Genomic DNA, 144179 nt, shown 5'->3' with positions numbered 1-144179 from the left:
TCTATTCATTGCTGTGTTCCCAGCCCCATCCACCAGTGTATGGCACATAGCAGTTATTCAACAAATATGTGTTGGGCGAATGAATGCATGAACTCAACAGAAGTTATTACTATAATCACAAAAATATTTAGAAACAGCAGCTATTAAGTATTACAACTCATGTACTCATTCAATCACTATTTACTAAGGACCTGTTATGTACCTGGCACTGGGTTAAGAAACCAGACAGAAATATAGAAACAGGTTTATAATGCCATCTCATGGAAAATAAATAAATACATAAACACACAAAACCAGAATACCAAACCATATGGACACTGTGATTACTACTCTATAAAATAGGTAGGGAGCAGCCTGGTGTTGTACAGTGGTTTTTAAGGTTTTCTATTTTTAGTTAAAGGCTTTTCATTCAGATAAAAATCTTAGAAGCTCAAAATATAAACCAGAAAAAAGCAGAGGTTTGTAGGGGTGCTTGATGGAGGGGTGAGAGCCAGAGCCTGCCCGCGCTTCTCTTGCTGCTCCCTCCCCTCTGCCCCTGTGCCAACACCTCTCCTTCCAGACATGAAGGCAGCTGCTGGGGAGTGTTCAGAGAGGGAGGAGGATTTGAAAAGCCCCAGAATAGACTTCTGGTCAAACACTGCGGTTTAAAAGCATGTGCTTTACTTTGATCCTTTTCAAAATGCCTCTAAATTGACAACAAAGGGGCCCAAATGGGTGAAGAGTCAGTGTCAACCCTTTCTGGAACATGGACAGGGGCTAGATGAGGGAGACTAAGCCCACGGAGCTGAGGAAATGGAAAGCTGAGTGTCTGCAGATGGGGATGTGAAGAAGGAAGCCAATCTGGGGCACAGCACCCTGGAAAGGCCCTGCAATTGGAGGCACAAATTCTTCTGAAAGAGAGGGTAAGAGACAGAGCTGTAAACAGGCTTGTGGAAAGTCTTCTGAAGGAGCAGTCAGATCCCAGGATCCCCTCCCCTTTTCTCAGCAGCCAAGTGACCACCTCTCTCCCACCCCAGCAGAAGTCCGGGTTATGCTCAAGACGGTGAACCAGAAGCAGCTCCAGACTCAGGGACAGAGGCCAGGCCAGGGTGGTGGAGACACCATGTGCAAGAGAACTAACTGATTGGTTCAGGATTAGACATGGCACAAATTGGGCCAACTGAGTCCAACCTTGACACTTTTATATTCTGAAAGTGCGAGAGAAAAGCAGAGTTGGAAACCATGTCTCCCCTCCACATAAAGAAAGCCTTTTGAAATAGAAAAGAAGGAAGTAAAATACAGATGAGAGAGAAAGAAAGACAGAGAGAGACACAGAGAGAGGGAGGTGGGGCGAGGAACAGAGAAAGAGGGAGGGACAGAGGTTGATGTGTGTGTGTGTCCGTCCAGGTGAGTGTCCTGGATGTGTTGAGGCCCTGTTCTAACTTTGAGGTTACTAGCTTTGACTGGTCCTTGTAATTCTTCCTTCAATTCTATAAACTACCCAGTATCCTTCTATATTGGTTTGCTAGGGCTGCCATCACAAAGTACCACAGATTGTGTGGCTTAAACAACAGAAATTTATTTCCTCATGGCCCTGGAGGTGAGAAGTCCAAAATGAAAGAGGTGGCATCTTCCGAGGCTTCTCTCCTGGGCTTGTAGACGGCCTTCACAGGGCCTTCCCTCTGTGCTGGATGTATCCTACCCTCCTCTTAGGATAACAATCAGATTGGATTGGGCCCACTCATATGACTTCATTTTACCTTAATCATCTCTTTAAAGACCCTGTCTCCAGGTGGAGTCACATTCTTTTTTTTTTTTTTTTGAGATTTTATTTATTTATTTGAGAGAGAGAGAGTCCCATTGGGGAGGTGGGGTGCAGAGGGAGAAGCAGACTCCCCATTGAGCACAGGGCCTGGTGCCGTGAGGCTTGATGTGGGGCTTGATCCCGGGACCCTGAGATCATGACCTGAGCCGAAGTCAGACGCCTAACTGACTGAGCCACCCAGGCGTCCCTAGAGTCACATTCTGAAGTATTTGGTATTAGGACTTCAGTTCATGAATTTTGAGGAAGGGGGCACAATTTAGCCTGTTAAAACTAATATGGACAGTAAATAACTAGATTTTGAAATAACTTAAGCTATTTCTAATTTAGTTTCTGCCACTTGCACCCAAACAGCTCTGACTTTACCTGGCACTGGGTTAAGAAACCAGACAGAAATATAGAAACAGGTTTATATTTATTTATTTGAGAGAGAGAGAGTCCCATTGGGGAGGTGGGGTGCAGAGGGAGAAGCAGCTCTTGTGTACCACCTTGTGGACCTTATAGTTTGCCTTAACTATTTTTTTAACCTGCACTGCCATTAACCTTTTTCTATGTTTATGTTCCTTAAAATGAGAAGTAGATCATAGTTTGTGCAGCCTATAGAGCCAGATGATCTGATGAGGACAGCTCTACTTATTAGCTGCTTGATCTTGGTGAAGTTCTCTATGCCTTAATTTCCTCATCTGTTAAATTGGGATGATGGTAATAGCAGGTTGTTGTGAGATTCATTATGTCAATGAATGTAAAGCATTTAGAACAGAGACTGGCATATGGTGAGTTTTATGTAAATAGGTGCTATTATTTATTCATCCAGAAGTCTCTATAGAAAATAACTGTGTCATGTACATATAGATGCTTAACAAATATTTATTACCAGTTTTTAAAAGTAATCTCTATGCCCAACGTGGGGCTCGAACTCACGACCCCGAGATCAAGAATTATTTATTAATTCTACTCCATAAATGTATGTGCTATAAAAGAGGTTCGTAAAGGTAACTTCAAATCATTATTCAATATATTGTTATCTGCCAATGTAAAGTGTCTTTATAATGTTCTTTTTCCTTGTTTAGTCAATGGTCACTATAAACAGCTATAACTCTGGACCACCTATCTTAAGTACTTTACTCAAGTTGATATAATAAGTATAGAGCCATTTTCTTGGACTTTAGAAGCTCTGTCATTTTGGAGGAGAGCCTGAGGTAAAAGTTAGGGTTGCTGGCTCTGGTCCTGGCTCTACCCCTACACTGTGAGCCTGACAAAAGTCTTGCATTCTTGTTGGCTTCACTTACAGACTGAGGCTGGACTATGTAAGCTTTAGGGTCTCTAATGCCAACATTCTATATTACTTACTTTTGAAAGAACATCTTATATGATCTGTTCAGATCTTTTAAAAATTACACTGTCCCTCATTTCCAACTTGGAAAATAACCTTTAGTAATTCTGACATATAGTTAGATGTATTTCTGGGCATCTGTTAGATGAATGAGAAATAAATTATTAAAATTTGGGAGAGATCAATAGCAATTATAGTGTCTTTTGATAAGTTGAGCATTTTATTTCTAATGAGTCACCCTGTCCCCAAAAGCAACCAGTAAGATGATAAGAAAATAATATAAAATGTTACTTTATTTTATTTAATTTTAACTCCTTGGCCATTCTTAATTTTTTTAGAGTAGTCTTTTGAGTCCTGACCCTATAGTTAATAGATTAGTCAGCCTGGCACTGCTGGGATGCAGGGATGGGGGGTGGAGAAGGGAAATACATGATGTTTGCTCTTGTGCTCCTATCTTGTGCTGGAAACACTCCCACAAGACGCTCAGAAATACAAAGATGTGCACACTCCAATGTGTGCCAAGTAACACCACACTACTTTCATTCAACAAAAATGTATTCATTGCTTGCTCTGTTTCCCGGGGATCAGGGCTGAACCAGACCAAGTTCAGTCCTCTTGGAGTTAAATATACAATGAAGGTAAAGTGAGGGTTAATCTCCCTCCATTAGCCCAGTGATCAGATTCATACCGGAGGAGCAGGGTGCAGGCTCCTCAGGCTGGGCAGCTCTGTGGATCTGCAAGGTAGTTTTACCACTCCAGGAAACAGCAGTGTACCCGGTGTATCTAACAGGGCAGATCATTGTTTAACAGAAACTTCTCCGTACAACATTATTTTCAGTAATAATACTGAAACGAAATGAATACTCATAATAACAGAGAGAAAAGAAACAGTGAGATTTTTCTTTTATTGAACTTTGTATATGTAATCATGTCAATAAAAATAAATAATAAATAATAAAATAAATTAATACAGGATCAAAGAAGAGGGAAAGGTGATGGATGAATATTTTTAAACTACATTAGTGTTTTCCAAATGAAAGGATAAAAGCATATACCTACATACTAGTCTGCGGCAGACATGAGTAATAACATTACAGGCTAATAATAACAAAAAGGGCTCCATTTTGAGGGCGCCTGTGTGGCTCAGTCGTTAAGCGTCTGCCTTCGGCTCGGGTCGTGATCCCAGGGTCCTGGGATCCAGCCCCGCATCAGGCTCCCAGCTCTGTGGGGAAGCCTGCCTCTCCCTCTCCTACTCCCCCCTGCTTGTGTTCCCTCTCTCGCTATCTCTCTCTCTGTCAAATAAATAAAATCTTTAAAAAAAAAAAAGCTCCATTTCAAATTTCAAAGATACTATTCCAATAGAGTAAAATATTTCATGTATGAAAACTTGCACTTACCAAACAAGAATATTATAGCTTGCAGTTTGCACTGTTTTAAATTTTAATCACAAATAAAAGCTCCAAGTGGTCACATAGAGTGAGAGAATTAAATTGAGTCCGAGAGAATGGAAGTAGCACGAGTTCTGTTACAATCACTTCTTTCAAATCTAGGGTTTAAACGCAGAAGCAGATAGATCCACCCGAGTTGGAGACATGAAAGGCGCCCAAAGCAAGCATGGATGATTCTTTTTTTTTTTTTTTAACTTTTTAAGATTTTATTTATTTATTTGAGAGAAAGTGTGAGTGAGTGAGAGAGAGAGAACACACGAGCAGGGGGAGAGGGAGAAGCAGACACCCCACTGAGCAGGGAGCCCCAGGACCCTGGGATCATGACCCGAGCCTAAGGCAGACTCTTAACAGACTGAGCCACCCGCGTGGAAGATTCTGAACCGTAAGGAACGTAACTCTCCAACGAGCACGTATAGATGGGTCCGTTTATGCCAGCACTCCTCTGACTTCTACGTAGAATACGATGCCTATGGAAGGATTAAAAAGTGCTAATTTTATTTATTATAAAATTGAATAGTAACTGCAGAAATTGTCTTGAACTTAGACTGACAAAAGATTTGGGGGCAAGAAGAATATTTTACATGGGATCTGACATTGTGTAGAATTGCCAGTGTGTGACTGTCGTTTTTAAAAGCAGACCAACTTTTACTCTGTTTTATTATTGTTTCAAAATTCTCTACAGACAGTGCACACCCTTATTGCTTGAGACCACTCCTATCACTACTCTTGGGACACCCATCCATAGGAAATGAGGAAATATAATATAGGAACTCTAACTTAGAGCCAGATGTGTTGAATTTGTAAGACCCTTCCTCCTTCCCCATTCCAGGCCCAGGGGACACAGCCCTACACAGGGACCTCATGAAGCCCCAGTGGACGTTCTGGATCTTGCAGCAGGGTAAGGAGCCTGCCCTGGGTTGCCTTTCGTGGGTTTTGAAATGATAGTATAAATGGTTTGAGTGAGTGCAAGATCGGAGTTAGGGTGTGTATTCGTGCATATGTGCACGTGTGTGTGCGTGAGGGGTGAGGTTAGGGAGGCTGGTGAAGAGCAGGAGGAATACACATAAGATGAATTTGTGCCCTCTCCTGGAAATAACAGGAAATTTTGGTTTTTAAAATGAATGTGAATTTAAATAGCCTCTCTCTTCAAGAAGTTCGAAATCCTTCACAGATACTATTTAATTCTTATTTTCAGGTTCCCTGTGAGTTTGGCAAGAGATGCGTATTGTAGTTTAATTAAGGAGGAAGTTGTGATAGGGATATTCAGGGATGTCCCCCCCCCCCCCCCGTCTCAGGGCGAATATGAAGCAACAGATGAGTTTTAGATGTATGTATAGGAAAGGAAAAAAATCAGACCAAATCAAATAACAAGTGATTATTGAAAGCTATTGTTTAGGTGTATAACGTGACACTATCTGGTACAGTCGAAGCTTCCCGGTGGGCCAGCCAATCCACTTGAGGAGGTACACCCAGGAGACATCTCCTGTATGTGCACAAGCAGACAGGTGTGAGAACATTCTGACAGACTGACTGTATCGGGCTACTCAGCGTGACAGGAGAATTGCCTTCTGGGTCATTGCCGTGGAAGCCACGCTGTTGTAATGTTCCTCCTGCTCTACCAGCTGGGCTCCAGGCCTCCCAGCTCGCCCACGGCACAGGCCAGTCATCGCCTACCTTGTGCCTCACACTGCAGGCCTCCCCTCTCCTACCCAGGGCCTCCCTGTCACCGCTGAGGTACAAGATACAACAGGACTGCCAGGGGCACATGGGCTTCATAGGGCCCAGGAGGCTGCAGGCAGAAAGGGAATGTCCCTGGCTTGTGTCTGCTCATAGGGTGGTGGATGTCACTCCCATTTCTTTTTGGCAGCAAGGGGAGCCAGGAAACAATGCCAGAAGTGCCAGGCGTTCATACCCAGTGAAGCAAATTTCAACCACGGAGAGGTGACGGATGGGAGAGAGAGCCATAGAAAAAATTCTTCTCCTTCCTCTCCCCCGAAGGACTCTTCTGAGAAATGTTTCCATGAGGCTTCTCTGGAAACGTCCTCCATGAGCAAGCACCCAGTTGTGCTTTTTAGTGAAGCGGAGAGCCACTTCAGGAACTTTCCTTCCCCCTCCTTCCTGCCTCCATGCCCTGTCCCCCTTCACTCTGGCTTCTTTGGGCTTGCATTCTTCCAGTAAAGCTTTAGAATGTAAATTTTGCCTCAGGCTATCATTTCTAGGGCACTCAGACTCAGACAAAGAATGTTTACTGCAGCAAAACAATGCTTAGGCATTGTTTTATGATCTCAAGAATTAACTAAACCATCAGAACAAAGAAAAAGAAAGAAAAATAGAGGGGAAAAAAGGAATTTCAAGCTGAAAACTAAAATTAAAGCAAACACGGACTCAGTGCAAAGGACAGCCTATGACTTAGAAGATTTCACTGCTATTCTTTCTCCCCTGCTCTTTTGCAAACTGTCCTGTAACTTTATATTTTAAATCATTGCAATATTGTGAAAAGCTTTCAGTTCCTTAAAACATGCGTAAATATATGGATGCCAATGATTAGTCTAGAAAAGAAAAATATTCAGAAGAGCGTAGTTGTTTCAGGTACAGCTTTAATACATTTTATTTTTGTAAGATTGACCTGAGTTTCAGAAGTTCCTCCAAGAATTCTGGGGTCAGGTGACCTGGGATTAAAAACCCAGATCTAGCCATCACTTAAAAGGTCCTATATCTCTTTAGGCTTCAACTTTCTCTTCTTTTAGGTAAAGATAAGATAGTCCTCAATTCAGAGGGTTGTCTTGGGTTTTAAATGAGATTCAATGTCTGGCACATAGTACTCAATAAACATTATCATTACCCATTATAGCCCCAAGGAGGAAAATCAAGTGAGCAAAAACGGGTGCTGAACGAAGTTACATTTATGCTTGTTATCTTGAGAAAGATGAATTCCAGTTGGAGCTTTTGCCATGGGAACAATATATGATATTTTTCATCATCTTGTGTGTGTATGTTTGTGTGTGTGTGTGTGTGTGTGTGTGTGTGTGTATGAACTCATTCAATCCATTTTCTTGATCACCTACTGTAGACCTGGCATTTTTCAAGGCATGGAAATCATGATAGACTAGGTCTCTGTTCTCAAGGATTTCTTGTTCATGAAAAAACAGCTTGTTATTGGGTTGTTTTTTTTTTTCTTGTTTGCTATTTCAGGAACATTCAGCATTTGGTTGGGTGACGAGAGCTCAATACCCCAGGACAGATGAGAAAACCTGAGGTTTATAGTTTTGATACACCAGATGATATTTTGAAGGAAACCAAGAAATGTATGTTCTGTGGAAAGGTGTGGAAGGGGGGCAAAAAGAGACCAGCGTTCAAATCCCAGAGGGGACAGATGTCGACAGTGGTCCCAGGGAGGCGCTGTTGCCTGGGAAGCATTGAGGACATGGGCGAAAACAGGACCACATCTGGGATAGTGCTATGTCAGAAGTCCTGCCCAACCAGGTACTTTGCTGACTGCCCAGCGATTGGTGGGGAGAACTTAAATCGTAGGCCCCACTAAAATTTCTGTCTTCCCCAGGGTGGGATTTGGCTCTTCTACACCCAAGGGAGCAAAGTTTGATCCTGCCCCTCTCCCATTGCCTGATCCTCAGCTCTTACCTCCCTGTCACAAACCAGATCGCCATAAGCCCACAGAGGACTTCCCTTCTCCTGGGGAATTACCAATTCTGTGAAACTAGTTGTCCTAAACCATATAGACATATAGACCCGTGTATGAGGAAAGGCCTTTACCAGACCATCTTTTAAAATCAAAACTCACCTTTATTTGCTCACTATGCACCAAAAACACTTGTCTTTTTTCCCCTATTCAAATATGTCATATTTCTGTTTCAGGGTCTTAGCACATGCTGTTCCCTCTGCCTGGAATTCATATTCCCAAATCATTATATGACAGGCTTCACAGTCACCTCTTTGGAGAGGCCTTCCTTGGCCACCCTATTCAGTGCCAATCACCCCACTTGCAGCCCAGACACTATCTAATTATCTTATTCTTTCTCTCCCCGCCCCTCCTGTTCTTTCTTCATTTTTTTTTTAATGCTTCATGTAAAAAACAGTGAGTCAATCATATACCTCAGTTTATGGTACACTATTATTGCCTTTCTTTCATGGCTATTTCTCCCACTCAGCCCTGATTTCCATTTTCATTCCCTCCCGTTCCACGTAGGCATCCACCATAAGATAGGAGATATATACTCTTTGATATAAGTGCAATACTGTAAAATGCCAGGTGTTGTTTTGTATATGTTTCAAATTTTTATTAATCGTATTGTGCCATAGACCTTGTTCTATTTATGTTTTATGATCAACAGTGGGTTTTAAAGATCCATATGTATTCGCTATTCGTACCTCTGGGTCATTGCTTCCAAGTGATCCCCAGCATTCTGTAGAGTGCATTTGTCCCCCTTCAGGATGAGCTCCCATAAAGAGCTTTACAGTGACTATCCTCATGTTTGCCCCTTTATAGACCTCAGTGAGAATTGATCGGGACCTCTATCTGGGGAGGGATTGCTGGCCATATGTATACACAATACTTATATACGTAGAAGTTCTAGATGCTTTACATGTATTAAATCACTCAATCCTCACAAGAAGCCTCTGGAGTAGGTGTTATCCCCATTTTACCAGTAAAGAAACTGAGTGGCTAATGACCTGTTCAAGGTCGTTAGTGACAGAGCTGGGGTGTAAACTTGCCAGTGACTCCCTCCAGGCGAGCATAAGAAGAGCCCCCAGCGCCACAGCCGGGGCTGTCCTACCCCTCACCCCATCCCCATATGCTCTACACACACGCCCCTCAGAGAACTAGCACCCCTGTCCTACCCTTTACCGAGATTGTTGGTAATCCCCTAGCCCTCGGGCTGTGGGAGGGATGGATGGCCCCAGCCTTACCTTCCTTACCTGGCCAGCCTCTGGCACCGTCCTGGTATCATCCTGCCACCCCTGTCCAGCAGCTGCTTTGCCTCAAAGTGGCACCAGGCCAGGCAATGCTTTGCCAAGAACATTAGGAGGGGAGAGAAAACAGCCCCCATCTCCATCCCCACCGTGCCCCAACCTCCTCTGCTTCCCCTGTTGTTTGCCCATAGCAGGTCCCGGCCACCCCTCCCCTCCGCCCAGGGCTCCTTGTGCTTCTTGCCTAGACTTACACAGATTTGAAGATTCATATGCTTCGCTCTTACGTCTGAGGCAACATCACGTTTGAACTTTGTGGGGAGGCTCATATTCTTCAGAACTCTCACCAAGACCTGAAATTGTCATCTTTGTTTATTTACCTGTGTGTTATCTGTTACCCTCCCTGTGAGGCGTACATATGTTGTGAGCAAGGACTTTGTTTTATTTGTCTCTATAGTTCCAACTTCAGTTCAATAGCCCGCATATATAGATTAAGGATGATGTAAGAAATAGCCTTGTTTTCTACACAGTTTCATTGTGTTCCTTGGTTCCCTTTATATAAAATTCAAGGATCAGAAAAATATAAGTATAGCTTTTGTTAATGTAGTAAATGAGATTGTGGATAATGTTCTTTATCTATCTGTGTCTCACGGGAAGAGGCATGTTTGCAAAGAGATGGCTGCTCTGTGAAGTAGAATATAGATTAAGCTTAGTTGATATTTTATATCAGTGGTTCTCAAAGTGTGGTCTGAAGACTCCTTGGAGATCCCAAGACCTTTTCAGGGAGCTCATGGGGTCAAAATCATGCATGCACAAAAGATCTGTTCAAAATTCTGGGTAGACCAATGGATTTTAAGATAACAGGGCGCAAAATATTCATCAATATGGTATCAGTTTCCACACTGCAACTAAGTTGTTTTTTTTTTTTAAGATTTTATGTATTTATTTGTCAGAGAGAGAGAGAGAGAGAGAGAGAGAGAGAGAGCACAAGCAGGGAAGCGGCAGTCAGAGGGAGAGGGAGAAGCAGGCTCCCCGCTGAGCAAAGAGCCCCATGTGGAGCTCGATCCCAGGGTCCTAGGATCATGACCTGAGCTGAAGGCAGCCGCTTAAAACATTGAGCCATTCAGGTGTCCTGACACTGCAACTAAGTTTCAAGAAACTACTGCTTGTTAAGTTTTGGTGTAGTAACACAAAAGGCTATCTTCAATGATCTGAAAATGCTGTTAAAATACTCTTCCAGCCCCCCAAAATAATTCTCTTTCATTTTCCAACATCCTATCTGTATGAAGCCAAATTTTTTTTCATATGCTTTGATCAGAATAATATATTGCTATAAATTAAAGTGAAGTTAAAGAACTATGTGAATCTAGTTGTCTTCTATTGAGCCAGACATTAAAGAGATTTCTAAAAAGGTAAAACAGTGCTACTTTCTCACTCTTATCTTTTTTTGTTCTGAAAATATAGTTATTTTTCATAAAAGGATGTCATTTATGTTACTATATAATGGGTTTATTATACGTAGTTTATAATTAATTAATATTTTAAAATCTCTCAGTTTTAATTTCCAAACTGTAAATATCAATAGATGTAACCACCTGAAATAGCTTTTTGGGTCCCCAGCAATTTTTAAGAGCATATGGGACAAAAAGTTTTAAGAACTTCTATTTGTTCCATTGCAGGGAGATGAACCACAAGCCTATGAACTAGCTGTAGAGTCTTGGTTTTCTGAACCTGGAGTCTTGATTTTTAAGAGTAATTTTTTATATCTTAAGTCAAATTCATTCCCAGAAAAAACTGATACAAATAATGTAAAAATAAGCTAGTTTTATCGGTCAGATATTACTGTGAAACAAACATCCATAAAATCTTGGAATCATATGAAAATAAAATATTTATATAACTCCAAGATCGAGGGGTTGAGCATGAAGGCTTCTGAGGCCCAGGTTTGGAACTAACACACTTTCACTTTCTCTTATTCTGTTGGCCAAACCCAGAGTTGAAGGACTCACCCTAGGGGGAGTAGGTGCAAAGTCACATTGCAAAGAGAGTGGGTACAAGGTAGAGTGAAGGATGGGGGCCTTGAGGCACTCCACTACACCATCTGTGTTAAGATGGCAAGTCCAACTTTTTAGTTACTGTTGCTGAACATTGGAGACATGGAACTGCTTTCCTTACTCAGATCCTTGGAAACTTAGGCGAAGTCTCTGAAACACTTTTTTTTTTTTAATTCACCATAAACTCCTTATGTAAATAGACACTCAATCCATAAAACTGTTTTTTTGACGAATTTCTATGTTAATTATGTAAGTCAGTTGCTTATTTAGCTCCCAGTGGTTGTTCATAAAACTCCAAAAACAATTTCTTTAGAGTGGTCATCTGCAAATGATGAGGGAGTTAGACAAGCTTGGTCCCTAAAGCACTTTCTTGCACTATTTACTGAATAGTTAATAGAGTAAGAATAATAATTATAAAGTATATTACTGTATCAATTCACCCAAAGGGGAATTTGTTTTGGCACTAACCAGGGCAAGGCACACTTTTGAAGAAATATGCTTCTTCTAACAACCAACTGTATTAATTGTCCCGTAGACTGGGGTAGGGAGGAAGAAAGGGATAAATAAGTTAATAAAAAACATAAACTCAGAGGCAACACAATAAATACCTACCTCATAAAGAAGACCCTTTATGACAATTTTAGGGCTTAAAGAAAAATAAGAACAAAGCTTAGATTTAGATGATGCTTCTTTCCCAACTAGTTCAAAACTCTTTAAAAGGAATCTCGATAGCCCCTATTATGTGAAAGATAAATATTTTACTCTCATTTTGTGTAAAAATTTAATGAGTACCTGTGAAAAACTAAAATAACTGGTGAAAAGTCTAGTTATTTAATTATTTGACTCAATTCAACCTTACTTTCATGGTCTTGATTGATTGATCACCAACAATGGAGCAATGGAGAACCAATCTTTAATTTATTATCATTTACTGAATTCTTATCATGTGTTTGGCACTGAGGGAATCCTAGCATTATAAAACTAATCCCTGTTCACATAATCCTGTTGTCTATTTGGGGAGGTAATCAGTGCATTTTTAAAAAAATTAATTACAGAAGGTATGAAATAATAAGTTCTGAAAGACCAGTGAGACTAGTTGGAGAAGGGACAGTGTTTTCTCCCCAACATCCATTAAGCCTCAACTCATTTTGGAAAAAAAATCATGTTATTTATGTGAGATTATCTTCACCCCCAGCTCCAGGGATGATCCCTAACTGGCCTAAATCAATCAAAGTAATCCCAGCCTCTGGAACCAAGTGATGGGTTGTGGTAATTCACGAAATTCCTATAGCCACAGGGACTGGACATGAGAACTCAGTCAGCAGGAAGCTCAGGATTTTTGTGGAATTTCTGGGGTTCATATGCTCTCCCACCTTCTGAGTGAATATGGTATATGGTTGTGAGGCCCGGACCTGCTTCTCAACACACTGCCATGTTTGGGGATATCCCACCACATGCATAACAGTGGGGGACAGTGATGCCTCCGAGTGTAGAAGCACTGAGGACTGGATATTCATAGTTCCAGGCAGCTTCACAGCTGAGGCACAGGCTTCTCTTCTCTGCTTGGCCATCTGAACGACCTGTGTGATTTCTGTGAATCCCGGGCTAGCGACATGAACGTGGAGAATTCATTTTGTTAGCAGCAGGCTTGGTGGACGGTAGCAACATTCAGTGTCCTAGAGCAACAGTTTCAGAAGTAGCACTTAGTATCTTGAATCCCAGGGTCAGAATGTAGCGCACTGTCTTTACCAAACTGCTTCTGTGGCCTCATTTTTGCTGCGGTTCTCCCTAGCCTTTGACTTACCCAACATCCTTTCAACAAATGTGTTATTTCCTAGATCAGTCAGAATCACTTTTTAGTGCTGAAACTGAGAATCCTCTCTAGGACGTTTAGCCAAACATCCCCTTCTGTTGTATCTAAGCCCCTCTGAGCTGGACTTTCAGTTACGTGAAGCTAGAAGCACCCTAACTGAGGTTGGAGTACTGGCAGTCGGTGTTATCAGAGCCCTGAGCCATAACAGAGTGTCAGAATAGGCTGTGGATGCGATTGAACTTAGCCTAACGCATCGACCCAGTGCAGGAAAGGAGGTTGCAGCAGGGAATAGTCACAAGGCGACTGCAGTACAGGAAGGAAGGCAGGTCTGAACTCAGTTCAGCAGCCTCGGTCTCCCCTGGAACTGAGGGTGAGCGTCATGCCCCCTCCCCCACCCTCTTTGTTGTAGGTAAGGCAGGTAGGAAGAATGACATGCTAGCTCATCCTTCCCATCCTCACCCCAATCCAATCTTACTTGGATATTATGAGCTAAGGGTTTGCAAACCCATCGTTGTGCTGGTTCTGCAGAGTTGGCTGTCTGTGGTCTAGACTTTTGAGGGACAGATCTCATTCTGAGATGTGCAGGCAAGTGCCTTCTAATTGGCCCCTGTCCAGACAAGCCCACTGTTGAGTATCCCCTCAGCATAGCGGACAGCCATTCAGTGTTGAGGCCTTGTTCATACGGTCATCAAGACATGAGGTTATGAGGCATGTCCCCACACACAGTTAAAGTACATTTAGAAATTATCGTGAATAAATAAATATTGGTTTCATCATTATGCTTATTTTTCTGTATTCCCACTTGCACTTAGGTTTTGGCTTGGTTATTTCTTACTGTTCTGTTACCTCCTTGATGCCTCTAAGATATTTTTTCTAGTTCAGCCAGCATTTTCAGTGGGAGAGTGGTCCAAAACATCTTGGTAACCACTATGGTCAGAAATAGAAATCTTCCATTGAGTTTTTAATTTCATCATTATAGTTTTCATTCTTATAAGTTTTAAGTGGTCCTTAAGTCTCTGATATTTTAAAATGATTTCTTATTGCCTGTCCATATTTCAAGCTTGTTTGTATTTCTTTAAAATTATTAGACATAGTTATTTTATATTTGGTGTCTGATATGTTCAGTATCTGAGGTCTCTGGAGTCCTTTGCTGATATCTATCTGTTCTGCTGGATCTTGGTGCCTTATATCCTAGTATGCTTAAAGTTTTTGCTGGAAGACAGTCTGTTTCTTGGAACTTGTGTGTGTATGTCAATTTCCAGAACCGATGGAAAAAAACCCCCAGAGATTCAAAAAGAATCCCATCCCTACTCCCACTCCCCACCCAAAAAGAAAAATCCCTGGGAGGACAAACTGAAAACATACATATAGACACATCTATATTTATAAGATTACATCAGCTTCAAGAAAAAACATGGAAAGATGCACAATCTATTTTTAACATGGTCATGTGAGCATGGAAGTAAAAGGGAGGGTGGGGAAAGAATGATGTGGGTGATGAGAATAAGGAAGGTGGGGAAGAACAAAGAAAAAGGGAAACAAAAGATGCAAACATCTATGATTACATTTAGGAATTTTAATAAATGTATATGTATAGAAAGAAAGCTTAAAAATAAAATGTATGAACGAAGGAAAACAATATATCTCTCTCTGTAGTGAAAGATCCAAAATAAAATAGTTGGAAACTGACTTTACACGTGGATTCAGAGACTAATGCCCTGTGACCACACGCAAAGGTGATTCAACCTTAGGAAATACATCAACGTAATTCAATATATTATGTTAACTAATTAAAAGTCAATAATCTTATATTAGAATAAATATATGCTCCTATTACAGAATAAATATATGCTCCTATTACCAATGACTGGGAAGACGACTTGGCAGTCAGGCACTTCTCTGTAGGTCAGCTGGAATTCAGGGCATTGCTGTTCATCCCCCCTGGGGCTCCTTTCAAGCTCTTTGAGAACAAGAAACGAACAACATTAAACTCTGTGCTCACCATGTGTTCAGCATGGACAACTGTGATGACTTGCTACCAGAATATCTCGACTTCATCTGTGGTGTGGTTGACTCCAAGGACCTGCTCCTGAGCATCTCCCTAGAAATGCTCCAGCAGAGCAAATCTTGAAGGTCATTTGCAAAAACACTGTAAAGTAATGCCTTGAGCTCGCCTCTGAGCTGGCAGAGGACAAGGAGAACAACAGGAAATTCTACGAGGCCTTCTCTAAAAACCTAAAGCTTGGGATCCATGAGAGCCCGACACCTCGGCACGGCCTTTCTGAGCTGATGCGCTATCACACTTCTCAGTCTGGAGATGAGAGGACTTCTCTTTCAGACTATGTCTCCCACATGATGGAGATCCAGAAGTCCAGCTATTGACATCACTGGTGAGAGCAAAGAGTGGGTTGCCAACTCGGCTTTTGCAGAGCGAGTGCCGAAGTGGGGCTTCGAGGTAGTGTGTATGACGGAGGCTGTGGATGAGTACTGCGGGCAGCTCAAGGAGTCCGACGGGAAGAGTCTGGTCTCCTTACCAAGGAGGGCCTGGAGCTGCCTGAGGATGAAGGGGAGGAGAAGAAAATGAAGGAGAGCAAAGCCCAGCTTGGGAACCTCTGCAAACTCATGAAAGAAATCTTGGATAAGAAGGTTGAGAAGGTGACAATCTCCAGGCTGGTTGTGACGGCAATGTGACTGCAGTGTGACTAGCTACAATGTCACTAACCGGCACCTACGGCAGGACAGCCAACATGGAGAGGATCACGAAGGCCCAGGCTCTTGGGGACGACGCTACAGTGGGCTATACGATGGCCAAAAAGCGCCTGGAGATCAACTCTGACCACCGCATTGTGGAAGTGCCGCAGCACAAGGCGGAGGCGGACAGGAATGACAAGGCTGTCGAGGACCTGGCAGGACTGCTGTTTGAAAGGGCTCTGCTTTCTTTTTGCTTCTCACTGGAGGGTCCCCAGACTCACGACCACCGCATCTAACACATGATCAAGAGAGGCCTGGGCATTGACGAAGATGAAGAGACGGCAGAGGAACCCGGAGCTGCTGTTCCTGATGAGACTCCCCCACCCCCACCCCAGCCCTGAGGGTGATGAGGATGCCTCTCTCGTGGAAGAGGTAGATTAGGGGTTTCTATCGACAGACCATGGGCCCCGTGAATAGTGTCCCCATAGCTCCTCCCCAGCAGCCCAGAGTGGCCCCAGCTCACCTGGTTCCCTCTGCTGATGTCTAGTGGTTTTTTATTTTTCTCCTGTCTTTGAGGCAGGATATAAGGGCCTCAAGCCCTAGCCCTTCCCATATTTGATAAGGAATTTGGCTGTGTATTGTGGGGTTTTTTTGTTTATTTTGTTCTGAAATTAAAGTATACAAAATAGTTTTATAAAAAAAAGAATAAATATATGCTCCTAAAGGAGGAATAGACAAAATTCAGAAACCATTCTTAATATATAAAGAACTTTTAAAGGTGGTGAAAAAAAATCAGCAATCCATTAAAAAACAAAGGACCCAGACAAGTTAATTGCAGAGGAAGAAAAGCAAGTGGCCAATAAAAATATGAAAAAATCAAATTGTCACTAAATGGTTAAGGAGATACAAATGAGGAACCCGAAGGCTTCATCTAGTCATATCTGCAGCAGATATTCTCTTCTGGTCTGAGTCTGGCTTTCAAGATGGTAGAAGTTGTCTTTTTATTGACATACAGATTTTAGATGTTTCTAGCATATGCAGATCCATCATTCTTTTTATTTTTTTATTTTTTTAAAGATTTTGTTTATTTATTTGAAAGAGAGAGAGAGAGCACGAGCAGGGAGAGAGGGAGAAGCAGACTCCCCACTGAGTGGGGCGCCAGATGTGGGACTCGATCCCAAGACCCTGGGATCATGACCCGAGCCGAAGGCAGATGCTTAACCGACTGAGCCACCCAGGCACCCCTTGTCATTCTTTTTATGAGCGTGATATTGTTTTATTCCCTTGAGATATGAAAAACCTGAAGAGGTTACAATATCCTATGGGTATATGATATCCAATATAATAACATTAACATATATAATAACATTGTAAAGGATGGGAGGACCAACATTCTCATCCCATGTTGTTGATGGGAGTGCAAGCAACAGATTTTTGAAATATCATCAGTCAGCAGATACTAAAACATTAAACATGTTCATCTTTTGAACTTGCAATCCTACTTTGAGGAATCTATGCTGCAGAAATAAATGAATCAGACAATACAAGGATGTTTCTTGCAGCACTGTTTAAAAAACTCTGTGCGAGGTGGGGGAGGTGGAGGGAGCAGGGACAGCTGAACATCCATCAAGAATAGAATGGTAAATTCTATAGGGATTTACAAAATGAGAGGTTTTCTTCCATTATTGACATTATATTTACACTGATTACTTTATACAGAGGGATATTCATAATATACTACTAAGTGAAGAAAGCAGGATACAGGATGTAACAGATAATGTGTTGATTTTGCTGACCCAGGATTTGTTAACCTTTTTTGTAAAATAAGACCTGGGTTTTCCTTTTGGGAGTGTTTGTGTCACACACAGCCCGCTAACCAAATTCAAATGTTGAAATCGTAACTCCCGATGTGATGGTATTAGGAAGTGGGGCTGTTGGGAGGTAATAGTTCATGAAGGTGGAGACTTCATGAATGGGATTAGTGCCCTTACAAGAAGAGACATGAGATCTTTCTCTCAGTCCTTCTTCTTCCTCCACCTCCCCATTCCCCTCACTCCTTTTCTTCCATCTCTTTCTCTGTCTCTCTCTGCCTCTTTGTCTCTTTCTCTCTCCAAGACAGCCATCTGCAAACCAGGAAGAGTGTCCTTACCACATACCGGATCTTAAAGCACCTTGATACTGGACTTCCCAGCCTCTAAAATTGTGAAAAAAATAAACACTTGTTGTTTAAGCTACTCGGTGTAGGATATTTTTATATGGCAGCCCAAACTAAGATGGGCCCCAGTTCTCAATCCATGTGTGCCCATGACACATGACTGGAGAATCAGAGCATTCCTCTAGCCACAGGGATTGATTCAGGGATGAACACTTAATATAATCAGAGGCAGTAAGTGCAAAATCTCAGAACTTTCATTGATTCTGTTGAAAAAGAAACATACTCTCTTTTCTCCTGGGTTTGGAACTATAAATATGTACACCCCGAGCGGTGGTGCCCATCTTGCCACCACAGGGGGAGACTTTCCCAAGAATGTCCCAAGACGGAGAAAAACTGAACCAAGACAAAGCTAGACCAGGTGCTGCTTTAAGTCCCTAGATCCAGCTGTGCTTGAAGCCTACCAGATTTGCAAACCAGTAAATCCTCCCTTTCACTTACACTACTTTCTGTTTCTGTTACTTGTAATCAAAAGATTCCTGATGACTATAGAGAACTGATTCTGACTTTATTAAGCAGAGCTTTTATAATTACGCATTTGTTTGGATAGATGTGTTTGGACATATTTATTTGGTGTGGAGGATATACTCTAAAATGTTAACATTGAGTTTCTCAGGAGGATGGGATTGGAGAAGGTGAAGGGGTGTTAGTACACCTCTATAATGTTTGACTTGCATATGAGTGTTTGGATCTTTTGTAGTTTTTTTTAAACCTTATAAATTAAAAAAAAAACGGATGTCATATATTTTGTGTTTCACCAAATATGGGATTTTATAGAGGGGGTAATGGTCCAAGTGACCTGGGAAAAGAAAAACAGCTTAAATCTGATACTAGAACATCTTTAAAGAATAATCATATTAGCTGATGAAAACCTAGAAAACCTTTTTTGAGTAAATTCTTGATTTCAGAACTTAAATGTAATTGATTAGTGCTCTCTATATCTTTATCTTGAATTAAAATGATTAATGTTCCTTAAAATGGCCTTCTTCCGAGGTGCCTGGGTGGCTCAGTCGGTTAAGCGTCTGCCTTCGGCTCAGGTCATGATCCCAGGGTCCTGGGATAGGTCCCGCATCGGGCTCCCTGCTCAGCGGAGAGTCTGCTTCTCCCTCTGCCTGCCGTTCTGCTTACTTGTGTTCTCTATCTGTCAAATAAATAAATAAATAAATAAATAAATAAATAAATAAAATGGCCTTCTTCCTAGCTAACTTGATGCACATATGACATTAATCCAATATATTTAGGAATAGGAAACAGGATTTCTCCCTAATGATTAAAATATATCCTCCCCCCTGTTAAGAAAACAAAATAATAAATTATTTCACTATTGACCTGGAAATTTGTCTTTCTCACATTCTAATTCTGACTTAATAAACTGGAAGTTCTTATCATAGTTTATTTTGAAATATGTTTTAAATGATTACTTAGGATAGCGTTTGTGACTTTTTCCACACTGTCATCTTTGATTTCTTGATTATAAACGTCACCAAGTATCTGATCAGCCCAAATGATCAAAATCTTGATGTTATAATTTTACAAAAACACAATTTGGAGGCATATGTTGTTACAGTACTTACATTTGCTTTATTTAGTAAGTTGGCTTTTTCCCTCCCGGAGGTTGGGGAGGGGAGATTGGTGGGGACACTAACGACATCATGCAGAGGAAAACGCTGTGACTCTTGCCTTTGAGTGGCATTTCACAGGTCCTCATCTCACAGCCCATTTTAAACACAGAAACGGTCACTTACCTTCTCTCACGAGCCTTTAACTCACCTGAGAGATGGGCTTCGCTGAAGATAAAGCTCCTGTGAATTGGTAACCTGCTTTTGGGAAAAGACTTACATAGTAACTAAGGTGTTGGATAAACAGACACTTACCATTTATTTACAAAGCAGCCTCATAGCTGTGATTATTATATTGATTATTTCTTCACAGTACAATGTAGCTGCCTTGAAGTTCCTTTTTCCAGGGAGAGGATCAGTTAAATCAAAAGTTGGGAATTGCTTTCTTGAATATGGGTGTATCACGTTATTAGATCGTATCTGCAAATCCATATGCCATGTTTATAGGTAGAAATGATCATGTCTATCGGTAATTTCTAGGGAAAACAGGGCATTTTTAGAAGAATGGGATTTCTAATGAAGCATGTATGAAATACTACCCATTAAGTCCATCAAAATGAAAATTTTGACAAGTGACAGCTGAGCGAAATAAGTAAACAAAGCCCTCTGAAAAAGCACTATATGTAAATAATTTTTATGTTACAAACTCCATCCCCTAAGAGGGCATAATTGATTTTATTGATTTACAGTACCACCACCATTCTTGTAATGTAAAATTTAGTAGCTAGCCTGGGCATTAAATTTTAAGCTCAGAATCACCATCAATCTTTTATTTAGATCTGATAAGCTTCAGGGGTTGCTTCAACAGTGGAATCTTCATACGGTTCTCCCACATGGAGTAATTCACCTTCAGGATATTATGTCCTCTTTTATAAGTCTGTATGCCAAAGTATTACCTCTTACAATGGAAATCATGTACAACTAAATTTTTTTCCCCACTTTGCATTGGAGTGAGGATTATGTTGCTTTGACTAACAACTTATATTTTTTCCCCTCGGCTTTATTAATAAACTCTAGCCAAGTCCTTCATTTTCATGAATAGAATTCAAAATGCTGTTCTTTTAATCTTTTGGGTTGAATTCTGGGTCATGCAAAGATTAAGTGAAGTGACTCCAAACCTAAAATCCTATAATTACAGAATCTCTGTTTAGGTTGGTTGTTGGTCTTCCTTTTCCCTCTGCTTCTAAGTTGGGAAGAGAGCTCTCAACTACAAATTAAGAAATTCTTGGCTTGTTCATCTGTGGTAAAGCAAATAGATTTAAAGAGGCCATCTATTTAGCTACCATTTGTTCTGTTTAATCTGAGATTAGGCCTAGGTTTACAAAAGAAATCTACTAAATACCAGGATTCTTTAAAACAGCATTACTTGATAGTAGTGTCTTCCTATAGCCTCTTTTGAGTGGTTTGTAATTGAGGGGGGGATATAAATATTTCAAGCTCTGACAAATTTGAAGATGCAGTTTTGGAAGGAACAGAAATATCTACAAATTGATCACATAAGTTGCTGAAGGACTTCTAAATGGTAGCACATGTTCCTTAACCAATTTTTAAAGAAGCTTGTAATAATTGCTCTAATGATCTACTGACTGTGTTTTCACCACTGACCATCACCTGAGGGAAGACCATGTAACTCATTACTGTAATGGCCTGTGTAAAGAAACCCCATGGGGACGGAAGGCAGAATTACAACCTCATTTCTAATTGAAATATGGTGACAGAGAAACTAGCCACAGATGGAGCAAGGAGCCAAAAGAGCTGTTTTTGTAGTCTGTAGTAATCTGTAGTCAGCAAAACTTTGCATTAGCATAGGAGGCAATTTTTACAGCCAGTTTGGGAGTTTAAATTCTGTAAAATCTCAAAGAGACCCAATAAAGGACATTTCCTAGATTTAGAACATGGCAATTTGTTTTAAGAAAGACTACAATGGGTAATGTGACCTTCCAACTTGGAGACAGTATTACTAATTAATTAAGGGTAGTAGTTTAGTTCTGTTTTTATAATTTGGTAAACAAAGAAATGTCTCGGTGGTCCCTGAAAGTGGCAAGCCATATTTATGATGCTGTGCTTTTCTGCCTGTTGCTTTCTCTGCTTGGAGGGCCTACTGGGGGCAGGATGGTGAGTGGGAAAGAGTGAGGACCTCAGGGCCAAGCAGATAGTCAGACCTGAGTTCGTATTTCAACTCTACCATTACTGGCTGGATGATTGTAAGCATGAAACTGTAACTGAGTCCAAGCTTGTTCTGCTTGCCATAGGACAGGCCAACAAGTCAAGAGGCAAGATGTTGGGGTAAGGAAAACAACTTTATTTGGAAAGCCAGCAAACCAAAGAGATGGGGGACTATCGTCCTAAAGAACCATCTCCCCTTGGCAAGAAATTTAAGCTTCTTTTGTGTTAGCAAAAGGGAGAAGCAGAATGGGGTTGGAGTCGAAAGGTGACTGATTATCTGTAGACATCCCAGGAAAGTTGGGTAACTTCTTTGACCTTGGTCAGTTGATCGTTGGGTACAGGAATCTGGTCATGTCGATCCTGATCTTAAACAGAGCATAGTCATTTCTGTACATATTTCCTTATCTCTTTGAGTGAGGTAGATTTGGGGTAAAAAGCAATTTATGCACATCTTGCTGTAAGCAGATTTAAGCTATGGGTCACAGCAGCAAGGGCAATAGAAGCAATATGGAGTCAGATATGCTAAGTTTTCCCCTGTTACAAACTTACCATCTCTGTTTCTTCAGACATTTAGTGGAATCAATGATAATTATACTGAGGGGATGTGGAGATAATGAAGTAACATATATAAAGCAGCTAGCACAGAGCAGATGCTCCACAATGTTCCTTTACTTCTTTTTTCCCTATGTCTGTCTGCCTGGTAAATCACTCATCCGTCAGATCAACTCAACAATCTTCTTACCTGCCAGTTCTCAAGACTCCTCTCTGATCATGAAAGTGGAAATGTTGGACTATGGTTGGGATAGTATTCCCAGATGGTCTTTGGAACAGAGGACTGTGATGTCTCCAAAAGACACAGAACCAATGGTCTTCAAACAGCTAAAATTCCATCAGAACCAGAAGTAGCAGACCACTTGGATCTTCAAAGTCTTGGGCCTCTGAGTCAGTTAAGGAAGATCTCTTGTTGTTGTTGTTGTTCTTCTTCTTTTTTTTTTTTTTTTGGCATAATCCAATCATGAGATCTTTAAAGTCAACCGACTAATAAAAAAGCTGTGCCGTCATCATTAACCTCTCAACCTAATAACCTCTTTGCTGACTAATCTTCCCAACTGATTTGCCTTTTGGTCTAATTTTCTACCTGCTGTTTGCCTGACTGAGAAATCTGCAACACTCGTGGCCCCTGGCCAGTCAGCAGTCACAACAACTCAGATGGTACTCTAGCTGTCCTTTAACAGACTCCCCACTTCCATCTCAGGTCTTCAGAGTGACCCTCACACGGCTCTACCTAAGTTTCTTGTCATACTTCTATGCAGAGGGACAGCCAAATCAGTAGTTTTGATCTGCTTTGCTACCAGAATTTGATGATCTGTCACAGTTCTTGCCCAATTCACCTAGTCATTATTGTTCAAAGTTTTTAGCTTCAAATATTGGATTAACTGGTTTAGGAACCCACCTCAGAGCTAAACTTTGAAGTACAACTTTAGCAACATTTCTCTATACTTTTCCACAACTCAGAACACATGTTTATTTTATGCTTAGTGGTTAATCTAACTGCAGACATCTTTTGCAACTATCCTGCCAGATTTTTCCTGTATGTCCTACCTGGGAAGGTTTTTACTGCTAATCATTCTATCCTTAATCATCTCAGAAAGCCTTTGGTCTCACCAACCATTGCTCCTAACCTATAGACCAGACATAGCTTACTCTGAGTGATATTGAATAAGATGCTATGGTTCTTGGGCTCCTGGGTGGCTCAGTTGGTTAAGTGTCTGCCTTCGGCTCGGGTCATGATCCTGGAGTCCCAGGATAGAGTCCTGCATCGGGCTCCCTGCTCAGCGGGGAGTCTGCTTCTCCTGTCAGGCTCCCCCCTCTTGTGCTCTCTCTCTCTCAAATAAATAAATAAAATCTTTAAAAAAACAGATGCTATGGTTCTTTGCTATTCACATGTGAATTTAGTCACTTCTAGATTTTCAGGAAACAAACCTCTCACTTCTACAGTTGGGATTGTTCATAAGTTGTTTATGTTAAACAATTCCCCCATCATACATGCTTTTCACGTTAAATAAAGTAACTCATTTCAATCAGTGTTCTGTTGTGTCTATGATGTTATCACTTGATGGTGTAGGTCAAGCTTGGCAAAGGCCTTTTTCTGTAAAAGGCCTCTAATAAATACTTTTGAGCTTTGCAGGCCATATAATCGCTGAAATAGCTGCTCAACTCTGCCATGGCAGCAGTCACAGACAATTTGTAAATGAATGAGCATGCATGGCTGTGAGCCAATATAACTACCTATAGAAAGCAAAATTTGAATTTCATGTAACTTTCACGTGTCATGAAGTATTATTCATTTTTTCCAAGCAGTAAAAAATGTAGCAACCATTCCTAGCTATGAGCTGTACAAAAATAGGCAGAGGGCTGGATTTGCTCTGTGGCTGTAGTTTTCTGACTATAGTATAGTTTATGGTCGGTCGGGAGCAGATCCAGGTTTTGTGGGAGTGATCCCTTTATAATTTGGGGGTCTTGTTTAAGAAAAAGAATGCAAAATGACAAAAACAAAATTAGATACCGGGCTTTGGAAGGGGCTCATGCACATGATATGTCCTTGAAAATTGAGCCTCTTTGGTGTCTTGGTTAATCGGCCTCTGGTGATAATTGGACAATTCTGCTTCAGAGTGTCCCAGACCCAGCTCATTACTGGAGACACCAAGAGAGCTTTTCTAACAACAGTTTCCAAGTCCTGACAGATTGTCTGAATTAGAATCTCTGAGGATAGGCCCTAGGAATCAGCTGGCTTGCAAAACTCTCTAGGTAAGTCTACTAGGCAGCCAGGTTTGGAAACCACTATTTCACTAACCATTTTATAATAGTGAATAAGTCCACTAGAACCAGTACCACAAACACATTATTGCCTTAATTGGGTAGCCCGTCCAGAAATAGGTTTTAACTATTGTTATTGACCCATTGTCCAAACGTAGTTTTATCAAGAAAGCTCTATTGTCGAATTGTCCCAACAGAGATATATACCTACTCTTACAGTAGGCCAGTTACTCTCTTTTTAGTGAGGGTTAACCTAGCCATAGTTAACTGGCTCTTCACCATTTGGACTCAGTTTAATATTTTTATATATTAATCTTTATTTTAAAACTGTTCTTAAAAATCTTAAATCTTTGAGTTGGTATACATTTTAGATAATGCATAAAGTAAATAAATGGCTATTGAAGAATATCTGATAATTATGCCATCACAGTTGGGAGAGGCAGTTTATAAACCTAGGTATAAAGGCAGTAGCTGAGTCACTTGCCATTGCCACCATAATTGTCAAAATGGTAGAATTCTGTTGTTTTTTTTTTAATTATTTATTTGACAGAGAAAGACACAGCAAGAGAGGGAACACAAGCAGGGGGAGTGGGAGAGGGAGAAGCAGGCTTCTCGCTGAGCAGGGAGCCCTATGCGGGGCTTGATCCCAGGACCCTGGGATCATGACCTGAGCCAAAGGCAGTTTCTTAACGACTGAGCCCCCCAGGTGCCCTGGTAGAATTCTGTTTTTATACCCCTGTGAGTACTGTGCATCCTTTGAATTCTTCAAATATAATATTATTTCCGCGTTGCAGAGAGATCTTAGTTAAAATTGGATAGTTCTGTCTGTAGAGTAGGTAGATAATACCACATCCAGTCATTTATGAATTTGTTCATTCATTGATTCATACATTTGACAAATATTCAATGGGTGTCTGCAATATGCAAGGCACTATGCTGGCTGCTAAGGATCCATCTCTGCAGTCTTACAGCCTAGATTCTCATGGGGAGAAGGAAACAATAAATAAGGTAATTTCACATGCTGATAAATAATGTGTAGGAAATAAAACAGGATGAAGCCATGGTGAATGTGTGTGGGGGGGGTGGGGGGAGAGACCAAGGTGGTTACTTAGATGCTCAAAGGTGGTGGTGACACGAGCTGAGACCCACATGGTGACAAGGAGTCTGAGCTGTGCTGTCCAGAACTTAGGAAATTGAAGGTCTGGAAATGTGGCTGGTGAAATGATTTAGGATATTTAGGATAGAGTGGACTAAATCAAATGTATTACTAAAATTAATTTCACTTGATTTTTTTTTACCCTTTTAATGTGGATACTAGATGATTACATATACAGTTTGCATTATATTTCCATTGGATAGCACTGATCTAGAAAGAAAGTGAAATCAGTTCCACTTTTTTCCTCGGAATGCACACATGCCCTCAGGATCCTCACGGATTGGGTGTGTTATGGGTTCTTAAGTGTTTTAGCTAATGCAGCACTAGCTAAAATGTACTGAACAGTTTCCATGTGCCAGGCACCGAGCGGAAAAGCTTTAGATTGATTCACTGGATTCTCGCGCCACTCTAAGTAAGAGATATTTACAACTCCATTTTACAGATGAGGAAATGGAGGTCCCGAGGGGCCAAGTAACTTCCTAACATGACAAGACTAGAGAATAATGGCTCCAGAAGTCAAACCCAGCCGAGGTCTTGATGATGCAAGAGGCAAATAGCAAATAGAGGAGACGCCGGAGTTAGAGCACCTACGGGCTCGGGACCACGTGGTGGTGTCTCCTGTCACCCTGGGGCCTCGAGTTCCCTGGGTCCCACCACCCGGCCTGCGGGCCTTCCCACCGGCGCCTTGCCCCGGGCCAGGCTGGCCTGGGTGCAGGCAGGTGCCGAGGTGCGTGAGTCCCCTGCCCGCGCCTGCGCCTGATGGCATCACCCCCGACCTGCGTCCCACCAGCCTCGGGGCTGCCCCGCGGCGCTGCTACCACCTTGCCCCGCGGGCCTCCCAGCTCCTGCCCCTTGCGAGCTCGCCCACGCCCATGGCGGGAAAACACACGCCTCCCTCTGGCTGCTCAGTGTACTCTGGAGCCCATGCCCGGCCTGCCAGGATTCCTGCAGGAATCCCCTCGCTCTTTTCCATGGTTCTGGAAGAGGCCTTTCTAGGGACCTTTACGGCTTGGAGAATCATCTCATCCTCTCGCAGTGACTAGGGAGTTTGAGTTTGGGGTATGCGGGGTCGGGGGGAAGAGTGTGTGTGTTGTGTGTCCATCACTCTTTAGATACCGCTGTCTGGACGGGGTGGGCAGGATCCCCACTGCCCTCATCCCCAATTTGGGGGTCCAGCATTTTCTTCCCAGTTGTAAGTAACTTCAGGCTGCGTCTACGCGAGGAACCAGGCTGGACGCTAAGATGTCCCAAACACTTAAGCAGCTATTCCTGATGTGGTCCCCCATTTTTCAGGATGGGATTTCTTAGGAGGGGCTGTGAAAAGTCACCAGCCCTTGTGGGGGGAGCTGAGTGACACTGTGGCCTGACATATGTCTTGTTAGAATTATTAATGGGACTGGACAGCAAGGACACGGAGTGCAAGGTTTATTTTTTAAGGTATCCTGGTTTCCATATAACGAGCCCCCCACTTTGTTAGGCTCAGGAAGACTTGAATCTGACTTACAGGATAGCTGTGACTCATCCGCCTTGACAGCTCCCTCTGCCACAACCAAGCAAATGATAGCCCCAGGACTCAAATGATTCTGTGAAGCAGTAGGCGGGGAGACAATGTAGAATTGCCATCTACTGCTCAGAAAAATCCCCCTTTTCTTCTCTTTTTTAAAATTCATTCTAGCCAGATCCACCTGTGTAATAAAAGTGAAGGGAGGAACCATGATTTATACCATGTGTTGGGGATCCCTTTATGTGTTTCTGTGGTAAATTTGCACCTGTAAATGAACAAACTTTACATTTGGCAAGAAATAGGTAACACTGGAGATCAAAATGAGGGACTTCTGGCAGGATTTCACATCTGCCCTCTTTTATATCTGACCCCTTTCTCTAAGAGCTGAATGGGGCGAAAAGAAAAACGCCAAAGTCAAAACCAAAAAATCCACTCAGAACAATGGAAATGAGGACAAGAATGCCTTTCTTGCCTTATATGCAAGATATGAACATCATCTACTTATAGTTGGTGTATTATATGTGTATATCTTTAGAAAACATTTTCCTTAAACTCATTTCTTTTTGTACTTTATGACATTTCTGTGTAACTAAAATTAGAATATGAAAGAACTCTAAATTGATATTTACAGATTACCATCAAAACAGATTTATAGTGGGTAAGGATGAGCTAACACAGTGAACCATTAAATTAAGAGCCGGAGTAAAAACCCACTCAAGTCTTCTTGAATTAATAAGGTAGCTCTTAGGAAATTACATTTCGTACTGATAAATGTTCACATGCCTTCTGCCTACCTCTCAGCTTTCCACATATATTTTTATAGTACATAGGTTCAAGCAAGGTGGAAAGAATGGAAATTATGCAGGCAGGCAGGTATGGGATCTCTTTTGTTAATCCTATGGTTTTAGAAAGTACTTATAAATTGCAAAGGTAATCAAATTTCTTAAATTCTCACCACTCTTTTTTTTTTAAGATATATTTATTTATTTTAGAGAGACTGCGTGAGCGGGAGGGAGGGGCAGAGGGAGAAAATCTCCAGCAGACTCCCTGCTGAGCACAGAGCCCAACACAGGCTTGATCTCAAGACCCTGAGATTATGACCTGAGCCAAAATCAAGAGTCAGATGCTTAACCAACTAAGCCACCAAATTCTCACCTTTCTTAAAGAATTCCTTCTGCTCTTGAAAAAAAATTTTGGCAGTCAGAAATAGATAGGAGTCTTCTAAGACAGAGAGAGGAAGAAATCATTTTCCAAATGATTCAAAAATCATGTCCTTTCCTTTCAAGTTATAAATTTTGAGTGGGTGTTGTGTCAGTCAATGTGCTCTGTTCCTTTTTCTTTTCCTTGTTATTCCTATTATGTATGTTTTATACCTTTGGTAGATGTCCCACAGTTCTTGCATGTTCTACTTTTCTCCCCTCCAGTCTTTTTTCTCTTTGTCTTTCAGTTTTAGAAGCATCTACTGATACATCCTCAAGTTCACTGATTCTTTCCTTGGCTGTGTCTGGTCTACTAATGAGTCCATCAGGGTATTCTTCATTTCTGTCACAATGGTTTTGATTTCCAGCATTTATCTTTTATTCTTTCATAGAATTTCCATCTCTTTGTCCACACTTACCCATCTGTTCTTGCATGTTGTCTACTTTTCCCATTAGAGCTGTTAGCATCATTGTTTAAAATTTCCAGTTTGATATTTCCAACATCCTGCCTTATTGGAGACTAGTTTTGATGCTTCCTGTGTCTCCTTAAACTATGTGTTTTGCCTTTTAGTAGTCTTGTCATTTTTTTGAAAGCCAGACATGATATATCAGGTAAAAGGAACCAGTACTGGCTCCTGCAGAGGTTTCTACTTGTGGGTTCCCAATGTGGTAAGTTGTAATACTCTGTATCCACCTGTGTGTCTCTCTAATTTTGAGGACAGCATTTTGCCCTGTGACCCATAATTCTCGGATGGATCTAAGAAGAGTTGTTGGTTTTTTAGTTTATTCAGCTTTTTAATTGTTGTTAGGGTAGAGTGATAACTTCTAAGCTCCTTATATGCCAGACCAGAAACTGGAAGTCCTTAGTTAATTCTCTTTAGTTGCAAGAAATGGGAACCTTCTGGTTAACTTACAGGGAGAAGATAATTAAAAAAATTTTTTGAAGGCCATGGGATAGCTCTCAGAATTGCATGAAGACATCTGCAGGCGAGTTATGGAAATTTCAGAATCTAGAGAAGCTCTGTGCTTGCAAGCCTACCTTGGGTCACACGCCTACCTCCGCCAGGGAGAGCAGTCCTACCAAGGTTGAGTGGGAGGGGTCCTTCCTAAAAGGAACTTTAGGGTACTGCTGGAAGAAAAAGGGGGATGCATTAAAGCACCTTTGTCCAGGGAAAGAGGAATCCAAGCAGCTGCTGAAGTTCTGGCTCAGTCTCCTATAACACTACCCAGTGTTATAATTCTGTATAGTCTTTAGTGGATTTTTAGTTATCAGGGTCTTAATCTCTATATGAAAGTTATATAAACTTCAGTGATATGGGAATGCCACTTATTGTTGGTGAGCCTTGTTATTTTAGATTTCTTTCACCTGACGTAAATTCTAAGTATTCATGTTGTGTTTCCATCCACCTATATTAAGTCAACATTAAGGGGAAACAAATTTCTAGGTAATTCTCTTCCTAATGTTTCTTTTTTTGCTTTGAAATAGAACCAAACTCTCTGAAGAAGCCGCCTGATCCAGAACCTGCTTTGTCTTCCAAGGAAAATTAAAGGTTAAAAAAAAATCAGAAGCCCAACAGACTATCCACCAATGATTGGTTTGGGGAATAAAGAGTTATGGCTTCCCATTGCAGAACTTTTGATCACCATCTTTTTCTGTTTACCTGCTGTATCAGTTAAGGCTCAGTTGCAGACAACAGAACCCACTCAACCTAGTTGGGGCTGAAGGGGATTTATTAACAGGTGTTGGCTGGCTTAAAAATCCACTGGAAGTATTGGAGTAGGCTCAAGGTTGAGCTTCCTAGAACAAGAATTATACCTCTGCCGTGACAGCTGAAAGGAAGTGGCAGAATCAAGACGCTGACAAGTCCTTAAAGTATACTAATGTAGATAGTCTGGCTCACACTTTTTTTTTTTTTAAGTAATCTCTACACCCCGTGTGGGGCTTGAACTCATGACCCCAAGGTCAAGAGTCACTTGTTCTTCCAACTGAGCCAGCCAGGCGCCCCTGGTCTGGCTCACACTTTGAGAAAATCGACTTTGGCCACGAACAGGGGGAGAAGACGTCAGTAAAGGCAATTGTTAAACAGTAGCCCGAGAAGTAGGAGGGAATCCAGGGAGTATGGGGTCACAGAGGCCAAGCGAAGAGTTTCAGGGGAAGGGAATGGAAGTCAAGAAGGAGGTTGTCAGGAATCATGTAAGAGCCATTCTAGTGAGGTTAATGAAGCCGGAATGCAGTGGGTGAAGGAGAGAGTGGGAGGTATGGAAACAAAGACGGTGCACACCACTCTTGCAAAAAGCCTGGTTGTGAAGAAGAGAGGGTGGTGGTTGTTAGAGTGTGACATAGTGGGGAGAGGGTGACTTTCTTTATTTAGAAGATGGGAGATACTACTGGTACATTTTTAAACATTCGTAGGAAGAACCCTATTGAGTAGAAGTAGTTAACATACAGGAGAACAACGCGTAATAATAGTGTGGTTGCTGAAGAGATGGGAAGTGGTAGGGTGAGAGATTTGAGGGGTGAGAGGGGGTGGGAAGGTCAGAAATATGAAATATCTGCAGTGGAGAACAGGAGAGAAAGTGGTTTAGGCAACCCAGGAGGGTCACAGGGCAGCACTGGGCCCTAATACAGAAATCTGTACTTTAAAAATGAGGTTTTTCAGGGCGCCTGGGTGGCTCGGTCATTAGGCGTCTGCCTTCGGCTCAGGTCGTGATCCCGGGGTCCTGGGATCGAGTCCCGCTTCGGGCTCCCTGCTCAGCGGGAAGCCTGCTTCTCCCTCTCCCACTCCCCCTGCTTGTGTTCCTGCTCTGTCTCTCTCTGTCAAATAAATAAATAAAATCTTTTAAAAATATAAAAAAAAAATAAAAATGAGGTTTTTCAAATATCTAATATGCAGGTCCTAAAATGTGGGACTGGCTGAGTGAAGGTGGGATGGGGGCTGTGCAAATCCTATTGTAGATGGCTGGAAGGTTACCAAACCTTATGGATCAGTTAAGATACTTCCGATTATAAGCAATGTTTTAAAATGAAGGGAATTTCTTGGCTCATATAAGAACAAGTCCAAAAGTGTGTTGGCTTCAGGCACAGATCAATCAAGCCTCCCTTTGTGATTTACTCTATTCAGCCCCATTCCATGTGTTGGTTCTACTCTTATCCTGGCTTCCCTCTGGGTTACACTTAGGCTTCCCTGAGGTTACCTCACAGACCTTAATAACTGAAGCTGGATCTTCTTTGTTAGGGTTATGTGGGACAGAGAGACCACAAATTCACACACATCACTAGGGCTCTGGGACAGGCGGCACTGCACAGAAGTCCATGCATAACATGTGCCTTTAAATATAGGGAAGAGTAAGGAAAAGCTTCATTATCTGGGCTTAAGTATTTTCTTAGAAGACACGGTTTCAAAGTAACTCATGAATTTTCTTTTTCATTTAAATAAAATTATAAAAAATATACTAAGGGTGCTTCTTCAGGACTTCCATTAGAAACTTACATTCTTCCGTTCTGCCTGCTGATTTTTATAAAAAGGATGCTTCTTCTTATCATGTGTATTAGTGTTATACATACTTACTATTAACTTAGGAATTGTTTGCTGAAGGCATACAAATACAGACCTAAACACTATGCTTACAAATAATTTATTCTTACTTCATACATTTGTTTTTCAGCAAAAAATACACAGTTATAATATTAATATAGAATTCCATATTCGAGACCATAAGGAACAAATGTCTTAGAAAACCAAAATCATAGCAAACTATACAAGAGAAATGAGCCACAATTTTGTTAGCTACATGCACAGAACTGACCAAAGTGGTATCTATTTCTATAAATTGGTTTATCAGGTAATGTGGAATTATGATTGAGTAATGCTTCTCTGGCAGAGAACACCACTGATTTGAAATCACATCATAGTCCCTGTATGGAAGTTCACACATCCTGAGAAGCCTCTCTAGCCAGCTAAATACAGCTGTGGGTGATGGCTGGAGTCAGGCACCCTAAGAAGAATTAATTTAGCAAGCAGTGGGATCTTTCTTTTGGTTTCTTTCTTCATGCCTGCATTATCCTTGACTCCTTTCTCCCTCCATTATCACCATTAAATGAACTTAAAAAAAAAAAATACTGACACAAGGAGGTCTCTATTTGGTCAATGAAATTCTCCCTCCGCCTCTGACCTGAGGGAAAAAATGAGTATGGCCTTCGATTAATGCCCTTTACTGCAAAAGGGGACCTGCTGATTGTACATTCTTGTAAATCCAAGCGCAGTAATCATATTTAAGTCCTTGGTTTAGAAATGGATGAACTTCATAAGGCAGATGGTTGGACAAGGCCTAAATACACATGGAATCCTTCTAGACCCTTTTGTCTTCAAGGCAGAGGTTGTGGAAACCGAAGGCTTCGAGGGTGGTGGGAATGGCCTGGGAGAAGCCTGAAATGAGGAGTTTAGAGCTACCACATGCTTTATGCAGATAAAAGTTTAACAGCCACCGGGTCACCCCCAGCCCCGCAATGCAGACAGCCTTCTCCAGGTCTATGTAGTGATAGCATGGGGCTCTACGCTCCTTTCCACTCCACAGAAACGAGAAGCACGTGTCCAGGGTTGTACAGTTTCCCGGCTATGTCATTTGCTGTGGTTATACCGTCATCGAAGTGAACTGTGCCTCATCCCCTTACTGCCTTGGGACTCAGTTTCTTCGTCAGAATAATTCTGCTCATAGTCTCCAGAAAAGGAAATCAACCTGGTCGAAAAGTAGACCTTCTGTGCTAAGTCTTGCTGGAAGAGTGAATTTAATGAAGTTTTTAACTAGAATTTTTAAAAGATGTTTAATTTAACCTTGTTACACACCTAGAACATATCTGACCTGTTTTCTTTCGTTTTTTAAAAAAATGTTTTTTTTTTTTTGTTTTTTACCCTTCTTTAAACTATACATTATGTACATTTTTAAAGACCTGCTAGGTCTTTATCATTTGGGTAAGAGCTCAAGGTGATTAAACTCCCAAGGACAAAGATGAGGCTTTCCAAAAAGCGCTGGTTCTCATCTATGTGCTAAGGCCTGTTTTTACAAACAAACTGCTATTATAAACTTTTAAAATAGAAAATTAGAATACCTCTTTAAAATGTTTTCCTATTTTCTTTTTTTGCATCCAGCATATTAAAAAGATTACACTTTCTAACTACAGATGGAACTAAAAGAAGAAACGAAATTAACGTGTGTCCCCGTACTCCCCTCATCTAGAAACAAAAGTTTATTTACATGATGTCCTTTCTCAGTGTGGTGTGTGAGCCATGAGGAGCAGGGCCATTTCTACGGCGTGGTTATATAACCATCTGAAGACCCTTCCACTCCTACGTGAGTGCTTATTGCATATTTTAGGTGGAGCTGTAAGGCATGAGAAAGGTGGCCTGCCACATTGACACATTCGAGAATACTTTTGCACATTCAAGAAATATCCCTTGAGGAACGCCACGTTTGGAATAGCTTTCAGAGACTGTTCAAGAACAAAAAATATTGAGGATCATGCATCACATTTAGAAGCACAATACATTGGGGAACATTTCCCAAAGCTCAAACAAAAGGCTCTTTTCCATTGAGTTAGATAGTAAATAAGTGATCGTTTTGTTGCACGTAAGGATGTGTTCAGAGCTTTCCCAAGTCACATCCTGCCACGGCTAACAGCCAATGGAGCATTCTTGGCCCCTGACCTATAAATAAACACTCTAATTCTGCAACTTGCTCACAGACTCTTAAGCTATTCTAAAACAAAAATGTCTACAAGCTAGTTAGAAATCTACAAACCAGAAATGCAATACATCTGTTCTTTTGAAACAAGAGCAAAAATTTGTATTAGATTTTTGGAAGAGTAATTAAGAATTGATACCCATTTCACAATTAAAAGATAATTATTCATAGTAGTGAAGAAGGAATAAAACCTTCAACAGGAAGGTGTGCGGCCTATCACATTGGAATACAATGGTGCTCACTCAGCTTAAGCAATGAATGCTTTCTTTTTTCAGTTTGTCTAGACTTGTTTGCTTTTCGTCAGGCAATTTATATCAGAGGATATTGATAGTCCTTCAAAGAAATGATTTGAAAGGTGATTTACAATTGGCTGGTGCTATCCCCTAATGCCTTTTTGCCTTATGTCCTAATTTTATGGAAACAAATTAAGGATATTAAGCCAAGGGTAAGAGTACTACTCAAAATATACCTTGGCACTGGTGCTCAGGTCAAAAACTACAGGATGTGGTTAGGCTGCCAAAGAGAATTCCTTGCCTGTCCATTTGAGTGCTAACACCATGGGAGTTCACATGCTTTTCTAGGGACAAAATTTAAAACTCAGGAGAAATTGTCCACAGTTGAACTTGCTGTCCCATTCTGTTTGAATCTAATCCTCCTTGTTCTCCCCTGCTCTCATGCCTTCTTCCTTTTTCACATCTGATATTTTTTTTTAATAATTTCCTCCAGAGTAATTTTTTCTAAGACATGTTTTATAGATTACAACACAAAGACCTTAAAAGAAGAAAAAGGCTAAAGAACATGAGTTCACCTTTGCGGATTGAAGCTCCTATTTTTAAAACATAAGTATGCTATCTATGAAATTCAGACATTTAATGACATCACAGTCTAGGCACTTTGGATGAAACTTGCTTCATAATGACATAAATACTATTAACCTCCCAAAAAGTGGTTGTTAGTAGCATTCCTATTAATTAATAGTGATGATAAAAATTTTCAACTCTCTCCATGTACATATGCCTGCTATCCCTTCACCTGCATCCTACATTAAATTTTCTAGTTATTTTTAGCCACAAAATTCACATAGGCCTAGGAGCAGACAGTAATAGGAAGGAAGGAAGGAAAGAAGGGAGGGAAGGAGGGAGGGAGGGAGGAAAGGAGAGAGAGAGAGAGGAAGGAAGGAAGGAAGGAAGGAAGAAATTGATTCTGGGTAAGTTAGCATGTTAACTGAAGTAAGATTCTATGCATTGCTCCTATGCTAACAGAAAGGAGAAAAGAACCAAATTCAGTGGCTTAAGACATTCTGCTATGGCCAAGGTCAGAGTTTGGTTCCTGGCCAGAGGGCTTTCTGGTGTTTCCATCTCTGTTCCGCCAGCAAAGGGGTAACAGCTGTAATAATATGGATGGATCCTTGCCTGATGTCTTATATGCAGTAGGTGCTCAATGATCACTAAAAGGATGACATGGACAAATGTGGAAATCAACTCAAAGGATACTGACAGAGTGAAGTCAGCAGTGGAAGACTTCAACAGATGAACAACCCAAGATGATAAAAACTAAGTACACTTTTTTAAGATTCTATAATCTAAATTCAAGGATAACCACATCTCACTTTGCTGTTTTACAATGATAAATTATATATCTCTATATATAAAATAGGTATTAGATATTATTAATCATAGATATATAATTATGGAGATACACATCTCCAGTTGGTGTCTCTGTGCTTGACCAGGCATCAGAGCCATGCAAACTAGCAAACACTCACAAGTGAGCACACAACCATCCCTACTTCTAATGCCAGTTTGAAAACTTGATTCTGGGCGCCTGGGTGGCTCAGATGGTTAAGCGTCTGCCTTCCGCTCCGGTCGTGATCCCAGGGTCCTGGGATCGAGTCCCGCGTCAGACTCCCTGCTCCTTGGGAGCCTGCTTCTCCCTCTGCCTCTCTCTCTCTTTCTCTGTCTCTCATGAATAAATAAAATCTTTAATCTTTAAAAAAAAGAAAACTTGATTCTGTCACCTTGGTATAACCTAGAAATGGAGATAGTTCCTATTATACCTGTCTCTTACTCTAGCTTTGTGCAGATTAACTACGTAGAGTTGTGAAGAGATTTGCAGGTAACAATCCCTGTTTATTATTGCTGTGAGCCCTCAGATTCAGCACCAAATCCGAAAAAAATTACAAAAATCACCTCCATCCCCCCAATTTTGCATTCTTAGAAATGATTACCCTGGAGTGGCATAATGAATTAGGCTAAATGGTTTTTAACTGCAAGCACTTACGGGCAGGATTTATGAATGGAAACATGTGAAAGCCACTCTGGTTAGCTCTGAAGCCCCATACTTTCTTCCTGGGCTATTTATAGAAAGTGTATGGACAGCGGAAAAGATCACGCTTATTTTTACAAGCCAGTCATGACATGACCAAAAAACTCACTTCTGTCTGGGAAGGTCATCCCTTTCACCTGAGGGTGCAGCTGCCAAGGACAGGGAAGAAAGCAACCCCCTTTAACCAACTAACTCAGCTGAGTCAACCCCACAGACCAACCCCCAGGGTGACAGGCTCCAAAGTCAAACACCTTCATTTCCCAGGCAGGACTCTCTGACGCTACTTCTTGAGATGTCATCTAGATCATGACTAACAAGTAAAAATAAAATGCATTACATAATATGCTTCAAAATTCCACTGCCAAAATAGGTTTACAGAGATAATGGAGTACATTCTTACATTCTACATTTATAATTTGTCCTACATTTCAAGCAGGTGAACACAATAAAGTAAAACTGAATCCTAATGGATGTCGCAAAGTGGAGAATGTGAAAAATATTTTTAAAGATATTTCATTCTGATTGCCCTATTACCCCTGAAATATGTAATAATATACTTGGCTAGTTCCATGCAAATGGAGACTCAGTAAATATATGCTGAATCTAAAATATCACCATTTATCTGGGCAGAAATCTGATATAATTTAGCAAATAACATACACGGTTTCACAAATCATCCCTGGTCCTACATAGCATATATCTATCTGCAAATAGGAAGTGAAGCCAAACCACTGTTTTCAACTAGAATGTCCTTTTGTCAATGTTATATGTGGTATATAAACACTAAGATGGAATGGGAGAAAAGAAAGTAAAAGAAGGAAACAACAAAGGGAAGGAAGTGAGTCCTCATTCTCTCTGGGGCATAGTGGGTCTGAAAACTTTGAGGGGAAAAGTGTGTCACCTTACTGGGCTCATGCATCATAACCACTTGAAAATGATATGGGTATAATTTTATCCTTAAATGGCCTCTACTTAAGGACAAAGACACAGGGTGAGAAGAGAATTGTTTGTAGACCCAGAAGATCTCCAACAAAAATTTAAAATGACAAATACAGGGTTTATTTCTTGTTCTCAAACTCATGGACCTTTTTTAGAATTCTGTCCCTTGAAAGTTCCTTCTGAAAGGGGAGGTCCCATTTTACAAGGAAGCCACCAAACACCCCTCAACCTATTTCTCTAGCTTCCAAACCAACATTCTTTAGGGCTCTAGAAGGGACAACAATGACATGCAAATAAGTTTGCACGTGGAAATATCCTGATTTCCACAATTGTTCTTGAATACATGCATTGAGTTAAGTTACAGCTGAGGTATAACTAGCTATAACATCCGTGCTAGGCACAAATTCTCAGCCTCTATCACCTAATGGGGATCTCCTTGCACTTTGCAAAAGATTAGATACTGACACCCATCAGCAAATGTGCAAAGTGTATTTATGATCCCATTAAGAGGTTCCAAATTAAATATAGACATATAAAAAGTTAACTTCTGTGTGCAAATTAACGCACAAAGATACTGGTTCCTCCAGGGAATTGTGCCAAGCCTCTCTGTTTACAAATACAATAGAGATTAAAAGCATAAACAAAAACAGCAATCTTTTTAGGAGTTCCAACCTACCAAGTGCTGAGGTAAGTGTTCATCTACCTTATGTGCTTGATCTAAATTATACTATGAAGTCAAGACTCCCCACTCAATGACTTATTTGGCTCTTAACCAAAAGGACTTGTCAGGAAGTGTGATAAGTTAAATTAAATAAGCCACCTCAGTGGTTTGTGTTAATCTAGAGTTGTTATCTCAAGTACAGGTTATCACTTATGAGAAATGTCTTAAATAACATTGGCCAATGTGGTTGTCAAAAAGGATCTCAGGAACATGTTCACTAATTTTTCAGTGATTTAGGGTGACTGCCATTCATTTCCATAGTATGGATCCAAATGAGACCAGTGTTTAACTATGCAAAGGTAATGTTATTTAACTCAACATCTTCACTTACAACTCAAGTAATATGCTCCTGACTTTCCTAATATAACTGCCTCAGTTATTCCTGAATATTATGTTTTTAATTTTAAGCAAGGATAAATGGCATTGGTCTAAAATAGTGTCCTCTCACCTCCCCTGATGGCTGCATTAAGAACCACAGCCACATTAGTGGGTTGGCTCCCTTTCTCCTGGTAAGCTACTTTCAGTCCTACCAAAATATTAAAACCAACACCATCTTCCTTCCCTCCTGGATGGAATGTTTTGACCCTGATTTACAGTAAAGTAAGAAAAGCTTATTCTTACTGCTCTCTCCATGCAAACTATGTCTGACGACCAGTCATTTGGGCATTGCTTCAAAGGCACATTTATTCCAGTGGCAATTTAAATAAGTAGAGAAAGAAAGAATAAAATTAAAAACAAAACAAAAAATTAGATGGGCTTTGTGTAATAAAGGAATTGGAACCTGGGATGTATATAAACCACTGAGCTCCTCAACAATAGTTTAACCAGAGTCCCTAAGGTAGAATAATTCACAGTTGTATCATAACACACATAAGCCTTCAGAAAACACTGTTTAAAAAAGTAGTTGAGAATTCTCAAGCAGCTTGCCCTGATGTCCAGTTCAAGTGTATGCAATGCAGAAGGGCTGCAAAATTCAAAACTATGTAACAAAGAAAATTCAGTGCATATCACAGGCTTTGATAAGTTGTGAAAAATCATTGTATATATTACTATTTAAATAACATCTGAGAAACATTTTGAAATAATTTGTGTTCACATTCCATGCATTTTCTAGCAGGTTAAGCCCTGGGTTTGTGTCTTTGTGCCCATTTCCTACAAAGCTCCATTCTTTTTACAAATCCAAGCATTCCTCAGACCGAAATGGAAGCACCCAGGGATTTTGTCTACTTACCCTCTTTACTGCATACCTGACCTCACCAGGACTACTCCTCATTACCACTGGTGCAGAAGACGACTGGAAAACCAAACTGTTCGGGGTTTTATTTGGGATTTTACTCACTCCCTTTGAAAAACCCCTGGATGTCAGAAACACCACCCGAATTTTTTTCCAGGGGCAAGAACCAGTGGCACTCTCCCTCTTGCTTGAACCATATCTCCCTCTTCCAAAGCCCCCAAGTGCACCGAGACCCCCTTGTTGCATTCGACTTTTTCCCTGTGGTTTTGCAGCACCTTCCTTGAGCAAAGAAGGAAACACAACAAAACTTGAAAACAAACCAACAACAGCAACAACAGAAACTCCGAACAAATAGGTGGGCGAACCAGCAGCCTCCTCCAAGGCGGAGGTTCACTTTTTACTGCAGAATTCGGTTTTGTTTAGGAACTTCTTGATGACCAGTCCCAGACAGACCACCAGCAGCAGCATGTAGCCCACTGTGCCAGAGAAGGTGGGCGCCGCAGGCGGCGCCTTGAGGAATTGGCGCAGGCCCTCCTCCACGTAGTACACCTGGTCATAGATGCTAAGGAAAGTGAATATGTGGAAGAGCTGGTGGCTATGGCCAATAATGTCGAAGAGGCCTGGATGGATGCGCTCAGGGATCTTGCTCACATTGAAAAAGGCGGCCACCACCAGCCAGAAGTAGCGACGATAGAAGTGCACGAAGAGCGTGGGGTTCTCACCGCGCAGGTCAAAGAGCCAGCTCTCGAGCATGATGGGGCAGGCCATGCTGAGGGGCATGATAAACACAAAAGTGCGGAGCGCGAATGGGTAAGAGCACCAGTCTGTGCGGCTCTTGCAGCAGGCCACTGTGCAGGCCACCGCCAGCACGAAGGCCACTGGCAGCACGAGCGCGCGGTAGGCGGCGATGAGGCGCGTGCAGTCCACGTGCCAGCCCAGGCGCTGCTGCACATACGGTGTCATCACCCTGGCGTCCAACAAGCTCAGGCCCGGCAGCAGGTAGTAGTAGTAAGCCACTGTGCTGCCGAAGCCGTAGTAGCTGATGGACGCGTAGTCCAGGTAGAAGAAGACAGCGCGCAGGCGCAGCGACAGGCAACTGAACACGTGCGCCGTGCAGCTCATGGCGAAGGTCAGCAGCACGCCCGACGCGTAGCACCACAGAGGCAACAGCCACGGGTGATGGAAGGGCACGTCCTGGCCGCTCAGAAAGAACAGGCGGCAGAACTTGCTCAGGAATAGCAGCAGCGGGATGAAGTGCGTCCAGAAGTTGAGCGTCTCGTTGGTAGGCTTCAGCACCGAGGCTAGGCACTCCTGCGCGGTACATGGCAGCCGCCGGTAGCCCGACAGAATGAAGCACTCCACGAAGTCGTCGGGAACCTCGTCCCAGCGCAGCAGCGGCTTGGCCGATGCTGGAGGGTCCCCGGAGGCGGAGGGGTGGGAACTTGAGGCCGCCTCCGAAGCCGCGGCGGTCGTGGCCGGCGGGCCCTTTGTGCCCGCGCCCCGGGGCTGCAGGCGCCGCGGCATGGTGCCTGGGGCTTGGCTAGGGCGCGCACAGGCGACCTCTGGCGCCGGCTCCGGCGCGCTCGGCAGTCCCCGCCGGCCGCCGTCGGAGCCTTTGTGCACGCGCCGGGGGCGTCGCTGCAGATTCAAGAGAAGACCTGATTCGGAGCAACCGTTCCTGAAAATAAATAAATAAATAAAAATAACAATCAGGTTATGAGCAGCGCAGCGACTGGTAGGAGCGCGCGGGCTCGGCGGCCCCTGCGCCAGGCTCCCTGCTACGGGCTCGCGGCCGCCCGCGCTGCGGCAGCGACAGCGGCGGCGGCGGACTGCGGCGGCAGCGGCGGCGCTGCTGCGGTGACTGGGCTTCGCGCGGTGCGGGCGCAGCCGCCGCCGCCGCCGCCCCCGGAGAGGGAGGCGGGGATGTGGGAGCCTAGGCGCTGGAAGGAGGGAGGGACGGGCGCACCGAGGGAGGGCGGGGGCCTCCCCCGCTAGTGTTTCGCGGCCGCCTTGGGGGATAGAGTTGTCCCCGGTCTCGAGTTCCGTACCATCCCCCCTCCTCGGGCCGCAGTAGCCCTAGCTGGCCTGTAAATGATTGATGTGGGGGCCAAAGGCTGCGCCAGCGACTCAGCTGCGCGCGCCGAGGGCCAGGGTCGACGCCCGGGTTCGAAACCCGACAGTCACTCAGGCGTTCCAGAGGACACAGGGCAGCCGCGTTCGCGGGGGGCGGGGAGCTGTGGCCGCGGGGCTTGGGGGGAGGGTGCCTGGCTCGCCGGAGCCTGGGCTTTGGCGGACAGATGTGCTAACGGTAACCTTCGGAGGTGGCGGGGGCAGGGGTTCTCGGGAAATCGGGGGCCTTTGAGACCCTGTCCGGGTCAGAGTCGTGTCATTGTCAGATACCTGAGAAGGCTCCTCGCTTCCCGTGTATGTGTTGTGTGTGCGCGCACTTGCGCGCGTGCGCGCACGCGGCTCTTAGCCTGCACGATTAAAGCCTTGGTTTATCTCCTTTCGTCTAGCGGACTTATTCAGGTGCGTCACTAACCTCCGCTCGCATTCGTCCCGGTCCTGTCCAAACGAACCGTTCCTAAATGGGACTCCGGCCGCGCTCACCAGCCCTCGAGGCTCGCAGCCCACCCATCTTCGTGTTCTTGTGTCTTTAGCTGGGAGTCTGGTTTGGAGCTGAAGTCCAACAACTCAGGGCGGACTGTTGAAACTCCACGTTTTAATGAAAAATTTCAGATGAAGACCGGGCGATTCAAAAAGCCCCTAACCATCTCAAGAATTTATTGAGAAGGGTTCCCAACCAGAGCTGTGCCCGAGTCAAGGGCTGATCATAGATAGTGGGGTGCGTTGATGAGGGAGGACTTCAGGGAGGAGGTGCGGTCTAGCACGAAATAAAAGGGGAACGAAGTCGTAGAGACTGGGAGGCGGTGGCTTGGAAAAGGCTTATGCATAATTAACCAGAAGTACCTGGCAGGCTAGGTTGGGTGGATGGAGGCCAGAAGAAAGGAAGGCTTAAGAATCGAAAACGGTTGTGATGCGCTGCGGTGTGAAAGCAAATCTGCCCTTTAGTTTTGTGCGAGGAGGGGCTTAAAAACCTGTCTGCTCTAAAATGTACCATTTCAGAGAAGTTTCTCTTCGCGATGCCCTGGGGCTGTGACTGAGTCTAACTTGCCTCACTGACTTGCAGTACAGTGTTAATGGCAACAAGAGCTAATTTTAAAGGGACCAAGAACTGTTCTAAGTGCTTTACAGTTTTAAAATCTTTTAGGTATTATTATTTTTTCCATTTTACAGACTGGGAAATGGAGGCACCACGACCGTAAATAACATGCCCAATTGGTAGAAGGGAGATTTGAACTCAGGCAAGCTGCTTCTAGATCTCATGTACTTAAACCAGAACATCTGACCTGCTTTGCACAAATGAAACTAGTAGAGAAGGGCATCTGATTTAGGAAGAGGCTTTCATTTTCATTTTATAAATGAAAGGCTACCTTCATCACTACAGCAAATCCCACAAGGAGGTCAAGGAAGACTTAGTAGTGGCTCAAGAAGGACTTAAATTATTGATAAGGATTATTTATAACTGAGAAATAATTCAATGTTTTAAATGTCTAAAATTGGGGCACCTGGGTGGCTCAGTCGGTGGGTGTCTGCCTTTGGCTCAGGCCGTGATCCCAGGATCCTGGGATCAAGACCCGCATCAAGCCTCGCATGGGGCTGCCTGCTTGGTGGGAAGCCTGCTTCTTCCTCTCCCACTTCCCTTGCTTGTGTTCCCTCTCTCGCTGTGTCTCTCTCTCTGTCAAATAAATAAATAAATAAAATCTTTAAAAAATATATAAATGTCTAAAATTACTTAAGGGTATTAGAAACGTTTTCAATAGAGGTTTCAGCCTTCTCTCTAAAAAACTGTTTTCCACTAGTAATTGACTTAGCGAAGTCTTAACAATTAGGCCAAAGGTACACTTTGGTCTTGTGCCTTTCTCAGCTATCACCAATCCCTGATGAATGAATTTTAAATAGATGAGATTTTGCTGTAGTTACTCAACTAGTGCTTTGTTTTAGTATTTTCTGTTTTCCCACTGTTGTTTTACTGTTTTAAAGCAATTTAAAGCAAATTTCCTTTAACATCTGGGCTAAAGGCCCATGCTAATTTGTAAAAGGGATTACGATTTAGACATTTATAAATCAATCCTGGGAATGAATAACTCGAATCTAGGGCAGAGTAGGAAAAAAAATTCATGTTCTCTTTGTACTCCACAATCTAAGCTGTAGCCTGTAGAAAATGTTGATCCAATAATAACTTCCATATTTACCAATCTTTTAGTTGCATAATCAGCTCACTTAATTGGGGAAAATATAATAGTTAACGTGGAGTGAAATAATGGAATTGACTGTAAATGAATGTGTAAAAACTCTAGTTAGATCAAATAATATTTATCTCTATGACAGAGTGGTGAGACTGTCTATGATAAAATATAATGTTCTTTGAAACAGTGTTTTACAAAGTCAAAAAATCTGAAACCTAACTTTCAGAAAGTCTTTGTGATTTCTGCTTTTCTCTTTTCTCTTCCATCTCCCACTGCACATGAGGCACAAGATCAAGATGCCACGGACTGGTGTCGTGAAAGCTCTTTGGTGCCAACCCAACAGCTGTCTTTGCTACACCTTGACAAAGCCAAGTAAATAGGATCTAAGGACAGCAAAACTGATCTAGCTTATCAAAAAAAACAAAAACCAAACCAAACCAAACCCAGCATTATGACTTTTCCATAATTACTACCAATCTATAGAATTAACTTTTCTTAATTTTTGGGGGGGATAAAAAAATGTGTTCCCCAAATCCTACACAGGCTAGGTTTTGTGGTTTAGCTCTAGTAAGCTAACTGCCTCTTGTCAGTGAGAACCACACCCGCACCCCATGGGCTTGGCTAAAGTGATAGAAGCAGCAGCCTGGCCACCATTCCCTGAAGGCTCACTGGGAGATAAGGCATCTCTAAGGTAACCAGGACTGACTACCAAGTTCTTTTTTTTTTTTTTTTTTTAAGATTTTATTTATTTATTCGACAGAGAGCGACACAGCGAAAGAGGGAACACAAGCAGGGGGAGTGGGAGAGGGAGAAGCAGGCTTCCCGTGGAGCAAGGAGCCCGATGCGGGGCTCGATTCCGGGACCCTGGGATCATGACCTGAGCCGAAGGGAGACGCTTAACGACTGAGCCACCCAGGTGTCCCTGACTACCAAGTTCTTGACAAGAAGAATCACCAAGTATTACATTGGAATGCCAGTGCCAGAGTTTAGAGGCAGAAACCAGCTAGTTCTCCCCATTGAAAGCTGTCAAACCAAGACCACAAATATTTTTGGAATTCTATGCAGTTCTGTAGTTTCGTAGTTCTGTACATTTGGGACTGAGGGGTCCCGACTGCAGAATGCAATCATACTGGGGACCTGTAGCAAACTGGACAAATGTTTTTTTCCCCATATGGCTTGCTTTGGTGATGTTTTTACAGACTGACTTAGAGGTTTATTTGTGTTTCTCTCTACAATCATAAGATGAAGCATATATAAAAATTCTGCAGCAAATTTGATGTTCTCTGGTAGCTATTTGTAGAGTCCACAGGGAAAAAAATGCTATGACATTTGCTTATAATACACCTGTTTTTTGCAGGAAATAATTTTTTCTTAGTCTAATTTTTAGCCAAAACCAATTAACCAACAAAACAAAACCCACTGTGGATCCAGTGCTTAATTGCACCCAGGACTCTGTATAAAGAGAACTCTGTAAGATTCATTCCCTCTCCTTGTAATATACAGTCGAGACAAAGTGCTTCCCTTCCCCAAAATTGAAAACAGTCCTAGTGTTATCATCCAAACTCTTTCAGGGCAGATATGGTCACTACCAGATTGTAGAGTCTGCGCTTCCTAATGGTGGAAAACCTTCTGGCAGTGGCATCAGGTGTAACTATGGCAACCTTGGAAGACAAGTGCAATCTGAAGGCCAGGCAGAAGGCTGGAAGCTAGAGAGAGTGTGGTGGGGACACTGAGTTCTTATCTGGCACTATTCCTGCCTATTCACTGACATGGTGACAGGGTTCTCTTTTGAAGAAAAGCAGGGGGAGACTTGTAGATGGTGTTTTTCCCTTTTGGGGTTCTATGCAGGGAGGGACAATTCCATACTCCTCTCTCTCCCACAATTCACCTGTTCTGTACTACTGGTCTCCAAAGTGGGGTACACAAGAAGACTGATCAGGGTGAAGAATAAAATATTACACCTTCTGTTTCAAAATCCTTTTCAGTGTCTATACTCTGTGAAGGTTTTATGATACACTTAATATGTACTACATGGAAGTAATTTATAAATAACAGGTTGGGGCATGGGGGAGGGTCAAGACACTTTGGCTGATAAGGGTATGCCATCCATGCTATTGACTTGTGTTGTACAGTCTGTGCCTCCTGTTCGTCCAACTTGCTTCCATCCCCTCTCCCAGGTCTAGGATGGACTCCCCTTTCCTGCCTCTGAGGTCACTGGAAAGAGTGTTTGGAGGTCCCCATCTGTCACCCAACAGTCCCTAAGCTGTGACCAGACCTGCCCAAGCCTTCGGCTTCCCTGAGCTAGGATGGCAGTCTCCATTCTGGGGTTATTTCTCCCAATTCTGCCCTCCCTGTTTCCTAGCTAGAGCCTATATTGTCTTTCCATAAAGGCATAACATTTACATGTTTTATTCATCCCAATTCAGAGTTACCCTTTGGGTAAGAGATTGTCATAGGCTGTTGGCTTGCTTTTGATAGGGACTTTTAGGTAGCATTCATGAATTTAACTTGAGAGTTATACAAGTGTGTAAGATTATTGAGTTCCTACTCATTATTTATGAACAGTTTTCTTTGAAACACAGTGCTTTGCACATGCTAAGCACTCACCATGTATTTGTGGTTGGAGAAATTCTTTTCAGTACTATAAGCCTTTAAAAGGTTAGAACTGAGGTGCCTGGGTGGCTCAGTTGGTTAAGCGTCTGCCTTCAGCTCAGGTCATGATCCCAGGGTCCTGGGATGGAGCCGTGCATCAGGCTCCCTGCTCAGTGGGGGGTCTCACTCTCCCCCAACTCGTGCTCTCCCCCCCAACTAGTGCTTTCTCGCGTGCTCCCTCTCTCTCAAATAAATAAATAAAATCTTTTAGAAAATTAAAAAACCCTAAAAGGTTGGGACTTAGAATCTTAAAATCTTAGAATAGGGACGTCACATAATCCTGTGAATCATCCCTAGTCCAACTGTTTTCCCCTTTATGATAGTCTGAATACATATACTGTGTTCAGGTACTGGGATAGGCATTTTACATACATTAGCTCTAATTCGCAGAATATTCTTTGCAAGGTAAATCCATACTATCCTTATTTTCAGGTAAGAACACAGAGGCTCAGAGATGTTAAGCTGTTGGATGGCAAAGTCAGAGTCAAACTTTATTAATTGCAACCCCTCCCACTCTTTCCTTTGTAGGGTGCCTTTTCCTGAGAGGCTACTGGATAGCCAGCTTTGAACATCTCCAGTAAAGGGACTTACTACCTCACATAGCCTCCCCTTCCATTTTCAAACTGTTGTTGGAAAACTTTGTAAATAATTAAATGAGCACAACTGATGAGAATAAACCACTGTTGCATCTTGGCCCAAAACTCAACTGTAAGTATTACTGGATGTGGTAACCAATTGGATCTGGTTAGGAAGTCCCTGAAAAGAATGTGCCAGGGGCGCCGCCTGGGTGGCTCAGTTGTTAAGCATCTGCCTTCGGCTTGGGTCATGATCCCGGGGTCCTGGGATCGAGCCTCACATCGGGCTCTGTGCTCAGTGGGAAGCCTGCTTCTCCCTCTCCCACTCTCCCTGCTTGTGTTCCTTCTCTCGCTGTGTGTCTCTCTGTCAAATAAATAAATAAAATCTTAAAAAAAAAGTTTTGAAAAGAATGTGCCAAATAAGTCATGCGTGCATGCATATGTGACAGCTGGATATTGATTAGGCATGGCTGGAAGGTACATTTCACATAAAGAGCATTTTTCTGCAAATGAATAACATCTGTTGTTACCAGGGGGCTTGCCATACCCTCGATCTCTGCAAAGAGGAAAATAGCCAATTCCATGATTTCATAGATGATCCTTGCATTTAGCACAATATTATTGATTATGGCAACACATTCATATGGAAAGGAAAATGTTCTGCTATAACATTCAAGGGGAGGGCATCTCAATTACTGGGCTCTGTTTGGGCCTCAAGCTCACTTGCCATAGTTCCATTTCGGGTTGTTGTTTTTTTTTACTTTTAAAAATTAAAATAAAATTTTTAGGGAGGTAGGGGCACCTGGGTGGCTCAGTCATTCAGCATCTGCCTTCGGCTCCAGTCATGATCCCGGGGTCCTGGGATCAAGCCCCACATTGGGCTCCCTGCTCTGCGGGAAGCCTGCTTCTCCCTCTCCCACTCCCCCTGCTTGTGTTCCCTCTCTTGCTGTGTTGCACTCTGTCAAATAAATAAATAAAATCTTTAAAAAAATTTTTTTATGGAGGTATAATTGACATATAACATTATATTAGTTTCAGGTGTGCAATATAATGATTCGATATTTGTATATATTGGAAATTAAGTCTACTTAACATTCTTCACCATACAGTTATAAAAAATTGTTTTTTTCTTGTGATGAGGACTTTTAAGTTTGACTCTCTTAGAAACTTTCAAATATGCAATACAGTATTATTAACTATAGTTACCAAACTATATTCTACATCCCCATGACTTATTTATTTTATAACTGGAAGTTTGTACCTTTGACCCTCTTCACCCATTTTGCCCATCCCTCCACCTCCTGCCTCTATCAACCACCAATTTGTTCTCTGTATCTGTGAGCTTGGTTTTTGTTTTGTTTTGTTTTAAATTCCACATATAAATGGGGTCATATGTTATTTGCCTTTCTCTGTCTGACTTATTTCACTCAGCATAATGCCCTCAAGTTCCATCCATCTTGTTGTAAATGGCAAGATTTCATTCTTTATAATGGCTGAGTAGTATTCCATTGCATATATCTACTGCATTTTATTTATCCATTCATCCGTCAATGGACACTTAGGTTGTTTCCATGTCTTGGCTGTTGTAAATAATGCTGCAATGAACATGAGAATGCAGGTATCTTTCCAAGTTAGTGTTTTCATTTTCTTCAGATAAATATGCAAAAGTGGAATTGCTGAAATGTATGGCATTTCTATTTTTAGTTTTTTGAGGAATCTCTATACTGTTTTTCATAGTGGTCATACCAGTTTAGATTCCCACCAACAGTGTATAAGGGTTCCTTTTTCTCCACATCCTCAACAACATTTGTTATTTCTTGTCTTTTTGATAACGGGTGTGAGGTGATATCTCATTGGGGTTTTGATTTGCATTTCTCTGAGGATGAGTGATTTTGAGCATCTTTTCATGTGCCTGTACATTTAGTTTTTTAATGTAACAATTTTTCTTTTCTTTGAGGTATAATATCTGTTTGTTGAAAATATTTAGCAGCATAATTTTCCAGGTACCAATCACTAAACTAATTGAAGGATATATATCATATATATGTGTGTGTGTGTGTGTGAGAGAGAGAGAGAGAGAGAGAGAGAGAGAGAGAATTTCAGTGATCTTAGTTCATTCTTGTATCCCATTCATGTGAAAACCTCAAGAATTTGAACAACACAGGTTTAAACTGTATGGGTCAGGGCGCCTGGGTGGCTCAGTCGTTAAGCATCTGCCTTCGGCTCAGGTCCCTGGGATCAAGCCCCACATCGGGCTCCCTGCTCAGCGGGAAGCCTGCTTCTCCCTCTCCCACTCCCTCTGCTTGTGTTCCCTCTCTTGCTGTGTCTCTCTGTCAAATAAATAAATAAAATCTTTAAAAAAAATAAACTGTATGGGTCACTTATATGTGGATTTTTTTGGATAAATACAGTTTAGAACTGTACATTTTCTCTTATGATTTCCTTTATAACCTTTTCTTTAGTTTACTTTATTGTAAGAATATGGTATATAATATGGAGTCATCAATAGGATCTTTTCAGTACACTTAATTCATTTCTACAAAGTGAATAAGGAGCATTTATTTCTAGGAGCATAGTTACTCTCATGGTCACTCACCCATTGACATGTTTCCTTTGAGCCTTGTGTTCTGAGAGTTCCATGGTCAAATGCATTAGTTTTGTTTTATTCCTGATCCCTGCCCTACTCCAACCTCCCACCCTCCTCCCAAGAGTCTCAACTCCGTATACCTAATTTTCACACGCACTTAACTCACCGTCTAGAGACACTTCCCCATCCTGGATAGGGATTAATGAATAAATCTACAGGGAGCATTCTGGAGACACTTTTGAATATATATTTAACCAGCAGTAATAAACATCACCTACGTACAAACCTGGTACGAGATGCACAGGGCACGGAAGAGCAGAGAGGCAAGTTGGAGCACAGCAAAGGGAAGTCAGAATCATCCCTCCTTTCCATCGTATGAGAAATGTGTCCACCATGTTTTAATGCAACCATTTTGTGATTGCTTATTTAATGAAGCCATTTGGAAACAAGGAATATTTCAAAGCTGTTTCAAACACCATTAAGCTTTCAGTGTTTTTACCTCTAAGTAATGTGCTAGACAGACACCTGCACCCCAGCCTTGATCCCCACCCCTTGGAGGTCAGGGCTGGAGGGAGGGTTAAGCACCATCTGGCAAGCAAACCATGTAAAACTAAAAGTCATGAGTCAACCAGACTTGTTCATCTCTAAGAGAACTGTCAATCCTGTGTTATTTGTTGCCTGTCCCTTGGCTTGCATCTCACTTTCCTGATTTCTCCTTTATTATAACAATGTCCACGCTCTTTTACTTTTAATTAACAAATAGATTTGAATGCTGGAGAAAGGAACTTACTTTGTTTTCCATATTAAACCGCATGAATGGCCACTCCTGTATTTTGGAGGCTTCCTGATTCTACTAACCTTATTTAATTGGGTCTATGTTGGGAGGGAAGTGGAGTGGGGATGAAATGGCTCTGCAGGCTACAATTCTATCTCATATTCCCAGCTTCAGACTGCATTGGAAATTCTCAAATTAATATTTCTAACAGGTCTTCAGCAATCAATGTACATACATTTTACCTACTGTCCTCAAAATTCTTCGCAATAACCACTTAGGGGAGACAAGCTAATCTGGGTCTAGCAGATGTCAACACAACACTTTTTTTTTCTTAAGTGATTAAGAAAAATTAAAATAATATTGAGTAATTGGTTATGGGCTTGTCAAAGTTGTGGATTTGTAAAACATTTTATAAACAATTTAGAAATAAAGTAGAAAATGAAAGTCTCCCATAAGGGAGTTAGATATGGAAGAAGGGGTGAAGAAAGTCTATTTTACTTATTTTTTTTAATGTAATTTATTTATTTTTTTTTAAAGATTTTATTTATTTATTTGAGAGAGAGAGAATGAGAGAGAGAGAAAGCACATGAGGGGGGGAAGGGTCAGAGGGAGAAGCAGACTCCCTGCTGAGCAGGGAGCCCGATGCGGGACTCGATCCAGGGACTCCAGGATCATGACCTGAGCTGAAGGCAGTCGCTTAACCAACTGAGCCACCCAGGCGCCCTTTTTTTATGTAATTTAAAGAATATTAGTAATTTTGGGATGCCTGGGTGGCTCAGTCAGTAAGCCTCTGCCTTTGGCTCAGGTCATGATCCCAGGGTCCTGGGATTGAGCCCCGCATCAGGCGCCTTGCTCAGCGGGAAGCCTGTTCTCCCTCTGCCACTCCCCCTGCTTGTGTTCCCTCTTTCTCTCTGACAGATAAATAAATAAAATCTTTAAAGAATATTGGTGATTTTACACTAATGCCAAGGCTCTTTTGACTTTGTTGTGCACAATGTCTTGCCTCAATGAAGACGAGTATGATACAAATGCTATAAAGGAAGAAATAAAAAGAGGGGCAGGCGGAGAGACTTTCTCTCAGAGATGGGCATGGAAAGAGCCAGGCTTAAATTTCCAAACTGGAATGGTATTTTCTTTAGGTCTGGTGTGGTTCTTAAATTCTGTATCAGCCTCATGGTTGATGGCAGAAAATCATCACCGCAACGGAGGATGCAGAGGAGACCATGGAGGGGTTGCTCTGAAATCCTATCCCAAGTAGTTGGTGGTTAGTTCACATAACAAAGGAATTTTTATCCTAAATCGCTAACCTTTTAAGACTGAGGTTGCTAGTTACCATTCTCCCTGATTCTATCCTCTCTCCTCTCCAACTGCACCAGCGTCTTCCTGCTGTTCCTCTAAGTCCCAAGCATGAACCACTAGGAGGGTCTCTGCAAGGCTGTGCACCGCTGTCTCCGCACAACGGCCTGGCTCAGGGGGCAGGGAGGTCTGACAGGCAGCCCATAATCTGCTGGCCAGGCTCAGCGCCCAGGCAGGGACTGTTTGCCCAGGAGAACAGGTGTCTTCCTGATTCACTGGTGGGCTGACTACTGCCCTTGGGCCCTTGCACTTGCTTCTTTCCGTCTCCCTCTGCCTCAGATGCTTCCCACCCGGACATTCTCCCTTCATTCTGTTCTTTGCTTAACATCACTTCTCAGAAAACTCTGCCACCCATCCTATCTAAAATGACAGCCTTCATCATCTCTACCTCCTCACTCTGCTTTAATTTCTTCATATTTTATTATTGGGCATTATATGGCATAATACATACTTAATTCATTTTTTCTTCCCTTCTAAAGTATAAGCTCTGTGAGAGCAGGGCTTTGCTGGCTGCTCTATCCCGAGCACCTATCAGAGAGGGCGGCACACAGTAGGCACTTAATAAACATTTGTGGAATGTTTACAAAAGATCCCACCCCCAAGGCTTTCTAAGTCCAGAGTTAGGCTCAACTCAGAATATCTGCATTGACCCAGCTCAGGCAGAATCTCTAATTAACTGACCTCCACAACCTAGAAAAGCTAAACCAAAAATAGAAAACACAAAAGCTGTTGGCTGTGAACTTCAGTGACCAGGACAGTGGTTTCTGCACCTCAGAATCACCCCCGCCCCCACCCCGGCGATCTTAAGGACAGAACAACATCAAAATGTGACACATAGCCCCCAACCTCCACCCCCACTCAGCTCAAGTTCTAGAAGGTCGTGGACTAGTGATTTATTAGGAAAGAAACAACATATAACATGAGCTATTATGATAGGAAAGATTTACAATGCTTTGGATTTTAAAGGTCAATTCTAACAAAGTAGTTTGTATCAAAGAGAATTCCTCCAATCTCTTCTATTAATAGCATCATTTAGCACCCCTGCAGCTCAGCAGAGACTGTTTAGGACTCTGTCTCACCATGGTTTCACCTTAACTGAGATAGAAGCAAATGTCAGTGTGGATACAGTGCGGTAGAGGTATAAAAAATTTACACCCTCTTTGGCTACAGCTTGAGCTTTTAGAACCTAACAGATCCTCCTCCTGAAAGTCTGGTTTAAAAATACTTGGAGTTTTGCAAATGTCGTTAAGAGCTGCTGAAATTGCCACACACGAATTTTTGACCCACTGCTGAGAGCACAGCCAAGCTGCAGAGAGAAACTGGTTTACACAGAGTCCCCCCCCCGCCCCCCCGTGCGCCCCACCCCCACCCCCGCGCTCGCACTTACACCTGGTGACCTGTCTCACTTGCACACATGTGCCCCCAAGGCCAGCTCCCTTTGGGAAGAACAGGGGCAGCAGGCAGGCTTGCTGAGCACCTTCTCCGTGTGCCCTCTTCTGGATGTGGCAGGCCCTGCAGGTGCCAGGTGCCAGGTGCCCTGACAGCCTCCTGCGGAGAAGGCGGCTTAAAGCCCTGCGTGGGCTGCAGAGGCTCCTGAGGGAAAACAGCCCTGGGACATGGGTGTGTGAGAGGTGGAGGAAGACTGTGCAGCATTAATCCCTGATGGTTGGAAGCTGAACTTTAAATGCCTCCCAGCTTGATTGAGTTTGGCTCTCATTTCATCTAATGTGCTTAATGTATCTACTTAGGAAAGTATAGCTTTGCATTTTCAGGAGGGGTGATTATATTATATATGGGTGCACGATGGCCCACGTAGGTTGCACCTGGTGGTAGCTCCTGGGAAAAGAGTAGGCTGTGCTTTATTGTCTGACATTTGCCCTGGGGGCGGGGGGTGGAATTCCAGTTGTAATGCTTCTCGTTTGCATTGTTTTCTTTGACGACAGAGCCTGTGATAATGCTATTACTTAGCCCTGAGTGCAAAAATTACATCTGCATGGACTTTTTCCTTCCAAACCCTTTCTGCAAATTCAGAGTCTGTCCCAAGAGGACCTCCTCACTGTGAATCCTGCACCCAGGCTGGTGCCAGTAACATTTCCACCAGGACTTTCCCCACATCATATGGGAAAGTATTTATATTACAGGGCTTAAAATTGCCAGCCGAGAGCTCCCTGTCAGAAAGGATTCTCTTTCCAAATGTGTAAGGAGTCCTGTGCTTGGTTCTTCATGTGACAACTGTGGTGACCACCCTTGACCCTTTCTCCTCTTCTCTCCAGTGCTTGGATAGCTGCCCAGAATCATGCATCTAACAACAGCCTATCGTGGTCTCAGGGTAAAATGGTAAAGAAGGGCCTTTGGAGACCTTTTGGCCATTTTCCTAGCCCCTTCTATTCCTTCCTAGCTTTTTAGGTCCAGCTCTCCCTTATTTTACAGATGAGGAAACCAGAGTCCAGGAAAGCGAAGTCTTGTGCAAGGCCACACACCTGGGTTTCTGACTCTCAGCCCTGTGCTTTCTCTGACACTACCTTGGGTACATGGTGTGAGGTGGTTGAAAGACCCCTGGCTTTTGAGTCAGATGGGCCTGAGCTTGAAGTCCGACTTTTTTGTGGATCAGCCGTGTGAGCTTGGGCAAGTTGTTTAGTCTTTCTGATTTGCCAAGGGAAGCCACAATGCTTTCCTGCAAGGTTGTTGTGAAGATTGGATGTGTAAAAAGTGCTAGATAACAAACAATGTGTCAATATAAGGTAGTTGTTACTGTTATTCCTATGCACCACCCCCTTACTCAAAGAACAACAACCCCAGCCGAGATATTACAAAACACTGGCTTCAAAGTTCGCACAACTTTCAAGGATATTTATCTTTCAGTCGAGATCCTTGAAAATGAAAAGCCACTGAGATACATAGCGATGAACTTTAGTAATGGAGAGGACATCCGGGCACAACCCAGCTACATGCAGTGTGTTGAATAAGTGTTAGGGGAACAGCTCAGCTGAAGGTGCTGGGAAGAAGCTCATGTGAGGAGCACACAAAAGGCGTGGAGAAAGACATGGTGGTGTTCCAGGCAGGCAGGCAGGCAGGCAGGCAGGCAGACAAGCAGGCAGCCTCCAGGGAGGTCGCTGGATTCAGGTAATACACCTAATTAGACTTTTGAGGGACAGAGCCCAGCAACCAGAAACCCAGAAGAGTTGAGATGCATGCTGTAGGTCTGAGTAGCAGACATCAGGGTGATCTGTTAGGAGGTGGTGGGGCCTTAGAACATGGGCTTCTGTTCAGGACCTGGAGAGGTTGGTGGTGGGACAGACTGACAAATCCTAACATGCAGACCACTGCTTCTGCTCTGCCCTCTTAAGCCTGCTCCGAATAGCTTGTGTATGTTGATATGTCAGTTGTCATTTGTTCTTATTTGCATAAAAGAATGGTGGTTGTGTTTTTTTAAATAGAGAATTCTAGGGAAAAAAAATGAAATTCTAAGCCATTAGCAATATTCAAAATTCTAATCTTCTTTGATATGTCTACAGATGTTTCATGTGAATTCCATCTTATGTTCTGTTCTAAATGTAGATATTTCTGTGAATTAACATAGTATGCGTCCTTTCCATGTTTAATACCTCTGTAATGTTTCATCTAGATTATATTATAGTTTCTCTATTGGCAGTATTTGGGATGCTAAGAATTTGTCATGATTACCAAAGGCAATTATGAGATTATCTTTGGGCTTTTTTTTTCCTTTTAGATTGTTTCTTTGCCATAAATTCTTCAAAACGGAATCATGAGATAAAAATATATGGACAGCTTGGTGGCTCCTGTTATGACTAGCCAATTTCTTTGAAAAAAAAAAAAAAGGAATGTTTCCCCTCACTATCCAGTCAACCCAAATCCTACATGGCTTTCGAAGCCCATATTCCACAGGGACGTGCCCCACGTTTGTTCTGGACCTTGGATACACACACTGCATGTGTGCATCAAGGTTTTAGCAAGGCCATCTTCAAGGCAGAGGCGAGAGCACGTGCTGGGCAAGCTGACTCATGCTGGCCTTGGCCCAAGGCTGACCTCAGCCCCAGCGAGAAGGCAGAGCGGAAATGCTGCTGCGCCTTCTGCTTGGAGAACACATGCCGGGAGCAGTAGAGGGGAGCAAGATAGAGAACTGCACTGGCAAAGGACTTTCCTACTAGTGTAGCCTTTATTGTGGCGTACTGCCGTCAGGCCTTTTCATGATAAAAGACACTATTTGTACAGTTAGAAGGGGAGATTACCAATTCTTCATTCACCCATTGCTCTCCATGTTCCTGTTCTAGAGAAAAGCGATCAATGGGTCAGTCACAATTTCTTCAGAGCATGATCCTTAGCTCACGAGTCTGTCAGGTCCATGAGGGAGGGGGCCTGTCCGGTTGTGGTGCTCCCAGCACCTGGTACCGTGCCTGACATGTGGTAAATATTTGTTATATTCATAAATGAATGAATGTATTCTTAGAAGTAGGAAACTTCCAATAGAGGAGACAACCCAGTGCTTTCTCTCCAGGGGGACTTTGTATCCAAGCTACATGTGACAGTTTTTTGTTTTATTAATAGTTAACATGGACAACACAATGCTTAGCTGACTGAAAGTGAGTTTCAGCCATGCCCTTGATGTAAAGACCAGCCCAAACAAAATGAAATTAATTCCAGACATTCTCTTGTGAAACACAGTTTAAGCCGCAGTTTTCAGGGAAACTACAGGATAATCTTGAATTCGCCTGGTGCACTTGTTCTCCTTGAGGGAATGAAGATCTGATGAGTCAGCGATGCATTTGGTGCTTTATCACCAAATGGTCTTGCATGAATTAATCATTAGAAAGCACGCAGGGCTCCACCCATGTTTACTTTCCATTTTCAAGAATATGTTTCACAAATTCCCAAATAACACTGGAAATATTTTTTTTCCAAAAGTGCTGTTAAAAAAATAAGACTATGGTATGAGTAGGATATTTTTCTTTCATTTCCAATTCTAACTGGTTGTTGTAGGCATATAGAAAAGCTATTATTAATTTTTGATATTAGTGGTTTTTGATTTCTAGCCATTTTTTTTCAAATTCCTTTAGTGTTTTTGTGGTGTTTGAATTTCTTAGAACTTCTAATTACAATCCCATATTATTTGCTATCATTCTTTTAACACATTGCTAGATTAAATTTGCTAATGTTTTATTTAGAATTATTTATCTCTATCTTTTAAGGAAAAGTGTTCTGTAACTTTTGTGTATGTTAAGTTCCAGGATACAAAAATCAATGTACAGAAATCTGTTGCATTTCTCTACACCAATAATGAAGCAGCAGAAAGAGAAATTAAGAAAACAACCCCAGGGGCGCCTGGGTGGCTCAGTCGGTTAAGCAGCTGCCTTCGGCTCAGGTCATGATCCCAGGGTCCTGGGATCGAGCCCCACGTCTGGCTCCCTGCTCAGCAGAGAGCCTGCTTCTTCCTCTCCCTCCGCCTGCCACTCTGCCTACTTGTGCTTTCTCTCTCTGTCAAATAAATAAATAAAAATCTTTAAATAAAAAAAATAAAACAACCCCATTTACAATTGCACCCAAAATAATGAGATACCAGGAATAAACCTAACCAAAGAGGTGACAGACCTGTACTCTGAAAACTATAAAACACTGATGAAAGAAATGGAAAATGACACAAAGAAATGGAAAGACATCCCATGCTCATGGATTGGAAAAACAAATATTGTTAAGATGTCTATACTACCCAAAGCAATCTACACATTTATTGCAATCCCTATCAAAATACCAACAGAATTTTTCACAGAACTAGAACAAAGAAACCTAAAGTTTGTATGGAACCACAAAAGACCCCAAAGAGCCAAAGCAATCTTGAAAAAGAAAAGCAAAGCTGGACGCATCACAATTCCAGACTTGAAGTTATATTACAAAGCTGTAGTAATGAAAACAGTATGGTACTGGCACAAAAATAGACACAAAGATCAATGGAACAGAATAGAAAACCCAGAAATAAACCCACAGGTATATCGTCAAGTAATCTTTGACAAAGCAGGAAAGAATATCTAATGGGAAAAGGACAGTCTCTTCAATAAATGGTATTGGAAAAACTGGACAGCAACATGCGGAAGAATGAAACTGGACCACTTTCTTACACCATACAGAAAAATAAATTCAAAATGGATTAATGACCTAAATGTGAGACAGAAAACCACTAAAATTCTAGAAGAGAACATAGGCAGTAACTTCCTTGACATTAGCCGTAGCAACATTTTTCTAGATATGTCTCCTGAGGCAAGAAAAACAAAAGCAAAATAAACTATTGGGACTACATCAAAATAAAAAGCTTCTGCACAGCAAAGAAAACAATCAACAAAACTGAAAGGCAGCCTATGGAATGGGAGAAGATATTTGCAAAGATGTATCCAAAAAAGGGTTAATATTCAAAATGTATAAATCCCTTAGACAAATCAACACCCCAAAAAACAAAAATCCAGTTTAAAAATGGGCAGAAGACATGAACAGACATTTCTCTAAGGTAGATACAAAGATGGCCAACAGAACATGAAAAGATGTTCAACATCATTGATCAAATCAGGGAAATGCAATCAAAACTACAATGAGATATCACCTCACCCCTGTCAGAGTGGCTAAAATCAACAACACAAGAAACAACAAGTGTTGGTGAGGATGTGGCGAGAAAGGAAATTTGTGCACTGTTGGTGGGAATACAAACTGGTGCAGCCACCGTAGAAAACAGTATGGAGGTTCCTCAAAAAGTTAAAAATAGAATTATCTTATGAGCCAGCAATTGCACTACTGGGTATTTACCCAAAGAATACAAGAACACTAATCCAAAGGAATATATGCACCCCTATGTTTATTGCAGCATTATTTACAATAGCCAAGATATGGCAGCAGCCCAGTGTGCATCGATAGATGAATAGATAAAGAAGAAGAGGTGGTAAATATATATCGGAATATTATTCAGCCATAAAAAAGAATGAAATCTTGCCATTTGCAACGACCTGGATGGAACTAGAGAGTATAATGCTAAGCGAAAGAAGTCAGAGAAAAACAAAAATTATATGATTTCACTCATGTGGAATTTAAGAAACAAAACAAGCAAAGGGGGGAATGAGGGAGACAGACAGAGAGAGAAATCAAGAAACAGGCTCTTTTTTTTTTTTAAAGATTTTATTTATTTGAGAGAAAGAATGAGAGAGAGAGAGAGAGCACATGAGAGGGGGGAGGGTCAGAGGGAGAAGCAGACTCCCTGCCAAGCAATGCGGGACTCGATCCCGGGACTCCAGGATCATGACCTGAGCCGAAGGCAGTCGCCTAACCACCTGAGCCACCCAGGCGCCCAAGAAATAGACTCTTAACTATAGAGACAAACAGATGGTTACCAGAGGGGAGGGAATGGGGGCTGGGTAAAATAGGTGATGGGGATTAAAGAGTGCACTTGTGATGAGCAAAGGGCAGCTTACGGAAGTGTTGAATCACTATATTATACACCTGGAACTAATATTATATATATGTTAACTAATTGGAATTAAAATAAAAACTTAAAAAAAATTTTAATTAAAAAAATGAGAGTGGCATAAAAAAATAAAAATAAATCCCAGATGGATTAAAGAACTAAATTTAAAACATAAAACAGTAAAAATAACAAGGAAATATGGGAGAGTATTTGTATAATCTCAATATGGGGGAGACCTAGCCTATAGCAAGACTGGAAACCCAGCAGCCATAAAAGAAAAATCTGGTGAGTTCAACAACATAAAAATTAGAAACTTCTGCCTAGCAAACAATGGTAATCAAAGTCAATACAGGACAGACAAGAAATTAATATCTTAAAATACAAAGCACTCTGATAACAAATAGCAAAAGAAAAATGGGCAAAGCATATGAATAATTAGTTCACAAATGAAGAACTTCATATAGCTGATCGATGTATTAAAAAATGTTCAATTATACTAGGCCAGGAAAATGCAAGTTACAATAGTAGTTACATCTCCTTGTCTTAATTCACCAAACTGACAACAGTTTATAAATTTATTGATTTACAAGATTGATAACATCCAAATCTGGCTGGAGGACAGAGAAACAGGCAGTCCTCAGCATTGCTGGCCAGAGTTCGTCTGCTATAATTATCTTTTTTTTTTTTTTTTAAGATTTCATTTAGGGGCCCCTGGGTGACTCAGTCAGTTAAGTGTCTGCCTTCGGCTTGGGTCATGATCCCAGGGTCCTGGGATGGAGCCCCACATCAGGATCCCTGCTCACTGGGGAGCCTGCTTCTGCCTCTCCCTCTCCCCCAACCGCCGCTTGTGTTCTCTCTCTCTCTCAAATAAATATAAAATCTTTTCATTTATTTATTTGAGAGGGAGAGCACAGAGGGAGAGTGAGAGGGAGAAACAGACTCCCCGCTGAGCAGAGAGCCCCAGAGAGCCCGGTTCAAGGTGCCCACGTATGCTATAATTCTTAAAAGAGTTCATTCAGTTGGTGAATCAATTAAAATTAAACTTGCACATACCTTTTGATCAAGCAAAGTCACGTTTGAAAATCTAGCATATAGAAATGATTAAAGCACAGATGTATACGGAAATTTGTTGCACCATATTTTGGCAGACCATTCTATCAAAAAAACAAATAAACCTAAAAATAATCTGAAGATTTCTTAAATAAGAAAATGGATGAATAAGTTATGGAATATTATGTATTTCTACAAAAGAATAAATTACGTGTAGATGTATTAACCAGGACGAGCAAAAGCAAGTCCTTGAGTAAGAACATAATAGCTAACATTTATTCAGCACTTACAATGTACATGTGATATCTTCATTAAATATCATTGCTAGGGGACTCTCTCAGGTTGTGTCTGCATCCTCCTTCCTGGTATATCCTGGGTTTTGTCTTTCTCTGCTCTATTTTATCTGACTTGCGTTCCAGAAATTATTGTCCCACTGGTGATTTGCTCACCTATTCCCTTTGCTGTTTTAATTTTACACCCCCCACCCCGCATCTCTTAAAAAATTGTGTATACAGTGATGGTCTCTAGAATAGCAGGAGGCAAATGTGTACGACTGGTCCACTCTCTTGAACCACAAGCCTTTAATTTCATGTTGTTAAACAAGAAATTGGGGGTGGGGGGGAACTGCCCTGCATATGCATGCATTGATTTAGATAGATTGCCAGGAGGGCAGTGGAAGGCATGAAAGGGTACCCACAAGAGCTAACGTTTGACTTGGCACCTCAGCAATCTATTTTCCTTGAGTGGAAATCTCCCATGATTTTGTAAATAACATTATTTGTATTTCACTTTGCAACTGTGGATATGACCTGGATTATCAAGGTACTGTATCTATTATCGGCATATTACTTTGTTGGCTTAGAATTATTTACTCACTAGGAAGGCAAAACCCAGTAACTGTCAAAACAAATCATTTTAATTAAGGTCTCCAAGCCAAAGAAAGTCTTTTAAAACTCCAGTAGCCAGGAATGACTCATATTGTTTTAGAATTTAAGAGCAACATTCCTCAGATTTCTATTTGAAATTTTAAAAAGATCTATAGGAAAAAATTACATTTAAGAACAATTCTGTGACATGTTCTGAGAGCATAAGGAGTTTTAAAAACTACCTTAGTCTTTTTAACATGTATGCATTTGTAAAATTATTTTATTTGCTTTCCTGCTAGATAGTGGAGTACGCTCATTAAAAGTCACTGGAACAGCATGTTCCATTATCGGTGCATTAAACCAGAGGATTAACGAATATTCTAGCAAAAGCACTCCCATTTATTAATGTCCCCATGGAGCTGTGGTCCAAAACAATAAACTTAACTATAATAATTTGGTATCCATTAATCAAATAAATTAATTCCTCCATCTATTGTTTCTAGCATATTTTAAGCTTCCTGATAATAAAAAGGGGGTGAGGGGGAAGTATTTTATTTATTTTTAAACAGGTAACTTTGGAAAAAGACAGGAGTGCAAACAATTAATTCGCATTACTTGGCAACTCATGATTCTGACAAAACTACATGCAAAGAGCTAATGAGCTGGGTTGACTCCATTGGTAATCACATTCTGTAGTTGGAGGGGATGGCAGGAATTTAGAACCAAGATGATTGCCTGGAAAGGTGGGCAGGGGCACAGGAGGACAGATGGCAGAGAAAGGGGAATTTTTTTTCCACTCACTCACCAAATATAATTAAGTGCCTCCTTTTTACCAGTGTTAGGTGCTTTTCAAACATGATCTCATTTAATCCTCTCACTAAGCCTTAGAGATGAAGAAATCAGATGCGAGAGACAGAGAGAGAGAGAAACTTCAACAAAGTAGCAGCTAATAAGTGGGAGAGCAGAATTCCCAGCAAGTACAGAGCCATGTGACTTTCAAAGCCAGTTACACCTGGTGTAGATTGTTGTCTACACCTGAAATTATTTGCTTAATCTACGTAAAGACTAAGCTCCTTGAGGCAGAAAGTGTAGCTGCCTTGTGGATCCCTGTGTCCCTCAGCACACTTAGAGATTTCACTGTTGGGAGCAGGGCACTTCCTATTCCATTTATTTTCCATTCGTTGCACCTTGCTGAGGATTGATTCTTTTCCTTGCAGCCACAGCTCTGGTGCCCCTTTTTACATTCGTCATAGCTGGTCTCTTGCTTCTTACTCTTTCCCTCAAAACCATTTCCGTGCAGCCTCCAGAGTGATCTTTTAAAACGTTCATCATATCATCTTCATCTCAGAATAAAATCCAAAAGCTTACCAATGGCCTCCATGGCCCTATTATGGCCACTGCCCATATCAGCCCTTAAGTCTCCACCCTGGTCCTTGTGCTCCAGCCACACAGGCTTTCTCCCTGTTTCTCATCACTCTGAGCTCTGTTCCATCTTGGAGCCTTAGGACTACTGCTTCTTTTGGTCTCTATTTTCTTTATCCTAGAGATAGACATGCACAGAGAAGCACACGCAAGGATGTTTACTGCAGCATTTTTTGTAAGACAACCACTGAAAACAACCTAATGTTCCGCATCAGTAGTCAGGACCTATACACTATGATGTATAACCTTTGTGATTTTTTTTTTTAATTTATTTGAGAGAAAGATTGAGAGAGAGAGAGAGCGCGCGCGAGCAGGCGAAGGGACAGAGGAAGTAGAACCCTGCCGCCGAGCAGGGAGCGCGATGCGGGGCTGGATCCCAGGACCCTGGGATCATGACCTGAGCCGAAGGCAGACGCTTAACCAACTGCACCACTCAGGGGCCCTGGGATATTGTATGTTAAATAAAAATATTATTCCAAACAATTACAACTGTTTCCATATTTTTTAATGTAGCTCCTAGAAAATTTTAAGTTACATATGTAGCTTGAATTATATTTCTATTGGACAGAGTTGATTTAAAAAGTGCAGGGGGAGAGGTTGAGCAGGGGATCAGGTCAGAGCAGGGCTGAGGATTATGAGGACGAGAGAGTTGGGGTACATTTTGGCCCCAAGTGGTATCTGATCTGATCTTGGTTTGATGGGGAAGGATCCTGTGAGATCTGTGGAGGGGATGGGGTCCCTGCATAGTATAGGCCTGAGTAGAGGGGTTGAGGGGTGAGGTCGAGGGCCTTCTTTATAGGGCCAGTTCAGGACTTTCCCAGATTCTCTTTTCCCAACTAAATGTATACCGCCTTGGTCTTAACTTGGCTGATAATACCTCAACGTTCTACTTCTTTATATACACAGTCCAAAATGGCATTATGTAAAAGGGGTTTCATTGCAATAGTGTTAATTTTAAAAAAAGATTGGAAAGGGGGTGCCTGGGTGGCTCAGTCAGTTAAATTTCTGACTCGGTCTCAGCTCAGGTCTTGATCTTAGGGTCTTGGATCTCAGTGTCGTGATTTCAAGCCCCGTGTTGGGCTCCACGCTGGGCATGGAGCCTACTTAAAAAAAAAAAAAAAAAAAGCCCAAAACAAAACCAGATAGGAAAGAACTTAAATGTCCACTAATAGAGTGATTAAATAAAAGAAGGGTATATTTTTATTTTTTAAAAAATATTTTATTTATTTATTTGACAGAGAGAGAGACAGTGAGAGAGGGAACACAAGCAGGGGGGGTGGGAGAGGGAGAAGCAGGCTCCCCGCTGAGCAGGGAGCCCATCTGGGGCTCGATCCCAGGACCCTGGGATCATGACCTGAGCTGAAGGCAGACGCTCAACGACTGAGCCACCCAGGCGCCCCAAGAAGGGTATATTTTTAAACAGAATTATAAAATAATGTAATTTCAATTGCAGGCAGCCACTAAAAATAATAAGACAGAAATAAGGCAGATCTATCTGTACAGAGAAGGATCCCCAAGATATACTATTAAGTTAAAAAAAAATAAAAAGAAGCAAAGTCATGATGTAATGAACAGCATGGTGACTGTAGTTAATGATCCTGTCTTGTATATTTGAAAGTAGGTAGGAGACTGGGTCTTGACAGTTCTCATCATAGGAAAAAAAAACTTGTAACGGGCGCCTGGGTGGCTCAGATGGTTAAGCATCTGCCTTCGGCTCAGGTCATGATCCCAGCGTCCTGGGATCGAGTCCCGCATCGGGCTCCCTGCTCCTTGGGAGCCTGCTTCTCCCTCTGCTTCTCTCTCTCTCCCTCTGTCTCTCATGAATAAATAAATAAAATCTTAAAAAAAAAAACAAAAAACTTGTAACTGTGTGTGCTGGTAGATGTTAACTGGACTTATTTTGGTGATTACTTGTGATATATACAAAATCAAATCCTTATGTCATACACCTGAAACCAATATGTCAATTATGCTTCAAAAAATTAAAATAAGAAAAGAAACAAAGTGAGAACAACGTATTTACCACACTGCTGTTTCTGTGGGGGGAAAACTCAACATATTTGCTCAGTTATATGCTTGTAAATGTATAGATTTGGTTTCTGAAGGATGTATAAGAGATCAGTAGTAATGGTAGTCACCAAGGAGGGGAACTGTGTATTGTGGGGAGAAGGGAGACTTTTCCTTTCACTATACATATTTTGTACCTTTAAATTTTTAATGATAACATATATTGCCAATTCAATAAAACTGAATGAAACATCTAGTGACTTCTGTTGAAGTACAGAATTTCCTCTCATAGAACTTCTTTTGTGTACACTTGATAATATGGCTCTTCTCTGGGGCTGCAATACTCTCTTTTTCTCCCTAGAGAGTCAGAGTTATCCTCTTTCCACTTAATAACTGAACAGAAAAACTTGTGTGTTTATTTATTTGCTTGTCAAGTACACTCTCTGGATTAATCAGTTTTTAAGTTTTAAGGATTTTGAATTTTTTCCCCCTCTATTTTGTCCCTTTCTTCATACTTAATCATTTATTATTTAGTTAATGAAAGTTTTTTAAAAAATCATTTACATTGAAATATCAAAGTTCTCTTATTCTTTCTCTCATTCTTTGACATTCTTTTGAAATACACATTTAAATTACATAGAAATGGGAAAAAAAAATCCAAAACATCTGATGCAGTGGGCCCTCTAGTGGTTAAAGAAAACAAACTATTCTTTCATCAGCCTCTCGTTTTCTCAAAAATCAAGGACTTCTGTGTTTTTCAAAAAATCTGTGTGAAAACTCTAAGTGCTAATGTAAAAAACAAAAAGCCATGAGCAGCATAAACATAGTAGGTGTCTTAGTCCCTTCAGGCTGATAAAACAAACACACCAGAGAATGGATGGCTTAAACAAAACTCATTTCTTTCTCACAGTTCTGGAGACTGGGAAGCAAGATCATGGTGCTGGCAGATTTGGTGTCTGGTGAAAACTTGTTTCCTCGTTCATAAGAAGCTATCTTCTTGCCATGTCCTCACATGGCAGAAGGGGCAAGAGAGGCCCATGGGGCCTCTTTTATAAGGGCACTAATCCCGTACCTGAGGACTTCACCCTCGTGACCTAATCACCTCCCAAAGGCCCCACTTCCTGATACCATCACGTTGAGAGATAGGATTTCAACACATGAATTTTGGTGTGTGTGTGTGTGTGTGTGTGTGGGAGGGGGACACAAACATTCAGCCCATTACAACAGATACATTTCTTAAGCCGGAAACAAATAGTAACTAACAAAGGGAATGATTGAAAATATATTTATTTTGCCTTAATATCCAGTTTTCTGAAGCCAAATACACAGATTGAATGTGATTTTCCAAGTGTAGATTTAGTTATATGGATCACTGAATTGAGAGTAAAAAAAAAACTAAACTAACCATAGCTTTAATTTGCCCATGAAAGAAACATAGATGCATTATAAAGTAAATAGCCATTGGAATTGGTAAATGAAAGAATGCTTGATTTTAGTAAACGATCTAGGAACAAAAGTCATAGACATGTTTAAGAGTGTGACTGTCACATGTGTGTCCTTCATTTGCAAAGTGTCCTTGGGCCTGATCATGGTAAACCAGGACCTCTTTGAAGAGGTCTGGAAGCCTATGGAAAGTTGGGATAGGGTCTTCTGAAAGCACTTTTTTCCAACAGCGAGTTCAGCTCAAAGTGGGATGAGTGGTGGCCATCTTGATAAAAGTGACCAACCATTCCACCCAGGTCAGTGGTAGGAAAATAGGTGTTGAGTACTTTTCAAGGAAGAACATCCAGTTCCCATGCCTGTTACCCTTGAACTCTAGCAAAAATGCCCAGGATATTAACATGCCACATTTTCTTGAATTTGCCACCTGTGAAAGTGGCCTTCACACGGAGATGTGACCCTTAAATATGACTTTGTCCCTGGGCTAGCCCTTCCCCTTCCTTGGCTTTTGTTATTTCTGAAGTTGATAATTCTTTAATGTTTTATGATGAAAAGAAACTCTCATGCAGGAAGGGATGGAAGAGACGAAGCTGCTATATCTCTTTTTCTTCCTGGACTTCAGATACAAAAGTTTCAAATTTCCGGGTATGTTGTCATTGTTGGTCTGGGCAGGGCTGTTCTTGTCATTGATTTATTCCTTAAATTATTTATTTATTTATTTTTAAAGATTTTATTTATTTTTTGGCAGAGAGAGACACAGCAAGAGAGGGAACACAAGCAAGGGGAGTGGGAGAGGGAGAAGCAGGCTTTCCGTGGAGCAAGGAGCCCAATGCGGGGCTTGATCCCAGGATCCTGGGATCACGACCTGAGCCGAAGGCAGATGCCTAAAAACTGAGCCACCCATGTGCCCCTATTCCTTAAATGATTTATTATCTTCTCTTCCTTTATCTGCTTCTTTTTAAGCTTCCCCCAAAGGCAACCATTATAATGTGTTTAATGTGTATCTGCCTGTTTCTTGTAAAATGTATATTGTTTTGTGCACATGCATTTTTAATTGAATGGTACTGTACTATATATCTCATTCTGTTTATTTTCTTTTCTTTCAGCATCACGTCTTTGAGATATTTTTATATTGCTATGTGTACTTTTAATCCATTGTTTTTAGTTGTTGCATAAGACTTCTGGTGAGTAGCCACCACTTTAACATAATCTACCCGCCAAGTGATGTGTATCTGATTGTCTCTAATTCCCTGCTACCACAAATAATGCTGTCTTCTAATGAACCTGAGTGAGAATCTTTGGAATATATACTCAGGGAAGAAGTTGCTGTGCTATAGGATATAAATGTATTTAATTTGACTGTAACACCAGATTGTTCTCCAGAATGGATGAACTAATGTACATATCCTATACCAGAGTGCAAAAAAATGTTCATAAATTCTTAGTAGCAACTCCCATCAAAAGGTTGAACCTAGGAGCGCCTGGGTGGCTCAGTCGTTAAATGTCTGCCTTCAGCTCAGGTCATGATCCCAAGGTCCTGGGATTGAGCACTGCATCAGACTCCCTGCTCAGCGGGAGACCTGCTTCTCCCTCTCCCACTCCCCGGCTTATATTCCCTCTCTCGCTGTCTCTTTCTCTGTCAAATGAATAAATAAAAATCTTAAAAAAAAAAAAAGTCGAACCTATTTCCCTTCCCCATGAATCTGATTTAACCTTGTGATTTGCTTTCGTGGAAGGTGGCAAAAATGGTTGCATTCTGAGCCTAGACCTCAAGAGATCCTACAACTCCTGTTGTTGAGCTGGGAGCCCTTCTACCATAATGTCATCAAGCCCAGGCTAGCGGGCTAGAGGATAAGACCATATAGAGAGAGGACCCAGGTGCTTCAGCCACTAGCTGAAGCCCCAGACATCTAAGTGAATTGAGAACAGTTGGACCAGACTTGGCTACCCAACAGAGCCCAGGGCAAATTGAGAACCCACAGAATTATTAGCTAAATGAAGTGGTTGTTGTTTTAAGCCACTAAGTTTTGGATGTTTTGCTATGTACTTAGTAGATAAGTGAAAAAAAAAATAGACAAGTTGATAACTCCTCATCACAGGGCATGATATATCTCACATCCTACCAACACTTGGTATCAGTCAGCTTTCTAATCTTTGCCTATCTTAAAGATATAAAATGATATCTTGTTTCATTTGGATTCTTTAGGATTACTAATAAAATTGAATATTTCTTTATATCTTTGGTGTACTTTGGGCTTCTTTTTCTTAAATTGCCTGTTCATGTCCTTTGCCCATTTTTCTTGTGAAGTTGTTGTTTTTTCTTGATGATTTGTAGTTCTTGCTTATTCCAGATATTAATACCCTTTCGTTTTCACATACTGCAAATATCATCTATCATGTAATCTATTATTTTTATCCATGATAGTCTTTGTTGAATCCCATTCTTTAATTTTTTATGTAATCAAATGCATCAACTTTTTTCTTTCTTTTTTTTTAAGTAAGCTCCATGTCCAACATGGGGCTTGAACTCACAACTCTGAGATTGAGAGTTGCATGATCTACCGAGTAAGCCAGCCAGGCACCCCTTTTAAAGATTTTATTTTTTGGGCGCCTGGGTGGCTCAGTTGGTTAAGTGACTGCCTTCGGCTCAGGTCATGATCCTGGAGTCCCAGGATCGAGTCCCGCATCGGGCTCCCTGCTTGGCAGGGAGCCTGCTTCTCCCTCTAACCCTCCCCCCCTCATATACTCTCTCTCTCTCTCTCTCATTCTCACTCTCTCAAAATAAATAAAGAAATCTTAAAAAAAAAAGATTTTATTTTTTTGAGCAGTCTCTATACCCAACATAGGGCTCAAACTTAAAACCCAGAGATCAAGAGTCACAAGCTCTACCAACTGAGCCAACCAGGTGCTCCTTTATTGCATCAACGTTTTGTTTTATGGTCTGTGCTTGTGAAATTTTGTTTAGGAAATGCTTCCCAACTCCTAGGGTCACAAAGACACCCTACTACAATTTCTGCCATCAACTTTAGAGTTCTTCCTTAGACAATTAGATCCTTCGTTCATCTTGAAACCTTACTGCTAGTTTGGAAAGTGAAAAGGGATTTTTGCACCACAGTCCCATGAACCTGCTTTGGGGCATGGTGTTAGATAGGGACCAGGTTTTCTTTTTCTTCATAGTGAGTCACTTTCCCCACCATTTCCCCATTGTCTGCTGGACAATTCATCCTTTCCCACATTGATTTGTGGTGACACCTTTGTTGCACATTAATTTCCCTTGTGCAAGTGGGTCTATGTTTAAGATCTCTCTTCTAGTCCATTGGCCAATTTGTCAGTTCTTGTGCTATTATAACACTGTTTTTTGTTTGTTTTGTTTTTACTGTGATAGGCTTGATAGTTTATTCTTATTTTATAGGCATTCTGCCATATGCTTTTCATTTCAGATGATTCACTTAATCTCACAAACCTGCAAGGTTTATATTATTATCTCTGTTTTACACATAAGGAAACAGATGCCCAGAAAATCTACTGTCATTGCCCAAATTTCATGTGATATTAAGTGGTGGAGTTAGGATTTAAAGTAGTGAATCTGGCTAGAGAACCTGTGTGTCCTATTCTACAATATGCCCAGCTTGTCAGCTCTTGGTCTGGTTGTTCTTTAAGCTCTCTGAAGAGTCCTGGCCAACTGGGAAAGGGAAGAAAGTCATCACCTCAGTCCTTTGGCAAACACCAGCATGGTCCCAGTTTTAACTGCCTCACTCTTCTCAGACCCCCATTGTATCTTTCCCAAACAATAAGACTAGTAGTACCAATGCTCAAAGTTTTTAATAAAAATGCATATTCTGAGCTGGATTTAGGTTGCATGTGTGGTACTTTTAAAAAAAGATCTCCAGGTGCTGGGAGTGTTGTAGTGTTTTCTAATTATAATATATGCAATTTAGCATAATAGTGAGAAAAAAAAAAGAGAGCCCAGGTCCTCACAATATAGAAGACAGTGTTGTTGTTACCCACCCCCCCTTCCTTCCTTTTAGCAAAAGGCAGATTTTCAGATAATGCATGTCCAAGTGCTCCATATAAGCCAATCATCTATTTTACTCCCTTTGCCATCAGATCGATAAGGCATGGGTGTCAACCCATGTATGGCCAATGAAACATGAAGGGAAAGTCTGCTGGAGTGGTTTCTAGGACTTTATTCCCTCAGTCCTAAAAAAAGAGATATACAAGCTTTCAGGAAGAAAGGAACACTGCTTCTGGTGTAGTGTAGGGAGCTGTGGTAGCCAATCCATGGGTGGGGCGGGGAGGGATTAGCCTGGGGGGTAGGTTGACCCACTGAAGATAGCATTGCAGAGATGGAAAGTTCAAACTGGGTCCTTGATGAGACTGAGCTGCTAAATTAACAAATCCTGCAGCAGTCTTACCTCTGAGCTTCTTGATGGGTGAAATGAAATTTCCTTACAGTTTAAGCTACACAAGTGAGGAAGCTTCTGTCAGTTGCAACTAAAGGTATTTTATACATGCACCCTAAGGTGATGCATGTATAAATCTTCAGATATCTCTTGTGAATTTGTGTCAAGAATGTAAATGACCTATATGTCAGCTAAACATATCCACTCCCACTGCTCTGGTTAGGATTATGCACTGGGAAAGGGGAAGTGAAAAGGGTATGTTGTACCACAGTTCCCACATCCCTGCCTTCTATCCCTTCCCTTCTTATCTCCGTGACACTTACTGACTAGTAGGCAAGGCAGAAAAATGGCAGTACAGTGGGTCAAGACCTATTCTGGACTATGTTAAATAAGGGACAGCCCAAAGAAGTAAGGGACCAACTTACCAGGGATGCATAGCCAGAAAGAGAATTGCAGGATGTGGGGGAGGGGGACAGGCAAGAGGCAAGCTGGGACCAGAATGGCCTGAGGGTGTCAGGGGAGGAGTCTGGAGTTGGGTTTTGTATTTGGCATAGGAATTAGTCAGGGCAGAGGCCTGGGAGGAAAAGTATTCCAAATTGAGAGAAAGTGTGAGTTAAGGGACAGAGACTGGAAACAACAGATCCGAATGCGGGAACTGAAACCTTGGTGTGGCTGGAGCACAGGGGAGTCAGACCAGGAGGGGCAGACAAGGAGACTGAAAAGAAGGCCTTTTTCCCATTCCCCCAAAAAGTATGAAGGAAAGTCTCTTCTCTCTCTCTCTCTCCCTCCCTCTTTTTTTTTTTTAAAGATTTTATTTATTTATTTGACAGAGAGAGAAACAGCGAGAGAGGAAACACAAGCAGGGGGAGTGGGAGAGGGAGAAGCAGGCTTCCCGCTGAGCACGGAGCCCATCCTGGGATCATGATCCTGGGATCATGACCTGAGCCGAAGGCAGACGCTTAATGACTGAGCCACCCAGGCACCACCCTCTCTCTCTTTCTTACTGTGAAATGATGTGATATGTGCCCAAGTTAAGAGAAGTATGAAAAAAACTTTTTCGTGAGTAGCTAATGGATACAGATATAGAAAAAAAATGTGTAAGAGAATTTTAGAAATGGGTCTTTGGAATTATTGTTTATTGGAAGGTATTAAAAATGTTATTCTTTGCCTCTGTTCATTTGCTGAGTAAACAATATATTCAAGTAGACCGAAGTGTGTACAGGGAAAAGTAAATTTCCTCCCACCCCTGATACCCAGAATTTTAAGTTTCTTTCCTCAGGGGCAAGCACAGTGGCCAATTTTTGAAGGAATATATTGTATATATGCATAAACACACATTACATCTTGTATTAGTTGTCTACTGCTGTGTAACAAATTACTCAAAACTTAGTGGCTTAAAACCATGAACATTCATTATCTCACCTGTCCTTTGGTCAGGAATCCAGTGGCTTAGCTGGGCCTCTGGCTCAGGGTTTCTTGCAAGGTTGTGGTCGAGCTGTCACCTGGGGTTGTAGTCATCTCATACCTCTTCTAGGATGTATCTGCTTTCAAGCTCACTCAAGGGGTTGTTGGCAGGATTTAGTTTCTCATAAGCTGTTGGACTGATGGCCTCATTTCTTCACTAGCCTTTGGCCTGAGGCCTCCTTCAGTTTCTTGCTGCATGAGCTTCGGCATAGGGTGCCTCACAGCATGGTAGCTGGCTTCCCCAGAGCAAATAGCCAAGAAGAGCCAGAAAAGTCAAGGAACACAGCAAGCCAAACAATTTTTTAATAAAGATTTATTTATTGGGGCGCCTGGGTGGCTCAGACGGTTGGGCGTCTGCCTTCGGCTCAGGTCATGGTCCCTGGGTCCTGGGATCGGGTCCCGCATCGGGCTCCCAGCTCCTTGGGAGCCTGCTTCTCCCTCTGTCTCTCTCTCTCATGAATAAATAAATAAAATCTTTAAAAAAATAAAAAATAAATAAATAAAGATTTATTTATTTATTTGAGAGAGTGGGGAAAGGGCAGAGGGTGAGGGAGAGGAAGAGAATCTCAAGCAGACTCCCTATTGAACATGGAGCCCCATGCAGGGCTCCATCTCATGACCCTGAGATCATGACCTGAGCTGAAATCACGAGTCGAACGCTTAACCGACTGAGCCACCCAGGCGCCCCCAAAGTTTTTTTTATAACCAAGTCTCAGAAGTGACATCCTTTCACTTCTGCTGTTCGTTAGAAGCATGTCTCTAGGTTGAGCCCAATCTCAAGGGAAGGGAATTACATAGGGCATGGTTACTGGAGGTTGGAGATCATTGCCATCAACTTAGAAGATGCCTGGTGCACATGTGTATACTATATTTCTATCTATAGATGCCTTTTTTTTAAAGCACAAAAATGTTTCCCGCCTTGCTTTTGTCATACAAGAGTGTATCTTGAACCAATTTCCAAGTTAGTCCATAAAGACCTCCCTCATTCTTCTAGCAATGGCATAGGATTTCAGGCCTGACTCCACACTGATTTTTTTTTTTTTTGGATGTGCCATACCTTTATTAAACAGTCCTTTATTGATGGGCAGTTAGTTAAGGTGTCTTTGATCTTTTGCTGCACACATTCTTTATTGGTGTGAGAATGCATCCGGAAGGTAAATTCCTATCATTGGAATTGCTGGGTCAAAGGGTATGTGAACTTCACATTTTGGTAACTATGGCCAAATGGCCATTCAAGCGAGGGGGTTCCAATTTATTTTCCAACCCCAAGTATAAGAATTGTCTACTTCTCTCTAGCTCCTTGAGGAGTTTTTTTTTTTCCCACAAGTTTTAATGAAAAAGGAAAAGAGAAATCATGGAAGAAAAACTAAAAACCAAAGTCTAATAAACAGGACAAATTGGAGTCACTGATGTTTATTAAAAGAAAATGGAGCAAGACTCTGCTATTTGTTTAATTTGATCTGGATTTACCAGGGTATTTTCCTAGTATATTATACAAAAAGGGCAAGGACTCTTGGTTTAGGTCTCAGTGTCCCTGATAATCTGTTCTGGCTCCTGTCACTATCATCTTAGATAATATCCTCCTCTAAGGTTGTCTGGATTTCTAAAAGCACTCAACAGTTAGCTAATCAGATTCAAACTTCATCTGAGGGACCTGACACTGATAACTATCAAACCAAGTATACACTGAATAATTATCGACTTTGGCAACTTTCCAGCTTTGGTCATTTTTGTCTTTCCTACTGATGTTTTAAGCATTAGAAAGACAGAGAATGTTGGGCTCTAAGAAGTCTTAGAGTCCAGATATAATTCTTTTCCAACCTCCTCGTCCTTTTTGCAAAATCAGTTTCTGTCTTTGTATTTTCACAGAGTAATGCTCATTTCATTAAGGTAGACTGTTCCATTGTTAAACAGTTCTAGAAGTTAACAGTTGTTTTTTACATTGAGTTGAGATCAGAAATCTGTTGTTCTATGCCTCCATTCAGTGCTTTCTCAACTGCCTTAAGGAGCAACAGGGAAAAAGTCTTTGTTCATTGTAAACAGTTCTGATCGCTTCCTGCTTCACTTCCTTCCGTTAAGTCTGCTTTTCTCCAGGCTGATGCCTATTTTGCATCATTCCTTCTTCACTGGAGTTGATTCCCAGGTGTACGACCACATTGATTCCTCTCCTCTTTACATACTCCTCATCTAAGATTCAACAGATAGCAAGCAGGAGGATACTCATAGTGCCAGTTTTTCTGCTGATCCCCACACGATAGTAGGTGTACTTTTAGGACCTTTGATCGAGAGTATGCATAATGACAAAGAGCTGTTGTGAATTCAAGAGTGCTTTGACAACATGTATAGCAGCATTATACAGGATACCCAAAAGCTGGAAGCAACCCAGATGTCCCTCAGTGGATGAACAGATAAACAAATTGTGGTCTAGACATAAAATGGAATATTATTCAGTCTTAAGAAGGAAGGAAGTTCTGACACATGCTACATCACAGATGAACCTTGAAGACACTGTGCGGAGGAAAACAAGCCTGTCACAAAAGGACCAATGGTGTATGACTTCACTCATCTGAGGTACCCAGAGTAGTCAAATTTATAAAGGCAGAAATAGAATGGTGGTTTCCTGGGGTGGCAAGAGGGGGGATTGTGGAGTTGCTGTTTAATGGGTACAGAGTTTCAGTTTGGGAAGCTGAAAAAGTTCTGAAGAAGGATGGCGGTGATAGTTTGTCCCATATGAATGTACTTAATGCCACCGAAGTATATACTTAAAAATGGTTAAAATGACAAATCTTATGTTACGTGTATTGGACCACAGTAAAACAAATGCATCTGCAAACATATGAAAAATTATTGTATATGTATCTGACACCTATTACTCATACACTCTACAATTAACTTTAGCTCACACATCCTCCTCCCCCAAATCTTCATTCATCCCATGGTGAGCCTCTGGGAGCCATTTGTACTTGTACTATGTGGCACCGTTGATTAGACCCCAAATGAGCAGCTAACCTGAGCTGAACTATTCAGAAACTTATTGCTGTGATTTTGGAATTTGGTTTCAGGAACTTTTTGTTGGTCTCTAGGTAGGGGTAAAACTGAGAGGATAGATATGTGGTTGGGAGCTATCAGGTGGCTTATAGGTGATCTTCCATGTTTATTTATTATTTATTCAACAAATATAGTTTGCCTACTGTGTGCCAGGCATGGAAATAGGTGCGGGATTCAGCCCTGTCCCTGCCTTCCTAGAGAAATAGAGCAAGCCTGACTGTAAAGCTATTATCTCTAATGTTGTCTCTAATAGTCTTGTTATCTCTAATATTTAGTGGACTGTTTGCCCCTAAATAAACAACACAGTATTTCATGATTTTATCACATTTAACTTCCCCTTCTAAATTATTTTTTAGCCCTTTTTTTTTTTAGCAACAGCCCTAGCACAGTTGCCCAGTGAAAGCTTGGTGGACAACAACAGGATACTAGAAAGACTTTTCACTGTAGCAAAAGCTGTGACAAGAGCACCAACATGATCACAGCGGTTCTGTGTGTGTTCCTGGGATACCTACAAATTTTTGTTTGTTTTTGTTTTTGTTTACCAGCTGCAGCAGCACCTCCAGGTGGCAAACAGTAAAAGACGTTTGCAGCCCATTGAGCCTGCCTGTGTACAAATTACACGATTCTTGAAAATTGTTTTTTCATTGGGAATGAGAGGAGAGTTGCATTATTTCAAAATTTGTACCTGAAGGGAGATGTGTAAGCCTGCCCAAATAGAAAAAATTTGCATTTTCTTAAAATGAGACAACGTTTTGTAAGGTTCTCATTCTGCTCTCTGAGTAGCTTCTAATTAACTCCTGGGAGTTCGCCCCAGATGTGAAGCCTTGGGATTGAGACAGACATGCCCAAAAGTTCTACAGCATCTTTCATGAGGTCTTCCCTCTCCTCTTCTGCAGTGCCAATCTTCTAAGCTCCCCCAAACCTCCTCTGATAGAGATTTCATTCATTAATAAATACTTGCCGAGTGCCTGCTTGGTGCTTACTCTGTTCCAGGCACTTCGGATACAGCAGGAAATAAATCAGACTAAAATTTCTGTCTTCACTTAAGACACTCTTGTTGTGATACACTTGTCTCCTTTATGCCCTGTTAAGTCTTTGACAATAGGGACCTGTCTTATCCCTTCTTCACTGGAACCACAGCCACTGAATTCCCCAGGAACAATTTCAAGAACTCAATTGGTTCGGCATCACCATATTTATTAGAACCATTCCCATATCAATTTTCTGATGGAATCAAAGCTGTGCCTGCCAACCAGCAACAAAACACAGAAGCAGAAAGTTCATTTTAGATCCTGTGGGGGACTGAACAATAGCCCTCCAAAGATGTCCATATCCTAACCCCCCAAACCTGCAAATATGTTAATTTACATGGCAAGCAGACTTGTGGACGGGAGTCAGTGAAGGCTCTTGAGATGGGGAGATTATCCTGGATTGTTATGGTGGGCCCAGGGTAACCACAAGGGGCCTTATCAGAGGGAGGCAGTAGAGTTAGAGTCAGAGAGAAGATGTAAGGAGGTAAGAGAGGAGAGAAGATGCTATGCTGCCAACTTTGAAGATGGGGAAGGGGCCGTGAATCAGGGAATGTAGGTGAACTCTAGAAAAAGCAAGGAAAAGGATTCTGCTCTGGAGCCCCCAAATGAACACAGGCCTGCTGGCACATTTGAGACTCCAACCTCCAGAACTGTGAAATAATACATCTGTGTCGCTATAAGCCACTAACTTTGTGGTAATTTGTAATGTCAGCAACAGGAAGCTAACATAGATTTCTACATGTCCTCCCTCTCATTTGCCCTCCCCACTTCCCATTCTCCTTGGTGCAGAGAGCAGGACATTTTTACTGTGTTCCTTTATTTTCCCAAGTCATTGAGATGTCCTGGTTTTTCTCAAGCCGAAGGCAGACGCTTAACGACTGAGCCACCCAGGGGCCCCGATGTCCTGGTTCTTCTTAACATGTAAGTGTTTCTCTAACCATCTTGTCTGACCATCGGCATTCTTTGGCATATCCTCAGAGTCCCCGACTTTTCTACGAGAATTTAAAATTATGTATTTTCAGTTCCATGGTTAGCTAAAAAATAAAAATTCAACTCACAACCCAAAAGTCAGCCTTATCCTGATAAGAACACTAAAAGCATTCTTATTAAAGTCAGGAACAAGACAAGGATATCCATTAGTACCACTATTACTTAATGTTATTCTGGAGGTCTGGCTGTTACTGCGCAAGAGAAAAACAAAAGATGGGGCGGGGAAAGGGACAGGAGGAGGGAAATTTGCAATTACTTGCAAATGATATGACTGTATACCTGAAAGACTAAGAGGAAAAAATGGAAAAATTATACAAATAATAAAGGAATTCAGCAAAGTGGCTGGACACAACATTAAGGTATAGTAATCAACATATAAACAATTACTTAGGACATATATAAATAATGTAAAAACAATCTATTTGCAGTAACAACAGAAAAGATAAAATAAATAAGAATAAAATAAGACATAGGCAAGGGGCGCCTGAGTGGCTCAGTTGTTGGGTGTCTGCCTTCGGCTCAGGTCATGATCCTGGTGTCCTGGGATCGAGCCCCACATCGGGCTCTCTGCTCGGCAGGAAGCCTGCTTCTCCCTCTCCCACTCCCCCTGCTTGTGTTCCCTCTCTCGCTGTGTCTCTCTGTCAAATAATAAATAAAATCTTTAAATAAATAAATAAATAAATAAATAAATAAATAAAATAAGACATAGGCAAAGTCAACAGAACAAAACTTGAAAAAGAAGAATGGTATATTATATATATTTTTTTGGTATATTATATTTTTTGATAGACTTACCATAACAACGTCAAAATAAAGCCTTAAGTGTTTAATTTTTTTTTAAAGATTTTATTTACTTATTTGAGAGAGAAAGAGAGAGGGAGAATGAGAGAATGAGTGGGGGAAGGGGCAGAGGAGAAGCAGACTCCCTGAGGAGCAGGGAGCCTGATGTGGGACTCCATCCCAGGGCCCTGGGATTACCAACTGAGCCAAAGGCAGACGTTCAACCAACTGAGCCACCCAGGTACACGCCTCATGTGTTTAAGACCACTACACTTGGACTTCTGTTATTGGCAACCGAGTGAAATTGATAAGGGAAGAAGTTGTTTCATTTTCTCTTCATAAGTTTATTCTTCACCTAGCCTTTATATTACTTGGTCTTGTCTTAAGAATTTCAGTCTTCATGGGGATATACAGGCTCCCCACTGGCAGAAGGCAGGTCACAAGTTGAGGCCTGATCTTTCGGTGATCTAAGCCAAGTCCACCTTTGGACTGCCAGGTCATGGCCAGTGAGGGCTCCCTAGGAGATGTTGCCCTTTGCCAGTTGTCTTGACTTGCCATGGGTCCTTCAGAATGTACACCTTTGCCACAAACACACATGCATACACCTACACACACACTCACTTAGGAACACCATTTCCAGAATACCCCATCTAGACCATCTTAGGTTTTATCTCATTGATAAAATAATTACTTCATGGTAGCATGCTCATGGTAATATTCTCACCAGGATCATAGCTAAAATAGCAATTTTTATTATCTTCAACATGTCACCAGCCCATTCTTGGGCTATATGCTTGTTGACACCACTTTAAGATATCTTTTATTTCCCAGGCATTTTTAGTTAAAAAAAAAAAAAGCCTCTGCTAATTACTATTATCAAAGGAATTCTAGATATTATCAGTAAGTAAGTCGGGTAATAATTTTTTGGTGGGGGAGGGGAGAAAAGGGAGAAACTGCTATTGCCACTGAAATCTTGTCAGGCTAGCATTTTGGGGTGGACAGGCAGTCAAGTTTATCAGAAAGAATCTTTAATTTCACACAGATTACACCCTCCTTGAAGGCTGTTCCCTGACTATTCCTAGAAGCAGCTGGGATTTCTCTTAGCAGAAGAGCTAAATCTGATTTTTAGCTCTCTCTCCCTCTTTATCTTCTTTTTTTCAGAGCCCGGGTGTTATAGGATTTTTTCTCAGTCAGTGCCCATGGTTGTTGGTCACGCTGCTTTGAAGAATGAAGTAGTAGATCAGACAGAGTGGTGGGCAGCAAAGCAAGGTTTACTGAGTGACAGCAAAGTGATAGTACAAAGCTCCCAAGGAGGGAGGGGACCCGAGCTGGTTGCCACGGGAGTTTCTAAGTCTAGGGGTTTTTATGAGCTTGTTGGTGGGCTGTTTTAATCTGATTAACCCTCCCTGCGCCTGTCATCCAATCAGGTTCCTGTCATCTATCTATCACATGGGAAAGGGTGGAGGGCTCCTTCCAGGGTGGTGTAAAATCCTTTTAAGGGTGTTTTCTTCTTAGGGCCCCTTGTCCATGCCTGTCTTCCTTCCAACTATCCTTTATCACTGGCACATGCTATTAATTCATTAACTGCCAAATAAACAAATGGATGGGATTGTGCTTTCACCAGGCTCTATCGTGAAGTCGCGAGAGCAGGAAGAAGCTGCTTAAAAAATTCTGTAGAATTTAAGGGCCACCAAGTAGGAACAGTCCATTGGCACACTACAGGAGATCTTAGCTTTGGGGCAATCCTTTGTAAGGTCTCTCTTATTGTGTATATTGTTTAAATGCTTTGTTTCAGCCCCTCCAATCCACCTTCTTTCCCCCTCTCATTTTTTTTTTTTTAAATTTTTATTTATTTGAGAGACAGCGAGAGAGGGAACAAAAGCAGAGGGAGTGGGAGAGGGAGAAGCAGGCTCAATGCAGAGCAGGGAGCCTGATGCGGGGCTCGATCCCAGGACACTGGGATCATAACCTGAGTCGAAGGCAGATGCTTAATGACTGAGCCACCCAGGCGCCCCTCCCCCTCTCGTTTTTAAAGAAATTTAACATTTGGGAGGTCCCTAAGAGTATTGTGGGTCTTAGGCGCTGAGCCTTTTGTGCCTGACGGATAAGTCGTTCTCATTGGTGTTGGGGGACTGATTGTTGAATGTTTTGTTCATGACCACTAGTAAGACTTAAATTGTACCCGAGAAGTAGAAAACTCAAATGCCTACAAGCAGACCAGGTGTGGGGCATTTGTCCATCGTGTGTGGTGAAGGTCTGGTGAACTGGAATGCACAGCTCCCCTCCCAAGAGGTCGCTGTGGCTTACCTCCACTGAGTTGTTGCCAGACTTTCCCATTTTTCTTTTCTTTGTTTTCTTTTTTCTTTTCTTTTTTTCTTCTTTTCTTTTCTTTTCTTTCTTCCTTCCTTCCTTCCTTTTTCTTTCTTTCTTTCTTCTTTTTCTTTTTTTTTCTTTTCTTTCTTTCTCTCTCTCCTTCCTTCCTTTCCTTTTTTAAAAGATTTTATTTATTTCAGAGAGAGAGAGAGAGAGAGAGAGAGAGCACAAGCAGGAGGAACAGCAGAGGGAGAGAGAGAAGCAGCCTCCCCCCTGAGCAGGGAGCCCTATGCGGGACTTGATTTCCGGACCCTGGGACCGTGACATGAGCAAAAGGCAGACGCTTAACCAACTGAGCCACCCGGGTGTCCCATAGACTTTCCCATTTTTCAAGAAATGCTGGAAACATGGAGTATAAAAACATAAAATCTCCCAATTTAAAAATGCTAGCTCAAATTTCAAAGAACAAAAACCTCCCCGGTTGAACCAAACAAAACACCTTTGTGGATTGCATCTGGCACTACTTTGCAATCTCTGTTGAACAGAGCTGCCGGGAGAGCCCTTTAAAACAGATGACAGGGACTAGAGAACCAACACATTACGAGGAGACAAAGAGCATGGTTTTAGTGTGATCATAAAAAAGTAATCCTAATTGTAGTAAATTGTAAGATTTACTTACTATTTATGTGTAGTCCCTCGGCAATACTAATTGTGAATCTAATTAAAAATTTCAGATTCTGTAATATTCCATCTGGATGATTCATGCTATGTCATCCTCCTTAATTTGTGGTTTGGGTAACAGGGCCAAGATCTTATGACATATATGTGTTGAGGAGAACTTTGTTTGTGACTGTGAGTTTTTTAAAGTGATTGTGAGTTTTTTAAAGTGTACTTAATTAGGCCTTAATAAAGGCCTATGTATTACTTATTGTCAGGTCACATTTGTCTGGCTTTTGTTGGGACTTTACTGATGAAAAAGAAGAGAAGGAAGTCTGTGTTCCTTTATTTCTAGCTCTTTAGGGGTAAACATTTGGCAAAAATTATTTTTGTGAGAAGTAGAACTTTGGGGATTTGAATAAAAAACATGCATTTTTTTTCACTTTTATAGACAATCAGCCTGCAGCACTGCCAGAACATGACTAGCACAGCCAGTCCAACTCCTTCTTCCTTCATCTCAGTTGATGATTTCACTTTCTAACCCGATTGTAAACGATTAAGGTCTAGTTTGATGAACATTTTGAGTGGGAAAGTATTAGGTTCCTATGGAAACAGAAGCAGAGTCTCTATCTTAGGCTTTGTGGGGGAGGGAGGTCTGTAAGGCTTCCTGGAGGAAGTGATATCTTCAGTAAGAGCGTAAAATTGATTCCCTTTTCAATTAGAGATCAGGATGAGGGTAGGAGAAGCCCGGAATTGAAAAAGTGTGACAAAACCTGAGACTGGAAATAAATTCAATTGGACTGGAGATTGCAAAGCATCATTCCAATATAATTTCAATGTATAGCACTTGTCACTTTCTGATCATCTCGTTTGCTTGTTTGTCTGTTCATCCATCCCCATCTGCTCACACAGAACAGAAGCCCTAACCTGTTGATTCCTCAGTGCCAGGCACATACGACTGACTGCTAACCTTTACTGAGGGCCTGCATGGGTCAGATCCTCTAATAAGTACTCCCTCATGGCCACCCCAGCCTCCCTTCTGTCTCCCCCCAACACCAACCAGCAGACAAAATTTTACTTCTTCAGAGTTGGCTTAAATGCTCCCTTCTCTGTGAAACCTCCCCATCTCTTTACCCAACCCTTACTCTCAGAATTACTTCTTTCAGGGTTCCCACCACTTTGGTCTCTCCTTGCAGCATCAGTTTAATTCTGTTTTCTCCCCCCATTCTTCATTAAGTTTTAAATCATAGGAAGACAGTGATTTTTATTCGTCTCTGTAAACTTCTCAACACTTTAGACAGGATTTTATACAAAAAACGGGGCTCAAAAATGAATAAATTAATTAGGGAGAGAAAGTGGTGAATCCTTCTTCCCTTCCTGCAGTCCTGAGAGCAATCTTTTAAAACTTTAAGTCTGACATCACAGCTCTACTTAATCCTGTTGAAGTCCACTTTTCATCTCAGACTAGAATTCTACCTCCTAAGCACCCTGCTCACTCTAGGGCCCTATGTGAACTTGCTCCCACTCATCTCTCCAGTCGCGACCCTTTCTATGCCTCTTCTAATAAAACTTGACTGCTTATGGTGACTACACAACTGGCTGTACTGATTCATGTCACCAGGCTTTTATTTCAACTACTCCCTCTACTTGAAATGCCCTTTCCATTTTCCTTGCCAGCTCAGTTCAGGCATAACTTTCTCAAGCAAGTTTTCCCTCTTTTTTTTTTTTTTTAAAGCAGTCTTCATGCCCAGTGTGGAGCCCAACGCTGGGTTTGAACTCACAACCATGAGATTAAGACATATGCTGAGATCAGGAGCCAGATGCGGTTAACCCACTGAGTCACCCAGCCACCCCAAGTTTTCTTTCTTTGAATACAGATCCTATTAAAAAGGTACTAAGTACAGAAAAATTTATGGTGCTCCCCTCCATTTATGTGATTAAAAATGCAAACACTAAACCATGAAGTGTAATTTTAAATGACACACAGCTTATATGTATGCTAGATTTGGAATACTCTCTGTCTATAATTTTCTCTCATCCTCCCTCTCTCTGCTTATACCCAGTTTGTAGATACCCTAACAGTCTATCGGGTAACTCCATTGCCGGATTCTCAGGTTGGGTCCAATGCTCCTTTTCTCCACTCTCCAGGCACCGTTCTGAGAATAACTTGAGCAAATTGCACGTTTGCCTTTCGCACTATGGTGTTAGCTTCGGAGTTGGTGCAAACACCGTCTTTGGCCGTGGAGCGGGGGACCTCCAGTCACCTCCCTAGCCGACCGGTCCGTAACTTCTTTAAGGAGCCGTTCCCTCCTCACCCAGCAAATTCAACTGGCTCGCACCTATCAAGGGCGGGCGCTGGGAGAAAAGTGAAATATCAGCCGGCCCTGGAAGTCAGGACAAGGAGATTCTCCAAATTTCCGGACCCACAAGTACGACAGGCAACCGAAAGACCCATGAAAACCCAGCGGAGTGCTCTGGGCCGAGGAAATTACTGCCACCGGAAGTCACGTGGTACAGCCCCGCCCCAATTCCCTATCTCGGCAGTCGACTATTCAGTCTTGCAGGCGCCTCTGGCGGGCTCCGCTGAAATCCACTCTTTCGGTGCTTGACTCGCTCGTGCTGCTGCGGCCGCCGAAGGAGGGGCAAAGCTCAAGATGGCGGACAAAACGCCAGGCGGATCTCAGAAGGCCAGTTCGAAGGTAATTTCTTAGAGGACTTCCATAAGTCAGGGAGTTTATCACTGTCATCTGGGGCCTACAGACGCTTCTGGCCAGCGGGAGGAGATCGGGGTGGGATTCCATGTTCTGGTCACGACTGTAGGCCTGGGCCCCGACGCACTGTGGTGCGCAGGTTGAGAGGCCTGGTGTCTCCCCATAGTCCCAGCCTGGATTCGGCTCGAGACTGGCGGGCCCAGGGTGGGTGGCGTGAGTAGTTCGGCCTACCTTTGGCATTGGAGTGAAGTCAGGGATTTAGATTGAGGTTTGAAGCCGTGAAAACGCGCCCCTGTATTCCTGTTGATCTCTTGAGGCCGCCGGACAGCACCTGGGAGAGGCGGGAATCGCTTCCCGGTGCTTGTTTGCCTCTCTTTCTTTGATTCTTTAGTTTTAGATCTCACACGCTTCCAGTCTCCCTCAGTTTCCCTCTTGCCCTCCAGGGAATAAATAACATCTAGGGCTGCAAGTTGTGAGGGGAGGACCAATGGTGGAGGGACGCGGGGTGGGAAGTGCAGAGGCGGGAGCAGCTCTCCTTTGCAGAGCTGCATCGCCAAGGTTAATGCTACGCTCTACACGTGGTCTTATCTCACTTAAGAGGAAGTATAAAATGAGCACTTTTTTTTGAGGGTGCGTTTTCAAGGACTCGGGGTCTCCTTCATCTCCATGTTGTGTGTTCCACCGAAAAGAGAATTTCCAAAGACTTGGCAGCCACTCAAGATTGTTAAATAGATTCTGAGCTAACAGGGTACCGTGTGTAACTATTGTGAAACCATTGAGCTGTAGAAGTAGTTTAACAGTAGTTAGGTGGTGGTTAGCATCAGGTCTTTGTTGCCATCTTGGGCCGGTCATTTAATCATTTTTTACTTTTGAGTTTCTCGAACACGATATTAAAAGTAATAGGTACTGCCCAAAGTAGTTATTAAGCTTTTTGATGCTAATGCAAGAAGCTGTGAAACACTTAAAAGTTCCAGGGACTGTTACATCTTGCGGAGCGTGTACGATTATAAATCGGTTATTAGGAAGTTAAGTTTACGGTGGACTGGGAGAGCCCTGCGTTTAGTTTGTTCTGAGAAACAACCCATTTTGTACTTGCTTTATCAGTGTCAGATCATAATCTTTATGACATTTTGTGAATGATATTCATAGTTTGTAATTAGTAATGTCTTTACCCCTCATCCTTTAATTTTGTAGAAACTATGGTAGAGGGCCAGTTTTGTCTGTTTTACATTCTACTTTTACTCCTTGTTAGTTTCTTCACTCCCCAGTACGTTTCACGTCGGTGTGGAGCGGAATAGTTGGGTACATCACTCAGGCCACTTCCTCAACAGATTCACAAAAACAGCCCTGCTTGCTGCTGTTAGGGAGCTATTGCTAAAGCTACTACACCCATAATAATTCGCGTATAAGCTTCACAATTTTAGTTTCTTTCAAAGTAATATTTTAAAAGTATCTCCTACTTGACGCCTTGGATACATTGAAAATATTTTAATGTATATGTTCAGGCTTCCTTCTAAAATATATTTCTTATGGTTGTGTGTGGCTGTTCCTATAAGTAAATTGTTGGATCTTCCAGTAATCTTTTCAGTTTATATATTGCTTTAGATTATCATGAGTTCATGCTATTAAGAGATTCCTTGCTGATGTCTGTAAAAGGAGAGTATCTCAGGACTCCAGTGATAATTGATGTGATTTTCTTCATTAATATGGGGGACTGCATGATGCAGTTAAAGATTATGGATTTTGATAACAAGCAAAAGACATTTGGATTCAAATCCTGAATTGGTAATTGCTTATATTTGTGATAATAAGGCAAATTGCTTAAACTCTCGAGCTTCAGTTTTCTCATTTGTAATATGGATGTAATCTCTTTTCTTTACAGGATTGATGTAAGGATTAAATTAATTAATGTTTATAAAGTACATAATAAATCTTAGTTCCTTTTTCCCTCTCCTTTTTCTTCCTAGAGGAATTAAAAAGTACTTACTTTTCAAAATGTTGGATAATTCAAATCCTAAGGTTTAGAATCTGAGTTGTCAGCTATCTTATAATGACTGCCCACATTGCTGCTTTCTATTTCTCACACAAGTCCAGACTTTATTGGAGAGAGTATCAGATCTTTTTGGCTAATACTACAGTATTTGGAATTTCTAGCCTTTGATCTCTGTGGTTTGATTTTCTTTCCTCTGGGAGATCAGATGAGTGACCCATTTTGCAATACAGATGGAATGAACAGATTCTTTTGTTTCTTGCTCATTCTTTGGTAGTTAAATTCCCATTGATATAGGTTGGGATGCTTGTTAATCATATTTCTACACATTGAGGAAAAAATGTTAATTTAAAAATGTACAAGGGAATGTAATGTACAGCATGGTGACTATAGTTAATAATACTGTATTGCATATTTGAAAATTGCTATGAGAGTTGATCTTGAAAGCTCTCATCACAAGAAAAAAATTTCTGCATGGTGAAATATGTTAACTGGGCTTACTGTGGTGATCATTTCGTGATGTATACAAATCTAAATCATTATGTTGTATACCTGAAACTAATATAATTTTGTATGTCAGTTGTACTTCAAGAAAAATAAATAAATTAAAAATAAAGCTGGGCTTCCTTGGGCATTTAGTGCTGAATTGGTTAAGGAACTGTTTTGATTGCTGATTAACAAAAGTATTTCATTTCTAAGAAATAAGTAAAATGAGGATACATTCAAAGCTTGTGATCCTTAGGTATTTATTACTGCTTGTGTACATTCTTTTGATGGTACCTGAAGATATGTAAGATTTAAATATGGTAAAATACTCTAAATGAAACACAAATCTTGAAAATTAGGTTCTTCATGGTTTGCTACTTTTAGTTTAGAGTGAAAGTTTGTTATGGTATGATTGTAACTTTATCTGAAAATATAAGTGGATAGTTTTATGGGTGGATGGAGAGTGAAATTATGAACTTCTGTTTTCTTGATTGGTACTCTTTTAGAAACTTGAGTATTTGCAGCAGTGGTTCTTGAATATGACTCTTGATATGGTTTTTAAAAATTCCCATCTTATTAGATTGATTGTTTTCTGAAAGTCCAGTTTTTATTTTTTGATTTTATTCCTGAAGCTTTTTTCTTCCTGGAAACTAAACCTATGGAACATTCTCATTTGCCTTAGTGGCATATGAAAGAAGGGTTCATTTGGTGTGCAAGTTGAAGGCTGCTGCCTCTCTACTACTTTTTCACAAAGATCATCATTTTTTTTAAATAATAAAAACTTGGCTACAGGATATTAAACTTGAAAATATTAATATTACAAATAACTTGCCTCTTATACTGTTTTTAAGTAGTTTTAATATTTTATTGCAAACCAGCCATGTGTTAGATATTGTGCTGAAATAAATTTTCAAAAAGCAAAATGCATTTGCCAGTAGTACTCAGGGCTATTTGGTACTATTAGCTGTCTCTTCAGGAGTTAAATTTTTTCACTAGACTTTCTTTAGTTTAGATTAACTACAGGATATTCAAAATGTACTTACAACTTTTCATGTATTGGTAGTGTTTGGAATGTAACTTTCAAGATCATTTCAGGTTTTTTTTTTAACTTTATCTTACATAGTACATGGCTTAGTGTTCTATAGCGTTTTTTTCGAGAGGTGGCCCTTGGTTTGCTTTGGAGAGTGGTATTAAGGTAGGTAGCTGCTACTTGTTAGTGTGTGGACAGCAAAGTATGTTGACAGTGGAGTGTAACTTAATTTTGTTGGGTAGGTACTTGTTCCAGTAGGTTAAGTCAACAAGTATATTGAGGCTCCGTCACTTGGCAGATCTTGTGCTTGACTTTGAGGAAGAAAACATTAAATGAGACTATACAAACTGGGCAGTGTGCTGTCTAGTGAAGAAAAGTCAACACATAATAGTACAAAGTAGAGGTATCTAAAAGTTTAGAAAGAAGTGACAGCTGGTTAAATGGAGGGTGGGAAGGAGAAGGCTTAAAGAATAGAGGAATTTGAGTTCTTCTGAACAATGAGCAGAGGTTTGAAGGATAGAGATAGGGATATAAAAAGAGATTTTTAAAGAAAAATAAATCTGGGAAATGGATTGGTAAGTGAACTCGTTTAGTCAGTGCATAGAGCACTGCCATAGGGAATAAAAGTTGCTGAGATGGAAAGATAAGTTTGAGATAAATTGTGGAGATTTTGAATGCTACGGAGTAAAATTAGCTGTGGAAAATTTGAGGCAGGAAAATCCTTTAGGAAAGAATTCTTGGGGCACACTTTAGGAAGAATTTGGGAGTGAGGAGGACCAGTTGGAAGATTATTGCAGTGCTCCTGATAAATATTGAGGATTGTTGCAGAAATCTCACCTCAGATCTTCTTTGGGAAGCTTTCTTAACTTCCCCACTCCCAATAAGATTTGCCTGCCCCCTCTGCTCTAGTGGCCATTGTTTTACTTGACTCTTTTATTAGCTTTATTTTACTTTATATCTTATATCTCTGAGGTAAGGCATAGTACCAGTAAATGGTTGAATTAAGGGAAGATCTGGACCACCATTGTGTCTTTAGAAAGGAAGAGTCCCCATTGAAGAGCTGTGATTAGAGGCGGGATGAGCAGAATTTGACTCATGTGGTTATGAGGGGATAAAGGAGTCCAGGATGATCCTGTTATAATGCTTGTTGCTGGCTAACACTTACTGAGCAGTTATTATTTGCTAGACACTGTTCTAAGTGCTTTACCTGTTTTTGCCTTTCAAAATAATCGTACGAGGCAGGGTGCTATTCAGCTTTACAGAGGAAAGGAGCTAGGGCCAAGGTTACAAAACTGTTAAGTCCTAAAACCAGGAAGTCTGATTCCAGAATCTGTGCTCTTAAAACATTTTACTACTTCCATATTATGAGTGATTGAGAGATACAATCCATTGTCAGAAATAAGGTCAATAGGAGAAACTAGTTTGGAAGGAATTTTAAATATATTGAGTTTGAGGAGCTTGCAGACATTCGGATGAAGATGTCCAGGAGGTAGTTTGAGAACAGAATGGAGCCCAGGAGAGGGACTAAGGTTGAAAATAAAGAATTAGAAGTCATCTCAGTACAATAAGGTGTTGATACGCTTCCTATGGGAGAGATTGTTAAACTTGTGGAGATGTAAGCTGATGCTTTAGAGGACAAGAGGAGAAAGACATTTTAGGAGTCAGTAATGGGAAGGGAAAGCTGATGACACAAAATGGTGGTGTTGGAGGAATGAATGTTCCTGTGGCCAGGTTGCTAACTTGAGAAAAGTTTTTATTCTCAGCCACCAACATATAGGGCCATAGTGTAGTTGGCTTAGCCTTTATCTCCTTAACAGTCATAAGAATGATCCTTTTTTCTTTTGGATTTTCTTGCCATCCTTCACCACATCTATGCTGTCTGCTTTCTCTATCCTGAGATAAATTTGTCTTGTGTCTGCTTTTTTTTTTTTAAAGATTTTATTTATTTATTTGAGAGAGAGAGTGAGAGAGAGAGCACATGAGAGGGGGGAGGGTCAGAGGGAGAAGCAGACTCCCTGTTGAGCAGGGAGCCCGATGGGGGACTCGATCCTGGGACTCCGGGATCATGACCTGAGCTGAAGGAAGTCGCTTAACAAACTGAGCCACCCAGGCGCCCAGTTGTGTCTGCTTCTTTATTGTCTTAAGCTTCCTTTAATTCTGTCCACTCATTTTGCTTTTTGGTGTTTTCATATAGATGAAGAATTGTGCTCTAGACTTCAGAAGATCTGTAAGCATCATTAATTTGTTGTTCTTCAGTTAAAAAAACCATAAAAACCAAACCTAAGACAAATAATACAGTCAGGTCTAGGTTAGGAAGAGGGAGAGGTTCAGCTTCTGAAGTAGCATTACATTTACTGTTTACTTGGACCACTAGCTTTAGAAGTTGGTTATTTAAAAAATCTTATTACTACTGTTTGTGTCTCTCAAGCTTAAAGAAGTTCCGTTCTGAACACTGTGTAGTTATAGCTGCACATCGGTGGAATATGTCTGGTTTGCAGTAGATGTAACCAGTGCCATCTTATCTTAGGTTAATTGAAATCAGCTGATGCACCTTCGTAAGCTGTTGCTGTTATTTTTAAATCCTAGAAATGATGATTTGGATTTGGTGGCATAGAAGATTAAAGAAAAAAAGGGTAGCACTGTCTTAGCTGCTCTTGCATGCTTATTCTTCTGGGTGAACTTTCGAATTATTTTTGGCAACCCCTGTGCCCCCTTGCAAAGATTTTCCTTTGGGGTATAGAGCTGTTGAATGAAATTGCACTAAATATGTAAATAAATTTGGGTATAATTGACATTGTCTTAATAATGGGTTTTCCAATCCAGGCATATGATGAGTCTTTTCAAAAGGTGACTTGAATAACTGAATCCTTCTGTAAAGTTTGTGTTTTCTTCACCTGGGTTGTGTACATTTCTGTTGTTGGCTTCTAGATGTTTTATACTTCTTGTGACTATTGTAAATAGGATATCATTTTTGCTACCTAACAGGTTAATACTAGTATATTGGCAAGCAGTTGATTTTTTTTTTCTTTCAATCTGTTCAGCGTCTTGACTGAATTTTTTTTTTGTTTTCTAAGAGTAGTTATTTTCTTGGATTTTCTCATTTCTTAGTGTGTGCAAATGGGCACATTTCAAACTGTGTCTCAGAGTGTGTTTCAGGGAATTAAATATTAAAAAATGTCTTCTTCCATACCATCTTACCTTTTAAGAAAGGTTAGATGGGAGAAGAAAGTGAATGAGGAAGGACACAGTAAAAGTTGGAGATAGAAAAGGATGGCTAGAAAGAATAGTGATGGAAGGTATCTCAGTGCTTAGCTGTCTTGAGCTTATTTTGCTTAGGGCCCAGTATGGTGGAGTTCAGAGGAACAAATCGATTCAGTGCGAAAATCTGACCAGCTGTTCTTAGCCTTAAGTTTAGAGAAGGTAAGTAAAGCAATACTGTGTAGACTTACATGAGTTTTACTGTATTTGCTCTTTTATATATCTTACAAATCCTTAAAAATTAATATAATGTCTTGTGCATTTTATTTGAAATCTAGAACTCGGAGCTAGGGTCAGATATTTGTGGTGTTAAGATTCTTGGTTTCACTTTTTAACATTTGACTGCACATAAAAATAAGTAAAATCTCACTACCCAATACCTTGCAAAATAAAAACAGCTCAATGACAGAGTTAAATTCTGGGACTCCCAAGTAAAAATTTCAGACATACCACATGTTAATTTAGTTAATAGTCTTGTAGCTTGGCTTCTTTGTCTGCATAGTTAAAAAACAAAATATTGTATGCCATATGTAATTTGATCTGTAGATAATTAAGAAAAAATAAGATGAAATTTTAACAGTTGACATTGTTGGGAAGTGCCATTATTTGAAGACTGAACTTTTTCTGTGCAACTGTCAGCAGTAGTGGCATGCTGAATTAGAAGCAGCCTCCTTTAAAACAAGTTGTAAATGGTGGCCAGCAGTGGATTTGATAAAAGCATTTTCTTTTTTTTGAACTCTTTCTGCAGCAGCATTTGATCTTTTACATTAAGGGTTATGTGTGGATTTTCTTGTTACTAGAATCTGCTTCTTATATGACTGGGTAGTTGGAGGAAGGAGGGGAAGTTTCTTTGCTGTATAGCAAGAAGTTGCTGCTTTGTCACTGTTGTGGCAGTAAACAGTGTATCTTATGACTTGGGAAGAGCTTTTGCAGGAAAATGCTGTTGTAAAAATAGTGGTTAGGTTTCCAGTCTACAGTTTAAAAAGTTTATGCTTCAAATATATCCTACTCTCATTTGTATCATATTTTGGCACATATGCATTCTGAATTTTAAAGAATTGACTTGCACATTTATTTTGGATCACAATCTTTTTGTAAGTCCTAGATTTCCTTTGGTTTTATTAGCTAAGGGGAAATTGCTACAAGTTTGGGAAGATTAAGTCTGTATAACTTGAGACATACTTGTTTTGTTAGCATAATACATTTTTAGATCATTTAAATATTGACTTTTTAATAATTGCAGACCAGATCATCAGATGTTCATTCATCTGGATCTTCAGATGCACATGTGAGTATAAAAGGCAATCTGTCTTTTTTCTTTCTTTTTTTTTTTTTTTAAAGCATTTATTTATTTAAGTAATCTCTATACCCAACGTGGGGCTCCAACTCATGTCCTCCCAGATCAGGAGGTGCATGCTCCACAGACTGAGCCAGCCAGGCAACTCTCGTCTTTGTATTTTTTTTTTTAATATTTTATTTATTTATTTGACAGATAGCGAGAGCAGGAACACAAGCAGTGGGAGTGGGAGAGGGAGAAGCAGGCTTCCTGCCAAGCAGGGAGCCCGATGGGGGACTCGATCCCAGGACCCTGGGATCATGACCTGAGCCGAAGGCAGACGCTTAACAACTGAGCCACTCAGGCGCCCTCGTCTTTTTTAACATTTAATTTTTCTCTGTATCCCTGTATTTATGATTTTACTTGATAAATACTATTGTATTGTATGTCTATTTTCTGTAATGTTTTTGCTAGATGCGCTTTTTTGTGTGTGTGTTCTATTTGTATAAGTTGGCCCCCTCAGACCATATTAGAAACCAAGTATGTGTGTATCTTTATTTTTTTATTGTGCTTATAAAGTTCTGTACATATACAAATGTGTATACTTGTACAGTGACTATGATTTGCATTATACACACTCATTATTTTTTCACTGCACGATATACCTGTTGGAAATCCCTGCAAGTCAGCAGTTAGAGCTCTAATATAGTCTTTCTGCTGCCGTTGTAATATCCCATAGGGGAAAGTACACATGATTTTTAAAGCTATTTCTCTGTTGATGGGCATATACTTGTAGTTTAAAGCTTTTTGACATTTTGAATAATTCTTCAATAAACATTACATGTTATTATAGCAGTGCTCAAAGTATGGTTTTCAGACCCTTGGGGGTTACTGAGAATTTTTCACGGATTTTGTGAGTTCAGCTATTTTATAATAAGACAAAGACATTTGCCTTTTTCATCATGTTGACATTTGCAAAGGCAATTGATGGGTAAACTGTTGGCATCTAATATGAATCAAGCTAGTGTTGTCAAAATGTATTAGTAGTCATTGTATTCTTCCTTACTTGGCACAGTAAGGTAAAGAAATGCTAGTTTCACTTAAGAATGTTCTTGAAGAAGCAGTGAAAATTATTAATATTAAATTTTGTCCTGTGTATGGGTCTTTTTAATGTTTTGTATGATGAAATGGGAAAAACATGTAAGGCACTACCTCTTCTCAAAGTATGTTTATCTTGAGGAAAGGTACTTGATGGATTATTTAAGTTGAGAAATGAAAACTGGCTCCTTTTTTTTTTTTTTTAAAAGATTTTATTTATTTGCCAGAGAGAGAGGGAGAGTACACGCAAGGGGAGTGGCAGGCAGAGGGAGAAGCAGGCTCTCCCTGAGATCATGACCTGAGCCGAAGGCAGACGCTTAACCATTTGAGCCACCCAGGCGCCCCAAACTGGCTCGTTTTTTGATGGAATACCGTTTTTACTTGAAGGAACAACTGACAAACTGTGGTTAATCAGACTTGGATGTTTGGCAGATAGAAGGAAACAGACCTGTTACTTCAAAGAAAACAGTTATTTGTTGTTTTTTTTTTTTTTTTTTTTTAAGATTTTTTATTTATTTATTTGACAGAGAGAGACACAGTGAGAGAGGGAACACAAGCAGGGGGAGTGGGAAAGGGAGAAGCAGGCTTTCCCCAGAGCAGGGATCCTGATGTGGGGCTCGATCCCAGGACCCTGGGATCATGACCTGACCGAAGGCAGAGGCTTAACCACTGAGCCACCCAGGTGCCCCGAAAACAGTATTTGTTAATGATATAAAATTTGAGCTTTCAGGTACAAGTTAGAATTATTGAAAACTTTCCCTGTACCAAAGGACTTTTCTGATGAAATCATTGGTGATATTAAGGGATGAGAGTTTTGATAGTGTATAGTGAAATTTGTCACTATTTGGACATTTGGGTTGTTTGTAGTTTTAGTACTACATCTGTGATTTTAAAAAGTTGTTTTACTTTTCCTGAAGATGGATGCATCTGGACCCTCAGATAGTGACGTGCCAAGTCGGACACGACCTAAGAGCCCAAGAAAACATAATTATAGGAATGAGAGTGCCCGTGAAAGCCTTTGTGATTCTCCTCATCAGAATCTCTCGAGAGTAAGTGTTGCTAAAGATAAGAAAGGATTAATAATTTTAATCTGTCCTGGATTGAATTTGGTGGTTGAATATTTTGGTTTTATACTGGTTCTTTCATTATGTACTATTTAAAAATAGCATTTTTTAAAAAAGATTATTTATTTATTTATTTGACAGAGGGAGTCACAGTGAGAGAGGGAACACAAGCAGGGGGAATGGGAGAGGAAGAAGCAGGCTTCCTGCTGAGCAGGGAGCCCGATGGGGGGCTTGATCCCAGGACACTGGGATCATGACCTGAGCTGAAGGCAGACGCTTAGGGACTGAGTCACCCAGGTACCCCTAGCATTATTTTTTGTATCTGGGTTAATGATAAACTCAAGTTCATGTACGGAAAAAAATTTTTTTTTTAGCTTATATGTGAGATAGGATTCATTTAAAATTTAAAATTTTAATTATAAAACCAAGGAGTGTTTGGATTAAAATGTTTTGTTTTTTTAAAGATTTTATATATTTATTTGACAGACACAGCGAGAGAGGGGACACAAGCAGGGGGAGTGGGAGAGGGAGAAGCAGGCTTCCCGCGGAGCAGGGAGCCTGGTGCAGGGCTCGATCCCAGGACCTTGGGATCATGATCTGAGCTGAAGGCAGACGCTTAATGACTGAGGCACCCAGGTGCCCCTAAAGTGGTTTTTTTAAAAAAAGATTTTATTTATTTGCCAGAGAGCACGTGGGAGGGGGAGAGAGAGAGAGAGAGAGAGAGAGAGAGAGAGTACACGCAGGGGGAGTGGCAGGCAGGGGGAGAAGCAGGCTCTCTGCTGAGCAAGGAGCTTGATATGGGACTCGATTCCAGAAATCTGGGATCATGACCTGAGCTGAAGGCAGACGCTTAACCGACTGAGCCACCCAAGCATCCCTGGATATAAAATAGTTAAGGGTCAGATTTATTGTTCCTCCCTTATACCAAACATTTACTGAATCAAATACCACATGCCATTCACTGGAAATAAATAGGTGGGTAAAATGCAGTTCTTGCTCTTGGAGAGCTTACAGTCTCACCATGGGAAGTAAACAGACAGGTACTATTCACTCTAATTAGTGTGCCCAGGGCAGTATGAGAACAGAGAGGGAGCATCTTTATTATGTGTATCTGCAAAGCGTTCTCATGCTCTTTTAGTCTTTTTCTATTTTTTCTATTTCATATAATTTTTCTTGTTACTAAAGTTGGGGAATTAATAAATTAATAAAAATTAAATTTGGAAATATAGAGAAGGCAGTCATCACCAGCCAGTATTAACATTGGTAACACTTTATTTTTATTGTTTAATATTCTAAGCATAAATATATTTTTACTTTGCTGAGATCCATTTTACAGGAATACATTTTTTTTTTTTAAAGATTTTATTTATTTGAGAGAGAGAGAATGAGAGATAGAGAGCACGAGAGGGGGGAGGGTCAGAGGGAGAAGCAGACTCCCTGCTGAGCAGGGAGCCTGATGTGGGACTCGATCCCGGGACTCCAGGATCATGACCTGAGCCGAAGGCAGTCGCTTAACCAACTGAGCCACCCAGGCGCCCCAGGAATACATTTTAAAATACTCTGTTTTCAGTTCTTTTTTTTTTAATTTTAGCAAAAATTCTGTGAAACTTTAATGGATGATTATATTTCTTTGTGTAAACATTCCATAATTCCTTTAACCATTTTTTCTCTGGTGTGTAAGTTTAGCTCTTAGGATATAAATAAAATTTGAGCCCTTCTGATTTTGTTTTGTAAAATTATGTTTTTCATTGAATTTATATGTAATTTTACCATTTGTTTAAACTTTTAAAATTAAAACCAAAGATGCTGGATGATCACCATTTTTCTTTCTACTTTGGGAAAAAAATTTACTTTGAATCTATTCCTGAAACCTCATTTTGACTTTTGGGTTATAAACTTTTATTTTTTCAAGGTGATTTTAATGTAACTTTAAAATAATTTGAGCGGTATTACTCTTTTATTCTGCTTCTCAGGGGCAAGCCTATTTATAACGAGGGGATTGATAAAGTCTAATTTGTAATTGGTTAACTTCTCATTTTGGTAGGCAAGAGCGAAACCTTCGGATTTCAATTACAGATTAATAGTTTAGGTTGTATTTAATAGACATTACTCTCTTTTAAGTTTATGAATCAAAATCTAACATTTACATGAATAACTGAACAACTAAAGATCTGTAGATGATTTTACTTCTGCTGTAACCTGAAATACTATTATTATGTTCCTAAACATCAGTATTATTGTTGAAGAATGAGTTTATTTACTGAATTATAGAAGGAAGTGATGTGATTTGTAGTACCTGAAATGGAGGTTATAGATGGTATTTAGATTCCTGCCACTGAACTTTGGAAATATATGCTGCCTTCTCCCTGTTTGAATGTTTTCCCTCACTGCTTCTTTTGCTCAGAACCATCTGTACTTTTTCTCAAGTGCTTTTATTCTTGCTGCCAGCAAGTCGATTGAATGAGTTCTAAGCCTTGGCATCTCTCTCTGCTTTTTCACTTTTTTTTTTTTTAAAGAAAATGGCTTTTTTATGTTACTGACCTTGAATTAGCAAATGAAGACATTCCTTAAGGAATACTTAAATCAGAATCAAGCCCACGGTAGGCACTTGATGCTTAAAAGTAGCCTCAGCTTTTCTGCTTTATGGTGAAATTTCTTTTTAAAAGTCATCTAATCTGAAGACTTGGTTATCAGTTGAGCTGTACCAATTGAGTTAGATAGTATTAAGAATGTGTATGTAAAGGTATGCTTTTTCTTTTCATAGCCTCTTCTAGAAAACAAACTTAAAGCATTCAGTATTGGAAAAATGAGTACAGCTAAGCGAACTTTAAGTAAGAAGGAGCAAGAAGAATTAAAGAAAAAGGTAATATTTAAATTGTATTTTGAGTTATCCTTGGAAGTGTGTCTAAATAAGTGTATGGGCAGTAGGGAAATGCTTTTCAAAGATTCTTGACCGGGATATTTTCAGCTCCCACTACCAAGTCACATCTGTAACACAAGGTACATTTAGAGGTTTGTATCCCTGTTCCCGCCACTGCTTCTTCTATGTAAGATTTGGTTATTTTCTGGTCTCTTCATCTTGTATAAACAAGTGTGTATAAGTATATATTGTATTCCTCTCTCTTAAGTGATCAATAATATGCTATATACAGTGTACTTTTCTCCATCTTGCTTTTTACACTTAACATTATAGCTCAGAGATTACTGCAGGTATAATGAAATAGTCCTTGTTTTTTTTTAAAGATTTTATTTATTTATTTGACAGAGAGACACAGCGAGAGAGGGAACACAAGCAGGGGGAGTGGGAGAGGGAGAAGCAGGCTTCCCATGGAGCAGGGAGCCCGATGTGGGGCTCGATCCCAGGACCCTGGGATCATGACCTGAGCTGAAGGCAGATGTTTAATGACTGAGCCACCCAGGCGCCTGTTATTCCTTGTTTTTTTAAATAGCTGTGTAGACATACAGTAGTTATTCACTAAAATTCTGTTGAGGGCATTTTTGTTTTGGTCTTTTGCCATTGAAATGGTGCTGTTAATGGATAGTGTTATGCATATGGTTTTTTTGCTAGTTTATCTTTGGGATATATTCCTGTAAGTGAGATTACTGGGTTGAATGGTAAATGCATAAATGTAGCTCTCTTGGATATTGTCAAATTGCTTTCTATAAGGGCAGGGACATTTCACATCTCAGTAATGTATGAGAGGTTGTTTCCCTATAGTCTTGCCAGCAGAGAATGTTTTTGAAGTATTGCCAATCTGCTCAGTGAAAAATGGTATCTCAGTGTAGTTTTAAATTTGCATTTCTCTTGTAAGTAAGGTTGAAAAGCTTACTTTTTTGCTTTTACGTTTTGTGTAAAAGGTTACACAAAAGCTTTTGAGTTTGTTTCTATGAGCTGTCTGCTTATATCTAAACCAATCTTTCTAGAAATTAGTAGTGTATCTCTATTTTTTAGAAACTTCGCGTATTAAGTATATTAACACTGTCTATGACACAAGGTGCAGTGTTTTTTCCCAGTCTTCGATTGTCTTTTTATTTTGCTTCTGGTGTTTTTTCCATGCAGAAACTGTTTATTGTTATGTAATCAGATTTATCAGTCTTTCCTTATGATTTCTAGTTTTCAGTGTTTTTCTTACTCTCAGCTTATAAAGGAATTTCCTCATGTTTTTTTTTTCTTTTAAAAAGTATTTGTTTATTTGACAGAGAGAGAGACAGTGAGAGAGGGAACACAAGCAGGGGGAGTGGGAGAGGGAGAAGCAGGCTTCCCGCTGAGCAGAGAGCCTGATGTGGGGTTTGATCTCAGGACTCTGCAGTCATGACCCGAGCTGAAGGCTGACAGACACTTAACCGATTGAACCACCCAGACGTTCCTTAAATTGTTTCATTTAAAAAAAATTAAATATGATTCATTTGCAGTTTCTCCTGGTATATGATGTGAAGAATTGGTTCACTTTTGTCTTTTTTTCAAATAGTTATCCCGGCATCATTCATTGAAAAGTCGATCTATTCTCCACTGATTGGAGATGCTTTTATTGAATACTAAATTTCCAAGTGTTGCTGGATTTATTTCTCTATTTTCTATTCTGTTCCATTGGCCTTCTATGCATACATGTTTTGGGGACATTGTGAAGAGTTATAATTGAAATTGTCAAGATTCTTTGGAGCTTTTTTTCTAATGCCAGCTGTGGAGTTATTGCTGCTTCATCTTCTAATACTCATGTCTGTGGTTTGTGAAGGAAATCTTTATAATCACTGAATTAAATCATCATGCTTTGGAAACATCAAAAACAGTAATAGAATAATACATTTTGACTCTAATGTCTCTAAATTTACTTAGTGGATCCTTTTCTAGTTCCATAAATTGCCAGTAGAGGATCAAAGTCTTAGTTTCAATGTTAATTAGTATCTAATATCTACCAAAGATTAGATATTACCTGTTAGGACTGCCTAACCTGCTTTTCCTAGCGAAGAGAAAAGTTTTGTTTCCATTGTTCCTTAATGAGTTTCGCCCTATGTACAATAATATTTTTCATATGAAGTAGTATTATTTTCATGTGTCTTTAGGAAGATGAAAAGGCAGCTGCTGAGATTTATGAGGAATTTCTTGCCGCTTTTGAAGGAAGTGATGGTAATAAAGTGAAGACATTTGTGCGTGGAGGTGTTGTTAATGCAGCTAAAGGTTAGTGTGAATATTACAGTCCTTGAGCAAACCCCAGAGTCTTGGTAGAATAATTGTAGGTAATTATGAAAGATGTTTGGTGGCTTTGAATTTCACATTTCCTTTCTACCAGCACCCTCTAGTGTTGGTATTAGTTATTAATTAGCAGAATAAATGGCCAGATGTGGATTAATGATAAATTGGAGCCAAACACTTTGCAAAAAGTTTAATATGTTTCATAGTTTTACTATAAAATGACTAGTATTTTGGAGAGTAAGGTGGTAATATGAATTTAACTTCATATTTTGTCAGTAGTGATATATCTTAGTGCTAAAAGCATTTTACTAATTTATGTTTATTTTCAAATAAAAAATAATAGGAAATTAGTTTTGAAAATTAGTTTTGAAACTTACTATTTTAAATTTCAGAAGAACATGAAACAGATGAAAAAAGAGGTAAAATTTATAAGCCGTCTTCAAGATTTGCAGATCAGAAAAATCCTCCAAATCAGTCATCCAATGAAAGACCACCATCTCTTCTTGTGATAGAAACCAAAAAACCTGTAAGTCATACCCAAATAAGTGACTTTTTATGTTCAGAGATGATACTGCCAATGATATTTCACTACTTCCACTGTAAGCAGGACTTTGGTTTCTTGTTTTTAATTATTTTGGGAGTAGATGTTGAGTTTTGGTGTTTAATTTATAATAAATTAGAGTAGGACATGTAGACTGTTTTTTTATGTTCTTTGAGCAATGAACCTTTGGTGATGTTATATTCATACTATACTACAAGTAAAAAATTGACTATATTTTAGGTATAAATATAAAATAATGGGATTGTCTTTTTAAGCAATTCTGAACTGAGGTATTTAAATAATGTCAGCATGTGTAGTGGCAGTTACCTTGGAAGACTATATGTATTCCAGTAATGTATCTTTTGCCTAGAACATATTTGGAATTAATTTGGAATTAACTGTCAACTAGTGGTACTTTCTTTTAAATGTTCCCAGTGTTAGAAAATTTTTTATTTTTTGATGGGATTTTTCATGGGGGTTGGAAGATAGATGTGGGTCATGTCATTTGGAGCCACACTTGGTGAAGAGGTATGATTACACTGAACGGTGAGACTGACTTTTCTTGTGTGACTTTTAAAATAGCTCTGAAAGCAATGCAATGGAAAAAAGCAGTTTTATTGAGATGTAATTCACATACCATAAAATTTACTTTTAAAGTACACAATTAGTTTTTAAAATATATTCACAGTTACGCAACAATCACTAATCTCTAATTTCAGAACATTTTTATTACCCCAAAAAGAAACCGTACACCTATTTTTAGTCATCCCCTACCCCTGGCAACCACTAACCTACTTTTTGTCTGTTTGGATTTGCCTGTTTAGGACATTTCATGCAGATGGAATCATACAACATGTAGCCTTTTGTTTCTGGCTTCTTTACTTAGCATAATATTTCAAGGTTCATCTGTATTCCAGCGCATACTAATACTTCATTCTGTTTTATAGTTGAATAATATTCTGTTTTATGAGTATAGCACATACTGTTTATCCATCTGTTGATATTTGGGTTGTCTCCACTTTTTAGCCATTATGAGTAATGTTGCTACACATTTGTGCATAGGCTTTTTTTTTTTTTTTTAAGATTTTATTTATTTATTTGACAGATAGAGACACAGTGAGAGAGGGAACACAAGCAGGGGGAGTGGGAGAGGGAGAAACAGGCTTCCCACTGAGCAGGGAGCCCGATGTGGGACTCGATCCCGGGACCCTGGGATCATGACCTGAGCTGAAGGCAGATGCTTAACAACTGAGCCACCCACGCGCCCCTGCATAGGCTTTTTTTGTGGACTTACGCATTCAGTTCTCTCATATATACCTAGAAGTGGAATTGCTGGGTCATATGGCAACTATTTGTTTAACCTTTTGAGAAACTGCCAAAACTCTTTTCTAAATTAGCTGTACCATTTTACAGTCCCATCAGCATCATATGAGGGTTCTAATTTGTTTTTTTTTTTTTTAAGATTTTATTTATTTATTTGACAGAGACACAGCGAGAGAGGGAACGCAGGGGGAGTGGGAGAGGGAGAAGCAGGCTTCCTGCGGAGCGGGGAGCCCGATGCAGGACTCCATCCCAGGACTCTGGGATCATGACCTGAGCTGAAGGCAGACGCTTAACGACTGAGCCACCCAGGCGCCCTGAGGGTTCTAATTTTAACACGTCTTTACCAACACTTGTTAAAAAAGTTTTTTTTGTAAGATTTATTTATTTATTTATTTGACAGAGAGAAGGAGAGAGCACAAGTAGGCAGAGTGGCAGGCAGAGGGAGAGGAAGAAGCAGGCTGTCTGCTGAGCAGGGAGCCTGATTTGGGGTTCAATCCCCAGACCCTGAGATCATCACCTGAGCCGAAGGCGGCCGCTTAACCGACTGATCCACCCAGATGCCCCTAAAATTGTCTGTTTTTTAAAATTGTAGTCATCTTAGTGGGTGTGAAGTTGTACCTAATTGTGGTTTTGATTTGCACTTCCCTAATGATGTGGAGCATCTTTTTTATGTGTTTATCATCCATTTGTAGTCTTCTGTGGAGAAATGTCTTTCAGATCCTTGGCCCATTTTTTAATTGGTCTATTGTCTTTCTATTGTTAAGTTGTAAGAGTATTTTACACTTCCTGGAGTCAAGTCTCTTATCAGTTGTGTGATTTGCACATGTTTTCTCCCATTCTGAGTTGTCTTTGTCCTTTATTGATAGTGCCCTTTGAAACACAAAAGTTTTTAATGGTGATGAAGTAGAGTTTATCAGCTTTTTCTTAGGTCACTTGTGCTTTTGATGTCATATCTAAGAAGCCATTGCCTCATTCAAAATCATGAAGATTTATTCCTATGTTTTTCTCTTAGAGTTTTATAGTTTTAGTGGTTAAATTTAGGTATGTGAGTCATTTGAGTTAATTTTTGTGTGTGGTGTGAAGAGGTCCAACTTCACTTTTTCTTGCATGTGGATATTCAGTTGTTCTCGCACTATTTGTGAAAACAGAATTTTTATTTTTCCCCATTGAATTATTTTGGCACTTTTAAGAGAGGGCTTTCAAAAGCAGTTTTAAAAGAGGAGTTCCAAAGATATTACTGATTATTTCAATAGTTCATGATCCTCCTAAGGTGACTGTTTTGAAGAAGTGCGTATTTTTGGTAGTTGCTCATGGCAGTTACTTGGCAGTTCAGTTACTTTATGTTCATTAGTTTTGCTCCCTGTTGCCCTCTCAGCAGTATTCAGGCCTAAGTATCACAGGCTTTTGAAAGATAAAGTTTGTGGTTCCTTTACTTTAAGACTACTGCTTGTCATTTTCTTTAATTGCTTTAATAATCAAATTGTGAAATTCTTTTTTTTTTTTTTAAAGATTTTATTTATTTGACAGAGAGACACAGGGAGAGAGGGAACACAAGCAGGGGCAGTGAGAGAGGGAGAAGCAGGCTTCCTGCTGAGCAGGGAGCCCGATGCGGGGCTCCATCCCAGGACCCTGGGATCATGACCTGAGCCGAAGGCAGACGCTTAACGACTGAGCCACCCAGACGCCCACAAATTGTTAAATTCTTAATTCCAGAGAACAGGAAGGAAGTGTAATGAGAACAGAAGCATTCTTTTTAATTTAAATAATTAGAATATAATTGGCACCAAAATAAAAATTATTTAAAATGATCTGATTATTGAACCATTAGTTTTGTTTTACCGTGTTTTGTTTGAAGTATAACTTGTCATATCCTTCATAGCCACTGAAGAAAGGGGAGAAAGAAAAGAAAAAAAGCAATTTGGAACTCTTCAAAGAAGAATTGAAACAGTAAGTTTTATAGTGTGGAGAATGGCTGTCCATAGTATATTGAGCTGATACGTACAGATGCAGGTATGAAGAATGTAGTGTCTTGGTTATCACTAACTGCCTTACCTATGATGAGGTTGTTTTAAGTATGATAGTAATTTTTTTTTTTTAGGGTATGTTTGAAGATGATTTAGCATTTCATCCAGCATCTAGGTTGGTAGCATAATATGGATGCAATTCAATTGATTTATCTAATGTCCGGAGTCCTGTTTGCAGTGGAAACAATGTAGTCACTGAGATGGGGTGAGGAGTGAGCAGACTTAACCAAGAAAGGACAAATTCATTGGTTTTAATGTTGAATTTCCTCCTCACCTTAGAAGTGAGCTTTCTATTCTAATGCTTGCATAACATGTCAGAAATTTGCTTATGACTGTTATAGCTGAGGGACTCTCTCATCTTGGGTGTTAGTACTGGCATTTAATTACTCACAAATATTTCAAGTTATATGAACATAGTACTTGGATAAATTGTATTCTTAATAAATGTGAATGAACAACTTTTGCCTCATTATTAGTGATTATAAATATTTTCAACAGAATTCAGGAAGAGCGTGATGAGAGACATAAAACAAAAGGCAGGTTAAGCCGATTTGAGCCTCCTCAGTCAGATTCTGATGGTCAGCGTCGTTCTAGTAAGTGGCATTTATTTTAATGTTTATATTGTGATTAACTCTTCTAAAAACTAAGAATTGTTTTCTTTTTCCCCTTTTCAAGTGGATGCGCCTTCAAGAAGAAATAGATCATCTGGTGGTAATACAGTTTTTTGCTTTTTTTAATTAATAGAAATTTTTCAAACTTTGTATTATGCAGGTTATAATTTTTTTTCCCCTCTTTATCCTAGTTCTTGATGATTATGCACCTGGCTCACATGATGTAGGCGATCCAAGCACTACTAATTTATATCTTGGAAACATTAATCCACAGGTAATATTAGAAAAGTTAGATGAATGTTGGCTCATATTCTTTATAATTATGGAAGAAAATTGCTTTGTCAACAAAAAATAAAGTCAAGAATCTGAAGTAAGCAAATCTGAAGGAACCTAGAGACTATTGAAGTCTCTAAAATTATATTATAGAATTGAGCCTTACTGGTATGGGCTGAATTGTGTTGCTACAATTCTTAAGGACTTATCTCCTTTCTGTAATTTGGCTATCTGAATTTGAAATATCTTACTGTGTACTGATTTTATTTATCAAATCAGGATTTGACCAGTGGTGGACAGTGTTCTTTTGAGACTGCCCTCTTGTGCATAGCTTACTTCCTTAATGGACATCCTTTTTCTATTTTCTCTTCATGATAGCAAGTTAGTAATTTGTGAATTCTTTCCCTCACTTCAGTGTTACTTGTGTTATGAGGAATATAGTGGTAGTTATACGTAATATGCTTTTTAAAAAAATTATGTTTTTTTTTAAAGATTTTATTTGTGAGAGAGATAGTGCACAAGCAGTGGGGGAGGGGCAGAGGGAGAGGGAGAAGCAGGCTCCCCGCTGACATGTACAGCACGACATGGGACCCCATCCCAGGACTCTGGGATCATGACCTGAGCTGAAGGCAGACGCCCAACCGACTGAGCTACCCAGGCGCCCAAAATTATGTTTTGGACCTCATTGTGTATTTACCATTTTCTCTTTTTCTCTCTTCTTAATTACATTGGGTGCTGGAAAAAGAAAAAGTGATTAGATGCTTTTTTTTCTTTCATCACCAACATGTACTTTCTCCTTGCCTTAAATGTGATAATCAGAGCTGACTGAAAAATGTTGCTAAATGTCTAAACAAACCACTGCCAAAGAACAGCTTATTTTAGATGCAGGATCTCAAAAGGAGCAGCAGGGGAGATAGAGATGTGCTTTTCTTTTAGCCACCCAGCCTCTTCACCCTGACCACTTACTTGTGTTTCTGGTATGAAAAGATTTGTGAATGTCCCTTGAGGGCAAGATTGTACCTATTTAGGGTCCTAGTACTTGAATGGAAACTTGTAGCATTAATATGACTCACTGTTCATTTTGTAAAAATTTGCTCTCTGTCACAGACTTCTTCCCTCCTTTTTTCTGCATGCCAAAAAAACTCTTATGCCTTTTATATTTATTTACTTATCTATTTATACATTTTTATGCCTTTTAATAGATGAATGAAGAAATGCTTTGTCAAGAATTTGGAAGATTTGGACCATTAGCCAGTGTGAAAATTATGTGGCCTAGAACTGATGAAGAAAGAGCAAGAGAGAGAAATTGTGGCTTTGTGGCCTTTATGAATAGAAGAGATGCTGAAAGAGCTTTAAAAAATTTAAATGGTAAAGTTTTTTACTGTCTGCTATAGAATTCAGACTTTTTTTCTGGTTCTGAAAAGTATAAAAACTCTAGGGAAAAAATGGACCACAAATGGAAAGGTTAAACATGGAAATTAATTCAAATTAACAGAGATGTTTTGTTTTGAGAATTACCAGGGTGACCTTTCTTTTCTGTTTTGCAGGAAAGATGATTATGTCTTTTGAAATGAAGTTAGGTTGGGGTAAAGCTGTGCCTATTCCTCCACATCCAATATACATTCCGCCTTCTATGATGGAACATACGCTTCCCCCACCTCCATCAGGACTGCCTTTTAATGCGCAGCCTAGAGAGAGGTTAAAAAACCCTAATGCTCCAATGTTACCGCCACCTAAAAACAAGGAGGATTTTGAGAAGGTAATTTAAAAAATGTACATAGGGCCGCATCTAATTTGTAAATACTAAATCTGTGGTAGTATTTCTTTTCAATAATTTTATAGAAAATGTGTGTGTAATTCTGTTTGACAACTCTTAAATAAGTAGATGTGTTCCCTGCCTTAGCCCATGGAAACCCTGTATTGAAATACTAGGTCATATTTTTATTTGTGGCTACCATTCCTTTTTTGACCACTTAAGTTTTTTTTCTCTTTGTCCACTGTTGTATCCAGGTTTGCTTAAGTGCAGTATCTAATTTACTTTGTTCTGAGAAAGTGTTACTTTGTATTTGGTTAAGTGACTTTTCAATTAGAAAGACCTAAATAGTTAAACTGTTTGGATGGCTGCTAGCTAACTTAGTTTTCAAGATCTGAGGTATTAGAGTATTTGAGAGCATATGTGGTTTTTAAAAAAGCAGTTAACTACTCTAGTAAAGGCAAAGGGTGAGTATTTTCTTTTTATTAAACATAAAACCAACTTAATTTCAAGTTTTAAGAATTTGTTGGTTCTATTATGAAATAATTACACTTAAAATGACAGGGCTGGTTTTAAAGGCTTGGGAACAAAGTAGCAAACTGTATGGTCAGAGGCAAACAGTTAATTATTTCACAAATTAAAATCTTTATCTGATAATTCTCAGTGTAGTACCTATTTCAGTGCATTGATGTGCATTCTGGCAGGAATGTTCTGATTCTTTGCATTTGGTGAACATTTATTGTTCACTGAACACATCCATTTGCATTTATGTAATTGCTTAGTGTATAATTACTTCAAATGCAGTGATTGCCTGCAAAACTTGTGATTAGATGTGTAGTGTTTTCAATGCATTATGTATATTTTTGCTTGTTACTTGTTAACAATACTCACATATTCTATGTTTATTATCTGATGTGACTTCATATACAGACTCTGTCGCAAGCCATAGTCAAAGTGGTTATCCCAACAGAAAGGTACATGTTTTTCTTTATTATTACTGATCTAAATATAGACAATATCCCCTTCTGAATTAAAAAAAAATGGTGTTGAGGAAAAGGTAATATCTTGACTGAGCAATGGTTCCTTCCCAGTACTTTTTGGGGGGGATATGTGACTAACTTTAATATACTTTGCAATTTTATGTCATTATCTTTTTGTTTTTATTGTTACCAAAGTAGGGCATTTTATAGTTTTAGTAGTTAGAATGTATTTGATAGATTTAATCTGGAGTTGTTAGTTTAATAATATTAGACTATTGTGATGGGAAAATAGGTGTTTTAAATGTATTTTAAATTGTATATAATGTTACAATTTGACCCAATCTGTTTTTTCTTTTGGTTCCTGAATGATCTGTGTTTAACATGCAACCTTAGTTTGAGTTCTTCTTACTGAAGGGCATAGCTTTGTTTTTTCTAATTGATTAGGAATTCCTGTTATTTTCATGAACACTCAACATACTAGAAATTTTTTTTCATGGTGACAAAGGTATTTGGAATTCTTTTATTTTTCTTTCTTCCTTTTTTTTCTTTTTCAACATAATGATAAAGCAGAAGAATTCATGCTCTAGGTATGCTCTTGCTCAGTCAAGCTAAGCCTTTTCCCAAACACAGGAACACAACACTGGTTGAATAATAAATGAACACAAAAGAATACCAAATTCTCTTTGACATTGGCCTTGGTGAGCAACACCAGCTGAACTGTCTGCGGCAGCGGGGGACCAGGAAAACATCATGGGATGGATTGGGAAAGTATACAGTTTTTGACCAGACATTGGTACGATCGACTCCAATAAATGTGGTTTTATTATAACTGAGAGACAATTTTTTGGTTTTTTTTTTTTTTGTTATTGTTGCCCAGAGTAAGATAATTGCCATTTTAAAATAAAATAATGCACTTTAAAATATATCATCTTTTTGTACTACACTGTTTCATTCTGATAGAAAAGTCAGCCTTTTAAAAATGTTAAATACACCATCTTTAAGGAAAAAGTGTGATCACAATTCTTTAATAATCTTGAATTCAGCTTAGCAACAACTAATTGTCAGATTTTGATTTTAAATAATCACATGAAATATTTTAAAACTTTAAACTTTAAATTTTCTAAAAATACATTTTATCAGTTTACAAGCCTGTTTAAAACTATAGTGGGTTATTTTTCCACTGATAAAGTATTCACAGGAAAGTATTTTTGTAGCATTCAAAAAGCATATTCCAGTAGTAACTCTACATGTGGCTCAGCTTATTTCTAAACTAAATTTTGAGTATATATTTTGTTGAAAAGTCTTAACTCACCATTACAATAAATCCTTTGTTTTAAACTTGCTAAACCACTTTTCATTTATAATATTCAAGTCAAGTTGGATTTGACTTAATTCATACAAGTTTCTGGATGTATAGTATTTGTCCCCCCAGTAATTGATTTTATATCTTATGATATTTACATAAAATTTCCCTTCACTTTAATTTGACACATACCAGTGGGAATTTTGGAACTGAATCATAACTTTACATTATCTCCCTTCCCTCCAAATAATATCATTAACTATATGGATGCTGAGAATACATTGTCATTTGGATAACAAAAACTGCATATTTGCAGAATAGTTAATAGTTCTGTGAAAGAAAAATAATTTTTAGATATAAAATTAAGTGATGCTTTTGGTTTTTTGTTTTAACAATTTGAGGTGAATTAATAGTTTTAAATATATAGTTTCCCCTTTATTAAAGATTTAAACTTTCATATAATTTTTTTGACCTGGAGGAGGTCAAAAAAATTTTTTTTCACCATATAGAGATTTTAGTGTCCATTTAATAAGTAGGTTTGTTTGAAATGGGAGAAAATAATTACAGTGACCATGAGATAAATTTATTGTTTATGTACTCTGAAGCCAGGGCATTATAGAGCCAAAAAAATCTGTCTTATTCTATAACTATTTATTTATTTATATTCTAGCAATTACATGAACTTAATTTGAGCTGGGAATGCTAAAGGTGTAATTTAGTGTGTGCCTTGTACCAAGAGCCAATATCCTTTTGCTTTTCCCAATTACTATTTGCCTACTCTGTATGCTGGGGGACTGGTGAAGTGAGAAATCAAAAGCAGCTTATAATAAGCTGAGTCATTTTTACTTGATGCTGTAATTAATGTCTAAAATAGTGTTTAAATCACATGAGTTTTAGGACCTAGATTTTAAAAATAAAGGTTTTCTATGAGCCCAGCCAATAAAATGATTGTACTAAAAAAGTTACAAGGTTCTTCTTGGCTTAAATATTGGAAAGTAATTCTTATGAAAAATGGGAGAGGCATCTCACCATGTCCCTTATTTTGGAATATTTTGGAAAGAGGACTCCATTTAAGGCTTTGGCAATATAATTGCTTCATTGAGTCATAATACGCAGGCAGACTTATACATGTCATGAGTTGTGTGAACCAGTTTGACGTGTGATCCAAAGGGATGTTGCCTCATTAAAGGTCAGATTCAATAAAAACTCCATCTGCTATATGTGTACCAGAAAAACACAAGAGTTGGATGGATTTTTTATTAAATCAGGCCTTAAACTTGTTAAATAGTTTTGCATTTTTTATAAATTATAGTCATGTATATAACATTTCAATACCACCACAAAAGTGCTTGGTTTAGGAATATTTTCTTTTAAAACTGAGATAGTGTGTTAAGTTTTTAGATGGATATGATAACATGTAAGCTCTAAGTTTACTCATTTTATATATTTGCAGCTTTCCAATTAGTTGTGATTCATAATTTAATGTTTTGCATTTGGAAAATAAAATTAAGTGGCATTTAGAAAAAAATCTTTATTGCTATGAAGCTGTGTTGTGGTTTCCCACCCTCCCTTCATCTCTCCTTCCCCTCCCACTCCCCTATCCCCATTGTTCCACTCCCTCTTAATGCACAAGGCATTAACATATGCTCCAGGTTATTTTTTTGGTATAAAATTTTGTATTAGTCAGCAGAATTATCTTTCTCTGCACAATTATAGTAACTTAGGTCAAGTATAGTTTTATATAGTGGTAGGTCTGAATCCATTTTCTTTAACTGTGTTGTTGTTGTAGGAATTTGCTCGCCCTGATACATCGAATGATAGAGTTTGTTGTACGTGAAGGGCCAATGTTTGAAGCTATGATTATGAACAGAGAAATCAACAATCCTATGTTCAGGTGTGCATTTTTTTTTACTGTGGTAAAATATACATATAATAGAAAATGTACTGTTTTTGCCATTTTAACATGTACAGCTGAGTGGCATCAAGTGCATTCACATTTTTGTGCAAACCACCACCATTGTCTATCTCCAGAAATTTTCTTATCTCCCATAACTGAAATTGTACCCCTTGAACAATAACTCCCCATTCCCTGGGCCCTCCAGCCTCTGGTAGCCACCATCTACTTTCTGTCTCTTTGAATTTGTTTACTGTAGTTACCTCATATAAGTGGATTCATTCAGTACTTTGAGACTCGCTTATTTCATTTAGCATAATGTCTTCAGGGTTCGTCCATGTTGAAGCATGTGTAAGAATTTCCTTACCTTTTAAAGCTGAGTAATAGTCCATTGCGTGTACATATTTTTTTTTATCCTCAGGTGTGCATTTAAGAAATACTTTTTACTTATTTTTTGGAGCTAAAAATATTTTTTTTAATATTTTTATTTTTTTATTTTTATTTATTTATTTGAGAGAGAGAGAATGAGGGATAGAGAGCACGAGAGGGAAGAGGGTCAGAGGGAGAAGCAGACTCCCCGCTGAGCAGGGAGCCCGATGTGGGACTCGATCCCGGGACTCCAGGATCATGACCTGAGCCGAAGGCAGTCGCTTAACCAACTGAGCCACCCAGGCGCCCTGGAGCTAAAAATATTTACTAGAATAAAGTTCTATAAGTATGGGGTTATTTTTGCAATGGGATGAGAAGGCAGTTTTAGTAATTAGACGAGGATCTTGGGTCAGTTTTCTATCTGATTTTGATTTAAGTTAAGTAACATTGTTTTTAGCAGTCTCTAGGAGGAAAATACTATTTTTTTTTATGGTTTTCAGTGAGAGTCCTTCATAGTAGAATAATAGAGTGCTATAGAAAATTGCTTATCTTCTGAACAGATATGATATCTAAGACATTCATTTAACACTTCTAAGTCATTTAAAAACCACTGCTTTTGAAATTTCTATCTTGGGAAAATCCACTGCCAGATATAATATCTGACATATAAGCATTCAATAAAATTGATTGTAAGACTCAGTAAGATGCATACATACCTTCTGAGTACCAGTGTCAGTCACAAAGGCAGTGTGGGGGCTAGGCTGAGGAAGGGGATAGATGGCAGAAGGCAGTGGGTGAGGATTTTTCTTCAGGGATCTTTGCTTTTGGTTTATTTCAAATGAGATAGGCAAAAGTATTTCTCATTTGTTTAAATTTACTTGAAGACACTCCTTTGTTAAAGAACATATTTATTTTTTTGTTTGTTCGTTTTGTTTTAGGTTCTTATTTGAAAACCAGACACCAGCCCATGTTTACTATAGGTGGAAGCTTTATTCTATTCTGCAGGCAAGTGGAATCAATTACTTTGTTAATTTCGACTCTGAGGTATTTTACCTAATAACATTCTGGACATTTATTAGGGAGATTCTCCGACTAAGTGGCGGACAGAAGATTTTCGTATGTTCAAAAATGGATCTTTTTGGAGACCACCACCATTAAATCCATACCTGCATGGGATGTCAGAAGAGCAAGAAACAGAAGCTTTTGTAGAGGAGCCTAGTAAAAAGGGAGCACTTAAGGAAGAGTAAGAATTTTTTCTTTTCCTGTTACATATTCAGAAAAGTTGCTTTAATAATTGCTTTAATTAATGATCTTACTAAGATGTTAACCTAAAAGAAAATGTTTTTTCTTTTACTTGTGAATGTTTAAAATACATTTCTCATTTTGTGTTTTGTAATTTTAAACATCTTGGCAAGTATAAGTATATGTCCTATTGACCTCTATCTCTTCCTACTGATAAGTAGTGATAATCTCTTAAGCAGTGAATCTCCAGCAGTGGAATACTTGTGACTCTTACAGAAATTACCTTGGGACCCTTGGAATTCTAGCCTCTCTGAATGCAACATTAAAGAGGAAAAAATTACTGTATAGCTTTGTGAAGTCAGATGGTTGATTATGCAGAGTCTTTCCACAAGAGTTACAATGTGTGGCAACCATGAAAACGTATTTATTAGTGCTCAGTCAGTATGGGTACAGTGAAGTTAGTCTGGTTTAAGAAGCAGAAACAAATGTAACTGTTAAATATTAAGAGTAAGTTCTGTATACCTTATGGGGAAAAATTGGCTAAAAGATTATGGCATATAGGATTACGTACTCCACTGCGTAGTCTAAATCTTTATACTAGTTGCGTTGATGCATTGTTTGTGAGAGCATTTGCTAATGGAGAGCTATATATATTTGAAGCATATTTGCTTCTGCAGATGTATTTTCATCATTACTTTTGCCCACGTCTGCAAACTCAGCCTGAAGGCTAAATCTGGCTGCCACCTGTTCTTGTAAACAAAGTTTTATTGGAACACAATCATGCTTCCCCTCCCCTTTTATATGTTGTCTATGGCTGCTTTGGTGTTAATAGCAGTGAAGTCAGGTAACTATGAGAGAGACTGTATGACCTGCAAAGCCTAAAATACTTACTCTCTGATTCTTCACAAAGTTTGCCACCACCTGCTTTAGCCTGTTTCTAATCTGATGCAGAAGTGCTAAAGTAACTGACTTCTTCAAAAGAGAAAAACATGAAGTCTTTTTATTTTTCACTGTAATGGGATAATAGTACCGGGGACATTCTCAGACACTTAAAAAAATGCCCATAATTTAAAATTTACTTTATTTGTAAACTAAAAATCACTGGAATCCTTTATTCATGAGAAAATATTCTTCTCCCATGTAAGCTCTTCAAAGAAATGTAATATATTTGGGGGACTTAAATCAGACTTAACACAATTTAGTCTTCAGAATTTTATCCGAATAGGTTTTAAAGAAATTAGTTTGTGAGCAGAAACTGTAATGGCATTTGAAATTTATATCTATAAATATTTATAAGTTAAAAACTTTTGTGTTCAGACAGAGGGACAAATTAGAAGAAATCCTGCGGGGGTTAACTCCAAGGAAAAATGATATTGGAGATGCAATGGTTTTCTGTCTTAATAATGCTGAAGCTGCTGAAGAAATAGTGGATTGCATTACTGAGTCATTGTCCATCTTAAAGACACCCCTCCCCAAAAAGGTATGGGAATGATTTCTCTTTATGGAACATTGGTGTTTTTTTCGTTTGGAAGAACTTGACTGAAGAGATCTTTCCCACTTATTTTCCTCCTGTCTTGGGAAACTTGTTATGTTAATCAACACACAGGTTATCAACAGGTTGAAATGTAAATGAGTTACATATTTTATCCCTGCCAAAGTAGTGGCTTTGGTAATGTTGAATTTCTTATAACTCTTCTAATTAGCTGTTATTATTGTAGCCAAACATTAGCTGTATGCCACTGATTACAAAACATTTCAATATGGAATTTTTTCTAGATACATTATTTGCTGCTGGTTTTTATTTTTAATCTCTTTTATGTTATCTTTTGGTATTCTAGATTGCCAGATTATATTTGGTTTCTGATGTTTTGTATAACTCTTCAGCCAAAGTTGCCAATGCTTCATATTATAGAAAATTGTAAGTATAATGGTGTAAGCTGATATTCCTGAAATAAAACATTAAGGGTAAGGAATTCAGAAGAGAGGATTGTTTTGTTAATACAATCAGTATTAATGTCAGTAATAAATAATTTGTATTTCTTCGTAGTTCATAGAATTTTCTAAAAAATTGGGTTGCGTTCATCACTTTAAGCTAAATGTTTAGAAAGTTTTCTTATCAGTTTCTTGGTAAATTATACTAGAACAACTAAGAGTTAAAAAAATAACTTTATTTTTATTGCATATTTAGCCACTTGTGTAGTAAATAAACTGAAACAATAGAACTAATGGCAAGCATAGAGGAAGAGACCAAAGACAGAACATTAACTGTTTATAGAATCTATGTTCTCTTTTGATCATCATTGTATTGGTGTAGTTCACTGGGTTGTTTTCCTAGGCAGTAGGAAATTATGTTGCTCTATTCTAATTAATATGTAATTCTTCTTTAGAGTTCGTTTTTGGTGTTTATTTTATGAATCAGGGAAACTTTAGGAGCTGACTCTGAAATGAAATTTGGAGATGTGGGTCCTAATCTTAGCTCTGTTATTAGGGTTTTGTGTTTTTTTTTTTTACCTTGGATAAGTCACTTTTCCTATTATAAAACAAAGAGGTTAGTTTAGGTAGCATAAAGTATCCTAAATGTAAAGTTTCTTGTTAATCAAGAGAACTAATTCTTTGCAGGAGGATAACTCAGAATAAGGCATTCAGTTATAGTTTTAAGAGTTTAGATACGTAGTTCTTGATTTTTAAAGAATTACTTGATTAATTAATTAATTTTTTTTTTTAAAGTTCAAGAGAGGTTTTCATTGGCTAGCATGCTGAAGTAGATAGGGGTTTTAGAATAAATTCTATTGTAAATATGTATTATTTGAATTTCAGTTTTGAAACAAAGTTATGTCAGATATTTTCAGACCTCAATGCTACCTATCGTACAATTCAAGGCCATTTACAGTCTGAAAACTTTAAGGTATGTTTATTGTTTTATTTTTTCCCTAATGTGAAACGGGGGGTAGGGGCTGGCAAGCACATTGGAGGGCTAGAAAACATAGGACGATTATAAGACATAACATGCATCTTTCAGAAAGTATTGCTTTAACATTTACTGCCATTTTATCTTCAGTATCAAAAATGCCTGAAAGTTTGAAATATGTTATGTAGTGTTATTTTGTTGGGTATTTGTTTTAGTTCGAAGTGTTTTATTTGAATGTTCTATTTGTTTTTTCACAAAAAACATTCAGAACATCACTTGTTTCATAATAATATATATAATTTGGCTTGGAGTAGGATCGTAATTTTAGTTATTCATGTTTAGAAGATATATTCAGTTACTTTTTATAACCTCTTAGCTGTGGACCAGTGTTAAGAAAAGCCAAACAAAATACCTTGCATGTAATGGAATAAATAGATACTACTTTCATGGGAGGAAGACTTCTATTAAAGAAATTTTTAGCCTGGGAAGTTAAAAAACTCCATTTAAAAATTTTTTGACCTTAAATTTTGACCAAAAATCAAACTTTTATAGAAAGTTTAGGAATGGGACAGAGAAAAAGTATTAGAATCAGAAAAGTACTTCATTGGACCATAAACAAATTTGGTTCAAAACTACCTTAATACCAATTTTCATAAATTTCTAAGCTATTATTCCCAGAATGTGGCCTCATGTGTACCACTGGTGCTATGGGACATTGATCTTAGGTGGTCAAGAGCAAAACAGTTACTGTTTGTTTTTCATTATATTTATTTCTAATTTGTCCCATTTTAGTTAGAAGGTGACATTGATTTTTTAAAAATATAATGATAGTTATTTTCTGTCAAGGATGTTGGTTTAAAGGAAAATTCAGCAAATTATGATGGCCATTCTCATGAGATGAAGTTTGAGACGTATTGCCCTAAATAATAATTTGTTGTCTTTTTCCTATTTATTTAGCAACGGGTAATGACCTGCTTCAGAGCATGGGAGGATTGGGCAATTTATCCAGAACCATTTTTGATCAAACTACAAAATATTTTCTTAGGACTTGTAAATATTATTGAAGAAAAGGAAACAGAGGTAGGCACTCAGTGTCTTTGGGTGATTATTTTAGAATTTATTTCTGGGGATGCTGTAGGGGTGTGATATGTTACGGATGTGAGTAACATTTCTTTGTGAAAAATACCTGCTGTTTAACACTAACTTGTGGGTTTTTGTTGCTGGAATTGCTGGAGCCCGGAAGATGAAATGATGTGTAACAGGACTTCTCTGTTTTGTGGCCTTATGTGAAAACTGGGTGACTGGGTTTCTTTCCCCCAACCCCTGCATTTTTTTTTTTTTTTAAATTTTTGAAATATATTTGACAAACCTGGTTATATTAGTTTCAGGTGTACAGCATGGTGATTCAGCAGTTCTTAACATTATTTTATGCTCATCATGATAAGTGTAGTTACCATACAATGTTATTACAGTATTGACTATGTTCTTCATGCTGTATTTTTTATCTCTGTGACTTACTTACTTTATAGCTGGATGTTTGTACATCTTAGTCCCCTTCACCTATTTTGCTCCCTTCTGGCAACCACCAGTTCTCTGTGTTTGAGAGTCTGGTTTTTTTTTTTTTTTGTTTCTTTTTTTTTTGGTCTGTTCAGTTTGGTTTTTTAGATTCCATATATAAATGAAATCGTATTGTCTTTCTCTGATATATTTCACCTAGCATAATACTCTCTAGGTCTATCTCTGTTGACATAAATGGCAAGAATCCATCCTTTTTGATGACTAATATTTGTGTGTGTTTACCTCACATCTTATCCATTCATCTGTCAGTAGACACTTGGGTTGTCTTCATTTCTTGGCTATTGTAAATAATGCTGAAATAAAAATAGGGGTGCATATACTTTTTCGAATTAGTGTTTTTGTTTTCTTTGGGTAAATATCCACCAGTGGAATTACTGGGTCATATGGTATTTCTGTTTTTAATTTTTTTGAGGAATCTCCATACTGTTTTCCACAGTAGTTGCACCAGTTTATATTCTCACCACAAACAGTACACGTTGGTTCCCTTTTCTCCACATTCTTGCCAACACTTGTTATTTCTTATCTTTTGATAATAGCCGTTCTGACTGGTGTGAGGTGATATATCTCCTTGTGGTTTTGATTTGCATTTCCCTGATACTCTGATTTTGAGCCTCCTTTCATGTGTCTGTTAGCAATCTCTGTGTCGTCTTTTGAAAAAAATGTGTGTTCAGGTTCTTTGCTCATTTGTTTATCAGATTATTTGTTTTATTTTGGTGTTGAGTTGTGTAAGTTTTTTATATATTTTGATATTAACCCCTTATTGCAAACACCATCTCCCTTTGGTAGCTTGGCTCTTTGTTTTGTTGATGGTTTCCTTTTCTGTGCAAAAGCTTTTTATTTTGGTATAGTCCCAGTAGTTGATTTTCACTTTTGTTTCCCTTGCCTGGGGAGACATATCCATAAATTGTTGGTAAGGCTAGTGCTCAAGAGATTACTGCCTGTGTTTTATGCAGTTTTATGGTTTCAGGTCTTATATTTAGGTGTTTAATCCATTTTGGGTTGACTTTTGTGTATGGTGTAAGAAAGTGGTTCAGTTTTGTTGCATGTAGCTGTTCAGTTTTCTCAGCATTATTTATTGAAGAGACTGTCTTTTCTTCATTATATGTTCTTGTCTCTTTTGTGGTAGATTAATTGACCAAATAGGTGTGCGTTTATTTCTGGGTACTTATCCTGTTCTATTGATCTATGTGTCTATTTTTGTGCCAGTGTCATCTTGCTTTTTTTTTTTTTTAAGATTTTATTTACTTATTTTAGAGAGCAGAGAGCAGGAGCAGTGGGAGGAGTAGAGGGAGAGGGACAAGCAGACTCCCTGCTGAGCATGGAGCCTGATGCCAGGCTCAATCCCACGACCCCCAGATCGCAACCCGAACCAAAACCAAGAGTCAGACGCTTAACCGACTGAGCCACCCACGCACCCTAGTACCATCTTATTTTGATTATAGCTTTGTATATTTTGAAATCTGGGATTGTGATACCTCTACCCTGTTCTTATATTGCTTTAGCCGTTTGAGGTCTTTGTGGTTCCATACAAATTTTAGGATTATTCTAGTTCTGTAAAAAATGCTATTGGTATTTTGATAGAGATTGCATTGAATCTGTAGATTGCTTTGGATAGTATGGAAATTTTAACAATATTCTTTCAATCCATGAGCATGGAATATCTTTTAATTGGTTTTTGTCATCTTCAGTTTTTTTCATCAGTGTTTTATAGATTTCAGAATATGTCTTTCACCTCCTTGGTTAAATTTAATCCAAGGTATTTTGTTCTCTTTGGTGCCGTTGTAAATGGGATTGTTTTCTTAATTTCTCTTTTGATTACTTTGTTATTAGTGTATAGAAATGCCACAGATTTTCTGTATATTAATTTTATATGCTGCAACTTCGCTTCATTCATATGTTCTAATAGTTTTTTTGGTGGAATCTTAGGGTTTTCTATGTATACAATGGTGTCATCTGCAAATAATGACAGTTTTATTTCTCTCTACCAATTTGGATGCCTTTTATTTTTTTTTTTTCTTATTTCATTGCTGTGGCTAGGACTTCCAGTGCTATGTTGAATAAAAGTGTTGAGAGTGGACATCCTTGTCTTAATATGGCCTTTATTAAAAAGGTATGTTCCCTCTAAACCCACTTTGCTGAGAATTTTTATTATGAATGAATATTATATTTTGTCAGATGCATTTTCTGCCCCTACTGAGATAATCATATGGTTTTTGTCCTTCCTCTTTTCAATGTGATGTATCACATTGCCTGACAAATATTGAACCACCCTGACATCCTAGGAATAAGTCCCACTTGATTGTGGTGAAAGATTGTTTTAATATATTGTTGGATTTGGTTTGCTAATATTTTACTGAGGATTTTTGCATCTGTGTTCAAGGATATTGGCTATAGTTTTCTCTCTCTTTTTTTTTAGTGTCTTTGATTTTGGTATCAGAATAATGTTGGTCTTATAGAATGAATTTGAAAGTTTTCCTTCCTTTTCTGTTTTTTGAAATAGTTTGAGACGAATGAATAGGTATTAACTCTTCTTTAAATGTTTGGTAGAGGGGCACCTGGGTGGCTCAGTCGTTAAGCGTCTGCCTTTGGCTCAGGTCATGATCCCAGGGTCCTGGGATCTAGCCCCGCATTGGGCTCCCTGCTCAGCGGGAGGCCTGCTTCTCCCTCTCCTACTCCCCCTGCTTGTGTTCCCTCTCTTGCTGTCTCTCTCTCTCTCAAATAAATAAATAAAATCTTAAAAAAAAAAGTGTTTGGTAGAGGGGTAGGTGGTGGCTCAGTCAGTTAAGCGTCCGATTCTTGATTGCTGTTCAGGTCATGATCTGAATTGTGAGCCCGCTTGGGATTCTCTCTCTCCCTCTTCCTCTGCCCATCCCCCCCTCTAAAAAATAAACTTACAGACCTCTGTAGGTGAAACTTACTTATCATACATGTGAATAGTATGATATACCTCTTTGTTGTACGGTCATCATAGTTGCAGTTCTTTGTATATTGTGATTATATGATTTCCTGCTCCCCCCCCCCCCAAAAAAAATTCTAGTAAGCCCTATTACAGGAGGGACCAAGGGGACAAACTCATTTTTGCTCATCATTGTATGCTCAGTGCCTTACATGGTACCTGGTTTCAGTAAACACTTGGTAGATATTTCATAAATAATGAAAGAAAGACTGCTTCTTTATCAGGAGGATAAGTTATATCCTAGTTATGTCCTCACATTGTGCCTGGGAATGTGGGTATCCAGCTGGTTGATTTTTACTGGATTGCAAATTAATCTTGTAGCAATATGACTAGTAAGCAAAGGAAAATGTTACAACAGTATGTATGTTTCTGTAGGATGTACCAGATGACCTTGATGGTGCCCCCATTGAGGAAGAGCTTGATGGTGCACCTCTAGAAGATGTGGATGGAATTCCTATTGACGCTACTCCCATTGATGATCTTGATGGGGTCCCTATAAAGAGTCTTGATGATGATCTTGATGGAGTGCCTTGTAAGTTCAGATTTCAAACTGATGATCTAATAAGTTGGATTCCAAAACTCTTTAATTTCCACACATGCCGATATGGAAAAGGTTTAAGGTGTCAGTCTTTAACTTTTTTCTTTTATTTCTGACTTTTCAAAATTCAAATACCCAGTAATACATTTGACTCTGTCAAGAAAAAGGTTTTCTTTCTGGTCATATTTCTTTGTTGGGATAGTCAACCTCGTATAGTATTAGTTTCTCTTTTTGTCTTCATTGTCAGGAAAACTGTAGGTGAAATCTTGTGCTCAATTTTATTCATAATCCCAGATTCCTCATTTCATCAGTTCTCTTTTTATTCATAGTTTATGGGTTCAGTTTTCCTGGATGCCTAAAATCATTTTTGGAAATAAGGGTACACAGTCTTTAGTACATTTGAATTACATGAAAAGATTGAATAGTATAAGAATTGTGAAGTTTAAACAGTAATTAAGAGATAATAAAGATTTTTTTACTGCCCCAACTTCTCCATTTGCTTGAAATCATAATAACTTGTATATTCTGAATTGACACATACATGTTTAAAAATTGGACCTCACGTGTAGAGAATTGGATTAATCATAATTCTTGACACTAGCAATTATTAGTCCATGTGTGGCCTTATTTTACTTTTCAATAACATAGTTGAATATCCATGAACTACTTAAGTCATCCCCTAGTAGTCAGGGTTAATGGCTTATCTTTCCTTAATAGTGGATGCAACTGAGGACTCAAAGAAGAATGAGCCCATATTTAAAGTTGCCCCATCAAAATGGGAAGCTGTAGATGAATCTGAATTGGAAGCACAGGGTGAGTAAAAGTGCAATAAATATTAAGCTTTTAAAAAATTGAGTACTTTAAATTAATCATTAGTGTGTGTGTTTCCTTTTTGCATTTTATGATATTTCAACCTTAAGACCCAGAGTTATGTCTGGGGGCTAAATTTTCATTATGGTTGCTGTTACAATTTTCTTAGATCTTTCAGTTTGGATGCTTTGAGAGTAAATCAGAGAAATCACTAAAACCTTTCAGGTTAAGGCATTTCAGTAGAAAATGTAAATGGGAAGTTATACCTATTTGGAAATCTATTTAGAGGTTACTTTCAGAGAAACCAGGCTTTGATCTTCCCATAGTGCTTGACTTATTAGATGCAGTTTAGACCTGCCTTTCATAATTACTTGGACATGTGTCCTTAGTGTTTATAATCGTAATTGTTAGTATTTGTAGGTTCTAATGAAATGTTAACCATCTAGCACAGAAATAAGAATGATAAAGTAATTTGTCACTTCATGAATTTGAATAAAATTAAAGCATAGGTGTGAGGAAAGAAATAAATTTAGCACATAGAAATGGCTATTCAAAAAATAGATAATTGTAAATAACTTCTGTAATATAAACTTTCAGTTCTAAAGCTGGGCTTCTATGCTACTGCAAAAATGCTAATTTACCTTATAGAATTACATCCTTTTTTTCCTTCCACTCAGCTGTAACAACTTCTAAATGGGAGTTATTTGACCAACATGAAGAATCAGAAGAAGAAGAAAATCAAAAGTAAGAATCTAAGTTTCAAATATACTTAGTTTCTTATTGCATATACATTCCCTTTTTCATTAAGAGGTATGCTTGAAATAGTAGTGAAGAGGAAAACTCACTCTTAAAATACTCGAGAGGATCATTTTTAGTTGTCATTGTTTTTTCCAGTGAATAAAGAGCTTTTAGTTTCTGGTCTTGATAGCTCTGGTTTCACTTTGCTTCTGAGTTGATTTTTCTACGCTAGGTGCATATACTCTCGGTAGTTACTAAATGGTCGACTGCATTTATTTCAGATCTTTGTCATCAGGTGTTGTTTTGGTTCCACAAAAAGTGATTTTTAAAATGTGAATGGGAAAGTTATGCTGCTTTTTATTTGATTGTACGGTGCTAAGCATTGCATTATGGCCATTCTGTTATTTAAATGTAAACACCTTAAAAGAACTAAGAATAAATAACAGAAAGAAAGCTTTTAACATGTAGAGAAATTACAATTTTGAATTTGCTCTTTGGTAATCACCCCAAGATTGTGACTATAGGAATACTGTTCCCAGTTTCTCCTGGCAAGTTTGTACTGGTAGTTTTTAGGTAGAACTTGACACCTTTTTAAATCATTGGGAGGAAGTTGATTTTATTAAATAGAATAGATGACTTCAAGAACACAAAGCAGAGGTTTCTGCTTTAAAAAAAGTTATCAAATGCAAGAGTGAACAAAGGAAAAAGTCCCTTTTGTGTCCCAGCACAATTTGGGCATTTGTGTGGATTCAGAAAATGGGTATTAGTAGCATTTAGATTGTGAAGGAAATGTGACTGATCAGCATATGTGGGAGCACAATTTGATATCCTGAGGAAAACTTGGCAGCAGTGATGTCTTTCCAGAAACACTGGGATGGTCAGAACAAATCAGCAATGATAATGACAAAATATTTACAAAATATAGATGTGGTTTGCTGTGGAAATACCTCTCTAGAGCTGTTGAGGAGTACAGGAATGGAAACAGCCCAGTTTGCTTTAAAATAGTGCTTTAACCTTTTTTTAATGACTATAATACATCATTATTAATGTCTCTCACTATTGTAGCATCACTGGCTTAAAATAATTATATGTATTCATGAGATAATAATTTAGGGGGAAGGAAGGTTAGAAAAGGCCATTGCAGAACTCAAATATTTCTTCAGTTGGTTTTGTTTCTAAAAGTATTAACGTTTTTTTTTTTATAAATTTGATATTTGTGTTAATGTTTTGGAATGTGACTGCATTTTAGTGTTGACAGAGTAATCATGTTTATACAACGAGACCTGGATCACGGGAAATGTAATTTTTATTTTTTATTTTTAAGAGCTCCAAACAAATCACAATAACATAAAAATAACTATGAAAGTACAAAGCAAGGATAAGGTATTTTTTCATATACAACTTTTTGGTCTTTGAAATTTTCTTATGCCTCACTACTGCTCTCTAGTGGCTGAATCCAAAATGCCATTTTGAAACTAGTAATTACTTTTTATGGCAGAAACACCTTTAAAAAAAATATAGTCCTCCTATTGTTTTGTAGAAAACTTCCAAATAGTTTTAATTTCATTTATAATGGATCCTGTATGGTTTTATAGACTTGAATTTCCATTTCTTTAAAAGAGTAAGATGAAGCTATGATGAGATCTGAACCTAGAACTGGTTACTGAGAGCTAAAGTCAAAACCAGTTAGAACAGACTGCTCAGGTCCTGAAAAATTAAAATCGCAATTGTAAAATGAATATGTATTTTAGATTATCAAGTATAACTCACTTGAAAAGTAAATAATATGGTTAATGTTTGGTGTCTTGCCATCTGGATCATTTCTCTCTATATGTAAAACGTATGTTTATTTTAAACATAAATTATATAATACTGCCAATACTATTCTCTGACCCCATTTTTCACGTAAGTGTCACAGGCATTATTTTGTGTCCATATAGTTATCTGCTCTGTATTTATCTGTAGTTGAAAGCATTCAGATAAGTGTTCAAGGATATTTGTTAAGGAATATTTGAATTTGCAAAAAAATTATTGAAAATTTGTAAATAACAGGCTGGAATTGGTTAGGTAATTTCCATTGCATAGATACCACAATTGTGACTCATTCTTTTTGAGTCACCCTTTCTGGAATAATCTTCCAGCAAACCTCTATTTACACATACGCATTCATATAGTTTAACCATTTAAAAGCATCTGAAACACTTGTAAAAAATTTATGCACCATAAAATAAGAAATTCTTGTGTGTAAAAAAATAAACTAAAAACTGCATTTAGGGGGCGCCTGGGTGGCTCAGTCGATAAGCGTCTGCCTTTGGCTCAGATCATGATCCCAGGGTCCTGGGATCGAGCCCCGCATCGGGCTCCCTGCTCTGCAGGAAGCCTGCTTCTCCCTCTCCCACTCCCCTTGCTTGTGTTCCCTCTCTCACTGTGTCGCTCTCTGTCAAATAAATAAATAAAATCTTTAAAAAAACCCTGCATTTCGGAAGTTTCTGACAAATTAATGAGAAGTGTTAAGTATAAGTAAAAGATTTATTTCCAAAACGAATACAGTTTTTTAAAATGGTTTGCTTTTACTATTTTTTTCTTTATCTAAGTGTTATAGTACCTTTATGAGGTACTAATGATTTGTGGGGCTCTGAGAGTATAAAGTTTGTAAAGCACTTTAGTAATGTTCAGGAAAGGACCTTTGGGTAAGAAATTACAAAACTAGTAGCATAGTCTTCTCTTAGTACCATGTTTCTGATTCTGAATTGCCAACATTTTATTTTTATCTGCCTTGTTTACATTTTTCTCATCAGTGTGTGAGTTCTATTATCAGTTTCTCAATTTTTATTTGGAACGAATTTGGTGATAACTACTTTTACATTATTATGAATAGTTTTAAATATATACTGAAAGGACTCCTGCTTGTGGTAGAATGCGTTTAGTACCCAAATCCCAACAAATAAGGTTCAGATATTAAAGGGAAAATGGCATATTTTCTAGGTTATGCCAGTAATGTTAATGTCACAATCAATATTGTTTATAAAAGGAATTTTGTTTATATATATATACACACACACATATATACATATAAACATTCTGAGTTTATGTGTGGATGACATGTTTTGCCCAGATTTGACATATGTGCATACCAAAGTCCTGTCCCAGAGCATACAACTTCTTTTCTTTTTTTAAAGCCCCTTCATTTGTGTTTCAAGAACATTTTGTCAGTCTGAGTCTAGCAGTGAGGACCAACTTTGCACATAGTTGCTTGCCTGTCTTTCCACTATAGTGCTTCTGGAGGGATAGATTTTTTCTTCTTTGTATCCTTACCCGTGGCAGTCACTTAGTTTTTCATTTTCTTCTTCTTATCTGCTATAGAGTCAGTATAATTTTTAGAATTAATTCTGACTTGAGTACTAATGTGTGATAATATTTAAAATTTATACATTGCTTTATTCCTAGGGTTATATGCTAATCAGATAAGGTCTTCACATGCTACATTGTTTCATAGTTAACTGTGTAACACAAACTCCTGTATTTTCTAGTGTATAGCCTCTGCAGAAGAAAGAGTAAAATACGTTTGGCTTTTTTAACGTTAAGCTTCCTGAACTCACGCTGAATTGGAAAATGTGGGGAATCATTGCCTGATAATTCATTTCATTTAATGCTGCAAGGGAAGTTTGTTGCAGAATGAAAGGCACACAGATAACATTAACATACACAAAATTTTAAAAAGTGATTATGTTGAAGCTCAACTTTTTATGTGGAAGAAACATAAGTTTTATAAAATTGTATTATTTTATAAAATATTTTCTAGAAATGTTTTAGTAATGAATTGGCCTCTAAAGTTTTGTTAACGTTATTTACAGTCTAAGACAGTGAAAAATAAAGCCAGACTGTAAAATGTAACATTTTTTTTCTGCCTTGACATATGATATATTCTGCTTATTTCCAGTCAAGAAGAAGAAAGTGAAGATGAAGAAGATACTCAGAGTTCCAAATCAGAAGAACATCATTTGTACTCTAATCCAATCAAAGAAGAAATGACTGAGTCCAAGTTCTCTAAGTACTCTGAAATGAGTGAGGAAAAACGAGCTAAACTTCGTGAAATTGAGGTTAGTATTGCAGTGAAGTTGAAACTCTACTTCGCTGGCTTTCTCTCCCTTTCCCACTGACCTCCGCTCCCTCGTGGCGTCCGTCCTTGGCCTGCTGCGTTTTCTGTGCCTGGGAACCTTCATACGGGCTGTGACTTCCACGGGAACCGTCACACGGGCTGTGACTTCCGCGGGCCTCTTAGTTCAAGCATCCCTTCTCTCCTGCTCTCCTTTTATTAAACTTCTGTATTTGCTTACTTTGCCCTATTTATTTCTCTTGTGATTTTACATGTATTGTGGTGTGTGTTTTTTGTTTTCTTATCTTGCTTGTTTAATGTCTGTATTCCCTACGAGGCTGTGATTCACACGAGGGGAAAGGGCTGTGTCTGTTGTCTGTTCATCATCATAAATCCAGTGCCTGGCACGGAGGAGACTCTCTGAAGATCTTGATTCTTCTGATGAATAGATCACATCTGGCATTATGAAGAGTCCATAACATCTGAGTGCACATACTGTATAACAAGGAAAAGTGAGATACTTTCTGGCACATTCAAGCTATGTGTACGTTTTATTACAGTGGGCTCATTTTAAGTGTATGCATCCTTTTGTGATAGAGAGAGTAGACACTGAGTAGGACTTAACAGTAAGAAGGGGAAAACCTTATGATAGTCTGAAATCCAGACTATCTCAAGCAAATTTTTTCCTCCCTCAATCCCCTCTCCTTTTTTAATGCCTTTTTTTTTTAAAGATTTTATTTATTTATTTGAGAGAGAGAATGAGAGATAGAGAGCACGAGAGGGAAGAGGGTCAGAGGGAGAAGCAGGCTCCCCGCTGAGCAGGGAGCCCAACGCGGGACTCGACCCCAGGACCCTGGGATCATGACCTGAGCCGACGGCAGACGCTCACTGACTGAGCCACCCGGGCGCCCCTAAATTATATTTTCTTGATAATGAAGTTATCAAATGCCAAAACCACTGTTGGATAGTTTGTTTTGTTTTTAAATAAGATTTTATTTGTCAGAGAGCACAAACAGGGAGAGCTGCATGCAGAACAGCAGGACAGGCAGAGGGAGAAGCAGGCTCCCCGCTGAGCAAGGAGCCTGATGTCGGACTCACAGGATCCCAGGACTCTGGGATCATGACCTGCGCCGAAGGCAGCCGCTTAACCGACTGAGCCACCCAGGCGTCCCCCGACTGTTGGATAGCTTTTATTTTTTTTAATTTTTATTATTTTTTAAAGATTTTATTTATGTGACGGAGCACAAGGAGGCAGAGGGAGAGGGAGAAGCAGGCTCCCAGCTGAGCAAGGAGCCCAATGTGGGACTCTATCCCAGGACCCTGGGATCATGACCCGGGCTGAAGGCAGCTTGCTTAACCGACTGAGCCACCCAGGCGTCCCTGTTGGATAGTTTTTAAATGTTCTCTTTCCTTATTGGCTTAGATTAGAGAAGAAAACCACATAATTTAGCTTTTTGTTAACTTGGAGGGTTTTTGTGAACATTTATGATTTCCACACTATCTATCTCTATGTGTGCGTGTGTGTGATATATATGCATCTACATACATACATTTCCATACTTCCTGTGCTCTTTGATAATCTGGCCTCTCCGTTGTTAGATACTCAGTGATTGTTTCTCCTCTTCATGTAGTGCCTACCTCTCACAACTTACTACCCTTTTGAGATCTAAATTGTGAACCAAATCCCTAATTTTAAAATCTAGGTCTTAGCTTCATTTTAGAGTTACCTGATTCTTCTCCATTGTTTACTCTGAGATTTAGTCATGTGGAATAAAGGTTCACAACTGGTGGCAAATTTGAACTAGAACTCTGGGCTCATGAGATTTATTCCTGTCCTCTTTCTGCCCCTACATTTAAATGATCCAGGATCCATGTGCTTTCCACCTCCGCCTCCAGCATCCTCTAAGTTCTCATGCTTTTCACCTTATATGTTCTTTAAGGATATATCTATATGGTCATTATTATTATTATATATGTTATGTTACTATATATTATTATAACAATACATACTATAGTTTTTCTTTTTTTTTTTAAGATTTATTTGACAGACAGAGGCAGAGCGAGAGGGAACACAAGCAGGGGGAGTGGGAGAGGGAGAAGCAGGCCTCCTGCTGAGCAGGGAGCCCAATGCGGGGCTGGATCCCAGGACCCTGGGATCATGACCTGAGCCAGAGGCAGACGCCTAAGGACTGAGCCACCCAGGCGTCCCACTGTAGTTTTTCTTTTTGAAAGCTCTTCTCTTCCCCAAATACATCGTAATAAAGATGTCTATAGCTGAACATTTTTTAAGTTTTTTTAAAATTCCAGTTAGATAACACAGTGTAATATTAGTTTCAGGTGTAGAATACAGTGATTCAGCACTTCCATACAACAGCTCGTGCTCATCACAAGTGCACTCCTTAATCCCCATCACCTGTTTCACCCATCCCCCCACTTCCACCTCTCTTCTGGTAACTGTCAGTTTGTCAGTTTGTTCTCTATGGTTAAGAGTCTGTTTCTTGGTTTGTCTCCCCCCCCTTTCCCCCCTTTGTTCATTTGTTTTGTTTCTTAGATTCCACATATGAGTGAAATCATATGGTATTTGTCTTTTGACTGGTTTGACTTATGTAGCTGAACATTTTTTAGCATGGGATTAATAAAAACCGAAGAATATGTATTATAAAATACTGACATTCTTCACAAAGCACTTAGAAAACAGGCAGGCATAGGGTATTACTGGTGTTGGCTGGAAGGAAGTTCTTAATCTTTCAGATATACTGCTTAGAGCCTGGCCTATGCTGGAGTTGTCTTTTCCTAGTCTGTTGGCATCCCCACTTCTACCAAGAAGGGTTGGAGGTGTGGAACACATGGGTCGGTTGGTGTGGTGGTGGTGTGTCTTCTATGTTGTTGGAGCAGAAAGATCCCTTTTTTGCCCTGACCCCTGAGGAAAGAGTGGATAGTTGAGTGGGAAGGTGATACTTGCCACTGTCCCAGGGCAACAGGGAGATAGCTAGCTGACAAACAAGCCAATACATGGTGCTGCTCTCATTTTGAGTTGGGACCCTTTGTCACCTGTTTTCTGGGTGTCCTGGACTTGTGCTTGCGTCTGAGTTAGGCCACATGAGCAGGAACTGTAAGGATTTTATAATGATTTTTAAAAAGATTCTCTAGGAATGCCTTTCTTTCTCCAAAGTAACACTGGGCAGTGCTTAACTCTTAAGCTGATTTGCCACGAATGCATTCTGTAGAACAGAGTCACTTTAGTCATAGAAGGCTTCACACAGTGAAGTGAGACATTTACATTTCTTTTCCTTTTCCCCTCTCTCTTACCCTTATATCTTCTGTGTTTCAAAATGTAGTCCTCATTAAAACAACAAGGCAAAGATTTTTTAAGAGTTTTGAAAAAGGCAAGAACCTCTAATTGCTGATTATAAATGACCTGGTTATAGAAGTGGAATTAGGTAGAAAGAGGGCAAAAGTTGGGGAAAGTATGAGAAATGGTCATGAAGTCAAAAATAATGAAAATAACGCTTTGAATGGAAGAAGGTTTTTGTAACTTGTTCCCATTCTATTGTAAAGCCTCATCTGTAGTGAGGGGGAAAAAAACCTAAAACAAATGAGGTCTTGTTTCCAAATACAAATAAAACATTTATAGTAGCATTTAGTCCATTTAAAGGACATATCAGTGCTCAATAAAATAGGTTAAGATGTTTGCATATACAATAATTCCATTAGGCAAGACTGTTTTCTTTCCCTCTTTGAGTGAAATAAGGTATACAGGTTTGGCACTGCAACCTGGTGGATCCATATGTGCTTTCTACCTCCACTTCCAACGTCATCTGAGTCTTCATGCATTTCACCTTACTTGTTCCCTTAGTTCCGTAAAGACATATATATATCTTTATATAATAATAAAGTATATATTATATTTACATATGTAACATAAATGAACCTAGAAATATATATGTGTTAATATATGATATATATTAACATAAAATACTTAAAATATATAATACATACACAGTGCAAAATTGGATAATTTTGTACAAATAGTTTTGTGCTCATATGGATAAATTACAAGAAATGGAATCGGAAGTTTTTCTAATCTTTTTTTATTAATATATACTCAGTATATTTCTACTATGATTTAACCTTTTCTTGATGTTCAGTGATTGCACTGTACTGTAAATAGAGTGAAACCTTCAAACTCGGTTGCTCTGTGTTTTTGGTCCTACGTGAACTGTAAAGAATGCTGCTTTAAAAAAAAATTAGTTACTTGTGTTCTGCCTGCTGTCCTATCTTGTTGGAAGTAGGTTGCATTTAGCAACCTTGCCTTTCACATTTGGGGAGCCAGATAGCAAATTCATTATCATTGAGATAATAAGTAGATTCTTAAGGGCATGAACTATAGTTCATGAGTCATCTCACGTGGCTGTGCAGAGAGCATGTGGGCCCACGCGCGATCACTTGAATTCTGCATGATTGGACTCGTCTAACAATTGGCCTTCAGATAAGGGAGCTTTATGTTGATGTTATATTTTGACTGAGTACTCATCAGTTACTACTTTGCTATGTTTCTATTTTTTCCTTTTTATACACTTATTTCAAAGAAAAAAATTTTTTTTTACAGGAGCAAAGCACTGCTTGAAAAACTGTAGTGATGAAAAGATTTATTTTTTTAAAATGTCTTATTTCACAGCTCAAAGTTATGAAGTTTCAGGATGAATTGGAATCTGGAAAAAGACCTAAAAAACCAGGCCAGAGCTTTCAGGAGCAAGTAGAACACTACAGAGATAAACTTCTTCAACGAGTAAGGAATGAGTGTATTCAGTAATATGCATTTTCCAAAGTTATTTGTTTGACTACCTAGAATATTGGTATATTGGTATACTTAAGGAAAAGTATGTCTCAAATTACACCCTTTCATGTGTAAATGCTGAATACTGGTAAGACAATTTGGAACATTTGAAATTTGATGTTTTGCATTTAGTTCAACTTGGAAAAGGGTCTTAGGGCAATAGCACACTTTTTTATTCTGGATATCTACCTGTGGACTAGAAAATCTGCTAAGACCATGCTTTCAAAACTGGAAGACCGTCTGTGAAGCTTCAACATTTGTGACAGTGAAACACCAGCAACCCTCAGAAGTGGCACAAAGACAAAGATGGAGTTAGTTTGGGAAGTTGATTGAGGGCTCCTTTTCCACTGTTTCTAAAGAAGGACACCAAGTGGTAGAATACCTCATCAGTGAATTCTAAGCCTCGTATTCTTTATGCATAAAAAATATGTAGCGATATACAGAGAATTTTAGAACACATGTTAATTTTTGGAAAAACCTAGGAATTTTATTGGGACTGCTATTGATTTTTACCTATATCTTGACTATCATTACAAAAAAGACCACACACACACACACACACACACACACACACACACACACACACACACATTATACATAGAGAGAGGGAGAGAGAAATAAGAACAAGCTGGAACAGAAGTTAGAATCTCTAAAAGCTGTTAATGGCATAGTACTGGTGACGAGAGCAGCAGTCTAGTCAGATAGCTTTGGCGCTGCACGGACCTGTGTGTTCCTGGTGCTGCCCTTCGCTCTCTGCTCCTAGGCGAATCACTGAGGCCTGCTTTTCTTCGTGAAACTGGGTCGATAGTCCCAATTTTGCAGGATTGTGAGATAATAGCTACTATTACTCTTTTATTGGATTAAATTGTTTAAGATATTTTGAGTATTTTAACTAGTTTGATTCCTATAAAATTATCAGGAAAATACATCCTATAGATCACCAGAGGAAGACGGTGTCCTCTGCATTACATTTTAAATCTATACGTTGTATTTCAAAAAAAGAAAAATGAGATTTTAAAAAAGATGTATCTGTACTCCATGAGTCCCTTTGGAGTTGGTGGCAGGTATCTGATCTGCATGGAAGACTATACTTTGAGATACTCATTGGTCTTGATGGTTGTAATGCATGCAATATCATTTTAATCTCTTTGCATTCCATGATTGTAACTGGAGAGGAGGATGTGTTTCTTGAAGGTATATACTGAGGGTCAGGAGATTCATCACCTCACAGGCCATCACCTCATTTTAAATAAGCTATTAGAACATAGCCATGTGCCTTCACTTACGTATTATCGATAGTGGCTTTTGGACTATTGTGACAGAGTTGAATCCTGGGACAGAGACTGTATGTGGCCCACAGAACAGAAAATATTTACTGTTTGGTTGTTTACAGAACATTTCTGTTTGTAACTTCTGGTATAGGCTTTTTATCAGCTACCAGATAGCTTTCTTGATGAATACAAATCAGAGAAATTAAATTCCTGTTAATGAAGAGCTAAGTTGGCTTTGTGGGTTCATTTTCTGTAGCCACTCCCTTAAGTATATTATCAACAGAAATAATTTCAAGTGAGAAGTGGCGATTGTAGCAGTGGGAAAAAATAGATGGGTCATCTTTCTGGTTTATATAATTGTATAGTCATGTAGTCAGTTTGTACTTTTATAAATTAGGATGTAAAATTTCCAATAAAAATGGTACTTGTTACTAGTAAGATTTTCTGATGGATGATTATTATGAATAACTATTTTTCCTTTTCAGCCTAGTGCTTTGGAGAGAGCTCTCTTTAGATTAAATCCACTTGCTATAGTATCACTACTATTTTATTATAGTTTAAGATAGGCCAGTGTATTGTTGGCTTTTTCCTTTTTTTTAAAGTGGAGTGACAGAGGAAGTAGTTAAGAGCCCTGGCTCTACAGCTTGGACTCAAATCCTGACTTCACCATCCAGTGTAACTGTGAGCATAGTACTTAACCTTTCTGAGTCTCATTTTTCATCTCTTGAATTGAGAATAATAGTATTCCTAAGGAATATTTGAAGTATTACATGCAGTGGTATATGGAAAGTTGTTTAGTAATTATTTGGTCTATGGTACGGACTTAGTAACTGGTATTACTATTATCACTATATAATAGTATCATTATACTATTATAGTATAAGTAGAAGAAATAACTAGGTTTCCTGGAAGAGTAGGTATTTTTTTTAAAAATGGCATTATACCTTCAGTAGTGATTTAAAAATTAAAATATTGTTGCATAAATGAGATTAGCCTAGATAGGTATTTTTTAATGACTAAATATTTTCTTTAAAAAAATAAAACAGGAGAAAGAGAAAGAATTAGAAAGAGAACGAGAAAGAGATAAAAAGGATAAAGAAAAATTGGAATCTCGATCCAAAGACAAGAAGGAAAAAGATGAATGTACTCCAACAAGGAAAGAAAGGTATACATTTCTCATTTAAATGCCTATACTGTTTTTTGAACACTAAATCAGAAACTGATAATGTGTACTGTATGTTGGCTAACTCAGGTAGTAATAGTACTAGTAAGAGTAATAATAAAAAAAAATAAATGACATTACTGTGTGCCCCCCCCCAATAAATAAAGTTTTGGAATGTTTCATTTTGTAATGTTTTCATCACTGATGCCAGCAAACTTGAAAAGTATTTTTTCATGATAAACATGTTTGGCTCCTGCCTGTAGGAGGCAGAATTAACTGAGAAATGGGGCAGTTAGTTGGCACTTGGCTTAGTTAATTGGGACATCATCCCATTGCATGGTTCAAATGGTACCTTAGCCTTAGTTAAGTGCAAGAATTCAGTTACCCTATTAGGTATCAAACCTAAGGTTTAAATAACTAAACAGGCTTGCTACATCCTCCTTGTTGACTCTGGTATAAGCTTTTCTTCTGTGCTGAGACTGCTGCCTTTGTAAACTTGAGTCTCCCAATCCTGTCTAAAAGGAGTTTGTGTACATAGGCCATAGGGACTCACTCCTCACTTTAAGTCTTCATTCTAATCAAAATCATTTCTCTTTTAGTTTTTATTTTACTTTCACAGTTCCTAAATCTCTCATTTAATAGAGCAAATTGCTTTAGTTAACAAAGATTTTCCTAATATCCAAGTGAATGCAAATAAAAAAATTCTGGCTTAGTTACTCTACAGGTAATTACAAATAACATAGGTATACTAATTGGTTAAATGCTAAATTTACCACTTGTTTGTCTTGTATTTATTATTTTGATATACTTTCAGATTTATAGAAAAGTTACAAAGATAGTATAAAAAATTCCCAGATATCCTTCACCCACATTCTCCAAATGTTGAAATATTTCTACTTCTGCTTAATTTTTCCCGCTTCCTTTGCCCTCCTCCCAACCATTTAAGAATAACTTGCCAACATGATGCCCCATTTTCTTATATAAGCACAATAAAAGTTTCAAGATTGGAGGATTAACATTAAATACTGTTACCTAACCAGAGACCTTAATGAGATTTTATTCATTGTCCCGATCTCTTAGAGCAAAAGAAAATCCAATTTAGTTGACTTCAGTTTTTGTTTTGATCAACCTATCTTTAAGACTTTCTTGTTCTTTATAAAGGGCTTTGAATGTTGTTGGAAAATAACATTAACAAGGTTAGTGAAAATAAAGTTAGTGTAAACTGATAGGAATTAATAGCTGATTCAGTAGAAGGAGAATGACTACCTGATCCTTTGCTTACTTGTGGAATATCTTGGGGGCTTTGTTCCATAGGAAAAGGCGACACAGCACATCCCCTAGCCCATCTCGCAGTAGCAGTGGTAGACGAGTGAAATCCCCTTCACCCAAATCGGAGCGATCAGAGCGTTCAGAAAGATCTCATAAAGAGAGCTCACGATCCAGGTCATCTCACAAAGATTCTCCTAGAGATGTTAGCAAAAAGGCCAAAAGGTAAATGCAAATTTTTTTTTGTAATATTTCAAATGCCAGTTTCCTTGTCATTTCACCAGCTTTTGAAAATAATTTGGCTGGCAACCATTTTTTAAAGGGCTTTAGAAAACCAGAGAAGTACACTTTCATTTTAGATTATTCCTTCCCACCTCCCCACCCCGGTCTCCTCATGATTAAAGCACAAGAAGGCTTCCAACGAGTAAAGACCAGCCAAGAATTTTAAACATTATATCCTGTGTTTTCTGTGGACTAGGGGTAGCTGCTTTACTTTTCATTCTGTTCTTCAGTTTCTATAAAATATTCTTTGATTTTGTCAAGGCTGAAAGGAGAATACTTTACCCCCTCCCTCCTGCCCCTGCATCTTATTAGCAAGTTCTTGGGTAGAGATTTGTGGAAATAAATACCATTCTTCAGTAGGTAATTTAAATGTGTGTTATATCGTTTTTTTCCTTGTAGTTCCAGAAAAGTGGTTAAGAAATGTTTTATTAATCTGGTGTTACATAGTGGAATTTTCCTGAGGACTAAAACTGCTTTATATATTAAAAATTTATTTTTGTGACCATTTTTAGTAAAATTTTTATAAAAGATAAGGTTTTTCCTTTTCTAAATGGCACTTGCATATATATAAAGTGTATTTATTTGTTTTGGTAATCTTCATGAACTGCACTTAAGAATTAGGGTATCTTAAATGAGTCCCTTGAAGGATATGCAGTAGTTGGTGCTTTTTCCTTCAAGAAGATAGCCTGCAACATTGTTTTTCAAAAATTTTGTGAATGATCTTAGATGCCATTTTGAACTTTATCTTGCACTTTATCTTGCAGATTTAGAGGTTCAGACTAAGGGATCTGTTGATAACCTGGGGAGCTTGTTAAAATTGCAAATTCTCAGTCCCTACCTCTTGGGATTTTGATTAAATAGAGCAGTGGTAGGGCTCAGGAATCAGTCTTTTTAAGCAAGCACACCACTCATAATCATTGATGCAGTGCACAGAAGGTGCAAAATTTTGTGTGTGTGTGTGTGTGTGTGTGTGTGTAAAGTAGGCAAAATATGAATTTGGGAAGTTTACAGCCTTCTTTATTTCTGACTTTCATTGTGCTCTGTTAAAGATCATTTTAGGTAATTAAAGGATGGTCATATGAGTGCTTTGATAAATTGTTTGTTTGTTTCCTCAGATCACCATCTGGTTCGAGGACACCTAAAAGGTCTAGGCGATCACGGTCTAGATCCCCTAAAAAGTCAGGGAAGAAATCCAGATCCCAGTCCCGATCTCCACACAGGTCTCATAAAAAGTCAAAGAAAAACAAACACTGACATAAATTTTTAAGATGCTGTCACTTATTGGAAATGCAATTTTGTTTTGTGCCTGAATGGTCTGTTTTTTTTAAAAAAAAAAAACAACAAAAAATCAAATGAAAGAGCATTCCTGGATTTTTTGTTTATTTGTTTGTGAATGCATGTGTAAACTCATGAGTAACTGCATCTGTAGACCTGTCATTGTTTTATATTGTATAAATTACTTTCGTTGTGGCTGTTTCTCAAGATGAAATTTTTATTGTGCTAATGAATTTCATCAGAAATGTGTATAATGGATCTGCTGGCAGTAGTAGTATTTTGTTTTAGGATGTTGTGACTTAGCAAAAATAATACAGATGTCTTCCCCCCTTTTGTAGCTTTGACAATTTGAATTAGATTTCAAATAAAATCTGAACAGAAAACTATAATGTTGTTTTTTTGCCCTATTGGTGACATCAAGTCAGTCCCTTAAAGTTCTACCAAGTGAGTTTAGCACTTCTGTTGTTTCTTATACTTAATGCACTTTATAAGCTCCATTGTTCAAGTAGCTAAAGTTTTATATTTACTAAGATGACTATCAAAATTAAGGGACCTAAGACTCCTATTTGGTAGGTTTGCCAACCAACTTCTTTGATGAGGTTATCTTGGGTAATACTAGTTAGTACCCAGAGATCAAAAGACTAGGGAAAGGTGGCATGGTCTTTTTTGTTAATGGAATGCCTGGCTAAAACATTTTTTCTTTTATCAAAGAAGCAATATGATTTCAGTGTACTCAGCCTGTATGTCCTGAGCAACTACTTTTTTTTAGGGAAAAATTAAATCTCCATCTTTTGATTTCATCTTCTATCATGAAAGAAGTTTATTTATAAAATAAATTTTCTAACAAGAGTTGGCCATAGAAGTTTTTTGTATGATAATTGCCCTTTTATAGCCCCCTGTAGGTTATCTTTCAAACACTGGTATCAGTATATTTCTACAGAGTTCTTTTTAAAGCACCTTAGGTTTTTTTTTTTCTTTTCTTTTTTTTAGAATTGAGTTTTAGGTTTATCTTTAAGTAAAGCTTAAAAGTAAAATAGTTTTCAGGAAACTTAACATCCGGTGGTTTGTAAATTCAAGGTGCAAAAAGTTGATTTAAACGATTTGCCTAGTTAAAATCTGTTATACAATGGGAATACAATTGTTGCAGTATGAGGAAGAAATAAGAAAACTTGTATAATGTTGGTCATAATATTGCTATCAGTATAATTTAATAAAGGGTTATGTAGACTTGAACGGACACTACTACTATTTGTGAATCTTTCAGTTTTTCTGGACACTTTATGCAGTGGTTTGATGGTTTTTGTTTTTGTTTTTGTTTTTTTCCCTTAATAGAGAGCATAGAAAACCATTCTAATAATGGATTGTTTTGAGTTATCTTTTTAGAACTATATTTTCAAGTTTTATTTAATGCTGCCTAGTTATAAAATAAAATAAGCTGTACTGATGATTTGGGGAGTAGGTATATTAGTTGGCAGTGAGGTGTGCTATTTCCAAACTGGGCAAACCTACAGCAGCTTTACAAATGAGCCAATCTGATTATTTGACTTAATGGTTCTTACCAACATGCAATATTTCTTGAAAGTTATTCCCTTATTGTTCACTCTTTTGTTTGTCTGTAATGTTAGGGAATGTTAATTCCTAAATGTTGCTCGGAATAATTAAACATGAACATTTGGTGCTGGTTTCTAAAAACCTACAGATACATACAGCCATTTTTAAAGTAACGTGTTTTTTCTCCCCTGTTCATTGCCTGGGGGGAGGGAATTTTATATATTACCTTTCTTTGCAAAAATAACAGTAATGTTGAGTTCCTGGTGATTTGGGCATTCCATCAGTATTTGATATCTAGTATAGGCTTAGAAATAATTGGGCAGGAAACGATTTTTGGAGTCAAATTACAAGGAATGCTTATTTCCTTCTCTTTAAAAAAAAAATATCCTGAAGAAGGAGGAGTGAGTAGAAGTTGTTAGGTCAGTTTGGGGTGCTTATTTGTGGTATTTTTCCTACTGCAGTGGAATTTAGCAGTTCTTTTAATGTGGATCCAGATACAACGAATATCTCACGGAGGATAAGACTGGCTTCCTTTTGGGTGGGTGGGTGGGGATTGCTTAGGGTTGATAGAATATGTGTTTTGTAAAGTTTACTAATGTGTGTATTAGATTGTATTGGGTTTTTTTTCCTGGAATTGCAAACAGTTATTACCAATTTTGCTTAATGAGAAAATATCTAGAGTAAGCCTGTTTAATTCTTCATGGTTTCTATGAAAGTTTAACAGGATCAGAAATTGGTGAATTCTAAGGAGGGAGATACTTTACCATTTTTTTTTTTTTAAATAACATTCATGTTTCGCATCAAAAGAACACTTGATTAGAGAGCAGAATTTCTACAGGTTGACTAAAATGTTCATAGGGTGACTTTCTAGTTATAGGAAATACCCTGTTCCAGCTCTGTAATAGATGGTTATTATGCTCTACCATAACTACAAATAAGAGGAAATCCTCTGTTACCTACTCTTCTTATAAAGGGCGTGGCTTAAACTCTTTACCCTCTATCCTAACATTTATACACAGGGATTTCTTAACAGGTTAATACCATTTAATCTCCTTCTCCTACACTGAGAGAAAGTAAATAAATGGTGGTCTATTTCTTACCAAAGAGAGACCTATGATTGAAAAGGATCATGTTTGTTTATCTTTTCTTTGACATTGTATTTCCTTATTACCATTAGTTAAGCATATGGGCATTTCTAAATTGTAACATGTTGAGAAGTTAGAGATTAAAGAACTAAAACAACAAAAAGCCCCGACCCAAAAGAATGCTTTTATGATGCTCAGAATGTTCTCGGCTTTTCTGCTAAAGTTTGCAGAAACCACTAGACACTGACCTAATTTTTCTTTATTGCAGACCATTCCTGTGAGCTAACCCTGAGACTTTTATCCCAATTAAAGAATCTTAGAGGAAATAATTGCTTATGACTTCTGTATTTTTTCCCCAAATTTTAATAGTCTTGAAAATATTTTTAAGAAGTTCCAATCATGATTTAACTTAAGCTTATTAGACATGTTCTCTACACATTTGCCTTTGCGATCATATAAATTCTGAAGTTATGTGGCGGTGATAATAGCCTATCATTATGATTTTTAGAAAATGAGAGCAAATAAATCCCTGTATTGCCAAAGTGACTTAAGCTATTCTGATGACCACAACAGTGTGATTTCTTCAACAGAGAAGGTTGTTTTTAAAAATAAATAGTACCACTTTTCTAAGACTGTACATTTACAAAATATGAGCTTTTTTCTTTGTTGTTTTCCTTTTATACTTTAATGGAAAAGCAAATCACAGAAAATTCAGTTCAGATAGTAATGAAGACGCTAGTCTTAAGTTTAAAAGAACACGTGACTGTAAAAACTCACAAAGTGCTTGGTTTCTTCCTTTTTCACATGCAGGTTTTAGATTGTCAGGGGTATTTAATTTGTTGCCCTTTTGGCCTTTTTTCTTCATTTTTGGTATAAACTTCCCAGGACTTAGATAAGCCACAAATGCAGATCCTAGGGGAAGTGTTGTGATGATAGACTAAAAGGTGGGAATGTGCTGCTGTTGGGAGCAAGCCATGTTCCATTGTTGAAAATTCAATGCCTCAGTGTTTATTCAGTACCACCTCACGGAGCTTCGGTGTAAATGGATTATGTGTATAATTGGTTATTTATATAGTTTTGTAGCTCTATAGATAAAATGCCCTCATTCATTTTCACATGTAATTGTGCTTGGAGTATTTGTTTTATCCTTTTACTTCAACAGGCTCTTGTACATTACATCTCTGGTGATTTGAAATATCAGGAAAGACAATTTTTTCAGGAATGAGAATAATATAGTTGAAATCAGCTCAGCTGAAATACTTTACAGCAAGACAATTTCTTTTGGGTGAACTGATTCCATAATTTAGTTGCTCTTGATGTAAGGATTAAGTTTATTGTGGAGCTGCTTTCCAGACTGTCACTTTATAGTTTTTCTACATAAAGATTATATAGTTGCAAAGGTTGTGGAATTTCCCTTTTGTTGTTGTTTTTTGACTTTTAATTACTTTAATAAAAATACGTTGTTTTCATAGCAAACTTTAGCCTGTTCATGTAATTTTCTCCATGTAGTTTTTCTAATGCAAGCCCAGTAAACCATGTCTGGTTTTCAGCAGCTTTCTTTCAAGTGAAATAAGTGATGTGTCACATTTATCAGTTGTAGTTAAAATGTTACATTTTCTATGTTTAAACTCTAATAAAATATTTTCATGATAGATGATTCTCTTGAATAGGAAATTTTATTATCGGTCTCCCCTTTTTTGAAGGGTTATTTTGTTCCATCTTATTTCATTGGGGAAGATTTCAAACACAAAAAAAGGTAGAATGAACATCCCAAATGACTATCACTTTGCATGTATGTATCTCCAAATGTTTCATTTTTTAAATCTAACATAACCGCAATATCATTATTACATTAAAAATAATCCATTGGTTTCTTTTTAAAATTTAAAAATTTTTAATTGTAAAATACTCATAACAAAATTGACCATCTCAGCCATTTTTAGGTGTATAATCCAGGAGGATTAAGTGTGTTCACATTGTGCAACCAGTCTCCAGAACTTTTCATTTTACAAAATTGGAACTGTAACAATTAAGCAACTCTTCATCTCCCCACCCCGCAACTATTTTACTTTTTATTTCTGGGAGTTTGACTACTCCAGATAAGCAAGTGGATTCATACAGTGTCTTTTTGTGACTGGCATAATTCACTTAGCATAATGTCCACCACGTTCATCCATGTGGTAGCATGTGCACTGATTCTTTTTTAAAAACCTACTTTTTCTTGAAAGTTTCTTTTATTTCCTTACAGAATTTGAAAAGGATTTTCCCCAAATGGCACATTAGCATTTTCTATTTTGAGTAAAAACTTCCAAAAGAAAACAATGTAATACCAAGTATATAGGCCAACTACACACCACTTTCTTTACCATTTTTACCACCTTTTATGCTGTGTCCTCTTTTAATGGTTATGTGTAATTTCACATCAACATTTCATAGCACAGAATACAAAGTATACTTTCAAAGCAAGCTATGTGATTTTGAAATTGTAATGTATTAATATTAATGACCATACTCATGCCTTTTTTTTTTTTTAAGTTATTGCTTGATGAAAAGGAAAATAAAACTTTGGAATTTAGTAAATGTAGTATTTGGATTAGATATTCATTTGCCACAAAGAAAAGAAGAAAAGCCCCATTTTCTTTTCTTTTGTTTTACCCTAAGAAGACACAGAGCTTCAAACTGTTTAGCGTTAAGAAACTTGCTTTTTTTTTTTTTAATGTTCAATGATTCGTTAGTTGCCTATATGCTTTTTGATTTTTTAAATGAGTTGTGCATGGCCTAGTGTGGAGGGAGAGGAAGAGCCTGGGCTGTGGAGTCTTGTTTGGACTGGAATACCAGCTCTTCTCTGCTACTAGCTGTGTCGTGTTTTGGAATCTAATTTTCCCACTTATAAAATGGGTAATAACCTTGGGTGTTTATCGTAAGAGTGAAATCACATGTAAATCATTGACACATATTGTCACACAGTGGTATTTAAAATAGTAACAGTATTCTTGAAAGCTAATGATGGGAACATCTTTAAAACTGTAACACATCAATTCCATAGCATTGTAATAGAATTTATAAACTCATATTGGGGATATATTGGTGTATTGCACACGGAGTATCAGTAGATAATCTGCTGTCCCAGTCGTACATATGACATTTAATTGTTAATCTCCTTTAAGAAAAACTTTTATTAACTAGGTTTTTAAAAATACTTATTAGTTGTTACTTATTATTGTAGAACTCCATGATCAAGGTTTCTGAAAGGAAGCCCATAAAGGAAAAAGTGTGAACAACTTAAATAGGGTATATAGGGAAGGAGCTTGAAAAATAGTATGAAATATGATGAAGCACTGGATTTTTTGCCCAAGTTCAAAGTAAAACATATAAAGATAACAAATCACAAATTATCAGAACTGAGCAGTCATGTGGGAATTCTTACAAAATGAGTGGGCAGAGAACAGAGAAGAGGGTTAGTGATGTGAGTGGACTTGGGACTCTTGTATTTGGTGTATATTTGCGGGTTACAGTTGGTATTTTCAGATCATGCAGAAATAAGTAATGTACCCTAAACAAGACTGGAGAGCTGAAACTATAGAATTTGAAAAGGAAATTACACTTTAAATTCTGCTCAAGAATAATGGCTTTGAAGTAATGTCCTCAGGACCTTTGTAAAACTCTTTGGAGTTCTTGCAACTGCACAAACAAGAATCTGGAAAAGCAAAACTTTGATTCAAAGCACTATTTGGTCCTCCATAAAGCTGAAACATTGAAATTGAAAAGGATAAGCACCTCACTGTACATTGGCTACCTTAGCAGCTAAATAGTCCTATTACATGATGTGCTATTAGATGATTTTTCTTGTTTCAGCGTATTTTGTTTTATTGCGTTGCAATAGCTATTAGGTGTGAGCAGTTTATTAAGAGCATTTAGGAAAATGCATTTCGGATGGTTTTTGGCCACGCTCACATTTTATTAAAGGATCTGTCGAACTGTTCACTTACTTCTGGAAAAGTAAACTCTTGAGTCTAATATAGGCCTCCCTCACGGTATAGTGAGGTATCAAAACTCAAGAGGTGTTCTAAGTGGATTTTTTAAATCTTTATATTCTTCAATCAACATTCGGCTAATGTGAATTTCAACTCTCAAGACTACGTATTATGTCTACCCTTGGGTGCTGTTTCATAGGGTGCTTATCCACAACTTCTGATATATCCCATCTTATTTTAAGAATATGTCCTCCCCAGAAAAATCTGCGTGTCCAACTCTGTGCCAAATACTATATATGTGTAAGTGCCACCAAGCAGAAATACCACTCATCAAGTACTTAAGAGGCATCAACCTCTAAAAATACTGGTTTAATTCTGAATTGATTGCCCTAAAAGCATGATTTACTTTACTTAAATAGCAGGTGTATGTTAAGTCTTTAAGCAGGGAATGATCTGTTTACCTGTTCTCCTTACATGGAAATTGTCAAAACCTCTCAGAATATTCTTTATTTGCATGTATTTTGTAATGAAACCCAGTGTATTCTTTACTTTGCCTATTATGTAATAAAGCCATGATGAACAATGTATGAAGAATGAGAGAAAGGTTTGGTGCCGAGAAAGAATCTCTCCCTACTGTGTATTTCAGAGCTTGTAATAGTATTTGCGGTAAGGTGCAGAATTCCACTATCTAGATCTGTTTAGTATTTCTAGAACAGCTTACCTTATAATATTCTTCATGATTAATCAAGGTACATACACTGATAATTGTCCTACCCAGTGAAGAGTTTAAATGATTCTCTTCAAGTGCCATAGCCTATCACAGTGGCATCCTTAGCCCCACAGATCGCCACCTGTTCATAGCTTCCTTTGTCCCTCATCTGTCCTACAGCGGGTCACAGGGAAAAAAATCCTTCCATTTATTTTTAGTGCCTGAGTACACTAATGCCTACACCTCTATATCCTTGGCTTTGGCCTTTTGTCAGTTTTCCTTGATGTGTCCTTACATGCACCCATCGGGGGTCCAAAGGCCCTTGAGGACTTTGCAAAGCTTCCTGTGTCTGTGTGGAAGATGGTTTACCTCCATTGAAACAGACCCTTTTGATGAAAATGGAGGAGGCTCTAATGTGCTTTCAGCAAAAATAGAGGACTTGTCCTAGCCTCCTTGCCTCCTCTGGTTGACTGGTGCTTTTTGTTCCCCCCTCACTTTCTCTCAAGCTTTTAGTTCTTTCCTTGCAGAATGTGTTGCCGACCAAGTATGATAAAATATCTGATTTTGGCTAAAGTGATACTTGTCGCTGATTAATTTGTACAGATGCTTACCTTTGACCAAAACACTGCCCGATGCAAGAAGAAAGACCAGGGCAAGGGCATGAAATATTAGATGTAATCACTGCCCTAATCTCCTGTATGAATGAGTCCAGTTGTCAAATGCCAAGACCAGAGAGCTCTTTGGATATTTTGGGTGGAACATGATTTCTAAAGGTGAATTTCTGACCTTGATCCTCTTTAATAAACCTAGATTAGTTCCTACAGGGCTTGACAGGCAGAAAGTTTATAGAAGCTGAGGGCTTCCTGGAAAATCTAGCTCTTTGTATTCTGTGACCCAGCAGGACTAGGCCAACCATGCAACATAATAACTGGACTCCAAAAACCCCAAAGACTCCCTTCAGCCTTCCACCATCACAAAGCATGGGTTCTGATGACTCTCCAGCTGTGTGGCTTTGGTCAAGATGCTTACCCAAGGCATTTTGGGCCCATTTTCTCGTCTGCAGCATGAGTGTCCCGGCCACTTGTTACAGAGGTCATCAACAAGTTGAGCATTTACTGTGCACCAAGCACTGTTCCAGGCACCAATGATATGGTGATGAATAGGACAGACAAGGTCTTTTGGAATTTACATACTAGTGGGAGGCATCAGATAAAAAAACAGACAAACAAAAAAATCAAGATAATTTCAGATGGTAAAATGTCCTGAAAAACAACACCGGGGTGAGACAGAAAGAAAGTGGGTGAGAGGTACTCTTATAGATAGGGTAGTCAAAGAGGGCCTCCCAGTGGTGCTGACGTTTGAGCCGAGGCCTGAGTGATAAGGTGGAGCTAGCTATGGGAAGACAGGGCACTGAGCGCTCGGCGCCAAGGGAGCTGCAAGTATGGAACTTGGACGGGGAACGATGTTGGAAACAGCGGTTGAGGAAAACAATCAGTATGGCTCGAGGGCAGTGGGGAAAGGAAGGTGTGGCTTGAAATGAGCTTCCGTAGAACTTGACGGTTGACGCAAGAGAGTGACCGGATGTAGTCTCAGATCACTCTGGTCACTGTGCAGAGAATGGGAGAGGAGCAAGGGGAGAAGCAGGGAAACCAGTTAGGAGGTTCTCGGCTGTGAAGATTAAATGGTCTCGTCAGTAATAAGTATCCAGCATTGCCCCCAGCAAACAGCAGCTCCCTGATAAATAATTCAGCCTCTCCTCTCATCATTTTCTTGGATCTTGTGATTTCTTTTCCCCCAAGAAAGGCTAAGTATTCACCCTAAGATTAACATCGCTTGGCCTCCCT

The 144179-nt window shown here is 39.2% G+C and overlaps 2 protein-coding genes and 1 pseudogene across 6 annotated transcripts; 2 read left to right on the top strand and 1 right to left on the bottom strand.

Moving 5' to 3' along the window:
• The first annotated feature begins 15222 nt into the window (after positions 1-15222).
• On the top strand, positions 15223-18255 carry LOC112820083 (heat shock protein HSP 90-beta pseudogene; annotated as a pseudogene).
• A 14113-nt stretch (positions 18256-32368) lies between these two features.
• PAQR9 (progestin and adipoQ receptor family member 9) lies at positions 32369-41853 on the bottom strand. 2 transcript variants are annotated; one of them, XM_073898986.1, is made up of 2 exons: positions 41664-41853; positions 32369-41375 (listed from the first exon to the last, which is right to left on the bottom strand). In XM_073898986.1, exon 2 carries the CDS (start codon positions 41219-41221, stop codon positions 40088-40090), a length of 1134 nt encoding a protein of 377 aa, XP_073755087.1. In that variant the 5' UTR covers positions 41222-41375; positions 41664-41853; the 3' UTR covers positions 32369-40087. The 2 variants fall into 2 exon arrangements, with proteins under 2 accessions (XP_073755087.1, XP_025726121.1); XM_025870336.2 differs by having other exon boundaries at positions 41746-41853.
• A 41628-nt stretch (positions 41854-83481) lies between these two features.
• Positions 83482-139304, top strand: U2SURP (U2 snRNP associated SURP domain containing). 4 transcript variants are annotated; one of them, XM_025881090.2, is made up of 28 exons: positions 83482-83581; positions 91601-91645; positions 93649-93780; positions 96560-96658; positions 98857-98971; positions 99379-99512; positions 102730-102797; positions 103373-103467; positions 103550-103582; positions 103677-103759; positions 104961-105126; positions 105306-105517; positions 106442-106485; positions 109584-109688; positions 110996-111062; positions 111137-111300; positions 112617-112779; positions 113138-113217; positions 114117-114204; positions 115165-115287; positions 119117-119273; positions 119997-120092; positions 120767-120833; positions 124768-124927; positions 129602-129712; positions 132078-132196; positions 133508-133684; positions 134857-139304. In XM_025881090.2, exons 1-28 carry the CDS (start codon positions 83537-83539, stop codon positions 134993-134995), a joined length of 3087 nt encoding a protein of 1028 aa, XP_025736875.1. In that variant the 5' UTR covers positions 83482-83536; the 3' UTR covers positions 134996-139304. The 4 variants fall into 4 exon arrangements, with proteins under 4 accessions (XP_025736875.1, XP_025736868.1, XP_073755019.1 ...); XM_025881083.2 differs by having other exon boundaries at positions 103550-103585; XM_073898918.1 differs by having other exon boundaries at positions 83484-83581; positions 103550-103585; positions 110996-111066; positions 111141-111300.
• Positions 139305-144179: the final 4875 nt, after the last annotated feature.

Source organism: Callorhinus ursinus, unplaced genomic scaffold (genome assembly GCF_003265705.2).
Source record: "Callorhinus ursinus isolate GAN/ISIS: 27379988/994484 unplaced genomic scaffold, GSC_fseal_2.0 scaffold1, whole genome shotgun sequence".
Classification (NCBI taxonomy): Eukaryota; Metazoa; Chordata; class Mammalia; order Carnivora; family Otariidae; genus Callorhinus; species Callorhinus ursinus.
This window is presented reverse-complemented; position numbering and strand designations above follow the sequence as displayed.

Bases quoted from the DNA above. Each gene is read 5' to 3' on its own strand.
- U2SURP (XM_025881083.2), top strand. From the start codon at position 83,537: ATGGCGGACAAAACGCCAGGCGGATCTCAGAAGGCCAGTTCGAAG. The intron at 96,659-98,856 runs GTAATATTTAAA...ATGTGTCTTTAG, and splicing joins AAGAAGAATTAAAGAAAAAG to GAAGATGAAAAGGCAGCTGC. The intron at 111,301-112,616 runs GTAAGAATTTTT...TTTTGTGTTCAG, and splicing joins AAGGGAGCACTTAAGGAAGA to ACAGAGGGACAAATTAGAAG.
- PAQR9 (XM_073898986.1), bottom strand. From the start codon at position 41,221: ATGCCGCGGCGCCTGCAGCCCCGGGGCGCGGGCACAAAGGGCCCGCCG.